Source organism: Rhinopithecus roxellana, chromosome 15, assembly GCF_007565055.1.
Source record: "Rhinopithecus roxellana isolate Shanxi Qingling chromosome 15, ASM756505v1, whole genome shotgun sequence".
Taxonomy (NCBI): Eukaryota; Metazoa; Chordata; class Mammalia; order Primates; family Cercopithecidae; genus Rhinopithecus; species Rhinopithecus roxellana.
The window spans coordinates 5319821-5458139 of record NC_044563.1 but is presented as its reverse complement, the minus strand read 5'-3'; the positions used below and the strand labels follow the sequence as shown (position 1 = coordinate 5458139).

At 51.2% G+C, this 138319-nt stretch overlaps 4 protein-coding genes across 8 annotated transcripts; 1 reads left to right on the top strand and 3 right to left on the bottom strand.

Moving 5' to 3' along the window:
• Nucleotides 1–20176: 20176 nt before the first annotated feature.
• Nucleotides 20177–32622, bottom strand: MRPL21 (mitochondrial ribosomal protein L21). Its single transcript, XM_010358431.2, has 7 exons — nt 32469–32622; nt 28857–28914; nt 26204–26289; nt 24789–24952; nt 21612–21664; nt 21099–21202; nt 20177–20294 (listed from the first exon to the last, which is right to left on the bottom strand). Exons 1-7 carry the CDS (start codon nt 32566–32568, stop codon nt 20230–20232), a joined length of 630 nt encoding a protein of 209 aa, XP_010356733.1. The 5' UTR covers nt 32569–32622; the 3' UTR covers nt 20177–20229.
• IGHMBP2 (immunoglobulin mu DNA binding protein 2) lies at nt 32606–68706 on the top strand. 3 transcript variants are annotated; one of them, XR_004053597.1, is made up of 15 exons: nt 32606–32814; nt 34793–34962; nt 38538–38730; nt 38928–39025; nt 41051–41214; nt 44695–44895; nt 47988–48135; nt 57605–57779; nt 61370–61552; nt 61867–61985; nt 62544–62638; nt 63415–63538; nt 64355–65188; nt 65722–66048; nt 66294–66393. XR_004053597.1 is itself a non-coding variant. In XM_010358430.2 (15 exons), the coding sequence occupies exons 1-15, from the start codon at nt 32729–32731 to the stop codon at nt 67841–67843; spliced, it is 2961 nt and encodes a 986-aa protein (XP_010356732.1). In that variant the 5' UTR covers nt 32606–32728; the 3' UTR covers nt 67844–68706. The 3 variants fall into 3 exon arrangements, 2 of the variants coding, with proteins under 2 accessions (XP_010356732.1, XP_030773796.1); XM_010358430.2 differs by lacking the exon at nt 65722–66048 and adding an exon at nt 67646–68706 and having other exon boundaries at nt 66294–66466; XM_030917936.1 differs by lacking the exon at nt 65722–66048 and adding an exon at nt 67646–68706 and having other exon boundaries at nt 32667–32814; nt 34793–34966; nt 66294–66466.
• Nucleotides 68707–104041: 35335 nt separating this feature from the next.
• On the bottom strand, nt 104042–105666 carry MRGPRD (MAS related GPR family member D). The gene is made up of 2 exons (XM_010358432.1): nt 105594–105666; nt 104042–105006 (listed from the first exon to the last, which is right to left on the bottom strand). The coding sequence occupies exons 1-2, from the start codon at nt 105664–105666 to the stop codon at nt 104042–104044; spliced, it is 1038 nt and encodes a 345-aa protein (XP_010356734.1).
• Nucleotides 105667–125128: 19462 nt separating this feature from the next.
• On the bottom strand, nt 125129–134948 carry MRGPRF (MAS related GPR family member F). Of its 3 annotated transcripts, none has more exons than XM_030918731.1 (3): nt 134921–134948; nt 130578–130681; nt 125129–127001 (listed from the first exon to the last, which is right to left on the bottom strand). In XM_030918731.1, the coding sequence occupies exons 2-3, from the start codon at nt 130623–130625 to the stop codon at nt 126018–126020; spliced, it is 1032 nt and encodes a 343-aa protein (XP_030774591.1). In that variant the 5' UTR covers nt 130626–130681; nt 134921–134948; the 3' UTR covers nt 125129–126017. The 3 variants fall into 3 exon arrangements, with proteins under 3 accessions (XP_030774591.1, XP_010356736.1, XP_030774593.1); XM_010358434.2 differs by lacking the exon at nt 134921–134948 and adding an exon at nt 133765–134079; XM_030918733.1 differs by lacking the exon at nt 134921–134948 and adding an exon at nt 133099–133149.
• Between the last annotated feature and the right edge of the window lie 3371 nt (nt 134949–138319).

The window sequence follows — 138319 nt, the reverse complement described above, 5'->3', positions numbered from 1 at the left end:
TCCCTTCCTACAGAATTCAGGAGACTTCTGTGACAAGGATAGTTCAACCCCCTTCAACTCCACAGGCTTCTCTGGTGGAGGCAGGGACCTCCAGAGTGACTGACAGCAGTTACAAGGCAGGGGGAGTGGGAGAACTGGCCTCCCAGTAACCTTACCTGCCAGGGGCCCTCCACTTCCCAGGTGTGGAAACTGAGGCTTAGAGAAGGGTGAGGACTGGCCGAAAATCCCATAGCAGATGAGCAACAGAACTGGAACCAAACCCAGCTCTACTCCACTCTGACGGCCACAATGGCCCAGCAGTGGTCTGAGTGGTGCTGGGGACACCGGATGTGGCTCAGGTGAGATGTGAACACGTGGGTTTTATATCCACAGCCAGGTATTTATTTAATGTGTATCAATAAGTAGCTGTGACATTGAGGTTAGGATTTCATAGCTGCGGTGATGTATGACAAGGTTAAAGGTTAAGCTAAAAAGTGAAAGAAATGAGGCTGGGTTCATGCCTGTAATCCCAGCACTTTGGGAGGCCAAGGTGGGTGGATCACCTGAGGTCAGGAGTTAGAGACTAGCCTGGCCAACATGGTGCAACCCTGTCTCTACTAAAAAAATACAAAGGCCAGGTGTGGTGGCTCATGCCTGTAATCCTAGCACTTTGGGAGACCAAGGCAGGAGGATCATGAGGTCAGGAAATTGAGACCATCCTGACCAACATGGTGAAACTAAAATACAAAAAAATTAGCCTGGCATGGTGGTGCACACCTGTAGTCCCAGCTACTTGGGAGGCTGAGGCAGGGGAATCAATTGAACCTGGGAGGTGGAGGTTGCAGCGAGCCAAGATTGCACCACTGCACTCCAGCCTGGCGACAGAGCAAGACTCCGTCTAAAAATAAGAAAATAAAAAATTAGCTGGACGTGCAGTAATCCTAGCTACTCAGAAGGCTGAGGCAGAAGAATCGCTTGAACCTGGGTGGCGAAGGTTGCAGTGAGCTGAGATCGCACCACTGCACTTCACCCTGAGGCACAGAGTGAGACTCCATCTTGAAAAAAAAAAAGAGTGAAAGAAATGAAAGAAGTGTGAAATGATCACACCTGTGGTCATAGGCTACTGCAAAAGAGTCTGGAAACAGTGAAAAATAGGCAGGGGCCTCACTGCTCCACCTTGACTCGGGCAAGCCCTTCCCCACTGCAAAGACACCACGTAAGATGGGTGGCTGCAGGTGGCAGTCCTGGACTCAGGTGCCCCATCCTTACACATGCGTATAGGCACACAGGGGCACACACTGCAGAGGCCGCGGGACAGCCCTCCTCTCCAGCTCTACACCCGACCTGAGCTTCTCCCCACGCTCCAGGGAAAGGCAATGACCACTGGTCCCATGTGCCAAGTGCACGTGGCCACGTGGAAGGCTGGGGATGTGACAAGAAGGAGGCTGGGCTGGGAAGGAGTCTCTGGGGGTGGCAGGGCATTTAGAGGCCCTTCTGTCCCCCACAGCCAGTTGGGTCAACCATGGTGGGCTTTGTGTTGACAGGATGCCAGGATGAGGGACAGGACTCCGGGCCCACGCCTTGTCACAGAAACACCAGCAGGCCCTCCTTGGCCCCAGCCTTCTGACCACCCTGGCCTGTGGGAGCTCTGGGCCTTCCCGAAAACCTCCCACTGCTACCTGCACTGGGCACTGCCAACAGCCCACCAGGCTGCTTTACCTGTAAACGGCTCCGGAGGATTACCAGGACTCTAGTTTCCTTTCGCCTGTTCTATACCGTACACCCTGTATCACCATCCCCATGCCTTTCGCTTCTTTCTTTCCCTCCTTTCCTATCTTCTCTCCTTTCCTACCTTCCCTCCCTCCCTCCCCTTACCCTCCCTCCTTCTCTCCCTCCCTGCTTTCCTTCCTTCTCTCTCTCCTTCCTTCCTTCCTTCCTTCCTTCCTTCCTTCCTTCCTTCCTTCCTTCCTTCCTTCCTTCCTTCCTTCCTTCCTTCCTTCTTTCCTTCTTTCCTTCCTTCCTTCCTGTCTGCATTTGGTCAGTTACTCTCTACCTTTTTGTTGCTGTTCTCACGGCATTGGGCCCTATTTTTGTTTTGATTTCTTACTCTTTAAAAGAAAAAAAGTAGCCAGGCGCAGTGGCTCACTCCTGTAATCCCAGCACTCTGGAAGGCCGAGGCAGGAGGATCACCTAAGGTCTGGAGTTCGAGACCAGCCTGACCAACATGGAGAAATCCTGTCTCTACTAAAAATACAAAATTAGCCGGGCGTGGTGGCGTGTGCCTGTAGTCCCAGCTACTCCGGAGCCTGAGGCAGGAGAATGGCTTGAACCCGGGAGGCGGAGGTTGCTGTGAGCTGAGATCACGCCATTACATTCCAGCCTGGGCAACAAGAGTGAAACTCCATCTCAAAAAAAAAAAAAAAGAAAAAAAGTACCTGGGTTCCATTCATATACATACATATATACATAAATATAAGTAAATTAGAAAAAACTTTTCCACTTCTTAAAATGCTTGTAGTTATTATTTTAAAAGTGCAACAATGTGTTTTTAATATAAATAAAATGTTTTTTAACACTTCCTATATCATCACACAGAGATCAAGGCAGTTCACTCTTTGACATATATATATATATATTTGGCACTTGCACACGAGTGTGTGTGTGTGTATATGCATGCATTCTTTTCATTCTTTTCTTTTTTTTTTTTTTGCAACTTGGTCTCACTGGAGTGAGATGCCCAGGCTGGAGTGCAGTGGCACAATCACGGCTCACGGCAGCCTCGCCCTCGTGGGCATGGGACCACAGGCCCATGCCACCATGCCTGGCTAATTTATTTTTATTTTTTGTAGAGACAAGGTTGAGCCATATTGCCCAGGCTGCTCTTGAACTCCTGGACTCAAGCGATCCTCCCACCTCAGCACTCCCAAAGTGCTGGGATTGCAGGTGGGAGCCACTGTGGCCATCTGCCTTCACTCTTAACCCCAGTTTTGCCAGATGGGGTGAAGGCACAACCCGCCCTGTGGGGTCCTTCAGACATAAAGGTTTAAAAATACAGTCATCAGGGCTGGCTCACGCCTGTAATCCCAGCACTTTGGGAGGCCGAGGCAGGCAGATCACCTGAGGTCAGGAGTCTGAGACCAGCCTGATCAACATGGAGAAACCCCATCTCTACTAAAAATACAAAATTAGCCGGGCGTGATGGCACATGCCTGTAATCCCAGTTACTGGGGAGGCTGGGGCAGGAGAATCACGTGAACCCGGGAGGCAGAGGTTGCGGTGAGCCAAGATTGCACCATTGCACTTCAGCCTGGGTAACAAGAGCAAACTTAGAGAGACAGAGAGTGTGTCATCATTCCAGCATCTGCCCCTGCCTTCTCTTCCCTAGATTCCACTAGAGGAACGTGTACTGGGGACTCTCCTCTATCCCCATTCATGTTGAGTGAATGTGAGCACATGCATGCACACATATGCACACACACGCACAGGCACACACACACCCACAAAGGCATGTAGGCCAGCCCTTTATGGCTTTATCTCCCCGTGTTTTTGTTTTTTTTTTTTTTTTTTTTTTGAGATGGAGTCTCTCTCTGTCGCTCCCAGGCTGGAGTGCGGTGGCACCATCTCGGCTCACTGCAAGCTCTGCCTCCCGGGTTCACGCCATTCTCCTGCCTCAGCCTCCCGAGTAGCTGGGACTAAAGGCGCCCGTCACTACGCCCGGCTAATTTTTGTATTTTTAGTAGAGACAGGGTTTCACTGCATTAGCCAGGATGGTCTCAATCTCCTGACCTCGTGATCTGCCTGCCTCGGTCTCCCAAAGTGCTGGGATTACAGGCGTGGGCCACTGTGCCCGGCCGAGTTTGAGATCTTACACTTACTTATTATGTGACCCAGAGTTCATCTCGAAGGGGAGGATCAGAGCCTCGAGAGGCCAAGGAAAGAGGTCAAGATAGTCAAGCGGGCCATCTCAGACCTGGCCGTGCTCAAACTATGCAAATGCCTCTCAGGGAGATGCGAGGACCTATCTATTACGATGACCAGGATCCCAACTGGGACCCGGAGGATGCAACTCAACTTCAGCGTTTGCAGAGGTACCGAGACGCACTTCTGCAGGGGCTGCGAGTTGGTAGAAGGAAAGCAATTAACATGAAGAAGATTTCAGAAGTGCTTCAAGGAGCTGACAAGAGCCTAAGTCAGCTTTGTAAGAGACTCTATGAAGCATTCTGGCTTTACACCCCGTTTAACTCTGAGGCTGCTGAACATCAGCATATGGTGATTACTTCATTTGTAGGGCAAGCCCAGGGTGACGTCAAGCGGAAGCTGCAGGCGTGAATACCACCCAGTCTATAAAAGTGGCCACCAAGGTGCATGTTAACTGTGACCAGGGAACAAAACGGGAAGGAGCAAAAGCAGCAAGCATGGCGGCGAGGCACGCCAAGGACTAAATCCCTGTCCCCAGACCAGCTCTACCTGGAAAAAAAAGGGGCCAGGGACCGGAGCTGGAAGAAGAGCGAAGGAAAAGGAAAGGAGAAAGTAAGAGTAAGTGTGAGAAGCAAAAGAAGAAAGTAAAAAGGAAGTCAGAAAAAAACAGGAGAGACAGATGGCAGTGCACGGGGGCAGAGCCCCTGCCGTCGCCCAGCCCCACCAGCTGGCCGCAAGAGAAGGAGAACTCGGGAAGGAAAAAGGAAAGTAAATTGAAGGCTTAAGGAAAAGGCCAATCTATTGGCAACAGCTCTTACAGAAAGAGAGATTAGCAATGTGAGAGGACGTGGAAAAAAGTCAAGTTAGGCAGGGATTCAAGAGCCAGACAAGGCTAGAAAGAGATTAATGTGTGAGTCGCAAAAAGAACGGACGCTGGAAGGATGAAGTTCAGAAGGCAATGAGCGAAATGGCCGATGAGCAAAATGTCGCGAGACCAAGAGGCCATCGGCCAAGGGCTGCCGCGCCTCGGAGGAACCAAATTCTGACCTGATCAGGCTGGCAGAAGCTGAAGGACGTAGGGAATAGGACAGACCCGGCACCTTCTCATTAGGCTCCCAGGAGCCCACGGTCACATTAGAACTTAAAGGCAGCGGGATTCGGCCGTATCTGGATTCCAGTTTCTCACCGATGGCTAAGCCACTAGATGGAGTTACAAGAGGGGCAGAAAACGAACCCTCCTCTGGGAAACTGAACAGGAGAAGGAGCCCTGCCTTGTGAAAACCCGCTTGTAGACTTTACAGAACTGCCCCGTGCCGGAGGCTGTCGGTACATGCTAGCGCTTGTTTGCACCTTTTCAGGATAAGTTAAAGCTTTCCCCACCAGGACAGAAAAAGTACAAGAAATGACTAAAGCACTGTTAAAAGACATTATCCCCAGGTTTAGACTGCCTCTAACTTTAGAGTCAGACAATGGGCCAGCATTTGTAGCTGAAATAGTGCAAGATTTAACAAGACTGTTAAAAATGATACGGAAGTTACACACAGCCTATCGGCCGCAAAGTTCAGGAGAAGGTGGAATGCGTGAACCAGACACTTGAGCAGCTACTGAAGAAATATTGCCAGGAAATTTCATTTAAGATAGAATCAGGTTTCTGCCTACGGTCCTCCTCTGAGTCAGGTGCACCCCCACCAAACAAACTGAATATTTGCCCTATAAGATTTTGTTTGGTCGGCCACCCCCACATCATAGGTCAAATTAAAGGTGACCTCCAAGAACTAGGGGAATTAACCTTAAGAAACAAATGCAGGCTTTAGAAATAGCCATACAAAGTGTTCATAACTAGGTACATGAAATGCCTATAAGCCTGACACCCCTTTAAATCTGGTGACTCTGTTTAGGTTAAAGAGTAGAATCTGATTTCTCTAGGACCCGTATAGGATGGCCCTGTACTAAAATCTTGTCCACTCCCACTGCTGTTCAACTTGCAGGTGTTGTGTCTTGGATCCACCACAGTCAGCTAACACTGGCAGCTCAGGACAAGTGAACCAGCCAACAGGACCCAGACCGTCCAACCCGGCTGATCCTGAGACGAGACTGAACTGCTGCTGAGGACAACAGCCCTGCTCTGGTCACTCTGGAGGCTGACCAGTCTATGCACAGCTGAAGCTTGAGGACTTGTCCAGCAAGTCATGTAGCTAAAAATCTGAAGACTTAGTGGTTTTCCTGTGTGCTGTCTTCCTGTTGTTCTGTCGCTGTATGCAACCTTTTTCCCAGGTAAGGACCTCTTTTGTCCTTGCTGGAGATGACTATGCTGTACATTGTTTTGTTGTTACCCACCTTAACCATGCTAGAAAAACACCAAAGAAGCTGTCCCCACTGTACACATACCACTTGGTCAGGAAACAGTATAACTAGAACCTATGGTACTACACTTACAATGAGTGTGCGGGGACTCGCTTAGGAACTTGTGCGTATAATCAGACCACTTATTCAATTAGTAACCCAGGAAATGGCCAGCCTTATATATGCTCTGACCCTGAGTCTTTACCTGGGACTTGGTTTGAGATTCATACCGAGTCAAAGGGAGGAAGTTTTTTTTTTTTTTTTTTTTTTTTTTTTGAGACAGTCTTGCTCTGTCACCCGGGCTGGAGTGCGGTGGCCTGATCTCGGCTCACTGCAAGCTCCGCCTCCCGGGTTTACGCCATTCTCCTGCCTCAGCCTCCTGAGTAGCTGGGACTACAGGCGCCCGCCACCTCGCCCGGCTAGTTTTTTTTGTATTTTTTAGTAGAGACGGGGTTTCACCGTGTTAGCCAGGATGGTCTCGATCTCCTGACCTCGTGATCCGCCCGTCTCGGCCTCCCAAAGTGCTGGGATTCCAGGCGTGAGCCACCGCGCCCGGCCAGGGAGGAAGTTTTGTAAGTCAAACCCAAGCCTCTCTTCCCGGGGTGGGCGTGGGGTGCTATAGCCATATACTTTGATATTTGTCAGTTAACATTCATGAACCCAACCTATCACAGTCTCTGGTGCTACAGGGTACTGTACAAACTGCCAGTACAAAATTGTATGTGCACCCCCTGTTTGCCCCTCCAAGGCCCTAGCAATAGCCTGCTGGAACTGCACAGCGCAGTTCACTGACCGGTCATCACTGCGGCCAAAACCAATCTTGCTCATCGAAGTACCGGCAAAACCGGACTGTAAGACAAGCACTTGTAATCCTGTAAATCTGACTATCTTAGAGCCAGATCTACGTATACAGACTGCAGGTTACTCCAAGGCATTACAAAGCTACAGTCAAAACGCTAAAATAACTGTATATTCGAAAGAGGACTCAAACCAAGCAGTCAGCCCAGCAGCAATCCGAGTCTTTAAGTCATTCTTTGAGCACATAAACCAAAAGTTACCAGAGCCTCCTCCTTTAGGCAAAAACTTATTTGCTCAGCTGGCCAAAAACATTGCCTGCAGCCTGGGCACTTCCTCATGTTATGTTTGTGGAAGGACTAACAAGGGAGACCAAAGCCTTGGGAAGCAAAATAGTTAATGTCTCCAGATGACTTTCCTCTGACTGCCTCTTTCCCCAAACAGACACCCACAAGTTCAAGTGTCTAGCTCTTAAAAACTTCTATTATTAGGAGATACTGTGTTGCTCACTAGGGAAAACTTTTTACAGACCCAGTAAGAGAACTAACCTGCTCATGACAGCAATATTATAATGGAACATTAAGGAAAGCTTTGTGGCAGGGCAGAGATGTCTACAAAGCACCTCATTCAAATCTGCTTCTCTTCTCTGAACCACACTTGGTATCAACTTGAAGCCCCAAATACTTGGTAAGCACCCCCAGTCTTTATTGTAGGCTACAGGCATATCGACAGTTGCCAGTTACATGGACAGAGGCCTGTGTGCTTGCAACAATTAGACCATCTTTCTTCCTACTCCCACTACAACAGGGAAAAACTTCAAGGTATCCTGTCCATGATGAAGTTAGAAGAAGACGCAAAAGAGATACAGACACAAAGAAGTATAAAAATAAGAAATTGAAAAGACACAGATTAGCTCCCTGAAAAAATAATTCAATACTATAGGCCACCTACCTCGGCACAAGATAGGTCGGTCATAGGGCTACCACACTCCTATTTACACGCTTAACCGCACCATCAGATTGCAGGCAGTACTTGAAATCATCACTAATGAAACAACAAATGCATGAGATTTTCTGGCCCAGCAAACCACACAAATGAGAAATGCTACCTATCAGAACAGATTAGCTTTCCACTACCTCCTAGCCCAGGAAGGAGGAGGACGTGGAAAATTCAATCTAATTATTGACTGGAAATCGATGACAATGGAAAAGCAATGATAGAAATAACTGCAAGAATGAGGAAATTAGCCCATGGTCCAGTTCAAACTTTAAAAAGGTGATCCCCAAATTCTCTTTTTGGAGACTGGTTTTCATTTTTCAGAGAGTTCAAGACTTTAATAGGAGTAGTGCTGGCCATACTAGGAAGTTGCATAATACTCCGTTGTCTCTTACCTTTCCTTGTTAGAAGTATTCAATCAACTGTAGAGGCAATAGTCGCCAGGCAAACTACCACTCAGCTAGAATATCAATATCATAAATAAAGATAAATATCAATCTTTGCCTAAAGAAGAAAACTTCTCTCTTCAGGCAGAACTGAGTAGCAGTGATGCCTTTTATTAAACTTCTTTCATAAAAGGCATCAAAGGGGAGAAACTGAGGCAGAAATTTAAATAATAATAATAATAATAAATACTGCATTTATTCACTCCAAGAAAAGTAAAAGCTAAGGCCCAGAATATGGCAAGGCAAAGGCTAAAAAGAAAAGAACAAGTTTTCCACTTGCCTAGCAGCTCGCTTCAATGACAGAAGATAACGCTGTTCAAATAGCCAAGGGCAAAGGAATGGGCTCCAGACACCTCCCTTCCAGAGCAAAGCTGAAAGATAAAAGAGAAAGCCAAGTTCTTTTACTGTTACGCTTTTCCCAGGCTTCCTAAGCATGATTAGCAGGATTATGTTTTACAAATGTCTGCGTTTAGCCAGTTCTTGTTTTTCTTTTAATGCAGGTACAAGGCCACTGGATAGGTCACAAACTATGTGATGCTGTAGATTACGTGACCTGTTACTGTATGATGAACTGCTTTTATTTTGCTTCTGTAAGGTTGCTTCTAAAAACCCTGCTCTGTCTTTGTTCAGGGCTCAGCTTTCGGATGTGAATCCTCTGAGCCAGTACGTACCTAAAATAAACAAATCCTCCTGTCCTCCGTATTGGTCTCTCCATTCCTCAGTTTACCACAACAATTATACATTGATGGAAGCTAACCCATGACTGAAGGATGTAAAATCATCTTGAAACCTGAAATACCTACAAATATCTTGGGTGCCATCAGAGAAACCCTCTAGTGGGGATGGCAGTGCCAAGAAGAGTTTCCTAACAACATGGAAATAGTTTATACAGGATGGTGCCTCCCGAGGAAGACAACCTACTCATCAGCAGGGTTCAGTTCAGCCCGTCCCTGCACTGCAGCAGTTCCCCCCACACCCACTCATTTCGTGGTCCCAAGTGGTGGCCATGTTAAGCCAGTACACACGAGTTCTTCTGATGGGCATCAATGTGTCCTACTTGAAGGAACCCACACATTTCCACAGGGCTGCACCCCACATGACCACCCCTTCAATAAGCCAGGTTTCCACCACCCTCCTGCCTGACCCTGTGGCCGCTGCCCAGGAGCCAGTAAAAACCCAAACACAGCGGCTCCCACCACTGTTCAATTATTATTTTATTGTATTTCATTTTATTTTTGAGATGGAGTCTTGCTCTGTCACCCAGCCTGGGGTGGAGTGATGAAATCTCGGTTCACTGTAACCTCTGCCTCCTGGGTTCAAGCCGTTCTCCTGCCTCAGCCTCCTGAGTAGCTGGGATTACAGGTGCCTGCCACCAAGCCTGCCTAATTTTTGTATTTTTTAGTAGAGATGGGGTTTTGCAGCATTGCCCAGGCTGCTGTCAAACTCCTGACCTCCAGTGATCTACCCACTTTGGCCTCCCAAAGTGCTGGAATTACAGGTGTGAGCCACTGTGCCTGGCCCACCTTTCAATTCTTCCACCACTGCCAGGAAAACACTGTGCAGTTCAGCCCACCAGGCTGATTTGTTTCCACCTTCTTTGATCAGGGTGGCATCCCTCCAGACCAGATGTTTCCTATTCACCACTAACCAGGCAGCTCTTTCTTGGCCAGCTGACAGCTATGTGGGGGGCACTCCCCTGGCAATGATAAAATCCAGCAGCTCAAATGAGAATTTATGAACACAAAGAAGCAAACAATGGACACTGAGGCCTACTTGAGGGTGGAGGGTGGGAGGAGGGAGAGGAGCAGAAAAGATAACTATCGGGTTGATGCAGTTTGGCTGTGTCCCCACCCAAATCTCATCTTGAATTGTAGTTCCCATAATCCCCACATGTTGTGGGAGGGACGCAGTGAGAGGTAATTGAATCATGGGGCAGGCTACCCCCATGCAGCTGTTCTCATGAGAGTGAGTGAGTTCTCACAAGACCTGATGGTTTTATAAAAGGCTTTTGGCACTTCTCCTATCTGCTGCCATGTGAAGAAGGACATGCTTGCTTCCCCTTCTGCCACGATTGTAAGTTCCCTGTGGCTTCCCCAGCCATGCTGAACTGTGAGTCAATGAAACCTCTTTTTAAAATAAACTACCCAGTCTCCTGGGGCGCCATGGCTCAAGCCTGTCATCACAGCACTTTGGGAGGCTAAGGCAGGTGGATCACTTGAGGTCAGGAGTTCAAGACCAACCTGGCCAACATGGTGAAATCCCATCTCTACTAAAAATACAAAAAGTAGCCAGGTGTGGTGGCACATGCCCATAATTCCAGCTACTCGGGAGGCTGAGGCATGAGACTTACTTGAAACCAGGAGGCAGGCGTTGCAGTAAGCTGAGATCATGTCATTGCACTCCAGCCTGGGTGACAGAGTGAGACTTTGTCTCAAAGTAAATAAATAAATAAATAAATAAATAAATAAATAAATAAATAAATAACCCAGTCTTGGGTATGTCTTTATTAACAGCATGAGATACATGGGTACTGGGCTTAATACTTGGGCGATAAAATAATCTGTACAAAAGGCCGGATGTGGTGGCTCAAGCCTGTAATCCCAGCACTTTGAGGGGCTGGGATGGGACGATCACCTGAGGTCAGGAGTTCAAGACCAGTCTGGCCAACATGGCAAAACCCCATCTCTACTAAAAATACAAAAATTAGCTGGGCGTTGTGACAGGTGCCTGTAATTCCAACTACTTGGGAGGCTGAGGCAGGAGAATCACTTGAATCCAGGAGGCAGAGATTGCAGCAAACCAAGATCATGCCACTGAACTCTAGCCTGGGGGTTAGAACTTTGTCTCAAAAAAATAAAAACAATCTGCACAACAAACCCCTACAACATGAATTTATCTATGTAACAAACCTTCACATGTATCCCTGAACCTAAAATAAAAGTTAAAAAAAAAAATCCAGCAGCTCCTCACACAGTTCCAGAGTCAGTCCTAGGGGATTCTCCCTGCTTGTAGGTCTCCCCCTTGCCTTCCCCAGGTGGGACCACCCTATATAAACCATTTTCATGTTGCTATGGAACTTTTCTTGGCACTGTCATCTCCATTAGAGAGTTTCTGCGATGTCACCCAAGGTGTTGTAGGTATTTCAGGTTTCAAGATTATTTTATGTCCTTCAGTCATGAGGTAGCTTCAATTAATGTATAACAGCAAGTTAGTAAATGCCCCTCCAACGGAAGTCCTCTAGTCCAAAGTCCCAGGTGGACTAGGTGTGATGGCTCATGCCTGTAATCCCAGCACTTTGGGAGGCCATAGTGAGAGGATCACTTGAGTCTAGAAGTTTGAGACCAGCCTGGGCAATATGATGAAACCCTATTTCTACTAAAAATACAAAAATTAGCTGGGCGTGATAGTGTGCGCCTGTAGTCGCAGCTACTCAGGAGGCTGAGGTGGGAGAATCACTTGAGCCCAGGAGGTCGAGGCTGCAGTGAGCTGAGATCACACCACTGCACTCCAGCTTGGATGACAGAGTGAGACCCTGACTGGAAAAAAAAAAAGAGTCCCAGGTGTCACTGGTGGGAAGTGCTCTCAGGATGTGGCCCCAGTCCCCAGGCTATGTATGCCCCACCTGGAGATATTAACACAGAGAATTTGTCACCAGCAGCACTCCAGCTTCTCTTCCACACTGTGTGGCTTGAGCAATCTCACTTGTGCCTGTTTAGCATGTCCAAGTAAAATTGCTTGAAGGGCGGATTTGTGTGTCTTCTGTTTTACAATGCTAGGTAGGTGCTATGGTTTACATGTGTCCTCCAAAGCTTATGTGTTGTAAACACAATCCCCAATGCAATAGTGTTGGGAGGTGAGGCCTAATAAGAGGTTATTACATCATGAGAGTTCTGCCCTCAGGCATGGATTAATATCATTATCCTGGGAGTGGGTTGTTATCAAAACAAGTCCTCTCTGTCTCTGTCTGTCTGCCTTTCTCCTGTTTGCTATCCACCATGGGATGACTCAGCAAGAAGGCCCTTACCAGATGCCAGCACCTTGATCTTGGACTTCTCAGCCTCCAGAACCATGAGCCAAATAAATTTCTATTTATTATATGTTACCCATCTGTGGTGTTCTCTTACAGCAGCATAAAATGGACTAAGAAAGTAAGGGAAATATTCACCAGTCAGAGCCAGTGTCTATCCCCGTAATATAATCAGGTAAAACAGAAGCAGCCACTTCACATAAAGCCTGCTTAAACACACTGTTCTTCCTACAAACTTTTACCTGAATTCCATCAACCCTTACTTTCCTAACTGTAGTCTCCTTTAGGACTTTAATAACAGGTTTTGATTTTACAACACTAGGTAGGTGGAGTGTTCCCAGCCAGACATAATATCCATTCCCATGAAACATTCAGATAAGGCTGGGTGCGGTGGCTCACTCCTAGAAATCCCAGCACTTTGGGAGGCTGAGGCAGGTGGAACACCTGAGGTCAGGAGTTCAAGACCGGCCTGACCAACATGGTGAAACTCTGCCTCTACTGAAAACACAAAATTAGCCAGGCATGGTGGCACATGCCTATCATCTCAGCTACCTGGGAGGCCAAGGCAGGAGAACTGCTTGAACTCAGGAGGCGGAGATTGCAGTGAGCCGAGATTGCACCACTGCACTTTAACCTGGGCAACAAGAGCAAAACTCCATCTCAAAAAAAAAAAATTAAATAAAGGAGACACAACTTCTTTACATAAAGGTGGTATAAGCATTCTGACTTTCAACCGCAGCAGCACTTACATTTTTGTATTGTCTCAGCCTAATTGCAGCTCGAGTCGGAGACTCACCAATGGCTTTGGTACCATGGTGCATGGGGTTCCTCTATCAAGGTGTCTTGGAAACTTCTCTTCACCCCCTGACTATTTTACCCTCTCTTGTACAAAAGGCTTTGGGTTCCCAGCAGGGGGTTGACCCAAGGGACCCTGGTTCTTTCATAGCGGGCAATTTCAGATCATATTTCTCATTGTAATCTTTGCCCTCTGACTTAAAATTTCTCCAAACTGAGGTAAATACTGCAAACAAGTTTGGAGACCTTTCATGTTGAGACAGCAGCGAAGGCTGTCTTTGGCCCACCCAGCCTTCCATGGTGTTCTGTTAAGACCTTTGTTGTAACCCACCAATGTTCATGTCATTCATCTCATTTCCTAATAATCATCTAAAGATGTCCACCCTGCCTCCTCTTTCTTTTCCTCTAGTTTATATACCCTTATATATGTTTCCTTTATTCATTTGATTATTTATTTATTTATTTATTTATTTTTTAGATGGAGTCTCACTCTGTTGCCCAGGAAGGAGCGCAGTGGTGAAATCTCGGCTCACTGCAACCTCTACCTCCAGTTCAAGCAATTCTCCTGCTTCAGCCTCTCGAGTAGCTGGGATTACAGGCACCTGCCACGTCCAGCTAATTTTTTTGTGTTTTTATTAGAGACAGGATTTCACCACGTTGGGCAGGCTGGTCTCGAATTCTTGACCTCATGTGATCTGTCCGCCTCAGCCTCCCAAAGTGCTGGGATTACAGGCATGAGCCACTGCACATGATTTTTTTTTTTTTTTTTTTTTTTTTTTTGAGACAGGGTCTCACCCTGTTACCCAAGCTAGAGTGCAGTGGTGGTGCAATCATGGCTCACTGCACAGCCTTGGCCTCCCAGGCTTAAGCAATTATGTTGCCTCAGCCTCCTGAGTAGCTGAGACCACAGGTGCACTCCTGCCACCACGCCTGGCTAATATTTTTTAAATTTATATATATATATTTTATAGAGATGGGGTCTTCCTATGTTTCCCAGGCCGGTCTTGAACTCCTGGGCTCACGCCATCCTCCTGCCTCAGACTTCTAAAGTGCTGGAATTAGAGGCTTGAGCCATGGCACCTGGCTACTTTATTTCTTAATAAACTTTGTCCTTTGAGTCTTTTGACTCTCCTCCCCTCTGCCTTTCCCCATTTTCTTATTAATTAATTTGTTTTTATTTGTACCTGTAACACCCATGAGGCGAAGCTGAGAGCAAATTCAATAAGGCTTCTTGGACTCTTGCTGCATTTACAGCACTGAGGTCACATGAGGTGTCCATGCAGAAAGGGTCCCCTTATGGCCAGGCGCGGTGGCTCACGCCTGTAATCCCAGCTCTTGGGGAGGCCGAGGCGGGTGGATCACGAGGTCAAGAGATTGAGACCATCCTGGCCAACATGGTGAAACCCTGGCTCTACTACAAATACAAAAATTAGCTTGGTGTGGTGGCACATGCCTGTAGTCCCAGCTACTTGGGAGGCTGAGGCAGAAGAATCGCTAGAACCCAGGAGGCAGAGGTTGCAGAGAGCCGAGATCACACCACTCCACTCTAGCCTGGGTGACAGAGAGAGACTCTGTCTCAAAAAAAAAAAAAAAAAAAAAAAAAAAAACCCACAAACAAACAAACAAAACCCTTACACACAGCATTTTCCATGACCTGGGTAATGGGCTTGTACGGTAGAAACACATTCTGCTCATCACAAAGCCAGCATCAAATGGCTTGTGTTCAAATCTGATCAGTTGCTCTGTCTGAGACAGTCTACTTGGCACTTAGAAGGGGAAAGGAACAGCATTCTACTTGAGCCCAGGAGTTGGAGGTTAATGGTTAGCTATGATTGCGCCACTGCACTCCAGCCTGGGTGACAGAGCAAGACCCCATCTCTAAAATAAAATAAATAAAAATGAAGTGCAGCCAGGGGTGAGACTCATCAGAACCTCTGTGCCGTTCAGTTTCTTCACGTGTAAGATGTGAAAAGTCCCAGAGCCTCTGTCACAAGGCCCTTCCTAGGAAGGGGGTTAGGGGAATTGCCCAGGCTGTGCCTGGTCCAGCTCTGCACAAAGAAATGCTCAACAAACATCAACATGAGCTCCTTCGGTGGTCAGGGACCTTCCTACTCCACTGGACCCAGAAGCACTGGGCACCACACTCTCTGTTCCTTTTTTAGTTTTAGTTTTTCTTTCTTTTTTCTTTTTCTTTTCTTCCTTTTTTTTTTTTTTTTTTTTGAGACAGAGTCTCGCTCTGTCACCCAGGCTGGAGTGCAGTGGTGCAGTCTTGGTTCACTGCAACCTCCATCCCTCAGGCTCAAAGGATCCTCCCTCCTCAGCCTCCTGAGTAGCTGGAACTACAGGTGTGCACCACCACACCTGGCTAGTTAAAAACAGTGTTCAAGCAGCCCTGCCCTCCCCTGCCCTCCCCTCCCTTCCCTTTTCTTTTTTCTCTTCTCTTCTCGTCTCTTCTCTTCTCTCCTTCCTTCCTTTTCCTCTTTCCTTCTTTCCCTTCTTTCCCTCCCTCCCTCCCTTTCCTCCTCCTCCTTCCTTCCTTTTTCCCTTTCTTCTCTTCCCTTCCTTTCCTTTGCCCCCCCTTCCTTCTCTCTTTCCCCCTCCCTTCCCCTCCCCTCCCCTCTCCTCTCCTCTCCTTTCCTTTCTTCTTTTTGAGAGAGAGTCTCGCTCTGTCACCCAGGCTGGAGTGCAGTGGCATGATCTCGGCTCACTGCAACCTCTGCCTCCTAGGTTCATGAGATTCTCCTGCCTCAGCCTCCCAAGTAGCTGGGACCACAGACGCGTGCTACTACGCCTGGCTGATTTTTGTATTTTTAGTACAGACAGGGTTTCACCATGCTGGCCAAGCTAGTCTCGAACTCCTAACCTCAGGTGATCTGCCTGCCTCAGCCTCCCAAAGTGCTGAGATTACAGACATGAGTCACCGTGCCTGGCCTCAAACCGTGCCTTTCTTATAGAAAGTCACAAAGAAACAAGAAGCCCCACAGTAATAACTATTCACTGCAACCACGGTCAGCCACCTCCGAAACTGTAGCCTGTAGCCCTTGCCAGTGACACTGAGGTCAAGCACTCTCTCCCAGTACAAAATAATCCTGGGTATCTCAAAAGCCAGAGATCTGGTAGCTCAACGCAGAAGACAACAGTGCTTTAGACCTGAGGGTCTTGGGAGCTCATGACTCTTGGGGCTCCACAAGGAAAACAGAAGATCCCAAATAGGGGACGTGCATGGCACCTTTTTCTATGTTCTCCAAGGGGTCTCAGGGCTGCTAGAAGTCTCCTCAGGATTTCTTCATGTGGTATCAAAGATGGCAAAAGGAAGGAGTCTTAGAAGAGCAAATTTGGGGAAATTTTAAGTTTTCTAAAAGGTAAATGAAATTCTACATTTTTCTCAGCAAAATCATGTCAAAATGCAGAGGCTCAAGCCTGTAATCCCAACACTTTGGGAGGCTGAGGAGGGTGGATCACATGAGGTCGGGAGTTCAAGACCATCCTGGCCAACATGGTGAAATCCTGTCTCTACTAAAAATACAAAAAATTTAGCCTGGCATGGTGGCACACACCTACAGTCCCAGCTACTCCGGAGGCTGAGGCAGGAGAATTTCTTGAACCCGGAAGGTGGAGGTTGCAGTGAGCTAAGATTGTGCCATTACACTCCAGCCTGAAAGACAGAGCAAGACTCCATCTCAAACAAAAACAACCACCACCAAAAAAAAAAAAAAAAAAAAAAAACAATGAAAAAAAAGAAAGCAAATGGTTGTAGTTCAGGGCTTTCCCCTTAGAATTTTTTTTTAGATGGAGTTTTGCTCTTGTTGCCCAGGCTGGAGTACAATGGCGTGACCTCGGCTCACTGCCTCTGCCTCCTGGGTTCAAGTGATTCTCCTGCTTCAGCCTCCTGAGTAGCTGGGATTACAGGTGTGCGTTACCATGTCTGGCTAATTTTGTGTTTTTAGTAGAGATGGGGTTTCTCCATGTTGGTCAGGCTGGTCTCAAACTGACCTCAGGTAATTCACCCACTTTGGCCTCCTAAAGTGCTGGGATTATAGACATGAGTCACAGCGCCCAGCCTGCTCTGTCCCCATTAAACACTCACTTCCTACTCCTCCCTCCTCCAGCCCCTGGCACCCACCATCCTACTACTTTCTGTTGCTAGGAATTTGACTACTCTAGGAACCTCATACAGATGCTTTTGTGTCTGGCTTCTCTCACTGAGTACACTGTCTTCAAGGTTCATCCGTGTTGTGACATGTGTCAGAATTTCCTTCCTTTTTATGGCTGAATGATATTCCATTTTTGGGATGATAACCACATTCTGTTGATCCTTCCATCCATGGACGGACCCCTGGGTGGTTTCCACCATTTGGCCATGTGAACAGTGCTGCTGTGAACATGGGTGTACAAATGTCTCTTCAAGACCTTGCTGTTGGCCGAATGTGGTGGTTCATGCCTGTAATCCCAGCATTTTGGGAGGCTGAGGCGGTGGATCACCTGATGTCAGGAGTTCAAGACCAGTCTGGCCAACATGGTGAAAACCCATCTCTACTAAAAATACAAAAAACTAGCTGGGCGTGGTGATGCGTGCCTGCAATCCCAGCTACTTAGGAGGCTGAGGCACGAGAATCACTTGAATCCAGGAGGCGGAGGTTTCAGTGGGTTGAGATCACACCACTGCACTCCAGCCTGGGCAATAAGAGCGAAATTCCACCTCAAAAAAAAAAAAAAAAAAAAAAAAAATCCTGCTGTCAGTTCCTTTGGGTATAGCCCCAGAAGTGGAATTGCTGGATCACATTATAATTTGAGGAAACTTGTCTAGTTTTTAAAAGGAGTTAACTTTCACCAGTTTGATATTGATAATATTTTATGTATGTATGTATGTATGTATTTATTTATTTTTGGGACAGAGTCTCACTCTGTCGCCCAGGCTGGAGTACAGTGGCGCAATCTGCTCACTGCAGCCTCTGCCTCTGGGGTTCAAGCGATTCTCCTGCCTCAGCCTCCCCAGTAGCTGGGATTTCAGGTGCGTGCCACCATACCTAGCTAATTTTTGTATTTTTAGTAGAGACAGGGTCTCACCATGTTGGCCAGGCTGGTCTCGAACTCCTGACTTCAAGTGATCTGCCCGCCTCAGCCTTCCAAATTGCTGGGATTACAGACGTGGGCCAACACGCACGGTCAATATTGGTAATATTTTATAGGCATGTCACCAAACAGTTCCCCAGACGTCAGTGGCTGTAGGTAATACAAATAGTGAACACTGACTGAGCCCTTGCTGTGGGTGGCTTGCTAACTGCTGGCTTCCTCACAGCAATGCAGCAGGGCTGGTGCTAGTATGACCTCCATTTGACAGATGAGACAGGGGCTGGGTAATTTGCTCAAGATCACACCCAGCTCACTGGGGTGGGTCTGGGATTCACACTCAGCTCTCTAGCTGCAGAACCCATACATAAGCCCCTCCCCACCACCAAGCTGAACTGCCTGACCGCAGCAGGTGTCTCCAGAACCTGTTCTTTATTTCAAGCATAGTAAGAAACGGAGATGTGTTTATGTCAAATAACATGGAATAGGCCAGTGATTCCTGTCTTAAACATCCTATATCCTGCACATAGAACAGCGACCACAGGAGACGCTGCTGGACTGGTGGGGAGTGAACCCAGAGAGGGGGTGGGTACGGGGAAAGGATGCGAGGCCGCATGATTCCAGAGCTTTCAGATGGAGCTAGCACGAGCTACTGCATTTAGAAATTTATTACTTGCCAGATGTGGCTGCATTACAGCTACAAGCACACCACAGCCCCAGGTCCCTCCCACCACCCCCAGCTTTGCTGCAACCAATGTAGAGGCCTGGAGGCCTGACTCTCTGGGTTCTCACGCCTCCAAATTCAGGCTGCCAGGGATGGGCAGGGCCGGGAGCTCTCAGCGCCCCCTGCTGCACGTGGAGGACACGATGGGGGCGCTGGGCCGGCACCCACCAGGGCGCTGGGCACCTGAGGGTTCTTATCTCCAGATCTCAGTGACTCCCCGTGGGACTCCTGGGGAAAATACTTAGCACGTTTGGATGACAGGTTTATATTTGTCACTTGAAGCCCTAACTCTTCTTTTGGAGGATGGCCCCGTCTCTGTGAATGAACCAAACCATGGGCCTGGCGTCATCTGAGAGCCCCTCATCCCCACGCCCAGGTCCTTCCCTTTGCTGGTTCCTTCGCCACTCTGGCCCCAGGACCCTGTCCCTTCTCACCTGGGTAGCTCCCAGCAGGCCCTGCTGCCCGCCTCAGCCATCCCTATAGATCCCGGCAGCCCAAGCCCTCTGGGACTGCCCACTCCTTCCAAGACTGAGTTCAGCAGAGCCTCGGCCTCTGCTCCATTCCTGCTGTTGTCAGTTCCCAGAACGTGCTGTGCCCACTCTCCAGCTGTCCCTCCTCCTGTCCTGCCCAGCCCTCCTGGGTCCCTGCTGCACTGTGCCCCGCCCCGCCCCCCTGCACTGTGATCCCTGCCCGTGCTCGACTGTATGAGGCGGAAGGACCAGGATCAGGGACCCGAGGCCACCTGCTCTGAACCCCAGGCTTACAAAAGCCCTGCTGGAGACAGGTCCATTTCGATTACTCAGATGGAATTTGCTGTTCTCGTCCATCTCGTGGAATCTAGGTTGCGCCTCTCTTGAAGTCAGCTCCAAGTCCCAGCTGCGTCCCCACCCTGCTCCCTTGGGCCCTGGGGTGGAGGGCTGCCAAGAACACTATTTGTCCAGGCCTGGGAGGGCCATGCTTGTTGTTCTCCCCGAGTTCCTGTTTTCTCTGGCTCGGGGGGCTGCTGCTTACAGACACACTGCTCCAGTTAAACTGTCTACAGCAGGCATACATGGCTCCAAACCAGAACACAGAAACTTGGTCTCCCTGGAAAGCAGGAGTTTATTTTTACCCTTTTGTAAGTATTAACTGGGTAATCACGACAAACACGGAGCGATCTCAATGCTGTTGATCCGGAGGACAGTCTGTGGGGTCACGACGACTGAAAGGAAAGATGTCACAGGCTTGACCACAGACTCTGTTGTCATCAGTCACTGCAGGGGCCCTGCACCCAGCCCTCCCCAGCCAGTGCGGCCCTGGCAACGTCCCCTGCTGCACACGGCCATGTTTATCGCCAGGTGTGCACTGACTGCCTCGCTAGCTTGTTCGTTCACTCTGTCGGCAGGTGCAGAGGCTGGACACCTCACCTCTCCTCCCACACTGTCTATCCTGTGACCTGTGGAGTGCGTGGAAGGATGGCCCCACCTGAGTGACCCTGAGGCTACCTGGAAGTGTCAGAAGGTACACGAGAGGCTCCCCCACCCAGCTGACTCTAAGGTGACAGCCAATACCAGTATTCTGGGTATATTTAACTATGCCCACTGTTGGTGGTTTAGGCCGGCAACTGCAGTTGTAACAAGAGCTGTGAGGGACAGATTTCTGCAGCCGCTCATCTGTGTGGCCCATGCCCTGTGGGTGCCATCCCTCAGGATGCCCACTGTGGGGCTGTCCTCAGTGCAGGCTGCTGGGACAGCCCTAGGCCTGCTGGCAGATTCACTGCTGCGTCGGGGGCAGGGCTAGGCGTCATGGGTTCACGCGTGGAGGGTGGAGGAGCAGGGAAGTGAGGCTGGGTCCTCTGGGTCCTTTGGGTGCTCCCTCTAGGATGAGGGTGGCAAGTGGGCAGTGGCAGCTGGATAGAGACCTGCCTGGGCTTCCTCTCCTGAGACCCACGTGCCCCACACCCTCCGTCTGCATGAGCCTGGGCAACCAGCACCGTGCAGCAGGGCCCAGCGATACTTTCTCTTACTTCTTTTCTTCTTGAAGTTTTTCCTTTTCCTAAATCTCATAATGATTCTTGGCCATGATTCTGTCTTTTCAATGACTGTGGCTTCTACTCGAACAAGATCCTTTCTAGAAGGAAGAAAAATTGATAATAATGCACCTTTTGGATTATTTTTCAAATGCCTTAGGTGAGAATTTCTAAAATGAAGTTACACTTTCTCTTTTGTTGATTATAAAAGTAACACGCCCTCAATGGAAACATTTCGAAAACCATGAAAAAGAACCACAAAGAACAGTTCCGGGGAGTCTGAACAAATCTTAAGAGGACCACACTACCATGAAATAGCGAGAGACCCGTCACTTGGCCTGGATGTTCTCATAGGCCTTAAATGTCCACTATTATTAAGTATAAATGCTGTGTTTGGTGTCAACAGAGAAGATGAACGCAACCCCCCACGTGGCCTAATTGCACTGTGAGCACTGTCTGCACGTCCAGCCCTGCAGCCCCAGACAAAGCCCAGCACCTCACAGCCATTACCCGAGGAGTGGCTTGCCAAGCAGCGTGAAGTTGTCTGCCCCAACCAGCAGGACCTGAAAAAGTTCAACAGCTGTGTTTAATCAGTGGCTCATTACAATGAGTAAGAGAACAGTCGCTAATAACAGGTAGTGACGTGAACGCCACACAAAATGAGAAAGACTGAGAACACTGTGATATGAATTTCATCTGCTGTCTGATGATCTCTTTCATATTCCACAACCGGGTTGTGAGCCGACAAGTGGCAGCACTGCACAGCCATAGGGCTGCCTGAGGGACACGCTCCAACCCTCAGAGGCAGGAGACGCACCATTTGATGATTACATACCATGGATATGCATCCAGATAGCTGCTGTAACCCTCACATTAACGGTGACTTCAAAAACCCTTTCTATCGAAGCATAACACAGAGAGAAAAAGCACACGTCATACCATCGTGTCTCTTGGCACAGTTCACAGTTCTGCTAATCTCGCAATGATTTAGGCTCGACTGTATTCTTCCAACGACTGCAAAATTCTCAAGAGCCAGGCAGCCACTCTCAATGCAGGGAAATCATGATGCCAAGTGTGGCTGCAGATGAAGACATCTTTGCCTTCCAAATGCAATAGTCAGCTTTGTTTTTTATTTCGAGACAGTCTCGCTCTGCTGCCCAGGCTGGAGTGCACTGGCGTGATCTTGGCTCACTGCAACCTCCGCCTCCCAGGTTCAAGCGATTCTCCTGCCTCAGCCCACTAAGTAGCTGGGACTACAGGTGCCCACCACCAAGCCTGGCTAATTTTTTTGGTATTTTTATTAGGGACGGGGTTTCACCATGTTGGCCAGGCTGGTCTCAAACTGACCTCAGGTGATCCACCCGCCTCGGCTTCCCAAAGTGCTGGATTTACAGGCGTGAGCCACCGTGCCCGGCCTACAGTGTTTTCATTAGATGTTGGAGATCATCTTAAACTTTACTGATAAGAAAAAATCCAATCATACTAAACTTAAATGTCTGGAGACTAAGTATATCATATAACAAACTCAGCGGACATGCGTATTAGATAAGAGACAAATAATATAACAAGTATTTTTAGAGTTTGTTTCAGCATGACATGCTCACTCCCACTGGGTTTCCTGTTACAAAAAGCAATCTGCTTAGGAGGGGCTTTCTAGAATTTTCTGTTAATGTGAAATGTTTCAAATATGCAAAGGTCAGGCCGGGGGTGGTAGCTCATCACCTGTAATCCCAGCACTTTGGGAGGCCGAGGCAGGTGGATCACGAGGTCAGGAGATCGAGACCATCCTGGCTAACATGGTGAAACCCGTCTCTACTAAAAAAAAAACAAAAAAAATTAGCCGGGCGCGGTGGCGGGCGCCTGTAGTCCCAGCTACTCGGGAGGCTGAGGCAGGAGAATGGTGTGAACCCGGGAGGCAGAGCTTGCAGTGAGCCAAGATTGCATCACTGCACTCCAGCCTGGGAGACGGAGCGAGACTCTGTCTCAAATAAATAAATAAATAAATAAAAACCAAAGGTCTGCCTCCAGAGGAGTTTAAATTCATAAAGAAAATCATGTATCTTATATTAATAATTAAGCATCCCAGAAAAATTACCTGTTGCAGAGGTAATTATAATTTTATAAAAAGAGTGGGCAGGCTGGGCATGGTGGCTCATGCCTGTAATCTCAGCATTTTGGGAGGTTGAGGCGGGTGGATCACCTGAGGTAGGGAGGGAGTTCAAGACCAGCCTGACCAACATGGAAAAACCCCATCTCTACTAAAAATACAAAATTAGCCGGGCGTGGTGGCACACACCTGTAATCCCAGCTACTAGGGAGGCTGAGGCAGGAGAATTGCTTGAACTCGGGAGGCAGAGGTTGCGGTGAGCTGAGACCACGCCATTGCACTCCAGCCTGGACAGTAAGAAAGAAACTCTTTCTCAAAATAAAGAAAAGAAAAAAAAAAAAAGAAAAAGAGAAGAGTAGGCAAAAACCAAACAGACGCTCCCAGCAAACAGAATTATAGCTGAAGGCTAGAAATGTCTAGCTAAATAAACAGAACAGCCAGGCGTGATGGCTCATGCCTATAATCCCAGCACTTTGGGAGGCTGAGGCGGGTGGATCACCTGAGGTCAGGAGTTCGAGACCAGCCTGACCAATATGGTGAAACCCCATCTCTACTAAAAATATAAAAATTAGCAAGGTGTGGTGGTGCCCGCCTGTAATACTGGGTATTCGGGAGGCCAAGGCAGGAGAATTGCTTGAACCCAGAAGGCGGAGGTTGCAGTGAGCCAAGATCATGCCACGGCACTCCAGCCTGGGTGACAGAGTGAGATTCAGTCTGAAAAATAATAATAAATAGACCATGCAGTTTTTTTTAAACAGGGTCTCACTGTGTTGCCCCGGCTGGAGTGCAGTGGCCAATCACGGTTCACTGCAGCCTCAACTTCCCAGGCTCAAGTGATCCTCCTACTTCAGCCCCACAAATAGGTGGGACTACATGTGTGTGCCACCATGCCCAGCTAATTGTTTGGAATTTTAGTAGAGACGAGGTCTCTGAGGTGTCGCTATGTTGCCCAGGCTGGTCTTGAACTCCTGAGTTCAAGCAATCCTCCACCTTGGCCTCCCAATGTGGTGGGTCACCAGTGTGAGCCACCATGCCTGGCCTAGACCATGTACTTTTGAATGGTCAGTGAGGTAAATTAGTACCCAGGGAAATGCCTGTCAACCAGTCTTTACTATTTAAAAACAGCAGCAGCTGTCAAAGCTAATGGCAGAGTAGTGTCTTAGCGGAAACTTAACAGTTTTTCCTCGTTGACAGGGGCTAGAAAGTGCACTACATCCTTAGCCGGCATTTTTATTATCTCTGCAATCAAGCATTTTTCCCTGGGAATACATTAAGAAGACTGGAACACAATAAAGACATGTATCTGTCCTCAGCACTGTTTAATGTGCTGTCTCCCTTCCTCCAGGGAGCAGACCTGCCGGGCCAGGTGCCGCCCTCAGAGCAGCAGAGGCCTGCCCTGCCCTTGGACCCCAGCCCCGCCGTGGGCGGCCCCCACAGTCCCTTCTGGGCCTCAGCTTTGTTGTCCTCTACCCGAGACGGGGTCGGGGTGGGGGGGTCCCTCCTCAGTGTGAGCTGGGGCATGGGGATTGCACGCTTGGTGGCTGAGCTCCTGAATATCCAGAGAAGCTCGGCGGCCTCACCTTCTCCAGTCGAATTCTCTCTCCACACGCAAGGTCTAGTTCATTTCCAATTAAGATCAGGTCCTCAGAGGTCACCTTCCATTGGCGGCTGGCAAAGTGCACCACGGCGAAGAGCCGGCCATACTGCCCCGTGGCAATCAGCTCATTCACCCTCCTCACGACCTCTGCAGGGGAAGGCGGGGGCGGCCAGTCACCCTCACCTGCTCCCCCACGCACTGCAGTGTGATGTGCAGTTCCTGGCGGCAGGGCCCTAGGGTGGATGTGACAGCCAGCACCCCTCATGAGCACCTCACTGCTGGTGGCCCAGCCCCTGCCCCACCCCCTGCAGGCACAAGTGCAGGCACAGGGCCAATCTGCTGCTTCAGGAGCACGGGCACCGTGGCATATGGGGGCTTGCACAGATGGAAGCTCCCCAAGACTGCGGAGAACACCCAGACCGCCTCCTGTGACTTCCTCGCCTAAGCACTCGGCATGCGTGGCTAGGTTTCTACAACTCTAGGGTAGGCGAAACCCTCCACTTGGTTCATTCTCATGAGAATGAGGAGCCAGCAGACCAGGAGTGTGCAAACCCTGAGAAGCCAAAGGAGAGGCCTTTGCAATGAGGAACCCCCCGCGCATCCCATCCCCATATCCCACCCCCAGGGCAGGACGTGTTCCCTCTGCCTGCCTGCGCCCACGGGCGCTCTGTACTCAGTTCCTGTTACTGCTGCTCGGACTCAGGTCACAGTCCCCTCTCTCCTGCACTGTTTACTCTGAACAAGCATTTAATGGGCACCGACCCCCCGGCCTGAGTGAGGGCGAGACACACAGAAGGGATGACAGAGTGCCTGCCCCGGAAACACTGTCAACACCAGAAGCACCAGCACCGAGGGCGAAACTCTCGGTGGACTTGTTTCACTTGCACGGTATCTGAAACAGTACTTAACATACAAGAAGATTCCACTCGAGGATCTTGATTTCCAGCATTTTGGTGAGTGAAGATCATGGCAATAGTGGCTAATGATCCCGTCCCTTCTGACACAGGATCCAGGTTGACACGAGTCCTGACACCCCTGCATGTTTCTCCAACAGCCTGGGTGGCACCGGCTTCCAGTAATGGTGCTTAACCGTGCTAACTGGGGAGCGCTGTCTCTGCGCCCACCAACAGCGGGAGACGAGATGCAGCAGGGGCTCTGCCCTCACTTATGCCACCTGCCTGCAGTGTGGCAGGTGTTCAGGGAGCAGTTAATGAAAAACATCTGAAATTCGGGTGTTAACTGGTGAAAATGGACATAAGCGCGGGCACTGTGCTGTGTCTGGGAGCACCTGGAAATATGAAGGTCTCACTCGCTCTGCGGCCCGGTGACCACCTCTGTGGGTGACTGCAGCAGGGTCTGGGTGGTGCCCTCTAGCTCTGTCTCCTAGGGAAGTCTTACCTGCATGGCGTCTGGTCTCCTCAACTGGGTCTGGCAGAACAACTTCTGGCCACGGTGGTGAACTCAGGGATGTTCTAGGAACATATCTGTAAAACACATTTCACAGACAAATGTCACACACACTTGAAAAGGCAGCTCCACTCCTCTAAGAAATGGCCAGGCACAAATGTTAGGAAGGGACCCCGGGCAACGAAAAGGCTCCCTCTTTAGGACAGGCCTTGCCCCTCTGGGGTAACCCCGAGGACAGGCTCCCTGTATCCTTAGAGCCACAGGGAACAATGGCTCATCATTCAATAATCAAAGCAGGAACTCTCAGCGTTCTGCAAAAGAGCCCCTGCTTGGGTACTTCTCAATGCTGGAAGGGTGCCCATCCAAGAAGGCTGGGCTTGTGGTGTCTCGGGGCACATTGATCTTGGAGGCACAGGCTGAAATGCCCAGCCCTCCACTTTCCCCACAACCCGGGATACAGGGCCAGCAGCTCTCCCACCTCCCTTGGCATCTAGTGGCCCTGGAATGGCAGCTCCAATGACCTGTCACCACATCCTGCTCAAACAGGACCACAACATTCCCTGCTCCACCTCCACCTCCTCCTCCTCCCAGGTAGGTGCCTGCTCTTCCTTCATGCCCAGGTGAGTGCCAGGCAGCACTGGCTCGGAACCCCAGACAATTCTGTGTCCTGCTGTCTGCAACTGAGCAAACGGGAAAACAATCACCCGCCTGAAAGGCTGTTAGGATCAGAGAGCTACGGTTCACAGCCGGCCCCAGCACGGCCAGTGAGGGTTGGGTGTTAGGAGTGCTCAGTCCCAGCAGCTATAGCACTGCGGTCCCCAACCACCTCCCCTCCCAACCCTCAGGATGCCAAGCTTGCTGCAGGCAATGCCTTTTTGTTTTGTTTTGTTTTTTGAGATGTAGTCTCACTCTGTCACCCAGGCTAGAATGCAGTGGCGTGATCTCAGCTCACTGCAATCTCCGCCTCCAGGGTTCCAGCGATTCTCCTGCCTCAGTCTCCTGAGTAGCTGGGATTACAGGCACATGCCACCACGCCTGGCTAATTTTTGTATTTTTAGTAGAGATGGGGTTTCGCCACATTGGCCAGACTGGTCTCGAACTCCTGGCCTCAAGTGATCTGCCCACCTCGGCCTCCCAAAGTTCTGGGATTACAGGCATGAGTCACCGTGCCCAGCCCAACATCTTATTTCCTAACTCTCCCCTGCCTGCTCAGCCTCAGGCAGGTGAAGGGGAGAAGAAGGGAGGAAAGAAAGGGGGGACCTAGATTCAAATGGAGGTGTGGGCCTTTCTTTCTGCAGTCTACGAAGAGGGAGGGTGGGTAGATCCCAAGCCGAATTATTCAGAACTGTTTTTAAGCTTTTATTGCTGCTGCCATTGCAAAGTAAAAGTTCAGTCTTTCTACTCCAGGGTTGCATCAGGAGGAAGAAAACGACTTGCTCCATACGCAAAACGCACTGGCCTCCACATTAAGGACCAGGTCCACCCGTCCTGTTGGCTGGTGCGCAGGACGGGCTCCACACGAATCTGGGAGAGGAATGAATATTTTTCCAGTGGGGTAGGGCTCGGAGCTCCTAGAAACGTGAACTCTGTGGTCTGTGGTTGGTCAATGACCTTGAGAGACAAGGAGGACATGGAAGGTGCTGCTCTCTACAAAATGTCTTTAACCTGTTTGATGTCTGGTCTCCCCACATGGGTCCAGCAGTGCCCAGTGTGAGAAGAACATGCCGGCAGGAAGGTGCTAACCTCTCACACAGGACACAGGGGAGTAAGCACAACCCACCTACCCACATGCTCACTTACAACTTCTTCCTATGCTCAGAATGTTTCTTCACTTCCTTTGAAAAGCAAAAAAAGGCTCCCGCATCTCCCCACTGCAGAGGATCCCTGGAGTCCCAGCAGCAGTAACAGCAGCCAACATTTTATGAGTGCTGCCTGTATGCCAGGCACTGTTCTAAGCGCTTTAAATGTATACATTTACTTAATCCTCTCCAACACCCATGCAGATCGAAATGAACACTACTTCCATCTTGCAGAAGCTGGCGCCCCAGGCTGTGAGGGGCAGCTGGAACTGCACGCTGGGGGGGGTCCCTACAGTAACTGCTATCCCTGCACTGCTCCGGTGTCTCCCACCAGTGAGGGGGACTTTGTCAAATGTTTCCTGCAGTTTATAATACCTGAAAAATGTTTCTCAAGTATAAAATGTTAACACTGAATGTGCTTTTTCAAATAATGAGTTTCTCTTAAGAGACTCTGATACAACCTTCCTCATCATAACTCACTGAGTTAGGACTTCAAGCTCCTCCATGATAAAAGAAAGCAAACACATATGGAATTTCTCTTTGGTCTCTTGCAGTTACGTCTTTATTTATTTTAAGGATCTGAGAAAAATACCATCAAAAAAGTTAAAGCTGAAAGTGGTGATGCATGCCTATAATGCCAGCTACTCAGGAGGCTGAGGCGGGAGGATCGCTTTAGGCCAGGAGTTCAAAACCAGTCTGGGAAACACAGTGAAATTCTGTCTCTTAAAAACAAAAGAGGAAATTTAAATATTACTGAGAACCAAAAGGCAGGAAGTTTTGACTTCAGAAAGATGGTTCTACAAATGAAAGGAAAAGCGGCACCAAAACCCACATTTTGATATTACCCTGGTGGAAATGAAGTGCTCTGTGAATTGAACCTTCGAGAAGCAGACCAAAGGGAGGCTGAGGGAAGAAGAGAAACACAGATCATTACTATTAATACTAGAAATGCAAATTGCCCTTTACGATGCTAAATGCACGACTGCTGTTCCTGGTATGTGGTATAAACCACTGCATGACAGCCTGCCCACAGAAACACCTAGGTGAGCAAACGTACAAGAACGTCACTTCCAGCTACTGGTTATATGTGTTGAGATCAGTTTGCCACACCATCTACAAGCGCCTCAGACCAGAACCTCCCGCCCACTGACTCATGCCTTGACTAACTGCCCAGTAGGTTCAGACCCTGTTCTGTGTCCAAGTGTGGGAGTAGCCTCCAAGATGGCGCTGCTGAGTCCCGCCTCCTGCTGTTCTTACCCCATCGGCCCACTGGGAGTGGTCTGTGTGTCCGACAGCTTGTGACAGACGTGCTAGCACATGGGTTCTGGGATTAGGTGATAACCAACTGAGACTTCCATCTTGGATGCCCGTGCTCACCCTCTCTGATCTCTGGCCTTAGGGCTGCCCTGCTGTGAGCAGCCCTACCTAGAGGTCCACGTGGCGGGGAACTGGGCCTGTCGCCAACACCCACAGGAACAACCTTGCAGGTGGATTCTCCAGCCGCTGGCGCAACAGAGTCTTGAGATCACTACAGCCCCTGCAGACTCGCTTGCTGCAAGCTAAGACCCTGAGCCAGAACCAGCCACCTAAGCTGCTCCTGTGTTCTTGACTCTCAGAACTGGTGTGAGTTAATAAATGTTTTAAGCTGCTAAGTTGTGGGGTCATTTCTGATGTAACCGTAGATAACGAATACCAGGAATACACCAGGGAACAAAGACATTCAGTCTGCTGAGAAGACAGGGGCTCAAAATAAGTGCTTAGGTGTAAAAAGCAGAGAACAGTTTCTCAACAATCACTTTTAACTCAGCTATAATTTACACACCATAAAAACCACCCTTTTAAAGTTCATCCATTAGCACTGGCTCCCCATTTGCGTTTCCTCGGCTGCTTTCTCCGCTCTTCTCCCATTTGGGCTCCTGGGGCTCAACCCTTGGCCTTGACTTCTTTTCTGCCCATGGCCATTCCTCTGGTGACTGCATCCAGTCTGATGGATTTAAACGCCCCAAATGTGCTGGCGACTCCCAAGTTTACACCTCCAGCCAGGGCTTCTCTCCTGGATTTGCATGCCCACCTTCTATCTGCCTTAGCCACTCATGTCTGACGTGCACCTCACACCTCCAGAGGCTCCTCATTTCTTCCCATGCCTACTTCTCCCACACTCCTCCCTCTCTCATGAGGGCAACTTCATCCTCCCAGTTGTTCAGGCCCCAAACCTCCATCAGTTTTGACCCTTCTCTCGCACACTACTCAGCCAACCCATTCAGCAAATCCATGTCACTATTAAAGACTTAGTAGGCTTCTGTACCTAATTTGCTTCTAGCTTTGTTTTTGGGTCCACAGGGAACAAACACTCTCCCACAGGATTTCCTTTAGATCGTCCTGGAGACTGTGACTGTGTACTTCCATCCTGTCTCCTTTGCTCACTCTTCAAGGCCTCAGCTGCTCACTGTTTTGGTCATCTTGTCTCTACTCCCTTCACTGTGTGTCTTTCTCTCTTAACGCGTAAGTCTATACTTGAACATAGCATTGGAGGGGTGGTTTCATGTAGGTAGGTAGAATGGAGTAAGCCCCACTGCTTTTGTAAAAACTTTCCTGCCTACTTAAACCTAAGTTTTATTATGGAAAATGTCAAGCATACAAAAATAAAGAGAACAGAATAGTGAACTCTCTCTCAATTATCCCTTTCCAGGTTCAACAGTTACCAACTCATGGCCAATTTTGGCATCTACATTGCCTCTGGCCCAACTCTGATTATTATTACTTTCTTAATAGACTTTATTTTTTAGTGCAGTTTTAGTTTCACACCAAAATTGAGTGGAAGGTACAGAGAGTTCCCATATGTCCCCTGTCCATGTGCCCATAGCTTCCTATTGACATCCCTCACCAGAGTGGTACAATCCTTACAATTGATGAACCTACATTGACACATCATTGCTATCCAAAGTCCATAGTTTACATCAGGGTTCGCCCTTGGTGGTGTACATTCTATGGATTTGGACAAACTTATAATGGCATGTATCTACCATTATATCATACAGAATAGTTTCACTGCCCTAAAAATCCTCTGAGCTCCACCTATTCATCCTTTTCTCCCCAATCCCCTTACCCCCATCTATCTTTTTACTGTCTCCTTAGATTTGCCTTTTCCAGAATGTCAAAGGCTACAAGATGTAGCCTTTTCACGTTGGTTTCTTTTACTTAGTAACATGTATGTGAGTTTCCTCCATCTCTCCTCATGACACATTTCTTTTTATTGCTGAATGATATTCCACTGTATGCATGTGCTACAGTTTATGTAACCATTCATCTCCTGAAGGACATCTGGGTTGCTTCCAAGTTTTGGGAATTACGGAACAATTCTTTTAATATCGTCCAATATAGAGTTAGATTCAGTTTTTCATTTTTGGGATCATGGTGAGACATGAGACCCAGGTTTAAAACATACGTAAACACTCGCGCACACAAATACACACTCCAACCATTTTCAGGCAGAGATTTATAGAGTTTTTAACGAATATAACCCTTTTGGAGCCTCGTATCAGCCCAGTGCCTTAAATATGGCTGTTTCTTTTGCTGAATGAGTTCAGATTAGGCGAGGATATCCATCATCATTTTTCAGACCGGCTTGCAGCCTGGGTGCAGTGGTTCAAGCACAGGCTTTGGAGCCGAAATGACTGGGCCTGAAGCACTCTTCCTCCACTTCCCGCTGTGTGACCCTGGGCACGTTACCTAGCTCCTCTGAGCCTCACTCTGCTCCCCCATAACATAGGAGCTATACCAAAGTTCAAGGGCTATTGTCAGTATTCAGGCTACTAACCAAAAGAGTCAGAATCTGAACCCGGGTTTCCCTCAAGGGAGGAGACCACTCCTCATATTGTCTTATGCCCAATGTCTGCCTCCAAAGAAAGAAGAAGTAAAAACCAAAAGGTAGAAATGAAATCCACGGGCAGACAGCCCAGCACCGCACCCTGGGCCTGGTGGTTAAAGATCCACCCCTGACCTAATTGGTTCTGTTGTCTATAGATTACAGACATTGCACAGAAATGTACTGTGAAAATCCCTATCTTGTTTTGTTTCGATCTAATTACCGGTGCATGCAGCCCCCAGTCACGTACCCCCTGCTTGCTCAATCAATCACGACCCCCTCACATGCACCCCCTTAGAGTTGTGAGCCCTTAAAAGGGACAGGAATTGCCCACTTGGAGAGCTCGGCTCTTGAGACAGAAGTCTTGCCGATGCCCCTGGCCGAATAAACCCCTTCCTTCTTTATTTCAGTGTCTGAGGAGTTTTGTCTGCGGCTTGTCCTGCTACACCCCGACTCCAAAACCCGTGCTATATTCACCACAAATGCGATCAACACACAAGGCACCAGGTCGGACCCAGGCACATACGTGGCGAGACCGTAGGGAGCAGCGCTCGCTCTGCGTCCTCCCTTCCCCGCATATCCCGGGTCTCACCTGCTCCGGGCCCCGAAGGTCTCAGGATGCTGCGGCTGCACGCGGACACCAGCCGCCCTAAGGTGACCGTCAAGGGGGATGCTGCCATGGCGGCCGCCATCTTCCCACAGCCTCGGCCGGAAACGGAAATGACGTGTCGCGTGTGTAACTCACGGGCCCGGTGGGGAACACAGGTCGTGCTGTAACACCTGCCGCGCTGTAACACCGGCCCGGCGCGTAAGGGGGACGTCGGCGGCTCGGGGCCCAGGCTGGCGGCGGCGATGGCCTCGGCGGCTGTGGAGAGCTTCGTGACCAAGCAGCTGGACCTGCTGGAGCTCGAAAGAGACGCGGAGGTGGAGGAGCGCAGGTACGGGCGGCCGCCGGCGCCGCTGCCTCGCGGTTGGTCCCGCCGTCTCCCGGGCAGGGTCTCCGAGGGGCTCGGCCTCACAGCCTAGGGTGGGAATTTCGTCTCCGACCCCTGGAGTCCGGGTCAGGGACCGTCCGTCCCCTGCTTGGCCACCTCCCGAGTTGTCAGTCTCATTACCTGCCGGGCAGCGCGTTCCGTTTTGGGCCTAAGGAGAAGCACTTTCATTTCTCGACCCGAGATCCCCCTAACACTCCTGGGCCCTGGCCCCGACCCCAGTTCCACCTGCAGCGGGTTAGCGGCCCTTGCCCTTATTCATTCAGTCAACATGGTTTGCACCCCTTCTGGGCCAGGCCCCGGCAGCATGAGTCAGGTGCACTGGCTGCCCCCAATCCGGCCAACGGCGGGCTGGGCAGGAGCACAGTCCCTTCCCCTCCAGCGCGTCCAGGGCCGGCTGCGTGCGTGTGGCGGGGAAAGAGCCCGGAGGAGGAACACCCTTCCCTGGGGAGGGTCAAGGTGGATTCAGGAGGAGGTGGTGCCTGAAGGAAAATTGGAGTTAAGCCGGTGGATGCGGAGTGGGGTGGGGAGCCAGGTGAGAGCCGGGCTTGTTTCCGAATGGGACTATTTATTTGTCCAAAACAATCAGAGTTAACGTTTATATATTTTCCATGCGTTAATTCCTTTACACGTCATCCCATGCCAACCCTACAATGTAGATTTTTTATTTTTTAGACAGTCTCGCTCTGTGGCCCAGGCTGGAGTGCAGTGGCACAGTCTCGGCTCACTGCAGCCTCCACCTCCCGGGTTCAAGCGATTCTCCTGCCCCAGCCTCCTGAGTAGCTGAGACTACAGGCACGCACCACCACGCCCGGCTAATTTTTTTGTATTTTTAGTAGAGTCGGATTTCGCCATGTTGGCCAGGATGGTCTTGATCTCCTGACCTCGTGGTCTGCCCACCTTGGCCTCCCAAAGTGTTGGGATTACAGGTGCTAGCCACCGTGCCCGGCCACAGTGTAGGTTTCTATTACTATCATTTTCCATCTAAGGAGATGGAGACAGAGAGGGGTTAATTAAGTAACTTGCCCCAGGGTGACACACTATAGCCCGATTTGCTGTCACGCAGTCTGCTTCCAGAGTTTGCAGTCAGCCATCCGTCGGTAGGATTTGTCTGAGACGCTTTTGATCATGGCAATAGAGAACTTTTGCAGTTATGTTGACTGTTAGAATCCCAGCCGCTTCATTGATGGCTGTGTGGCTTTGCGGGTTCTTTCTCTGAGCTTTAACTTACTTCAACTGTGCAACTGGGGTGATTCCCACCTCTCAGCCTTGCTCTGAGAATGAAACGATCCCTTGCCGGTCAGGTGCTCAGCACGGTGTCAAGGACAGAGTCAGCCCCCACGGCAGTGGCTCTTTCTGAGCATGCTGAGCAGACTGGCAGGGCGAGCCTGGGAAGGGCCTGGCTAAGGGGCTAGCCTTCTGTTCTGTGTGGAGAATGGGCCATCAGCTGGGGTCAAGCAGGTGAGGGAGGCGAGTAGATTTGCATTTTAGGAGGATCTCGTGGGTCCCCTGCTTTTGATTGGACCTGGAGAGGCCAAAGGTAAGGTAGTTGAGAGGTTCCGTTTAGTCCAGGTGATCAGTGATGTGAATTTGAACCAGGGCTGTGTCGGCCAGGATGAGAGGCAGAGAAGTCCAGGTAGCAATGGGAGGGGCCTGATAGGACTTAGTGACAGATGGGAGTAGAGAGGGGAATGCTGATTGAAGGATCTGTCTCAGGTAACTGGGAGAAGGGTTGCGGCATTAACTACCCTAGGGGATGTAGGAGGAACGGGATTGGGAGTGGGGCAGATTCAGAGTTCCATTGGGACATATTTAGTGCCCGTGAGTAGATCTTTTTCTATGTTTCTTTCCCTTTTACTTTTTCGGGTGGGTGGAAGTAGAAATTGGTAAAAATCCTGAAGCATCAATACCGGGTGTCTTCCAGGTCCTGGCAGGAGAACATCTCTCTGAAAGAGCTCCAGAGCCGAGGCGTGTGTTTGCTGAAGCTACAGGTATCCAGCCAGCGCACTGGGCTGTATGGACGGCTGCTGGTCACCTTTGAGCCCAGGCGATGCGGGTCTGTGGCAGCTCTTCCCAGTAACAGCTTTACTTCTGGTGTGTGCGTATTGACCTAGACAGACATTGAAATTTACTGGCATTCAGACCATGAATTGTACCCTCATAAAGACTAAATTGCAATGACCAGTTGGAGAACAAAGCATTGCAATGAAGAGCTCTTAATCAGAAGTCCAACAATTGATGTGGGTTTTAGTTGTCTAGATCAGCATTGTCCAAAACGGTAGCCATTAGCCATACGTGGTCACCAAATGTTTGAAGTGTGGCTCGTGATTGCTGTAGATACAGAATACACACCAGATTTGGAAGATTATGTTAAAAAACAATTGGGATTATCTTGAGTAGTTTTTCTGAATACTGATTATATGCTGAAATAATGGTTTTCATATATTGGGTTAAATAAAATATATTGTTATTAAAATAATTTACCCATTTCTGTCTTTTTTTTTTCTTTCTTTTGAGACAGAGTTTCGCTCTTGTTGCCCAGTCTGGAGTGCAGTGGCGTGATCTCAGCTCACTGCAACCACCACCTCCCAGGTTCAAGTGATTCTCCTGCCTCAGCCTCCCGAATAGCTGGGATTAGAGGCACGCGCCACCTCGCCTGGCTAATTTTGTATTTTTAGTAGAGACGGGGTTTCTCCATGTTGGGTCAGGCTACTCTCGAACTCCCAATCTCAGGTGATCCACCTGTCTTGGCCTCCCAAAGTGCTGGGATTATAGGCGTGAGCCACTGCACCCAGCCTTCTTAAAATTTTTTAATATGGCTACTAGAAAAGTTAAAACTACACGTGACTGGGTGCCTGTAATCCTAGCACTCTGGGAGGCTGAGGTGGGTGGATCGCTTGATCTCAGGAGTTCAAGACCAGTCTGGGTAACATGACAAAACCCGTCTCTGCAAAAAATAGAAAAATTAGGCAGACGTGGTGGTGTGCGCCTGTAGTCCCTGCTACTTGACAGGCTGAGGCAGGAGGATCGCTTGAACCTGGGAGGTTGAGGCTGCAGTGAGCTGAGATCACGCCACAGCACTCTAGCTTGGAGGCAAAGTGAGACCCTGTCTCAAAACAGAACAAAACAAAAAACAAAAACAAGAAAAAACTACATGTGACTCTCGTTATATTTCTATGTAATGGGTAGCCTTGATCCAGCTGGTAAACATGCAGTATGTGTACTTCTGTATTCCCAGCCCTTTCTTGTGCCAAGCATGCTTTGGCTAAACTTGTGCCAGCCTGGTTGGAAAGGAGGGGCAGTTAGAAGAAACTTCTTAACCATACCCCTGGGACGCTTGTGTTAGACAACCACAACCCTGGAAGCCTGGAGGAAGCAGCGATGCCAGGGGCTGTACTTGTTACTATGAAAGTGTCTCTGCCTTGTTTTGGTGGTGACAGAGTTTTAAATTTTGTATTTTGATTCCATAGACTTTTGCCCAACAATTACTGGAATACCGACTGGATTTAGAGATGAGATGAGGGTATTGAGAGAGAAGAGGGCCAGGAGGGGAACCTGCAGATTGGAGTCAGACCTGAGCAGAGTTTGAGCTTTTTTTTTTTTTTTTTTTTTTTTTTTGAGACAGAGTCTCACTCTGTCATCCAGGCCGGAGTGCAGTTGTGCAATCTTGGCTCACTGCAACCTCCACCTCCTGGATGCAAGTGATTCTCCTGTATCAGCCACCCAAGTAGCTGGGACTACAGGCGCCTGCCACCACGCCCGGCTAATTTTTGTATTTTTTTAGTAGAGACAGGGTTTCACCATATTGGCCAGGCTGATCTGGAACTCCTGACCTTGTGATCTGCCCGCCTCGGCCTCCCAAAGTGCTGGGATTACAGGTGTGAGCCACTGCGCCCGGCCGAGTTTGAGATCTTACGCTTGCTTACTTGTTATGTGACCTAGAGTTAGTTATTCACCCTCCAAAGACTGGGAGCAGCAGTACCTTGTAGCTTTGCCATCAGGATTGAAGTTGCGTGCAGGTGGTTTGAAAACTCTGAAATGCAAAGGTAAAAATGTGTATTTATTCAATAAGTGTGGAGTGCATGACCTAAGAGGTTAATAATAGTTCATAAACAGTAAGTCAGAAGAAGCAGCGTTTATACAGAAAAGTAGCAAGCTGAAATTTTGGTTGTTGATAAAGCTGTTGATCAGATTCAGGTAGAGTGGTTATCTGTTCCTTTTCTGAGGAGCAGTCTTAAGTCTCAGTAGCTCAGAAATAGACATCCAGAAATGTGGGGTTCTATATAAGATGGCCTGTGGAAAAGTTGCAGTAGGGATGGGATCCTCTGTCTAGGCCCGTAGTGGCCCCTGTGGCACAGAGCCTCTGTCCCGCAAGCTTGTTGCCACCTACTCTTTGTGAAGTTAGGAAAGGAAACATGATTCGAAGTACAGATGAAACTCAGTCTCTAGATTTCAGACATGGGGAATACATGGGGTGTAAACGGGTGTGGGTGACCCGTGCTTTTATCTCAGAGTGGATTCTGTTTCAGTTCTTACTGCCTATGTTCTGAGTAATGAAAATCTGAGTCAAGGTGGCTTAAGCAAGAAGGGAACGCATCAGTTGTTGTAACTTGAAGGCTGACTTCGGGACCCAGAGGAGCGTGCCAGGACTTAGTTTCTTTCCATTTCTTGACTCTGCCGTCTTCTGAGTTTTTGGGTTTTTTTTGTTTTTTCCTTCTTAGACTCCAAGTCTTGCTCTGCTGCTCAGGCTGAGTGCAGTAGCGCAATCTTGACTCACTGCAGCCTTGAACTCCTGGGCTCAAGTGATCCTCCTGCCTCAGTGTCCTGAGTAGCTGGGATTACAGGTGGGAGCCTCTGTGCCTGGCTTGGGTTGATTTTTGTCTCAGGTGCCTCGTGGTACCAGTTCTAGCCCCTAATCCTCTCAGGTCTCCGGTCTCGCTGGAGAGACTGAGTGTCTCTATCCAGATGGCCAAGCACAAGTCTCAATAAATGTCAGGCCTCTGACTTGGCCACATGCCCGTCCCTGAAGCAGTCACTGTGGCCGGGGGCATGTGAGGCACTGAATGGCTGAAGCGTGGATCAGGGGAAACCCCCTGACTCACCTGACAGATGGGAGACACAAGACACTTGTCATAGACAGCAGGAAGGGCTGTGCTGCGTGGCCATTTTTGCATGGAATGTTCTTTTCCAGATGTGCTTGTGGCCCTTGCTTCTTTCCACGTCCACCCTGCTCCCCACAGAGGCCCTTCCTGCACAATCTTTCTGGAATAGTGTCGTCATCCCTCTCCATCCCCTTCCTGTGCTTTATTTTTCCTTAGAGCACTTAGCGCCGATCTAGATAGCTATGTTTGTTCTTTCTCTCCTCCCTGACATGAGGGCAGGGACTGTCCTTACTCGTAGCACTGACCAGAGCCAAAACAGTGCTTGGTACACAGTAGGCACTTTAAGTATTTTCCTGAATGTCTTGCTTGGTTTGAATAGTTCATTGATCTCAAGTCAAGTTTCTTATATGATTTCGGTGTTAAACTTTTTTTTTTTTTTTAACTGTTACTGATTGCATTTACTAGAGAAAGTAACAAAAATATTTGAAGTATGCTGGATTTTATGACATAAAATGGTATTGAACCTTTCCCCAGTGTCTTGCCTAACTGAGTCTTTGTGTTTTGCAGGTGATATAGTGGGTCTGTACGATGCTGCTAATGAGGGCAGTCAGCTGGCCACCGGGATCCTGACCCGGGTCACCCAGAAGTCGGTCACGGTGGCCTTTGATGAGTCCCACGATTTCCAGTTGAGCTTGGACCGAGAGAATTCCTACAGACTGTTGAAACTTGCCAATGATGTCACTTACAGGCGACTGAAAAAGTAAGTGGATGTGACTGGAAATCCTAAGTACCATCTTCCTTCAACATAGCTAACTCATTCCTACCATGCCTGTCGCACAAAAGAGAGTGACAGGTCCTGGTGTGGGTGTGGCCCTCTTGTGAGTTGGCGGCACCTTTGGGGCAGAGGCCCAGCCACTGAATTGCTGGTGTTCTAATTTTCGTTTTCTCCCTCGGCAGAGCCCTGGTTGCTTTAAAGAAGTATCATTCTGGCCCAGCCTCCTCACTCATAGAAGTGCTCTTTGGCAGATCTGCTCCCAGTCCTGCCAGTGAAATACGTAAGAACTTTTGAGTTTTCTTTTTTGGTTGAAATCACTACCGAAAGTATAGAGAACAGTGCGACCTTGGCCCGTTTAAATAAGAGTTTGAGAAAGTATGACTAGAAGAAATCTCCCTGAACATCTTTGTAGAAATGTCTCGGAAGGCCTTGTATGAACTGGGCTGTCCTCCTCGTGCTCAGTCCTAATGAAGTAGCTCATTCCATTGAGGTTTTTTATTTATTTATTTTTATTTTTTAGAGATGAAGGCTTGCTCTGTCACCCAGAGTGGAGTACAGTGTTGCGATCTTGGCTCACTGCAACCTCCGCCTCCCAGGTTCAAGTGACTCTCTTGCCTCAGCCTCCCAAGTAGTTGGGAGTACAGGCGCCTACCATCGTGCCTGGCTAATTTTTGTATTTTTTAGTAGAGGTGAGGTTTCACCATGTTGGTCAGGCTGGTCTTGAACTCCTGACCTCAGGTGATCTACCCGCCTTGGCCTCCCAAAGTGCTGGGATTACAGGTGTGAGCCACCGTGCCCGGTCTGTGCACTTTTTATGTCCTTCGCTGTTCTTGGAGAATGTCATTTTTGAGAGGAGTTTATTGTCCCATCCAGTTACTGCCCATGATTTGGCAGATTTAATGGGAGTATTGGACTTGGCCCGTTTGTAAAGCAGTGGCTTTGGCCAAGCCTCAGGCAAGGGTTTCCCCACAGCTATTTTCTATCATGCTGTGCTAGGCAAGCCAGTGTTGTGTTAGCTTCAAACACGCAGGACTACTTCTAGCGCTCTTTCAGTGTGCAGTCCCTCAAGATGTCTTATTTTGTAAATACTCATTTTCTTTCTGCATTTTCCTTTGGAAATTCTAAATGCACTCCCATTTCAATAACACTTTATTTCTGTGAAATATTTACTGAAGGGCTCCTTTGCGTCAGAAACTGAATTAGAAATGTATGTACTATGTCTTAGGGACTCTGGAATAGCCTGGCTATAGCATGGGAACATGGGGTTCGATGGCCTGTTACTAGCTCCACACCCTGCCGTCTTCCATGTTGGCTTCAGTCTCACAAGTCAGGGTCAGCAAACACCCTCTGCTTATGAGCTGCTCCTCATCCAGTAGGTGTCTCTGTGTGGTGGGCACCATGTAGCAAATGCCGTGGCTGCAGGGCTGAGCACAACAGCACCTGCTCTCAAGAGCACAGCATAAGAAGCAGGTCTTGGTCGGGCAGCGGTGGCTCACGCCTGTAATCCCAGCATTCTGGGAGGCTGAGGTGGGTGGATAATGAGGTCAGGAGATCGAGACCATCCTGGCTAACACAGTGAAACCCTGTCATTACTGACAATACAAAAAATTAGCTGGGCGTGGTGGCACTCACCTGTAGTCTCAGCCACTCGGGAGGCTGAGGCAGGAGAATCGCTTGAACCCGGCAGGCGGAGGTTGCAGTGAGCTGAGATCTTACCATAGCACTCCAGCCTGGGCGACAGAGCGAGACTCTGTCTCACAAAAAAAAAAGCAGGTTTTTAGTCTTGGTTATGGAAGATTCAGAATAGAAACACGATCCTAGAATTTGTTAATCATTTTTTTTGTCATTTGTCTCTTTATCATTTTATGGGCACTTAAAAGAGGGACAATATGTTAGAAACGAATGTGCTCTAGGAAACATTTCCTTCATTCCTGTTACTCTAGAGCAGGGGTTGGCAAACTTTTCCCATAAAGGGATGGATTGTGAATGTTTAGACTTTGTGGGCCATGTCATAGCAGCAGCCAGCTGTAGATGGTATGTAAATGAATGGGCGTGGCTGTACTCCAGTGAAACTGACCAAAACAGGCAGCCGACTGGATGTGGCCCACAGTTTGCCGATCCCTGTTCAAGGAGAAACGTTGTGAAAATAAAGCGGACTTAATTTGGTGTTGATTGGATTGCCCCTGGGGAGGTCCAGTACGTTCCTGACAGGCATCACTCATCCCCGGGGGCGCTCACTCTGTGAGGAGGAACGCTCACAGAGCTCCCCAGAGCTCCTGAGTTTCACACTGCTCGCCTTCCACAGACCCGCTGACATTCTTCAACACCTGCTTGGATGCCTCCCAGAAAGAAGCGGTTTCATTTGCGCTGTCGCAGAAAGAACTTGCCATCATCCACGGACCTCCTGGCACTGGGAAAACCACGACTGTGGTTGAGATAATTCTTCAAGCTGTGAAACAAGGCTTAAAGGTGGGCACTGCACGCCACTTCCCTGTCAGAGCTCGTCAGCTCCTGGTCTGTTGTGTTCCGTGAGTGCTCAGCGGCCTTCCGGCCTCAGTTCTAGTGGGACGGGTCGGGAACATTACTGAGCATTTATTGATGGAGCGTTGGCCTGGCCCTGTTTGGTTTCCAGCAGCCCCGTGAGTCTTGGGGAGCACGCTGTAGGCACCGCAGCCTGGGTTGTTGAGAAAGGCTCCTGGAGCCCTCTGAGGCGTGGCAGCCTTAGTGTCGGCCAGGCCCTGGCCCGGGGTTTATTTGCTCACCATGCTTGCTGTGCTCGCACTCCTCCTTGTGCAGGCCCATGCAGGGGCCTGGAGTTGGCCCAGTCTGTGCCTGTGAGGAACTCAGCGTCTGGTTGAGGTGTTAACGGCTAATCAGATAGTCTGGTTAATGGATAGGATGCACATGTCCAGTGCACAGGTGACTGATTTTCTGAGATGTGGAATATAATACTGTACATTATTATTCACTTACATTTTAATTTATTTTTATTTTTTTGAGACAGTCTCACTCTGTCACCCAGGCTGGAGTGTGGAGTGCAGTGTCAGGATCTTGGCTCCCTGCAACCTCCACCTTCCGGGTTCAAGTGATTCTCCTACCTCAGCCTCCTGAGTAGCTGGGATTATAGGTGCGCGCCACCACACCTGGCTAATTTTTGTATTTTTAGTAGAGATGGAGTTTCACCACCTTGGCCAGTCTGGTCTCAAATTCCTGACTTCAGGTGATCTGCCTGCCTCGGCCTCCCGAAGTGCTGCAATTACAGGCGTGAGCCACCGTACCCGGCCCAGTTACATTTTTAATGACTGAGAAAGGATCTTTTATCATCATCTGCCTCAGCTTGAGTCATTATGGATCTTGGCACATGGAGAGCTTTTTGAAAAACCTTTCTGGTTTATAAAAATGTTGGATAATGATGAGAATTGGAATAATGGCCAGTTTTGTAGGTGGACGTTCACTGGGTGCCACCTACCACCAGGCATCCTTCTGAGCACCCTTTTAATCCTCACTGAAACCTTGTGCCAAGGCAGGTGGTTAGTGGCCCCAATCTGTAGACGAGGAGGCCAGGCACGGTGGCTCATGCCTGTAATCTCAGCACTTTGGGAGGCTGAGGCGGGTGGGACACCTGAGGTCAGGAGTTCAAGACCAGCCTCGCTAACATGGTGAAATCCCATCTCTACTAAAAATACAAAATAATTAGCTGGGCATGGTGGCAATCACCTGTAATCCCAGCTACTCAGGAGGCTGAGACCAGAGAATCTCTTGAACCCAGAGAGGCGGAGGTTGCAGTGAGCCGAGATTGCACCATTGTACTCCAGCCTGGGCAACAAGAGCGAAACTCCATCTCCAAAAAAAAAAAAAAGATGAGGAAACTGAGAAACAAGGTCAAGTGCCCAGCACTCAAAGTGGCAGAGCCAGCGGTGGAACTTGGGCAGAGCTGCAGAGAAGCCTGCCACTTGGTTAAAAGATTATGTCCAACGGGCCGGGCCGGGCGCAGTGGCTCACGCCTGTAATCCCAGCACTTTGGGAGGCCGAGGCGGGCGGATCACAAGGTCAGGAGATCGAGACCATCCTGGCTAACACTGTGAAACTCCGTTGCTACTAAAAATACAAAAAATTAGCTGGGCGAGGTGGCGGGCGCCTGTAGTCCCCGCTACTCGGGAGGCTGAGGCAGGAGAATGGCATGAACCTGGGAGGCTGAGCTTGCAGTGAGCCGAGATCCGGCCACTGCACTCCAGCCTGGGCGACAGAGCGAGACTCCATCTCCAAAAAAAAAAAAAAAAAAAAAAAAAAGATTATGTCCAGTGGTTTTCCTATGAGTGAGTGTCTTTGCACATGTTTGAAAACTGGTAAGAAAAGATGACTTATTGGAAGGGAGCAGATTGATGGTTTTAATTGGGTGCCGACTATTCACTAAAAGTGAGCCAAGACACACCTGTGTGCTTGCTTCTATGGAGATGTGCCTTGGGAGGTGATGCCAGGCGTAGGGAGTGGGTGTCTGAGCCTCCTTCCTGAGCTGCTGTTTGTCTTGAGCTTAAGGGTCTGTAGGGACTCTCTGCCTCCTCTGCTGGTTACCACCTACTCTTCCCCCCCGCCCCCAGAGGTGGTGGGGGGGGTCTCACTATGTTGTCGAGGGTGGTCTTGAACTCCTGACCTCATGCCTTGGCCTCCCAAAGTGCTGGGATTACAGGCACGAGCCACCGCACCTGGCCAGCATCTCACTTTTAATAGTGGAGCTGTGGCCAGGTGCGGTGGCTCATGTCTGTTATCCTAGCACTTTGGGAGGCCAAGGTGGGAGGATCACTTGAAGCCAGGAGTTTGAGGTCAGCCTGGGCAACATAGCAAGACCCATTCTCTACAAAAAATAGAAAAAATTAGCTGGGCATGGTGATACATGCCTACAGTCTTAGCTACTTGGGAGGCTGAGCCAGGAAGATAGCTTGAGCCCAGGAAGTCATGAAACACCAGGAGCGTGGTCTAGGTCTTGCTGCTCGCCACACAGAAAGCCAGTTACTGAGGATGAGTATTGCCAAGGAAGAGGCTTTAATCAGATGGTGCAGCCGAGGAGATGGTAACCTATCCTCAAACTCATCTCGCTGATGGACTAAAACTAGGGGTTTATATAGCAGGGAAGAAATGTAGCAATGTGTAAAAAACAGGAACTAGGGAGGGCAAGGACGCACCTGTAGTGGTCTGGTGATTTTCAGATCTTTGATACTTTTTTGAGAGGCCTAAATGTCCTTTTCTGAGGAAGGAACTCACATAAATAAGTTTGAAGCTTTAACAGCAGATGGTCAATTTCACTTGATCCAAAAACAACTGTCTGGGACTCTTGAGCCGATTTCTCCATGATCCTGCCACAGCACTCCAGCCTGGGCCATACAGCAAGACCTTGTCTCAAAAAAAAAAAAAAAAAAAAAGAAAGAAAGAAAAGAAAAAAGAAAGAAAGAAAGAAAAATATAGTGGAGGTTCAGGAGACAACTCTGAGTCCATTTGAAATGGGAAGTTCCCTTGTCCCCCTCGCAGGGCGTGTGATGGGGAGTGGCTCGCTTCTTCAGTGCTCCGCTGCTCAGACCTCTGGGAAAGCATACAGACAGGCAGGCTGTGGGGCTCTGACCTCATGGCAGTGTCTGGGGTGGATGTTTACAGCTCTGTGTGTTATAGGGTGCTCTCTCAGTTTGCTGTCTGTGGGCGGCTTATGTTAACCAGCTCAATTAGATCCCCTTCCTTTTCACAAGGACAGAGGGCTTTCTGTATCCCGGGTTCTTGCCTTGGCGTTCCGGAAGAATCAGATCACACGTGGGTTTGGAAAATGAGTGCAAGGTTTGATTGAGTGCACGTGTGTGCCTGCCCTGCCCTTCTCTCTCCCTTTAAGGCTTTTTGTTGTTTTAGTGTCAATGTCAGTGGTTTAATTACAAAGTAAATGACCAAATCCTAACTTGCGGTTCCCAGGTTCTGTGCTGCGCCCCCTCCAACATCGCCGTGGACAATCTGGTGGAGCGCCTAGCTCTGTGTAAGCAGCGGATCCTGCGCCTGGGGCACCCCGCCCGCCTCCTGGAGTCCATTCAGCAGCACTGCCTGGATGCGGTTGTAGCACGGAGCGACAGCGCCCAGATTGTTGCTGACATCAGGAAGGACATCGACCAGGTCTTTGTAGGTGTCCTGGCCAGGGTCCGCGTGAGGCGTGGGCTTCTGATCCGCAGTCTTTTGAAGGAGCAGATTTATCTACATTCCTCTTGCTCTTCTCTTGCTTCTGTCGATTCCTTTAATAATTTAAAAAATGGGGCTGCCTTTTTTGTTTTTTTTTTTGAGACGGAGTTTTGCTCTCATTGCCCAGGCTGGAGTGCAGTGGTATAATCTCGGCTCACTGCAACCTCCGCCTCCCGGGTTCAAGCGATTCTCCTGCCTCAGCCTCCCGAGTAGCTGGGACTACAGCTGCGTGTCACCATGCCTGGCTAATTTTTCTATTTTTAGTTGAGATGGGGTTTCATCATATTGGTCATGCTGGTCTTGAACTCCTGACCTCAGGTGATCTGCCCGCCTTGGCCTCTCAAAGTGCTGGGATTACAGGTGTGAGCCACCACACTTGACCTTTTTTTTTTTTTTTTTGAGATGGAGTCTCGCTCTGTCACCCAGGCTAGAGTGCAGTGGCGCTGTCTTTGCTCACTGCAGCCTCTGCCTCCTGGGTTCACCTCACCCTCTCAAGTAGCTGGGACCACAGGCATGTGCCACCACACCCAGCTAATTTTTTAATTTTTAGTAGAGACGGAGTTTCGCCATGTGGGCCAGGCTGGTCTCGAACTCCTGACCTTAAGTGATCCACTCGCCTCAGCCTCACAAAGTGCTGGATTACAGGTGTGAACCACTTCACCTGGCCAGGGCTGCCTATTTTTGATAGAGAATTATACTTAGCATTTAACAGAGACTCAGCTGTCTTCAGAGCACTTGGTTAGTAGGTGTGAGGAATTGTAAATAAAACATTTTCCAGCTGGATGCAGTGTCTTACGCCTGCAATCCCAGCACTTTGGGAGGCCAAGGTAGGCAGATCAGTTGAGGATAGGAGTTCAAGACCAGCCTGGCCCACATGGTGAAACCTCATCTCTACTAAAAATACAAAAATTAGCTGGGCATGGTGGCGGGCACCTGTAATCCCAGCTACTTGGGAGGCTGAGGCAGGACAATCTCTTGAACCTGGGAGGTGGAGGTTGCAGTGAGCCATGGCCACTCCACTGCACTGTAGCCTCAGTGGTAGAGCAAGACTGCATCTCAAAAAAAAAAAAAAAAAAACAAGCAAACATTTTCCTGGGTGTCTTTCTGTCTGGTCCTGTTATCTTTCTAGTAGTGGCAATGGGAGAAACATAGCTTGAAAATAAACATTGAAAAAACTGGCATCCTCCTAGTGCTTTCCGTCCATTTCACCTTTCACCTCCTCCTTGTGAGAGAGGGTGCCAGTCGACTGGAGAAGTAGGGCGGTGGTGGGTTCATTCCGTTTGAGAGGGCCTTTTCCTCCCAGCCCAACACTTCTAAGCTCTTTGGTTCTCCCGTGTACACTTTGCTGTAGTATCTGTGCTCATGTCCTGTCCTGTGTGCTCACTGTCAGCACCTGCACCCCTCGATATCCTAGCCCCGGAGGAGTGATGGCAGCAGGCAGGCTGCCGGGAGCCAGTCTTTGCACTAATGTCTGTGCTCACTTCTTGTCCTGTGTGCTCACTGTCAGCACCTGCACCCCTCAGTATCCTAGCCCTGGAGGAGTGATGGCAGCAGGGAGGGTGCTGGGAGCCAGTCTTTGCACTAATGTCTGTGCTCATGTCCTGTCCTGTGTGCTCACGGTTGGCACCTGCACCCCTCAGTGTCCTACCCTCAGAGGAGTGGCGGCAGCAGGGAGGGTCCTGGGAGCCAGTGTTTGCTATGGGCCTGTGGCGTCGAGGCTGCCTGGGTGGCAGCGTGGGGATGGGCCACCTACTGGGAGGTGGAGGAAGGATAGATGCATGTCACGCAGGTTTGAGATGGCGGAGGAATATGTGTGATGTTGTTTGCTCATCACAAATGTAGGTGATTTCATTTCCTGATGAAATTGGTGCTTTTGGGGATTTTCTTTCTCTGTAAATTATGCACAATAAAACACCTTCTATCACCCCTGCTAAAATTCCATCCCCTAAAGTAGAAATCACAAATAAAGAAAGGTTACTTTTTTTTTTTTTAAGACAGAATCTTGCTCTGTCACCCAGGCTGGAGTGCAGTGGCATGATCTCGGCTCACTGCAACTTCCGCCTCCTGAGTTCAAGCAATTTTCCTGCCTCAGCCTCCCGAGTAGCTGGGACTACAGGCATGCACCACCATGCCTGGCTAATTTTTTGTATTTTTAGTAGAGACGGGGTTTCGCTATGTTAACCAGGATGGTCTCGATCTCCTGACCTCGTGATCCGCCTGCCTCAGCCTCCCAAAATGCTGGGATTACAGGCATGAGCCACCACGTCCAGCCAGTTCCATCTTTTTGAGATATTAAAGTGAGGTTTTGATTATGGGTTGAAAAATTTTTTTAATCTCTTGAAAAATGTAGAATAATATGTGAAGGGCCGGGCGCGGTGGCTTAAGCCTGTAATCCCAGCACTTTGGGAGGCCGAGACGGGTGATCACGAGGTCAGGAGATCACGACCATCCTGGCTAACACGGTGAAACCCCATCTCTACTAAAAAATACAAAAAACTCCCCGGGGGAGGTGGCGGGCGCCTGTAGTCCCAGCTACTTGGGAGGCTGAGGCAGGAGAAGGGTGTGAACCCAGGAGGCGGAGCTTGCAGTGAGCTGAGATCCGGCCACTGCACTCCAGCCCGGGCGACAGAGCGAGACTCCGTCTCAAAAAAAAAAAAAGGAATGATATGTGAAGCTCTTCCATTCGTAAGCTCCTACAACCCAAATCCTGAGGTAGGCAGGCACTGTTTCTTCCCCAGGATCAAATGCCTCTGTGCAGGGCAGGGCTGGTCCAATTTCTGGTCTCCTCGGAGTTAAAAACGTGGTCTCTTTCCAGGACTTAAAATGTCCCTTACTGTGACTTCAAGGCAAGTAAGGATGTAAGGTGCTTAGTTGTGTGCGTGTATCTGTGTCTTTTTCAAGGAAGATTTCTGAGTGTTTTTTAAGGAGCTTATTGAACTAGACCAAATGATGTAAATAGAAGCACTTCATTAATAGAGTTGAAGAAGTACAAAGTTGGATTGAAGTAAGTGTATCTTCTTTGTTTTTCTTTATAGGTGAAAAACAAAAAGACCCAGGATAAGAGAGAAAAAAGTAATTTTCGAAATGAAGTTAAGCTGTTAAGAAAAGAACTGAAGGGGAGGGAAGAAGCAGCTATACTCGAGAGCCTCACTTCGGCAAACGTGGTCCTTGCAACAAACACAGGTGAGGGGGCGTCTCCATCCTGCCCGTGTGGCCTCGGAAAAGGAGTTGGGGTGTGTTCCCTCTTCTGTTTTCCGAAAGAGTTTGTTTGGAATTGGTATTTCTTTCTTAAAAGTTGGGTAGAGTTCACTAGTGAAGCCCTCCGCACCTGGAATTGTCTTCATAGAGAGATTTTGAACTACAAATTCAACTTCTTCAATAGGTAAAGGGCTGTTCAGGTTCTCTTCTTCCATGAGCTTGTAGCTTTCAAGAAGTTTGTCCATTTCATCTAAATTGTTGAATTTAGAGGCATGAAGTGGTTCCTAATATGCCCTTATTCTTTTACTATCTGCAGAATCTGTCACGATATAACCTGTGTTACTCCTGATACTGGTTTGTGTGTTCTTTTTTTTCCTGCTCTTGTGGCTGGAGGTTTTTTTTTTTTTTTAATTTAGATTTTATATATACATATATATGTATTTTAAGAGACACGATCTCTGCCAGGTGCAGTGGCTCACACCTGTAATCCCAGCGCTTTGGGATGCCAACGTGGGTGGATCACCTGAGGTCAGGAGTTTGAGACCTGCCTGGCCAACGTGGCAAAACCCCGTCTCTACTAAAAATACAAAAATTAGCCAGGAGTTGTGGTATGCACCTGTAATTCCAGCTACTCTGGAGGCTGAGGTAGGAGAATCACTGGAATCCTAGAGGCGGAGGTTGCAGTGAACCAAGATCGCGCCACTGCACTCCAGCCTGGGTGGAGAGCGAGACTCCACCTCAAAAAAATAAAAACCCCAAAACCAAAAAAACAAAGCAAAACTAAAAAAGAGACAGGGTCTCACTATGTTGCCCAGGCTGGTCTCAAACTCCTGGGCTCAAGGGATTCCCCTGCCTCAGCCTCCTAAAGTGCTGGGATTATAGGCGTGACCCACCCCGTCCGGCCTGGCTGGAGGTTTTAATTGATCTTCCCAAAGAACCAGCTTTTGCTTTTTCTCTGTTGTTTTTCTGTTTCATTTATTTCCACGTTAATCTTTATTGTTTTCTGTTTGCTTGGGCTTGTTCTTTTTCTTGCTTCCTAATGTAGAAGCTGAGATCATTGATTTGAGACCTTTCTTTTTTTCTGATACGAGCATTTAGCTCCATAAATGTCTCCCTAAGTACTGCTTTTGTGGCATCCCACAAATTCTGATATGTTATATTGCATTCATTTCAAAATGCTATCTAATTTGCCTTTTGGTTTTTTAGAAATGTTATATAGTTTCCAAATAGTTGGGAAATTTCTAGACATATTCAGTTGTTGATCTGCTTTCTCTGTAGGTAATATATAGGTGGGCCTTGCTTTGTTACCCAGTTGACAGTGCCTGCTGTTTGTTCTTTGTTACATTTTCCTCCTCTTCTGCTTTCTTTTAATTAATTAATTGAACATTTCTTTTTTTTTTTTACATAAGTTCTCATTATGCCCCATAATTAAAGATTTCTTAGGATTTTATTTTTATTTATTTATTTATTTTTAAAAGATGATTTGTAGCAACAAGTTCTTGCTATGTGGCCCAGGCTAGTCTCGGACTCCTGGACTCCGGACTCCTGGACTCCGGACTCCTGGACTCCGGACTCCTGGACTCCTCCCACCTTGGCCACCTTGGTGCTGGGATTATAGGCATGAACCGTCATGCCTGGCCTATTTTTGTTTTGTTGGCTTGTTAGCTATATATGTTTATTTGATTCTTTTAGTAGTTATTTTAGGCCTTGCAGTATGTGTCTTTAAATCATCATGGTCTATTCATATGCCACTTCACAAAGAGTATAGGGCTTTATGATTGCAAGCTAACCTTTCTCTCCTGTTAGCATTTATGCTTTTGTCATTTGTTTTTCTTATACGTATATTCTAAACCTTACAATACTTGTTTTAATGGTGAGTTATCTTTAAAGAGATTTAAATAATAAGAAAAGTGTCTTGTGTATTTGCCCATGTGGTTACCACTTTTGGTGCTTTGTTTTCTTTTGGTTTAGGTGGTGTATTTCCATGTGGTATCATTTTCCTTCCACCTGAAAGGCGTCCATGGTCATTTCTTGTAGTGTGGGTCAGCCGGTGATGAAGTCTAACAGCTTTTATATGTCTGAAAATAGCTTGATTTCACCTGCAGTTTTGAAAGATATTTTTGCTGGGTGAGAATTCTAGATTAACACTTTTCCTTGCACTATTTTAAAGATGTCGTCCACTGTCATCTGCCTGAGTATTTCTGAAGAGAAATCTGTCATCCTTATCTTTGTGCCTTTGTGTATAATGTGTCTTTTTTCTTCTGTCTGCATTTAAGATTTTTTTCGGCCGGGTGCGGTGGCTCACACCTGTAATCTCAGCACTTTGGGAGGCCAAGGTGGGTGGATCACCTGAGGTCAGGAGTCCAAGACCCGCCTGGCCCACATGGTGAAACCCTGTCTCTACTAAAAGTATAAAAAAAATTAACCAGCTGTGGTGGTGGGTGCCTGTAATCCCAGATGCTGAGGTAGGAGAATCGCTTGAACCTGGAGGTGGAGATTGCAGTGAGCTCAGATTGCACCACTGCACTCCAGCCTGGATGACAGAGCCAGACTCCGTCTCAAAAAAAAAAAAGAAAGAAAATGATGCTTTCTTTTTCACTGGTTTTAAGCAATTTGACTACAATTTGCCCTGGTGCTGTTTGCTTCATGGTTGGTTGGTTTTTTGTTTTTTGTTTTTTTGTTTTTTGAGGCAGAGTCTCACTCTGTTACCCAGGCTGGAGTGCAGTGGTGCTATCTTGGCTCACTGCAACCTCCGCCTCCCAGATTCAAGTGATTCTCCTGCCTCTCAGCCTCCCGAGTAGCTGGGATTACAGGCGCCTGCCACCATACCTGGCTAATTTTTGTATTTTTAGTAGAGACGGGGTTTCACCATATTGGCCAGGCTGGTCTCAAACTCCTGACCTCATGATCCGCCTGCCTCGGCCTCCTAGAGTAGTAGGATTACAGGCATGAGCCACTGTGCCCGGCCTCATGTTTTTTAAAATTGTGGTGAGAACACAACATGAGATCTACCCTCTGAAATGTTTAAGTATACAACGTAATATTGTTAACTACAGGCATCATGTTGTGCAGCGAATCTGTAGAATTTATCTTGCACAGCTGAACCTCTATACCTGCTTATTACTGTGTGTCTCAGTTCACTCGTTTCCTTCTTTCATGCCTAATCTAACATCTGTCCCATCCAGTGTAACTTTCATCTGACATCCAGAAATAAGATTTGAGTCTTTTTATATCTTTGATGTTTTCACTTAATTTTTTAACATTTGGAATACAACTCTAATAACTCTTTTGAATGTTCTAGACTATCATTTCTATCACCTGTGTCATTTTTGGTCTCTTTCAGTGAACTGTTCCCCTCGAGTGGTTGTGCTTTCCTACCTTTTTGCCGGCCTGCTAGTGTTGGTTTGGATACCGGACACTGGGGATTTTATGTTGTTGCATGCTGAGTATTGAATATTTTTGGATTGCTAAGATTTTTTTTTTTTTTTTTTTTTTTTTGAGAGTGTCTTGCTCTGTCACCCAGGCTGGAGTGCAGTGGTGCAATCCTGGCTCACTGCAGTCTCTAGAGTAGCTCTGACTACAGGCACGCACTACCATGCTTGGCTAATTTTTGTGTTTTTAGTAGAGGTGAGGTTTCACCATGTTGGCCAGGCTGGTCTCAAACTCCTGACCTCAAGTGATCTGCCTGCTTTGGCCTCCCAAAGTGCTGGGATTCGTGTGAGCCACCATGCCCAGTCTCCTATAATATTCTTGCGCTTGGTTTTAGGAAGCAGTAAATTTACTTGTAAACAGTTTAATCCTTTTGAGTTTTAACTTTTGAGATGTGTTAGGGTCTGGATCAGTGCTTAGTCCAGGGTTAATATTCCCCTGTACCTAGGTAAGACCCTTTGAGCTTTCTCCCCAGTGCACCCTGCATCATGAGATTTTCGAGTTTGACGAATGGTATTAGGTACTAACTATTCCCAGCCTTGTGTGAGCACTGGGCACTTTTCTCTCATTGTTTTGGATGGTATTTTTTCCCGGGCTTGGAGTAGTTTTCTTGTAAGCATGTGCTAATCACAATGCCCAAGGGAGTCTGTCTGCAGCTCTCTAGGGTTTTTTCTCTCTGTGTAGAAGTCTCTTTGGCATTTTGTCCTGGAAACTCTGCCTGCGTTGGTCTCCACAGATTCTCAGCCTTGTCTCCTCAACTCAGGGAGCCTTCTAGGTTCCACCTGGCTGCCCCTTCTCTGTACTCTCTCCTGGAAACTCAAGGCAGAAAACGGGGGCAACTCCAGGGCTCACCTCCTTTGTCTGTCGTTAGTCAGGGGTTACTTTTCTTTGTTACCTGTTGTCTAGTGTCCTGAGGGGTGTGGTTTCGGTTATTTAAAAAAAATTTTAAATAGGTGGCCGGGTGGGTGTTATTTGAGATGGGAGAGTAAATGCAGTCCCTGCTCTTCCATCTAGGGCAGAGGTGGAGGACACACACTCTCTCGTAGCTGGGGGGGAGCACTCCTGTTACAGAGCCGCGCACCTTGTGACTGTTGTGGGAATCTTGTCAGCTGCCCTTTTGGGGTTTAGGCATGTGTTTGTGAGACCTCTGGGTTGTTCCTGTGTGCTAATAGTACCACAAAGGTAGCAACTGAAAACAACCCATGTTTATTATTCTACAGTTTTTCTGGGCGGAGAGCCCAGGCCCGGCTGAACGAGGTGCTCTCCTCAGACTCTCATGAGGCTGCGATCCAGGTGTCAGTGGGGGCTGCAGTCTCATCTGAAACTTGCCTGGAAAGGATCCACCTTCAGGCTCATGTGGTTGTTGGCAGCGTTCAGTTCCCTATGGGTTCTTGCTGGGTGTTGGCTGGAGGCCGCTCCTAGCTGCCTGCCCCGTAGGCCTTGCCAGCGTGGCTGCTAGCTTCCTAAAAGCCAGCAAGAGACACAGTCTCCTAGCACAGTGGATTATCGTCTTAATGTAAGGTTATCGAGGATGCACACATCTCATCACCTTTGCCCTATTCTGTGGATTAGAAGCAAGTCCCAGGCCCCACCCATACTCGAGGGGAAGGGATTATGCAAGATGTGAATATCAGTAGCCAGGATCCTGGGGCGTACCTTAAAGCAAGCTTGTCCAGCCGAAGGCCTGCAGGCCACATGCAGCCCAGGATACTTTGAATGTGGCCCAACACAAATTTGTAAACTTTCTTAAAACATTATGAGATTTGTGTGTGTGTGATTTTTTTTTTTTTAAACTCATCAGCTAGTGTTAATGTTAGCATATTTTATGTGTAGCCCAAGATAATTCTTCTTCTTTTAATATGGCCCTGGGAAGCCAAAAGATTGCATATCCCTGCCTTAGAGTCTGTTTGCTGCAACCTCTCAGCTGGTGGACTGCTCTAAGGAACAGAGTCCAGATTCTTTTTTTTTTTTTTTTTTGAGACAGCGTCTCACTCTGTTACCCAGGCTGGAGAGCAGTGGCACAATCTTGGTTCACTGCAGCTTCTGCCTCTCGGTTTCAGGTGATTCTTGTGCCTCAGCCTCCTGAGAAGCTGGAATTGCAGGCGCATGCCATCATGCCCAGCTAATTTTTTTTTTTTAGTATTTTTTTGTAGAGACAGGATTTCACTATGTTGGCCAGGCTGGTCTCGAACTTCTGACCTCCAATGATCTGCCCACCTTGGCCTCCCAAAGTGCTGGGATTATAGGAGTGAGCCACCACACCTGGCTAGGTTCTAATTGGCTTTATAGTTATTGCTTTATCCAGTTGTATTTTAAATCAGACAGGAGAAAAAGAGTCACAAGCAGAAAATACATTTATGGGGTCTTTTATATTTACCCATGTATAGTTTATTTATATATAGTACCCTTTATTTCTTCATGTAGATTTGAGTTACTATCTCCAAAGGACTCGCTTTGGTGTTCCTTGAAGGGCAGGTTTGCTGTGGCAGATTCTCTAAGCTCATCTTTATCTGGACATGTCTTAGTTTCTCCTTCATTTTTGAAGGATAGTCTTGCTGGGTATAGAATTCTTGGTTGACAGTTTTTTCAGCCCTTTGAACATGTCATTCCACTGCCTGCACAGTCTCTGATGGGAAAGCAGCTATTGCTCTCATTGGGGTCTCCTTATATGTGACAGGTTGCTACTCTATTGCTGCTTTCAAGTGTTGTCTTTTGTCTTTTGAGGGGGTGATTACGATGTGTTAGGTGTGGATCTCTGTGAGTAAATTACGTGGAGTTTGTGGAGCTTCTTGGATGTTTAGATTCATGTTTTTCATCAAATTTGGGGAGTTTTCAGCCATCATTTTTTCAGGTATTCTTTCTGCCCTTATTCTACTGTCCCCTACATCTAGAACTCCCATTATGAATCCATTGATTCACTTGATAGTGCCCCACAGGTCTCTGAAGCTCTGTTCATTTTCCTCCATTTTTTTTTTTTTCTGATCTTCAGGCTGGATCTTCTCAATGGATCTCTCTTCATGTTTGCTGATCGTTCTGTCCTGTTGAATCCTTCTAGTGAATTTCAGTTATACTTTTCAACTCCAGAATTTCTGTGTGGTACTTTTTTTTTTTTTTTTTTGAGATGGAGTCTCGCTCTGTCACCAGACTGGAGTGCAGTGGCGTGATCTCAGCCCACTGCAACCTCTGCCTCCCAGGTTCAAACAGTTCTCCTGCCTCAGCCTCCTGAGTAGCTGGGTCTACAGGCGTGTGCCACCACGCCCAGCTAATTTTTATATTTTTAGTGAGATGGGGTTTCACCATGTTGGCCAAGATGGTCTCTATCTCTTGACCTCATGATCTGCCCACCTCAGCCTCCCAAAGTGCTGGGATTACAGGCATGAGCCACCATACCGGCCTCTGTGTGGTACTTCTTAAAAAAAATTATTTCTGTCTCTTTATTGATGTTTTCTTACTTGGTGAGACAGTATTCTCATACTTTATTTCTTTAGACTTGGTTCCCTTTTGCTGTTTGGACATACTTAGAATTGCTGATATTTCAAGTCTTTGTCTAGTAAGATCAGCATCTGGGCTTTCTCAAGTATCCGGTGTATTTATTTATTTAATTTTTTGGAGATGGAGTCTCACTCTGTCGCTCAGGCTGGAGTGCCATAGTGTGATCTCGGCCTGCTGCAACCTCTATCTCCTGGGTTCAAGTGATTCTCCTGCCTTAGCCTCCCGAGTAGCTGGGATTACAGGCGTCTGCTACCACGCCTGGCTAATTTTTGTATTTTTAGTAGAGATGGGGTCACCATGTTGGCCAAGCAGGTCTCAGACTCCTGACTCAGGTAATCCACCAACCTCTGCCTCCCAAAGTGCTGGGATTATAGGCATAAGCCACCACTCCTGGCCTCAAGTATCTGTTGACTGCCTTTTTTCCCCTGTATATTGGCCATATTTTGATGACTCTCTACGTGCCTTGTAGTTTTTTGTTGAAAATGAATCATTTTAAATAATAGAGTGTGACAACTCTGGAAATCAGGTTCTCTTCCCACCCCAGGGTTTGTTGTTATTGCCACTTGTTGTTTGTTTAGCGACTTTTCTGGACTAATTCTGTAAAATCTGTATTTTTTGTCTTTTGTGGCCACTAAAATCTAATATAGCTTAGTGACCAGCTAGTGATTAGACAGAAATCCCCCTGAACTCCTGGAGCCATAAATGCCCCAGTCTTTGCCGAGTGGCTCTGTGTGTGTGCTTGAGCATACTCTCACCACAGAGCCAGGCTCTTTGTGACTCTCAGCTTTCACTTCCTGTTTGTGCAGTCCCTTGAGCTGAGCCATAGGTGAGAGCTGAGGGCCTCCTGAGGTCTTTCCTGAGCCCTGTGCATGTGTGTGGTCTTCTAGATTCCCAGGAATATGTTGGAGCTTTTCAAAGCCCCCTGAGGATATCTCATTCCCCAGCTTAAAACTTTGTTTGGTTATCCTATCATTTGCTCCAACCATTATTTCCTTTCTTAGAAAACTGTGATGTTCAACAGTTACCTCTGATTGTTTTTGACAAACACCACCAGGGAAAAGGCTGTTTGCATCACATGAGCTCAGGTAAAGTCTTTTGAGTGTGGTCTACCAGAGGATTCCCAGACAGATGAGATAAGCACAGTTTTGGGAGTGGGGATTTGCAAGAATGCCAACCCTATTCTGCACTCCTGGGGCTGCCAGGTGCTGATTTTCACCCTGACTTCAGGCTGAGGGTTTCAAGGCTGCCATAGGATGGGGAGGGATGGCTGGGAATAGGGCAGGTTTCAGTGCCATGGAGCTCCCGTGCTGACGGGGATTCAAACGCTTTTCTGGAATGAACATTTCCCTGATTGCTGCAAGCCTTTGGCGAGTTTCCAGAGTTCTGAGAAAGTTGATTCTGACCATTTGCCGATGTCGTGTTGCTTTTGTGGAGGAGAGAATTCTCAGAGCTTGTGAGAATCTCTTTGCTGACATCCTTCTCTGGCTTCAAGGACAGCACTTGCTGGAAATCAGGAGGCACCCCCAGAGCCCCACAAGGTCAGCTTGTGGCCTGTGTGACCTTTCTGTTCCTTCCTGCCTTGTTGGGGAGCTAAATTCCTGGAAGTGCTTCTCCGTCACGAAGTCTGGTGTCTCTCTGTACTGTGAAGTCATATCTGTGACCTAAACACGTCTCTAATTATCCAAAGCCCAGTCAAGTTCTGTCTCCTCTGTGGGTGCTTTTGCTAGCCGTATCTGGAGAGTCAATCTTGAGAAATTTCTCAGTGTCTGTCTTCATCATGGCATTATGTACATATCATTAGCATAATTCACTCAGATGGAAGACAGAAAAGGTGGGAACTAACATCGATCACGTTTATGGAAACCTGCCTTCTCGTGCTGGGCACTTTATATGTTGTCCTTTGTGGTGCAGTCGCATGACATGCAGCCGTTGTCCATGTTTGTGGATGAGGAAACAGGCTTAGGGGTGGGAGGCTCGCCTAAGGCCCCACACTGTTTGCTGGAGATGGCATGGGGCCCGAGTCTTGCTCACAGGCTGAACTCTGCACCCTGCTGCTCCACGTCCCAGGAAGGAAAAGCTGCCACAGTGGATTTGTGTTGCCAAATGCATGGAGGCTTTTCTCTGGGTGAGTGGCCAGCAGTTGATTGTTCTGTATGTCCAAGAAAGTCACCTTTGAGGAGAATTAGGTTCTAAATTTAGAAAATAATTGAGTTACAATATTTAGAACTCAGACAGCATCCCTTGGGCTTGGGGTCGCAGCCCTGAAGGGGTGATTAATTTTGCCGATTGAAGGTCAGAAGGGCCTGTGGTCAGAGGACCCACTGTTTAAAACACAGGTGAGCTGGAACCATGAGTTCTAAAATGTCTTGGCCAAGTTTTTATTACAAGATACAAATGTATCCCACACAGTTGTAATACAAGCCTCGATGAAACCTCGATGAAACTCCGGCTTGGTGGTGTCTCCTCTGGTGTGGCTGCAGCTGTTGGGAAGCAGCCGTGCCCCTGGAGACTCCCGGCTCCCTCTTTCCACCAGGTGCGTCTGCCGACGGCCCCCTGAAGTTGCTGCCCGAGAACCACTTCGACGTGGTGGTCATTGACGAGTGTGCCCAGGCCCTTGAGGCGAGCTGCTGGATCCCCCTGCTGAAGGCCAGAAAGTGCATCCTGGCAGGCGATCACAAGCAACTGCCCCCCACCATAGTCTCTCACAAGTAAGACCCCTTTGCTGCACATGCCTGTCTCTGCCCCTGCTCCCCACCCCTTGATGCAGTCCTTCCAGGCTCACCAGGAGCCCCTGCGGTGCCTCCTTGGTGTGTTGCTCGGCACAGCTCCTACCCCGTCTTACAGCATTCATTCATCTGGACGTCAGATCTGTGAGGTCATGTGCTCCCTGAGGGTGGGGTCGCATCACCTTCATCTTTGTAGCCTCAGAACTGGACACAGGGCCTGGCACGTTCCTGGTGCTCCATCCCTGCTTGTTGAGTTGAGTATCCCCTCGAACCAGGCACGTTTGATGGTAGAGTGCCGTGAGAGCTGTGGGCCGGGCTAACTGGCCTCTGGATGGATGTGGGTTCTTAGGTTCTGTCGTCTTCAATCTGTAGACACATCCCTGGATGGAGGGCATCCAGGACAGAGACACAGCAAACCGCGATTCTGCCCTGTGGAGACACCTGAGGCCTGATGCAGTGGCCTGGCCCAGGCTGTCCTGGTGGAGAAAGTGCTGCCCACCCCTGGCCCCCTCTCACCTCTCCCCATACTACCCTGCGCTCACTGCTCCAGCCACACAGGCCTCGCTGGCCCCTCTGCCTGGGCCACTCCCGCCTGGGTGTGGTGGGCATGCCCTCCCTCCAGATGAACCCTCTGCATGGTATCCCTTGACTGCCCTTACACGAGGCCTGTGAACAGGCCCTGGCACATGGGCTGTCTTTGGACAAGCCCCTGTTCAGAAAGTTGTCCCTGAGGAACGAAACGCTTCAAGACTCCTGCATCCTGGCCCTTACTTCCACTGGGGGAAGATTGGTTTCTTCTGATTTCTGTTGCCTTTTGAAGCACTTCTCTATTTCGCTGTGGGTGTGTAGAAGCTATGAACTCAGAACTTTCACTGTTTTCTGAGGACCAGAAAAAGATGTGCAAGAAAGCCTGTCGAGTAGAATCTCATCAAAGGGGAGTGGGCGGCCCAAGAGTTGGTGGATATGTAGAGAGAGGTGTCAAAAATACTGCTCGAGAGTGAGCTTTGGGAGGAAGATGTTGGAAATAAAGATGGTGGAAGAAAGGGGAGTGCTGGGGAAAGGTGCTCTGAAAGATTGTCCTGACGGGAGACACGTGGGGATCTAGAGTGGAAATGTCACAGGATCTCTGGGTGTCGATTTTTCTGGCTGGAAACCTGTGGCCGCAGCACCTTTGCCGTAGTTATTGTCCTGCATCCAGGAAGAATGAGGTATGCAGACAAGGGAAGGGTGAAGAAGAGTTTTATTTAGTGTCAGAACAGCTCAGAGCTGCCCACTCCTCTCTGTAGGCAGGTCATCCTGTCCAGTGTTCAGCTGTCAGCAGAGAGGGAGCCCTGGAGAGGGTGGCTCTTGTCTGCAGGCAAGTCATTCCGACACTCTGCAGGCCTCTGCTCCTCTGTGCCCTGTTGTTGTCTCTCTGCCCTCTCTGTCCTCTGACCGTCCTCTCGCCTTCTCTGACTGAGCCCAGGGCTTTTATGGACCTCAGAGGGAAGGAAGTACATGCCAATTGGTCCTCAGGTGGCCGTGGGCGGGCCTGGAAGAGGCACCATGAGTTCTCACTCTGGTCCACAGGACTGGCAGCTCAGCCCCCAGGCCCTCCCTGGCCTTCCACCGTCCTCTTCCACCCAGGACTCTTGTCTGCCTCCTGCTGCCATTCATGGCCCTGGGACTTGGCCACAATCCCACTCTGAGATCAGAGTGGGTGCTGGGAGCCGAGAGAGGCCAGGCAGTGGAAACAGACACCCATGAGCCTTCAAGGATGGTGGGGGGGTTGTCCTTCCTGGGGCACCTGAGAGTACGGGCTGCAGAGTGGGAGGGCACCTACAGCTGCACCCAGGAGCTCCCGCCCCACCACCTCAGAAGAGGCCGGGCTCCCGCGTGTTCCCGGCTCCTGCCTGCTTCGTGGAGCAGGAAGCCCAGGTCTGCAGCCACCGGTCTGGCAGCTGCAGCTGCACCCGGGAGGGCAGATCCTGCCTGTTCCCAGCTCCCCTAAGAGCACGAGAAGGCTCAGATCCACAGCTGCAGTTTGGGTGGCTGTAGCCCCGCCCTCCTGGAGCAGGAGGCCTGGGTCTGGGCTTTCTGGGCTGCAGTGACCTCTCTAACTCAGAAGGGGTGGGGCTCCCACTGGCTCCATGGAGTGTGCAGCCACAGCCAGGATTCCCTGCTGCGCCAGCATGATGGCAACAGCCACTGCCATCAGAACCTCCCTAGGAGCAGGGAGGACAGGCGTGGGAGGACGCTTATTCAGTGGCTTCTTCCAAGGAGAGGTTCTCGAGATGTCCTTAAAGAAGGTCTTTGTCCTCGGGAAAGCCTTTGGGTGGAGGAAGTTTGGAACTGTGCCCTTGGGCAGGGACCCCGTTGTGTGCCTGGTGAGAGTAAGATGGTTTGGGGGGAAGACATTGGGTGGCGTTCCCTGGAGAGAGTAGGACGGTTTTGGGGAAGATGTTGGGTGGCGTTCCCTGGAGAGAGTAGGATGGTTTTGGGGAACATTTTGGGTGGCGTTGTGCTGGGGGTTTTGGGTTTGCAGTTGGTACTGATGATCGCGTCCTGTTCTCACTTTGTTGGAATTAAAAATAGGTTAATCACAGAGGTTTTGTAAGTTTCCAGAGGGAAGGTCTCTGAAGTGGAGGTGGCACTGCCCCAGGGTTTTGGTGGGTTGGTGAGCTGTAGTGGTGCAGAGGGTGGGCTCTGGCACCAGGCGGCCCGGGCAGGTCCTGGCTCTGCAGCTCACTAGTGGGGCAGCTGTGGGCTGGCGGCCTCCCTCTCTGTCTCACCCTTCTTACGTGTAACATGGGAGTCATAACAGCAGCCACCTCATGAGGTTGTTACAAGGAGGAAGGGAGTGAATCCCCATCTGGCGCACCCAGCAGTGCCTGGCGCCTGGGCAGTACTCAGCCGCTGCAGCCGTCCCTGCTGGGAGTGGACTGCCGACAGCTGGAGCATGCTGGAGTGTGTGCGTTCCCTACTGTGGCTGTGACAAATGACCACAAGCTTAGTGGCTGACAGCAACAGATTTTCTGACCTCCAGAAACGTCAGTCTGGGGGTCAGATGTCCACAATCAGTCTCCCCGGGTTAAAATCGAGGTGCGGGGGAGGGGGGGGTTGCTGCTTCTGGAGGGTCCAGGGGAAAACCCGTTTCCTGGTCTTTTCCAGCTCCTAGAGGCCATTGCTTGACTTATCGCCCTTTCCTCTGTCTATGAAGCCAGCAGTGTTGCGTCCTCAAATCTCTCCCCTCAGTGGCCTTCTCTGACTCTGACCCTCCTATGCCCCTCTTCTAAGACCCTTGGGTTATCACCCGGGTCGTCCAGGGTTGCCTCCCCATCCCAGGATCCTTAACTTCATCTCAGCTGCAGCGTCCCTGTTGTCCTATAAGGACATTCCCAGGCCTTGGCGATCGGATGCGGGTGCCTTCGGGGCCGTGATTCAGCCAACCCCGCCCCTTGGTGACTTCTGGGTTGGAACCCAGGGGAGAGTTGGGTCCTGAGGTTTGGGGCCTGTCCTCCTCACTTGCTGTGGTTCACACCTGGACTCTGGGGCTCAGGCCTGCCTTCCCCGTTTCTCCCTCCTGGGCGCAGGGCTGCGCTGGCTGGACTGTCACTCAGCCTGATGGAGCGCCTGGCCGAGGAGTATGGCGCGAGGGCGGTGCGGACGCTGACGGTGCAGTACCGCATGCACCAGGCCATCATGCGCTGGGCCTCTGACACCATGTACCTCGGGCAGCTCACGGCCCACCCTTCTGTGGCGGGGCACCTGCTGAGGTGAGTAGCTCGGCCCCATCCCCCGCCCCATCCTTTAGCCCTGGGTAATCCTCTGCGTCACCTGTTTCTACACAGCAAGCTAAAGTGAAGCTTTCTGCATGAAAGTCGACCCTGAGGCTAGCTTTTTGGAAGAGAAGGTGGCCTTGCCCTGGAGCTGGGTCAGGCCCGCTGGCTCCCATCTGATGTCCTGATGTGCTCATTGTCCTCCCCCGCCTAAGCCTTTTCCCCTGGGAGGGGTCGGTTCTGTTGGGTGGGGCCTCAGTGCTGCGCTGTGGCCCCCTTGATGTGCTGCTCCCTCTCTACCTGTGTGCCAGGGACCTTCCAGGCGTGGCTGCCACAGAAGAGACAGGTGTGCCCCTGCTCCTGGTGGACACCGCCGGCTGCGGGCTGTTTGAGCTGGAGGAAGAGGACGAACAGTCGAAAGGGAACCCTGGTGAGCTTGCTTGCAGACGGCCAGCTTTTTTGTTTAAAAATTCCTCGAGCTCTTTAAAAATTAAAGGCATTTTAATTGCCTAATTCCGGGAGGAGCTGAGAGCAGTTGTTGATGGCGGTGGAAGGTTTAGAGCCCCACACACCAAGAGGCTGAGCAGCTTTGTGTTCTCCAGGGTGAGCAGCCCGCTGCTGGGTGAGATGGGCCTGGCAGCATTTCATGGCCTTCTCCTGAATGGTGGCCCAGCTCTGCCTGGCTGGTCTGGCCATGGGAACTGGCATTGTTCAGCTGACACCAACATCTCCCCAGTTGCACGCTGAACAGGATGCACAGCCATAGGAGTCAGAAGGCCTTCACTGCTGATGTGAAATTCAAGTTAGCTGGGCATGGCTGGTCCTGGGGCCCTGGGACACAGATGTTTAGCTCCCAGGAAGCCACCTGAGGCACAGTGGAGGATCAGCTGGCCATGATAGACAGAAACGTGCCCAAAACATGTGTTGGTGATGGATGCCCGCTCGGGGCGACCTTGTGCTGCCTCGACCGTTTTTTCTTTCCCTCCAGGCGAAGTCCGCCTCGTCAGTTTGCACATCCAGGCTCTGGTGGACGCTGGTGTTCCAGCCCGTGACATTGCCGTGGTCTCACCATACAACTTCCAGGTGCGAGGGGCTCCTTTTGTCCCTCTGCAGAGCAGCTGGGGCTCACACAACCTAGAGGCTGAAAGAAAAAGGGTGATTTGTTGGCTGTGGTGACTGAAAGGTTCAGGGGTAGGGCTGACCTTATTGTGACTGGATCCAGGGCCCACATGATGTCGTCAGGGACCGTTCTGCCTGTTTGTCTGCCCGTCCCGCCCCACCCTGCCCCAGCTGCCCCACCCCACCCTGCCCCAGCTGCCCTGCCCTGCCCAGTGCCCCAGCCTTCTGCACTGGCTTATGTTCTGGCCAGATTTCCTGGGTGACCCCAGCAGCCTCAGGCTGACACAGCCCTTCCACAGGCAGCCCTGGCAGAACAGCCTGTCCTTTTCTGGCATTTCCCACAGGGGCCTCAGCCTTGAACCTTGTTGGTCTGGCTCAGGTCGTGTTCCCATGCGTGTCTCATCTGGTAGGAAAAACGTACCTGCTGGAGTATGGGGAGGGTCTGTGGAAGTGGCCATCACCCCTTCCTGGTGTGCGGGCATCACACATAGCACTGTCTGAGGCTGGTGGCTATCATGAGCCGAAAGAAATGATAAAATGCCAGGGACAGGGTGTCGTGTTGGCATGCATGCGTGCCCATGAGGAGGGCGGACGGGAAGCTTTTCCCCATCAGGCTCCTGCAGGCTCCCCTTCCCAGGTCCTGGCTGTTTGGCAGCACGAGTCCCTCTGCTGAGCTGAAGCGCAGGGTCTTGCCGAGCTGGCATGGGGGTGAGAAAGCCACAGCCTGGCTGGTGTTTCAGGTGGACCTGCTCAGACAGAGCCTCGCGCACAAGCACCCCGAGCTTGAAATCAAGTCCGTCGATGGCTTCCAAGGCCGAGAGAAGGAGGCCGTGATACTGTCCTTCGTCAGGTCCAACAGGAAAGGTATGGAGCCCTCGCCAGAGTCCTTTGGGGACAGCACAGAAGTGAATTTATTAATTCAGGGGCATATTAGGTGTCTGCTGGGTGCCACACTGTTTCTGGCAGTGTACTTATGGTGCAGCTTCTGTCCTCAGTAAGCTCACATCAGGCAAAGCATAGGCAAGAGAGTCTGCGGAGGCTCAGAGGCCTGAGTGTGCTGTCAGGGAGCAGGTGGCTGGGGATGGCAGCTGGGGGCGCGGGGTGGACTGGGAATGGCCGGTTCACCCTGCTGAGGAGGTGGAGCCCCTCCAGCCCAGAGCTGGCCTTTAGCCTCTGTGCACAGCGCCGCGGGGTGTAGTGGTCATGGCTGTGGGCTCTGTGCTGCTGTGGTTTGTGGGCTTTCCGTTCAGGATGAGAGTTGTTCCCAGAAGCAGGTTTAGTGAATGGGCTTTGTGAGACGTTCTCAGAAGGCAGACAGCAGATGAGGCCTGCCTAGAAGCTATGGGGGAAAAAGGAGAAGGTCCTGGAAGGTTTCTTGTGCTTTCTCCCGGGTGCCACCTGCAGCCACACTCCAGGCAGTCCCTGAGGCTGGGCTTAGACGGAAGGAAAGGAGTGACAGAACCCAGTCGGGTTCCCCAGAGCCCCACTCAGTCAGCTGTGGCAGCCAGATGCCAGGGGAGGTGTGGTATCACGGTGCCATGCGTGGCCGGGCAGCTGTGTGGATGGTGGGCCACGTGCAGGGGACCACACTTTTGGTGGTGGTTACTGATAAGGGCATAGGAGCCTGACTCTGTTTCTTCGTCTGAAACCTGCTTTTCACTCCCCTCTGGCCTTTTGTAGGTGAAGTTGGTTTTCTTGCTGAGGACCGGAGGATCAATGTGGCCGTCACCCGCGCCCGGCGCCATGTGGCGGTCATCTGTGACTCCCGTACTGTCAACAATCATGCATTTTTGAAGACCCTGGTGGAGTATTTCACACGGCATGGGGAAGTACGCACAGCCTTTGAGTATCTTGATGATATTGTCCCAGAAAACTATTCCCATGAGAGCTCCCAGGGTCCCAGCCATGCTGCCACAAAGCCCCAGGGCCCTGCTACGTCCACCAGGACTGGAAGCCAGCGGCAGGAGGGAGGCCGGGAGTCTGCAGCAGCTGCCAGACAGGGCCGGAAGAAGCCGGCCGGAAAGTCTCTGGCCGCTGAAGCCCCATCTCAGCCCAGCCTCAACGGAGGCAACCTGGAGGGAGTGGAGAGCCAAGACGGCGTGGACCACTTCCGGGCCATGATCGCGGAGTTCATGGCCAGTGATAAGACGCAGTTGGAGTTTCCACCTTCCCTCAATTCCCACGACAGGCTGCGGGTCCACCAAATAGCCGAGGAGCACGGGCTGAGGCACGACAGTTCCGGGGAAGGGAAGAGGAGGTTCATCACCGTGAGCAAGAGGGCCCCGCCGGCCCCGCGACCCCCAGCAGCCCCGGGACCCCCAGCAGGGACCGGTGGCCCAGCCCCTCTCCAGCCAGTGCCCCCTAGCCCTGCGCGGACGGAGCAGCCTCCCAGAGAGCAGCGTGGCCCAGACCAGCCTGATCTGAGACTGCAGAGGGTCAGGAGTGCGCAGGGGCAGCCCGCCAGCAAGGGGCAGCAGAAACTTCCAGAAAAGAAAAAGAAAAAAGAAAGCAAAGGTAAGTCAACTAACAAGAACATGGGGCAGTGTCGCCTCACTGGGGTGCTGGCCCCCCTTGGAACCCGCCTGCCACCATCAGCAGAAGGAAGGGCTTCCTCCGGGTGGCACCACGCCTGTGTCATTTTAGCTTTATTTTCAGTCATGCCACTCCCAGGTCCGTCTGGGCTCCCCTAGGTCAGCGATCGGGTCACAGGCACCTTCTTGTCCCAGAGCCTGTGTGGGTCTCGGCAAGTAGGCAGCGCTCAGAGCATGTTTACGGCAGCGGGCGGGGCCTGGAAGAGCAGACGTGGACGGCTCCCTGGAGCCCCTCAGGAACGGAGCAGTCACAGGCTCCCGTGCCACGGGTGGTCCTGGAGGGTGGGGGTCTTGCACAGCGACGGGGTGCACTTTGCCTGGAAGTCGTCCTGGGCAAAATGCTCAGAACCACAGGAGCTGGCTGAGCGCAAAACCATTCTCGCCCATTGGCCGTGCGGAGTCCCTGGGTGGGCTCTGCTCCGTTTGCCGCATCCTGCATGGTGTCCCACCCCACAGGAGCTGGCCAGGCATGCACTGGGAGTTGGCCAGGCAGACGCTGGCAGAGCATGTAGACCTGGTCGGTCTTGGGGAACTCCTGCTGCCGCCATTTTCCTCAGCAAGACCATGCAGGAGTTCCAGCTCGCATTGATTCATTGAATTCCTGAAGCGAAGCTCCACCAGCACAGGCATGGCTTTGAAAGGGGCCTCCCAGGGCCTGGGGCTCCAGAGGAATTCACTCCACACCCTTCCTGAGCAGCTACTGTATACCGCGCTTTGTGCTAGAGGACAGGACTGATGCCACCCTTGCCCCCAGGCACCCACAGGGTAGCAGAAGGAAGACACGTGAGCTGCTTTTTAATTTTTTTTTGGAATTAATAGAGACAGGGTCTCACTATGTCACTATGTTGCCCAGGCTGGTTTTGAACTCCTGGCCTCAAGCAGTCCTCCTACCTCGGCCTCCCAAAATGCTGGGGTTACAGGTGTGAGCCACTGTGCTCAGCCATGAATTGCTTTTGAAACCTTAAATGAGGGGCCAGGTGTGGCATTGTTGTCTTTCCGTTTGCCTGAGTGACACGGGTCTTCTTCAGGACATCCGGCCATAGATCTGCCCACGGAGGAGGACTTTGAGGCCCTGGTTTCTGCTGCCATTAAGGCTGATAACACCTGTGGCTTTACCAAGTGCACAGCCAGCGTCACAGCCCTGGGCCAGTTCTGCCAGCTCTGCAGCCGCCGCTACTGCCTCAGCCACCACCTGCCCGAGGTATGTCGACCTCCCCTCCTGGGATCAGACAGTGGGGAGGGGTGGTGGGGTGTGTCTCCAGGAAGCAGACCCTGGGCAGACCTGTTCCAGTTGGAACAATTAGCTCATTAACGAGCTCCAGATACCTTCGGAAACAGAAATCAGACACTGACTCATGATCTGTTTTGAGCACATCAGGGCATAAGCAAACAAAATGCCTTATTTGCTGAGCTGCAGCCATGTTAGTGGGAATTCTGGGCAGAGGGAATTTTGTCCCAGTGTCCCTGGGTTCTGTCAGTGGCCTAATCTGGTCTGTTTGGCATAGGGGAGGTGGGAGGCAGAGCCTCCAGCCCGTGGTCTGAGCTGGCCGTGGCCTGGCTGCTGTGTCGTTCATTCTGAGCCTGGGTCGATGAGAACCCCTGGGACCAGGTGTGGGCTCCTGTGGGAAGCTGAGGTCTGAACCAGCCTTGTCTCTCCCCTGGAGGATGCTGGGCCTGGTGGGGGGTCTGAGTAAGAGACCAATATACAGTACCAGGTATTGAGTGCTCCAAGGAGGGAAACCCAGGACCAAGGTGGCAGCAGGGACACCCACCCAGATGCAGCAGTCAGGGTGGGCTTCCTGGAGGAAGTGACACTGGGGCTGAGACCTGTGGTCCAGAAGGTGGGATCTGGGCTGGGGAGAACAGGGCCAATGGCAGGTGGGCAGGCAGGCTGTCCACCCTTAGAACATGCATAAGGCCTCAGGCACAGTCAGGGAGTTGGGAGTAGAGTATAAGGCAGGATGGCTGGAGTCGCAGCTGGGCAAGGCCTGGCAAGCTGCCTGGAGGCGTCAGGCCTGATCTGAAGGCAGTGGGGTACCCTGGAGGGTGTCAGCAGGGCTGTGATGTCACTGGTCTTGGCTACAGTGTGGATTAGGTAGGCAGAGGCTGGGAGGCAGTGGGAAGTGGCTGCAGGGACTGTGTGGTCAGTCAGGGTGGTGCCATTTCCTGTGTGCACACTCGGGAGCTCCCGCCACACCAGGGTACAGACCACCCCGCTGCTCTCCCACCAAGCAGCCTGCAGGGTGAAGGATTGACATGGCAGGAGGAGTCGTCTTCTCTGTTGGGGCGCCTGTGGCCCCCCACCTCTTTGATGGGCAGAGCTGTAGGGTCTGTCTCCTTGCCCCGGTGAGCTCAGCGCTGATTCTTGTGTCCTCCCCAGATCCATGGCTGTGGTGAGAGGGCTCGCGCCCATGCCCGGCAGAGAATCAGCCGGGAAGGGATCCTCTATGCTGGCAGCGGGACCAAGGACAGATCCCTGGACCCAGCCAAGAGGGCCCAGCTGCAGAGGAGGCTGGATAAGAAGCTGAGCGAGCTCAGCAACCAGAGGACCAGCCGGAGGAAGGAGAGGGGGACGTGACCGGCCACATCCTCGCAGGCCCCATGGAGCTCTCTCCATGCCAGCCCAGGGCGCCACCAGACCATGCTCTGCCTACACCAGGGAGGAGGAGCGGAGGGGCCTGTGGGGGAAGCTTGGGTTTTTGGACCCCGGGATGAACTTTTCCAATGTCAAAATGTGGAGAAAAGCACCTGGGGGACAACAGTGCTCATGCAGGTGGGGCTCCGGAATTGCACGTCCCTTCCCTCACTCCCCATCCCTTCTCCTCACTTCCCATCCCTTCCCCTCACTCCCCGTCAGAACCCACATCCCAGCATCTGGATCCTGGGGAAGGTTCCAGTCCCTTGGAGAATATCCAGGGCCTCAAACTATTGAAGTCACTCCTCCAATGCCTGGGACTTGCCAGCTCAGCCCATTAGGATGAGGGTGCTGAGAGGAAACAGGAAATAAGACTCTGCAAATGGCGCTCAGGCGGGGAGCAGGAAGCAGTGTTTGGCTTGCACGTCCCTGTGCAGCCAGAGGCTGGGGCCACTTTCCTTCTGTCCGCCGTTCGCTGGTGATTGCAGCGTTCCCCTGCCCCCTCACCACAGGGCTCCTGTGAGTCTGGGGGGCACCTCTTTCTGGCCTGTGCACCTCTGGCTTATAAGGGCACCTGGCCTGTGCCAGCCCCTCCTTGCTGCGCCTCACCATGGGGACCAGGTGAGCTGGCTGTCCCATAGCCTCAGCACCATCAGCACTTACGGATCCAGAGCCTCCCGGCCTTCCCTGGTGCCCTGTACCAACTCTTCTATTTAAGAGAACCTCAGACGATGTACCTTAGCCTCAGAGTTTTGTTTCAGAGGGATATAAATTATTTAAAAATTAAATGAAAATGTTGTGCACTGTCCCAGTGTGTCTGCTGCGGGTCTAATGGGTGCACCCTTTGCCTGTTTTGCTCAGCTGCTGTGCCCTCCCTACCGCGTCTCAAGCCCCGTCTCCCTCGGACCTCCCTGCGGCAGACTCTCCCAGTGCAGGCTCCTCTCTCCTTAAATCCCATTCATGTCCTTTTATGTCCCCGATGGTTCTGGGTGAGGTTGAGCTTCCCCAACCTGCACCTAGGGTGACTGTCCCCCAGAGGCCACTTACGCAGTGCATTCGGCTAGTGTGTCCTCAAGCCAGGCCTGCATGCTTCAACTGCCCTGTTCTTGCTGGTCCTGGGCCACTCTCCCCCTCCTACCCGGGCTGACGCCCCACCCTGGGCCACTAGGGCCCCTCCTCCTCCCCCCTGTCCTGGACGCCTGCCTTGCCTGCTCCCATCAAGTGGCTTTTGGACTGAATTGTTGGGAAGGGGACCAGGACCCTGCTGCATTTTGTATCAAGTGCGGTAGAGTTCATCCGGTTGCTTCCGTAAGCGTAGAGTGCCGCCCCTGCAAGCGGGCTGAGCACCGCGCACAGGAGGCTGCCGTTCTCATGCTCCTAGAGGACCCGTGGCTGTGGGAGGTGTGCGTGTATGAGGGCATCATTGGAAGTATCTCTCGGTGGACACAGCACACGGGAACAGGTGTTCTTCCTGTGGGGGCGGGGGTCGGGGTTGGGGGTGCCTGCGTAAACTCCCTGACTTCCCAGATCCCAAATAGCTGATCAGAGTCCTGCCCCGGGGTTGGCACGGATGCCGAAAGATGTTGGCTCTTCTGTGGGAGACAGCCGACAGCCGCATTCCCTGCCTCCTAGGTTGCCTGTCTGCAGGTGAGAAGGAGGCCAAAGAGAAACAGACCCAAAAATAGGGGTGGAAGAGTGACCTGATGACAGTGTTAGATCACCTGGATGTAGCTGTGCCTGACCTCCACCCCATTCTTCCTGGTGTCCTGAGCTAGTAAATCCCCGTTTTTAACTGAAGAAATCTGCCTTGGGTTTTTGTCACTTGCTGCCAAAGAATCTTTGCTGACCCAGTCATGCCCACACATCTGTATATCTTATCGGGTATACCCCTCCCACCATGGAGGCAGTGCGGAATTAGTGTTGCCCCACTCGTTAGAGAAGGCAGGATTGGAATCCAAGCCCTGTACCTTTATCCAGGTGTTCTGTGGACCGTCCCACCAGGAGGAGCTTGACGTAGAGGAAGGCAGCCAGCGCCAGCAGTGGGTGGGGTGGGTGCGGGGTGGAAGCCTCTGGAATCGGAGGGACCTGAGTCTGAACGCCAGCCAGCACCACCATCCCCTGAGGTGTGGTCTCAGCAAGTCGCCTCCCCTCGCTGAGCCTGTTTATCATCTGTGAAGTGGGACGGGAACAGTTGCTGCCGCGCCAGCTGTGCTGAGAAATGGAAGAAATGAAGTGTGCAGCATCACGCCTTTGCAGGGCCTGGGTCCGGGTTCGTGGTCTCCCTGGCTGTGCCCCCCAGCCCCCTACATGGAGCCTTCTCCCCTCCACCACTGACCACCACAGCCCTTGGTGATGCGTTGTTTAAATGCCAGAACCCAAGGTTGCAAAACGAAAAGTTTCCATTTCTCATCCCAGAGAGACCTTGTTAGGAAAATATTTGTAGCTGGTTGTTTGAAAAGTACCCTACAGTTTGGCCTGGACAGGGTAACCCAAAAAAAGAAAAAAATATCCCAAGCCAAATGTCTCCCTGGCCAGCGGAGTATGGTCTTGCTGACGGTAGTTGCAGGCTGTAGCCCACCCAGGCCGGAACCACCCAGCATAGAGGACTCCCTTCCACGGAGAACTGCCCACCTCCGCCTGTGCAGCTCACCTGAGGCAGCCCTGCCATGTGCTTCTTTCTGGGGGTGCCAGGCAGGGCAGTGGGCACAGGCGGGAGCCCCTGCCCACCTTGGGCTTCACTCCTGAGTTTACTTGGGATGTGCTGCATGCCTTGGGGCCTCAGTTTCCTCCTCTGTAAAATGGGAAAGTAACGACCTGTCTCAGGGTAGCTGTGAAGATGAAATGATCAAACTCAAGGCCTTGGGCACGGCGCCTGGCGCCTAATAAATGTACTGCCCTCCTCGTCATCTGGCAAAGCAGCAGTAGAGAGGAACGAGACGGCACGTGCCGCCCATAGAAGGGGTTCAGCAAATGGCCTTTCCTACCAGAGACAGAGGCGAGAGCGCCCAGGCCCCGCGAGCCCGCCGGTCAGCTGCTGGTGGAGGTCGCGGGTCCCCCAGTGCAGGTCTGCCTGGCTTCGTTGCACCCAACACAGCTTGTCCCCGCCCTGTGCCGAGTGGGCCAAGGGCGGGCCTTGGGCAGGCCTGCTCTGTTTACCTTGGTTTCTTGGGAGCTTCCCAGAGGGATCCCGGAGTGGGCTGATGGGCACCACACTGCTTTGGGAGGTTTTAGGCCCACGTTATAACCCTGGCACTTAAAAGGAATTGCGGTCACTGCTGGGAGCATAGCAGAAGCTGCAGCCTTATTTGGTCTGGAAACTTCTTTGCTTGCAGGAAAAGCGGAGTGGGGAAGCAGCCTCTCGTGTGGGTGGGCAGATTGGGGCCAGTTCTTTGTTACCCCGGGATATGAATGACTTCGCTCCCTCACTTCTGGCCTTCTCCACTGAAGCCACAGCTCACGACCTCCCCAGCCCTCAGCTGCCAATGAGCTATTTTGTTGTTCAGCTTTATCGAGGTGTAATTGTCATGCCACAGAATGCCCTCATTGTAAGTGTACTATTCAGATTCGATGATAGTAAACATGGGGCTGGGCCACCCAACCCCACCCGTCCCTACTGCTGGGTGCTGGTCTGCAGTTCATCTCTGCTGCTGCCCTCAGGCCCAGGCAGCCACCAATCAGCTTTCTGTCCCTATCAATTTGCCTTTTCTGGAAACTTCATATAAATATAGACTGTCCCCAACTCCCAGTGGTTTTGACGTAATGATTTTTTGACTTTACAATGGTGCAAAGGCTTATATGCATTTGGTAGAAACCACCATGCTGTGTTCACGTTCAGTACAGTATTCAGTAAATGACGTGAGAAATTCAACACTATTAAATAGGTTCTGTGTTAGATGAGTGTGCTCAGCAAGTGTTCTGAGCATGTGTAGGGTAGGCTAGGCTAAGCTATGAGGCCCAGGAGGTCAGGTGTATTGAAAGCATTTTCAGTTTGCAGTATTTTCAGTTCCCCATGGATTTGTGCGGATGCCCATCATACCTGGAGGAACATCTGTATCCAGCCCCTTGCATCCGGGTTCTTCTACTTCACCTGATGCTTTTGAGGTTCGCCCGTGTGGTGGCATGTATCAGTGTTTCAGCCCTTTTTATCTTCAGACAATGACCCGTCGTATGGACATACCCATTTAGTGTATCCATTCATCTACTGGATATTCAGAGTGCTTCCGCTTTGTGGCTGTTGTGACCCCTGAGGCTGCTATGAATATTCATTGTTCAAGTCCTCCCGTGAAAACATGCACTTTCATTTTTCTTAGGTAGATTCTTAGAAGTGGAATTGCTGGGTCATATGATAATAAGTTAGTTTATTTATTTAAGAAACTACCAAGCTTCTCCAGAGAGGTTATACCATTTTACATTCCTACCAGCTATGTATGCGGGTTCCAGTGTCTCTGCTCTTGCCGACATTTGGTATTGTCTGATTATTATGACTATTACCGCCATGTTAGTGGGTATATACTATGATCTGACTGTATTTTTAATTTGTATTTTCTTAAAGACTAAGGATGCTGAGCACCTTTCTCATGTGCTTACGGGACATTTCAATATCTCCTTCGGTAAATTTTTTTTTCTTTTTTCTTCCCCTCCCTCCCTCCCTCCCTTCTTTCTTTCCCTCCCTCCCTCCCTCCCTCCCTCCCTCCCTCCCTCTCTCTCTCTCTCTCTCTCTCTCTCTCTCTCTCTCTCTCTTTCTTTCTTTCTTTCTTTCTTTCTTTCTTTCTTTCTTTCTTTCTTTCTTTCTTTCTTTCTTTCTTTTCTTTCCTTCTTTCTTTCTTGCCTGTCTTTGTAGCTCAGGCTGGAGTGCAGTGGTGCAAACAGGGCTCACTACAATCTCGACCTCCCGGGCTCAAGGGATCCTCCAACCTCAGCCTCCCCGAGTAGCTGGGACTACAGGCACATGCCACCACACCTGGCTAATTTTTTTTTTTTTTTTTTTTTTTTAAATAAAGATGAGGTTTTGCCATGTTGCCCAGGCTGATCTCAAACTCCTGGGCTCAAGCAATTTGCTACTTTGGCCTCCCAAAGTGCTGGGATTACAGGCGTAAGCCACCACACCTGGCCTCTTTTATTATTATATATATTTTCGTAGAAACAGGGTCTTGCTTTTTTGCCCAGGTTGGTCTTGAACTCCCAGGCTTAAGCCATCCTTCTGCCTCAGTCTCCCAAAATACTGGGATTATAGGCGTGAGTTACCGTGCCTGGCCCTTTGGTGAAATTTCTATTCAAATCTTTTGCTCATTTTTAAGATAAGTTGAAATGTCCTATTATTGAGATATAAGATATCTTTAGGCCGGGCATGGTGGCTCATGCCTGTAATCTCAGCACTTTGGGAGGCCAAGGCAGGCAGATCACAAGGTCAAGAGATCGAGACCATCCTGGCCAACATGGTGAAACCCCATCTGTAGTAAAAATACAAAAATTAGCTGGGTGTGGTGGTGCGCACCTGTAATCCCAGCTACTCAGGAGGCTGAGCAGGAGAATCGCTTGAACCTGGGAGGCAGAGGTTGTAGTGAGCCCAGATCATGCCACTGCACTCCAGCCTGGGCAACAGAGGGAGACCTTGTCTCAAAAACAAAAACAAAATACTTATATAGCCTGGATAGAAGTCTTTTTATCAGATGTATGATATGCAAATATTTTCTCCCAGTCTTTGGATTCTGTTTTCATTTCCTTAATATTATCTTTGGAAGTGTAAAAGTTTTAGTTTTATAAAGTCCAGTTTATCGATTTTTTTTTCTTTTATGGCTGTGCTTTTGGTGTCATGTCTAACATCTCTTTACCTAAATTAAGATCACAGAGGTTTTTCCTATGCTTTCTTTTAGACATTGTACAGATTTAGTTCCCATGTTCAGGTCTGTGATCGTCTTGAGTTCATTTTCGTGTATGTATTGGTATACAGCAAGGGCCAAAGGTTGGTTGGTTTGGCTGGTTTGTTATTGCATGTGGATCTCCAGTTGTCCCAGCAATTGTTGAAAGACTCCTGTTTCTTCACGGAATTGCCTTGGCATCTTGTTAAATATTGTTTGAGCATAAATGGAGGGGTTCATTTCTGGGTTCTCAATTCTGTGCCATGCCAATGCCACAGGCTCCTCCCGTCCCCACCATGAGGGCGGCCTTCTGGTCATGGCGACATTGCAAGTTTACGCTTAGAGGCACGGGTCCCCCGACCCGTCTCTGACTCAGCGAAAATGGAAAGAGTTTTGAAAACATATAGCCACACTCAAGATAAACACCGCCGTATTCCAGACCACAGAGGGAAACAGGGCCAGCTGGGTGCGGTGGGAGGCTGAGATGGGCGGATCACCTGAGGTCAGGAATTTGAGACCAGCCTGGCCAACATGGTGAAACCCCATCTCTGCTAAAAATACAAAATTAGCCTGACGTGGTGGCATATGTCTGTAATCCAGCTATTCGGGAGGCTGAGGCAGGAGAATTGTTTGAACCCACGAGGCGGAGGAGGTTGCAGTGAGCCCAGATCGCACCGCTGCATTCCAACCTGGGTGACAGAGCGAGACTCTGTTTCGAGAAAAGAAAAAAAGAAAAAGAAAGAAAAAGAAACAGGGCTGGCTGAGGAGGGGACACTGTGTACCTGCTAGGGTCCTTGTCTGTCGGGAGCAGGGGCAGCCTGGAGCCTTTTTCCTGTGGGCAAAAGGAACAAAAATGGCAAGGTGGGATCTGAGCCAGGCTCACACTATGAAACTAGATGGTAAGGAAGGACTTTCTGATTCATTAGAGGAAAAAAAAAAAAAAAGACTGTTCCAGTTACTATGGCTGCATAACACATCTATCCAAAACAGCCATTTATCATATTCATGGGTTCTGTGGCTCAAGAATTTGGACAGAGCACAATGAACACGGAGATTCAGGAGGCCAGTGCTTGCCTCAAGATGGGACTGACCCTGAGGTGAAATTTGCCCTGGGGCCTGCGGTGGGTTCAGGCTGACCTTGTCCCCTGCTGAGACCCCGTGTTTGCTTAGCTCCCCAGCACCCACCCTGAGAGTCGCCCAGTGAGTCGCATGCCCCTGGCTTAGGCTGTCTTCTGGGCACCGGACTTGAGCGTCAGTCCCCAGCTTCTCAGCCCTAGGTGCCAGTCATGTGCTGGTTATCTCCAGCTTTGATCCCTCCCCACACTCCAAGTACCACTTACATTCCCCCTGGGATGTTTAGTAGGCGGGCGAGTGCAGCACCTCCAGAATCCAATGCCTGGTCTGCCCCTGGGGAGTGGACTGAGCGCTTCCCTCCCCAAAGGTAAGTCCATATCCTAATCGCCAAACCTGTGAATGTGACCTTATCTAGGAAAAGAGTCTTTGCAGATGGAATTAAGTAAAGGTTCTTGAGATCATCCTGGGTTACCTGGATGGGCCCTAAAGCCAATGACAAAAGTCCTTCTAAGAGACACGTGAGAAGATCAGGAGGCTGCCTGCAAACACAAGCAGAGGCTGGCATGGTGCAGCCACAAGCCAAGGAATACAGAGCTTCCAGAAGCCGGAAGTCACAGGACAGAGCCACCCCTCGAGATTTTATCTTGAAGAGAGAGAATCGGTTTCTGGGTTTGTTGTCATTGTTGCTGGTTTTTGAGATGGAGTTTTGCTCTTGTTGCCCAGGCTGGAGTGCAGTGGCGCAATCTCGGCTCACTGCAACCTCCGTCTCCCGGATTCAAGCGATTCTCCTGCCTCAGCCTCCCGAGTAGCTGGGATTACACCTGGAATGACAGATGCCCACCACCATGCCCAGCTAATTTTTTAATGTTTTTGGTAGAGAAGGTTTTCGCCACGTTGGCCAGGCTAGTTTCGAACTCCTGACCTCAGGTGATCCAACCTCCTCAGTCTCCCAAACTGTTAGGATTACAGGCGTGAGCCACCACACCTGGCAGTTGTTGCTTTTGAGTCAGCATCTCAGTGTGTGGCCCAGGCTGGGGTGCAGTGGTGCGATTATAGCTCGCTGCAGCTTCAGCCTCTTGGGTTCAAGTGATCCTTCTGCCTCACCCTTCCAAAGGGCTGGGATTACAGGCGTGCGCCACAGCATCTGGCCTTCTTACATCTTTTCTCCTGTTTTCTATCTCTGCATCTCTTACTTTTTTAAACAATGAGATGTTCCTCAGCCTTATTTTCCAACCTTATTTTTGTTTAGGTTTTAAAACTTCACACCATTTTCCTTTCAGCATCCAAGAGCCCTTCCCTCGTGTCCACTTTTGCAGCGCTCTCCCTGCATGGCTGTGTCTCCTCTTTTCTCTCTGCGGGTGTGGTTTTGTGTAGTGTGATGCTTTCTTTTTCCTGCAGTGTTTTGATTCCAAACGGCTTCCGTCTGCCTTTCGCATGGTGGCTTTCTGCAGATTCTGCTAGTTGTTCCCTCCTATCAGCCAGGGACTGAATCTCCCAGACTGTGCGAAGGACCCGCTGACCGTGGGCTTCGCTGAGGTGTCAGCTGCCTGGCCGATGAGCCAGGGAGCAGAAGTCTTTCCCCCCGGAAGTGCCAGGTTGCAGTCCCAGTCTGTGTTCATACACCCACTTAATCACCCTCCACACAGTACGGGGTCCCGCTGCCCAGCTATGCCTTGGGTCTCTCAAGCACACTCATTCTGTTTTACCCACTGCAGAGCCTAGTCGGCTATTTGGTCTTTTCTCACAGTAGAGGAGGAGGCTTCTCTGAGTAGCAGGTGGGATTAGAAGATCTGATTGCTGCTGCTTTTATAAAAATTGTAAAATATTATATAACATGAAATTTAACATTTTAACCATTGTGTACCCAAGCGTACAACTCAGTGGCATCCCTTACATTCCCAGCATTGTGCAACCATCACCACCATCTGTCTCCAGAACTTTCTCATCTTCCCACATGGAAACTCCGTCCCCATCAAATACCAACTCCCCAGCCCGGCCCCCAGCCCCTGGAATCTCTATTCATTTTCTGTCTCCATGACTGATGGCTTCTTTTAAAGACTTTCATTCACCCACCTTATTTTAGTTCCTTCCCCCCTCCCTCACTTCTTGGCCTCCCAGGGCCCCCAGTTCCTGAGCCTTTAGGTGATTCTGTGGCATCAGTTTATTTAGTGGCCTTGTATAGATGTGTGTGTTCAATCCGCCAACATTACATGGACGTTTCTCTGTATCGGGGGTCCCAGGGGTACCGGTCCATGACCTGTTAGGAATTGGGCCGTACAGCAGGAGGTGAGTGGTGGGTGAACGAGTAAAGCTTCATCTGTATTTACAGCCACTCCCCATTGCTCGCGTCACCGCCTGAGCTCCGCCTCCTGTCAGATCAGCGGCGGTCTTAGATTCTCATAGGAGCGCGAACCCTATTGTGAACTGCGCATGCGCGGGATCCAGGCTGCGCGCTCCTTTATGAGACTTGAATGCCTGGTGGGTGATCTGTCACTGTCTCCCATCACCCTGAGATGGGATCGTCTAGTTGCAGGAAAACAAGCTCAGGGCTCCCGCTGATTCTACATTATGGTGAATTGTAGAATAATTTTATTATATTGTACAATGTCAATAATAGATATAAAGTGTGCAATAAATGTCACACACTTGGGTCATCCTGAAATCACTTCCCCTGCCGCCCCACGGCCTGGTCCATGCAGAAATTGTCTTCCATGAAAACGGTCCCTGGTGCCAAAACGGGCTGGGGACTGTTGCTCTATAATATTTAAGTTTTATTTTGCAGAGACTTTGTTTTTTGAGACAGGGTCTCGCTCTGTTAGCCAGGCTGGAGTGCAGTGGCACAATCATGGTTCATTGTAGCCTCAACCTCCCAGGCTCCAGGGATCCTCTCACCTCAGCTTCCTGAGTAGCTGGGACTACACAGACACACACCACCATGCCCAGCTAATTTTTAAAAAAAATTTTTAGTAGAGATAGGGTCTTGCTATGTTGCCCAGGCTGGTCTGCTGGGCTAAGTGATTCTCTCGCCTCAGCCTCCCAAAGTGTTGGGGTTACAGGCGTGAGTCACCATGCCTGGCCCTTTGCAGATACTTTGTAAGCAACCAGGAGAATCATTTTATAATCACATTACACTACATAATCATTTAATGTTAGTACTTAATGACAAAAGTTGGATATGAAACTATATAATCAGCATGCTCACACTTACGCCACACACATATGCATAGAAAAGGTGGAGCCAGGTGTGGTGGCGCACGCCTGTAGTCCCAGCTCCTCAGGAAGCCAAGGCGGGAGGATCACTTGAGCCCAGGAGTCCCAGGCCAGCCTGGGCAACATGATGAGACCTCGGCTCTAAAATTAAAAAAGGAAAAAGAAAAGATACAAAGGCGTATGGCCACTGTAAACACCTCTGATCTCTGGGATTTGGTGTGATTCTTGGTCTCTCGTTTATACTTAAAAAAAAAAAAAAAAAAAAGTTTCTCCAATGTTGAATGTTGGTTCTATAATCAGAACAGGACAATTCCTGCTGGTTTTCCAGTTAGGCAGCCGGTGGGGTCGCAGCTGCTCCCATTTTTCAGCAAGTGCCAAGGAAAGGCCAGTGGGTCTGGGGTCCTCCACGTTCTTTCTCCATCCCACGCCTGTGTGGTCTCGGTGGCTGTGGGCTGGGGTGAGGCACAGGTGGGCAGTGAGGAGAGGGAAGTTGGCCCAGTTTGTGTCTTAGAAAAATCCTTCTGGTGGCTGCCTTGAGGAGGTGTCTGAGGTGAAAAACCTGCCAGCAGCTATAGTCTGGAGAGGCCAGGTGGGGTACAGAGGGGCGCATCTGCTGACTATGCATGGGCTCAGTCATCAGAACTTGCAAACAGGCCTTCTGCAGGGGTGAGAGGCTGGGAAGATCCCCACGCTTCTGGCTTGGGAGACCAGTGACTTAATGGCTCAGGAAGCGCTGTCCAAATGTTCTTAATAATAATAATTGCGTTTCTTTCTTGTTGAATGCACATATGCTACCCAGAAGTCCCACACTCCTGGAAATGCTTGTGTATGCAGAATTCCGGGTTTTCTAGTGATGTCAGGCTGATTGGCATCTGCCAGACAATTCTACAGAGCTCCCTGGGGCCCCTCGCCGTGAGCAGAAGCAGGGAAGGGCGCAGCCCCCCGGCTGAGAGCTCTTTGTCCTCATTGTAGCAGCAGTGGACGCAGCTCTGGGTCTGGCCCTTTCCAAGTCAGTGGGGCAGGGTCCGAGCTCCTCCTGTCACTTGGGTCAGCCGGACAGGGGCCGAGCTCCTCCTGTGACAGGCCCGCTGTGTCACATGGCAGGTGTCAGTACCTGCTTGTCTGCTGGTAGAATTGTGTGATTCTCTGACAGAGGTTTTGACACCTTGGTACGTTCTGCACCTTGGTTGCTGGGGGAGACATCTGACATCAGCCCGGCCAGGAGAACCCAGCTGTGGTTCCAGGTGTGTGTGGCTCCAGGGGGTGGGTTTTGGGGGTCTCAGCCAGTCACGCCAAGCCTGTCCCCTTGACCTGTGCCTGTTCTAGGTGTTCCTGGGAGCCTGATTCCAGGGGAACCTGGGAACCTGGTTCTGTTTAATGAACAGAGGAGAGGAGTACAGCTGGGGCCTCTGGGAAAGATCTGATTTACATTTTCTTTCTTTTTTTGAGGCAGGGTCTCGCTCTGTTGCCCAGGCTGGAGTACAGTGGTGTAATCACAGCTCACTGCAGCCTCAACCTTCCGGGCTCAAGTGATCTTCCTACCTCATCCTCCCCTGTAGCTGAGACTACAGGCATGCGCCACCAACATCTGGCTAATTTTTGTATTTTTTGTAGAAATAGGGTTTCACCACATTGCCCAGGCTGCTCAAACTCCTGGGCTGAAGCAATTCACCTGCCTCGGCCTCCCGAAGTGCTGGGATTACAGGTGTGAGCCACCATGCTGGTTCTGTTTTTCAGGTTTTACTCTGTCACCCAGGCTGGAGTGCGGTGGCACAATCACAGCTCACTGCATGTAACCTCCGCCTCCTGGCTTGAAGCTATCCTCCCGCCTCACCCTCCTGAGTAGCTGGGGCTGCAGACATGCACCACCTGGCTAAAAAAATATGCCTGGCTAATTTTTGTATCTGTTGTAGAGATGGGGTTTCGCCATGTTACCCAGGCTGGTCTCAAACTCCTGAGCTCAAGCGACCCACCTGCCTTGGCCTCCCAAAGTGCTGGGATTCCAGGCATGAGCCACCACGCCCAGCCTGATTTACTTTATCTCAGTGGATTTGCCACTTCTGGACATTTCCTGTCATAGAGTTGTACCACATGCAGCCTTTTGTGACCAGCTTCCTTCACTGAGCACGTCTTTCAGCTTCATCGTTGCTGCAGCGTGGCAGCTCACCATTCTTCCTTTTTTTTTTTAATAGACAGAGTCTCGCTCTATTGCCCAGGCTGGAGTGCAGTGGTATGACCTCGCCTCACTGCAACCTCCGCCTCCCAGGTTCAAGCAATTCTCCTGCCTCAGCCTCCCAAGTAGCGGGGACTACAGGTGTGCACCACCACGCCCAGCTAATTTTTTTGTATTTTTAGTAGAGACAGGATTTCACCATGTTGGCTGGGCTGCTCTTGAACTCCTGAACTCTGGTGATCCACCCACCTTGGCCTCCCAAAGTGCTGGGATTACAGGCGTTAGCCACTGTGCCCGGCCTCGCCATTTCTTTTGAAGACAGAATAACATTTCGCTGTGTGGGCACACCACGTTTTGTTGATCCATTCATCAGGGTGGGCATTTCGATTTTTCCACTTTCTGGCTATTGTGAATAATGCTGCTATGAACATTTGTGTTCAAGTTTTAATGTGAAAGTCCTTTTCCTTCTCCTGGTTACTTCGGAGTGCGACTGTAGGGTTTCATGGTAGTCTGTCCTTTGGATGTCTTGAAAAGCCAGCAGTGGCTTAGGCCTTTGCAGCCAGCCTCTGAACCAGACTCTTTATAACTGTCTCCTTTGGCCCTCACTCTCCCCCTGGGAGGGAGTTGTGGATGTTCTGTTTTTTTTAGGTGAGGAAACAGAGGTACAGAGCAGTGGGGAGACTTGCTGCCCCTCACTGCGACCTCCGCCTCCTGGGTTCAAGCGATTCTCCTCTCTCAGCCTCCTGGATAGTTGGGATTATAGGCATGAGCCACCACGCCTGGCTAATTTTTGTGTTTTTAGTAGAGACGGGGTTTCACCATGTTGGCCAGACTGGTCTCGAACCCTGACCTCAGGTGATCTGCCCACCTCGGCCTACCAAAGTGCAGGGATTGTAGGCATGAGCCACTGAGCCCGGCCAGACTCTCTCTCTCTTTTTTTTTTTTTGAGACGGAGTCTCACTCTGTCTCCAGGCTAGAGTGCAGTGGCGTCATCTCGGCTCACTGCAACCTCCATTTCTCGGGTTCAGGTGATTTCCCTGCCTCAGCCTCCTGAGTAGGTGGGACGACAGGCACACGCCAGCATGCCCAGCTACTTTTTGTATTTTTAGTAGAGATGGAGTTTCACCATGTTGGCCAGGATCGTCTCAATCTCTTGACCTCGTGATCTGCTCACCTTGGCCTCATAAAGTGCTGGGATTACAGGCGTGAGTCACCATGCCCAACCGACTCTCTGTTTTTATTTAAGAGTACAGCACTAATAGCTCACGGAAAGCTCTAGGTGTGCAGGTGGGGGAAGGGTGAGTTCATTAGTGGTGTCATTGTCAGCTTACAAGGAGATCAGTGATTTCTTTGGGGAAAACCTTGCATATCACTGTCTGGAGGTCTTGCCTCTTGGGCAGGCCATTTTCCCCAGTGTGGTAGCGTAATAGCTCCCCAGCGTTGTCTGTCCATGTCATAATCCCTAGGATCTGTGAATGTGTTACCTTAAATGGCAAAGGAGACTTTGCAGGTATGATTAAGAATCTCGAGACTCAGAAACTCTTATGAGGCCAAATGTGGTAGCTGACGCCTGTAATCCCAGCACTGAAGCTGAAGCAGGAGAACTGAGAACAACCAGGGCAACATAGTGAGACCCCGTCTCTACAAAAAATAAAAAATTAGCTGGGTGTGGTGATGCACGCCTGTAGTCTCAGCTGCTTGGGAGGATGAGGTGGGAGGCTGGCTTGAGCCCAGGAGGTGGAGGCTGCAGTGAGCTGTGATTGCACCACTGCACTCCAGCCTGGGTGACAGAGCAAGACCCTATCTCAAAAAACAGAAAAGAAAGAAAAGAAATTCTTCTGAATTATCGTGGTGGGCCCAGTGTAATCACAAGAGCCCTGAAAACAGAGAGGCATGAATGTAAGAGACAGACATGGCGATGTGGTGATGGAAGCAGAGAGAGACTGGAGATGCTACCCTGCTGGCTTTGAAGATAGGGGAGGGGCCGCCAACCACGGATGACAGGTGACCTCTAGAAGCTAGAAAAGGCAAGGAACAGGCCAGGCACGGTGGCTCATGCCTATAATCCCGTCACTTTGGGAGGCCAAGGCTGGTAAATCACCTGAGGTCAGGAGTTAGAGACCAGCCTGGCCAACATGGTGAAACACCATCTCTACTAAAAATACAAATATGAGCCGGGCGTGGTGATGTGTGCTTGTAATCCCAGCTACTCGGGAGAATGAGGCAGGAGAATCGCTTGAAGCCGAGGAGGTGGAGGTTGCAATGAGCCAAGGTCATGCCATTGCACTCCAGCCGGGGCATCAGAGTGAGACTCTGTCACAAAAAAAAAGGAAAAAGAAAAAAAAGGGCAAGGAACAGATTCCCTCCCACAGACTACAGAAGGAACACAGCCCTGCCAACCTGTGTTAAACTTTGGGCCTCCAGAACTGTAAGATAACACATTTGTGTTGTTTTAAGCCATGAAATTGGCAGTCATTTGTTCCAGCAGCCATAGTTACTCTCCAGGAAATGAATGCACCCAGTGAAGAATCCTCTGACTTTCTGCCCAGGGAGCTGGGGTCTCCCCCGACCAGTGTGCACTTTGATTTTTCCTCCAGTGTTCAGAATGACGCGTCATCCCTGTCCTGGTCCCACCCGATGCCCTGGATGCAGACCTGAGCTTTGTTGGAGATGGAGGATACTAAGCATTCGCCCGTGTTTTTGGATGCAGGCTCCATGCTGGGCTCGGGGTTGGCTGGAGAGCGTGAGACGGTGGAGGAGATGCACTTTCCCCCGAGAGCGAGAAGAGCATGTTGATTATGCTCGCTCACGGCTCTGGAGCCCCAACATCTGGCTGCAGAGTCCACTTCTGCTGCCTCCTGGCTTTGTGACAAGCCACTCAACCCTCCAGACCTCCGTGGCCTCGCCTGTAAAACGAGGATAGTGCTAGGAACAGTAGTATCCGGCGCTGTGGGGGCCTGAATGATTAACTTCCTTACTTCGCCAGGAACCGCCCTGGCCAGGAGTGAGGGCTGCACGCAAGTCGTTACTAGTGAAGTCACGTTCGAGTCTGTGTTGTGTGCCGGGCGTTACGCCGAGGCCTGCACCTGCACTGCGTCCTTGCATCTTCATGGCAGCTCTGTGGGGTCGTTTCAGCAAAATCTTTCCCTGGAAGAAATTCCTGGGAACAGGCAGTGCCAGCTCACTTCTGCGACTTTCAACGGCCTGGGGTCCCCAGTTGCTTACTGCACCCCAGTTGCTTACTGCAGTGGGGTCCTCACCCAGCACGGGCCTCCCTGTCCAGGCTGGATGGTGGAGGCCTCCAGTCTCAAGCCACTCTGGGGCTGCGGGAGTCGGTTGGATGGGGACATGATGTCTGGAAGCAGTTTGCATGAGGGGGACCTGAGATTGGGGCTGGGGGTGTCGTGGGAGGCTTTTGAGCTCCAGGGCCCTCAGTACATGGCTCCCTCCTCCCCAGCCACGCACAGCTCTTCTGCACAGGGCCTCGCTGGGGAGCAATTGTTTGGGAAGTGGTGAGGGGGTTGGGGGGCTGGGGTGGGGCGGGGTAGGATGGGGGTGGTGGAGTGGGGCTGGGCGGGGGTAGGATGAGGGGTCTGGGGGCAGGGTGGGGGGCTGGGGCCGGGGTGGGGGTAGAGTGGGGCACTGGGATGGGGTGGGGTGGGGCTGGATGGGGGTGCTGGGGCGGGATAGGGGCAGGGTGGGGGGACTGGGGGTGGGGTGGGGGAAGGGTGGGGGTGGCGTATCCCGAGGTCCTGCTTTGCTGCCTCTTCTGGATGGCCCATTTTGTTTACAAGCTGGAGGAGCTGCCTGCCCAGTGGAGGGTCAGCCTTGAGTCACTTCTGGAGCCCCTGGCACTCCACTGCTGTCCCAGATCCATGCGGAAGCCAAAGGGCTGCAAAGGCAAGGGTGACCTGACAGCCGCTGCATGTGCCAAGTGTGTGGAGAGCCATCCGACCCCACACGAGGGAGCGCCATTCCTACTCCATCAAGCATGTGTTAAAGGCCTGCTGTACGCATGCTCTGTGCAGGGTGCTGGGGGCCCACTGGGGTTAGGGCGTGTCTCCTGCGGGGGGCACTGAGCCAGTGGGCTGACAGTAACCTGTGGGTTGTGCCCACCACAGCTGTCCTGTTCCTGGTCTGCAGGCCTCTGGGTGAACAGGGCTGGCAGAGACCTGTGGTGCCGATGGATCCCATGGCCCCTGAGTGCCCCTTCGCTATCAACCTCCCCCACCTCCTGGCCGGGTCTCCTAGATCTGGACCTGTCTCCCGGCTGCCATTCAAGGCCGGGAGAAGCAGCTGGTACAGCTTGCTTGTTGCCCGCAGCCCCCCACAGGTCTCTCCACATGCCCCCTGTCCAGGGCCATCTGTGCTGCTCAGATGGCTGAGCACACACTGCCAGCTCTGGACTCTTCACCCACACTGCTATTCAGTGGCTACATGTACAGGAAGGCCCTGCAGACCATTGGAATAGGGACCATCTCTGTACCTGGTGATAACTAGCCCTTCCCTGAGCGCCATGAATCCCCCTTCCCATGGCCCTCGTTGCCCCAGCCTCTTCCCCAGGACCCCTGGGCCTCTCTTTCAGTGACTTAGAAACTGAAGGATGAGCACCTGGCACAGCAGGGCCCCAGCAGCTGCCCAAGGCCGTGGGTGTCTGTGCCGGCTGCTCAGTGCCTGTGCCTTGCTGGTGGTTAGAATTTTCATATGGCCAGGCCTGCACAGCTCATTCTCCCACTGGGTCCTGCTGCCATCCACCTCCATGCCTGGTCCACACGAACTACCTGCCAGTTAAGTGACCGCTGGACGCTGGGGTCAGGAAAAGCAGGGAGCCAGGGGCAGGGCTGTGCATGGCTGGCCATAGCCTCAGGTCTGGGGAGGAGGCAGGGGTGGGTGGCTCAGGGCTGGGGTTTTGGAGGCACTGCTCAGGTTTAACTCCTGAGCTCAAGCAATCCACCTGCCTCGGCCTCCCAAAGTGCTGGGATTACAGGTGTGAGCCACTGTGCCCCACCGGGCATTCGCATCTTCTTGGTACCTGTGGGGGGTGTTTCTCTCCCCTCCAGCTTGGACTCCTGCCCCGCCTGGCAGATCCCAGCCCCCAGGGGCTGTGGGGCAGCCTCTGCCTGCTCTGACTGCTCATGGGGTAGCAGGTGACTGGCTGGCACTGCTGCTGGCCGACCAGGTGAGGTGCCCAGTGTTGCTGAACTGGGTCTGCATCTGCTGGGGCAGGTCCACCCAGGAGAGGACAAACCTGGAGGCGCTGAGGGTCAGGGCACCCGTTAGGAGCGCTGGCCTCTGTCTCCTGTATCCTGCACGCTCAAGGCTCACAGGGTGACGACGCCAGGATGGAGGGGCTTGGGCACAGCCGTGCATGGTCGGAGAGTGAAGACGCCTCTAGGTAACTGGTGTGTGGAGATTTGCCTCCTCCTCCACCCGAGACAGGCTGGATCCTTTTAATCCCGAGGTGATGACAAACAGCAAAACCTCTCACCCTGCCCTCTGCTCTGAGGGGCCCCTCCCCCTTCTTGCCCTAACTAAGCGGGTCCCTCTGCCGAGGACCCTTCTGGAACGTTTCTTAGTTTTCTGACCACAGTCCTCCTAGCCCAGGTGCGAGGTCGGGGGCTCCTTGTCCAGACCACTCCCTGCCGTCACCCCATGCCATTGGGTTCTACCCCTCATCTCTCCTTGGGGCTGTCACTGGCCACCCTGGGCCACTCCCTTCACTCCCAGGCCTTTGGGGCAGGCCAGGCCCATTTCCCTTCCTGGCCACAGGGGTGGCCAAGCGCCAGGTGGGCGAGGCTCCCAGACTGCTGTCCCCAGTTGGAGCCCACTCATTTTTTTTATTTGTTTGAGATGGAGTCTTGCTCTGTCGCCCAGGCTGGAGTGCAGTGGCACAATCTTGGCTCACTGCAACCTCTGCCTCCCAGGTTCAAGTGATTCTCCTGTCCCAGTCTCCCGAGTAGCTGGGATTACAGGTCACCTGCTACCACACCCAGCTAATTTTTGTATTTTTAGTAGAGATGGGGTTTCACTATGTTGGCCAGGCTGGTCTTGAACTCCTGACCTCAGGTGATCCACCTGCCTCGGCCTCCCAAAGTGCTGGGATTACAGGTGTGAGCCACCACGCCCAGCCTAAATGTCTATCTCTTTAAGCCAAGGAGACTGTAGGACTTTGTTATGGCAGCCCCAGGCAACGAATACAGTGCCCTGATTTCTAATTCCTTCCGTGGCAAAAGATTCTCTGCGGATGTGATTGAGTAAAGGATCCTGAGCTGGGAGGTGATCTGGGTGGGCCCTGCATGTAATCACAGCGTCCTTATAAGGGGAAGCAGGAGGGTCAATGTCGGAGAAGTGGTAATAGAGTGGAGGTTAGAAGGATGCAGGTCCCTGAGCCAAGGAACAGGGGCTGCCTCTAGAAGCTGGGAAACACAGGGAAGTGGGTTCCCTCCTACAGCCTCTGGAAGGAGCATGGCCTTTGACTGTAGCCCCAAAGACCCCCTTGAGACCTCTGACCTCCAGAGCTGTAAGATGAAAAATTGTGTTGGTCGAGCACGGTGGCTCACGCCTGTAATCCCGGCACTTCGGGAGGCTGAGGTGGGTGGATCACCTGAGGTCAGAAGTTCAAGACCAGCCTGACCAACATGGTGAAACCCCATCTCTACTAAATATACAAAAATTAGCCTGGCGTGGTGTTGAGGCGGGGGGCGGGGGGGGGGGGGCGCCTGTAATCCCAGTTACTCAGGAGGCTGAGACAGGAGAATCGCTTGAACCCGGGAGGCAGAGGTTGCAGTGAGCCGAGATGGCACCACTGCACTCCAGCCTGGGCAACAGTGTAAGACTCTGTCTCAAAAAAAAAAAAAGAATGAATAAGGGCTCGAAATGAATAAAGGAAATGAATAAAGGGCTCGAAGTCCTGATGTCATGGGCTGGCTGGTGATGGAGAATCTTGAAGTCTGTGAATGTGAGTTCTCACGGCCCTGGCCCGCAGCTGGAGAAGGGCAGGCACGGGAGAGCAGGGAGCATGCTGGCACCAGGTGGCAGAAAAGGGAAGAGCCAGGACTCTAGATACTGAGATACTGGCAGTCCAGGTGCTTGGAGACTGATACGATTTGGATCTGTGTCCCTGCCTAAATCTCATGTTGAACTGTAATCCCCACTGTAGGACGTGCAGCCTGGTGGAAGGTGATTGGATCCGGGGGGTGGATTTCCCCCGTGGTGCTGTTCTCCTGATAGGGTTCTCACAGAATTGGGTTGACAGTGTGAGGCACCGCCCCTGTCTCTCTCTTCCTCCTGCTCCCATCATATGAGATGTACCTGCTCCCCCTTCGCCTTCCACCATGACTGTGTTTCTGGAGGCCTCCCCAGAAGCTGAGACACGCCGCCATGCTTCCTGTGCAGCCTGCAGAACTGTGAGTCAGTTCAACATTTTCTTTATCAATCATCCAGTCCCAGGGGTTTCTTTCTCTTTTTTCCTTTTTCTTTCCTCTCCCTTCCTCCCTCCCTCCCTCCCTCCCTCCCTTCCTCCCTCCCTCCCTCCCTCCCTTCCTCCCTTCTTCCCTTCCTCCCTCCCTTCCTCCCTCCCTCCCTTCCTCCCTCCCTCCCTCCCTCTCTTCCTCCCTTCCTCCCTTCCTTCCTTCCTTCCTTTCTTTTTTTTTTTTTTTTTTTTTTTTTTTTTTTTTTTTTTTTTTTTGAGGCGGAGTCTTGCTCTGTCACCCAGGCTGGAGTGCAGTGGCCGGATCTCAGCTCACTGCAAGCTTCCCCTCCCGGGTTCCCACCATTCTCCTGCCTCAGCCTCCCAAGTAGCTGGGACTAACAGCGCCCGCCACCTCGCCCGGCTAGTTTTTTTTGTATTTTTTAGTAGAGACGGGGTTTCACTGTGTTTGCCAGGATGGTCTCGATCTCCTGACCTTGTGATCCGCCCGTCTCGGCCTCCCAAAGTGCTGGGATTACAGGCTTGAGCCACCGCGCCCGGCCTCCTTCCTTCCTTTCTTTCTTTTTTTCTTTTTTTTTCTTTCTTTTGACACTGCCTGGGCTCTCTTATTACTCAGGGTAGAGTATGGTGGTGCCATGATCACAGTTCACTGCAACCTCCACCTCCCAGGCTCAAGCCATCCTTCCACCTCAGCCTCCTGAGTAGCTGGGACTACAGGCACATGCCACCACACTTGGCTAATTTAAAACAATTTTTTTTTTTTTTTTTTTTGTAGAGATGGGGTTTTACCATGTTGTCCAGGTTGGGGTTGAACTCCTGAGCTCAATCGGCAATCCACCTGCCTTGGCCTCCCAAAGTGCTGGGATTACAGGCGTGAGCCACTGTGCCCCACCAGGTATTCCTTTATAGCAGTGTGAGGATGAACTAATACAGAGACTGACGTGCTTCAGTCAACCCCAGATACTGTAGGGAAATATGGTTATTTTTCCTGCACAGAACACTTTGCTCTTCCTCTGTGGACACCTCTTGGGTTTCCCCTATCTTTGGGTTCCAGGTGGGGTTCTGTGGGTTGACATTTGGCCCAGGCCTGCCACAGCATAGTATACCTCCTGACCAAGGTCATTGTTTCAGGAATGGGCACATGGCTCCAGCTGGTCTGATTGTCATCGCTCCTGATCCACCCTTTTCTGGGGTTTTGAAGAAGTGTTGGGCTCTCAGCTGGAGAAGAAAGGACCACCAGGTCTTGCTGGTGGCATGCTTGCTCTCACAGGCTGGAGCCAGCCTGAAAAGGACTTAACAAAGAAGCCAAAGCTGGGAGCTGGGGAGAGCCAGGCTGCTGATCACACCAGGATCCAGCCGTGCCTGAGGCAGGTCACACCAGGATCCAGCTATGTCTGATGCGAGATCACTCCAGGATCCAGCCATGCCTGAGGCAAGATCACACCAGGATCCAGCCATGCCTGATGCAGGTCACACTAAGATCCAGCCATGCCTGAGGTAGGATCACACCAGGATCCAGCCATGCCTGAGGTAGGATCACACCAGGATCTAGCCATACCTGAGGCATGATCACACCAGGATCCAGCCATGTCTGATGTGAGATCACACCAGAATCCAGCCATGCCTGACACAAGACCGTGCCATGGATATTCTAATTGTGGGTGCCATAACCTCTGAGAAGGAGCATGCTTAATGTAGGTTACACGGTTTCCATCTCTCAAAACTGATTCCTAGCTGATGGGGAAACTGCGACCTGGGAGTGGCGTGTTGCATACGGCAAACTAATGTGTAGGATTGGTGGGGTCTGCGTGGGGTGTGGAGAGGGACAGTGAGCTTCTTCTCAATGCCCAGCTGCGCCATTTGCGATGCTAGCAGGAAGGTGGTGATTTGTTGTACAAGTCCTACTTTGTGTAAACTCTGATGTTGTGCTCAGACTGTGTGTGTCTACTGAGGAAGGCCTGACATGCATTTACTGGGACTGCTATTACAAAGCCACAGGCCAGGAGGCTTACACAACAGACATTGATTCTCCCACAGTCCTGGAGGGTGGAGTCTGAGATCAAGGAGTCAGCAGGGCTGGTTCCTCCTAAGACCTCTCTCCTTGGCTGGCAGATTCTGCCACCTTCTCCCTGCATCACAAAGTTGTCCTTCTGTGTGTGTGTCTGTGTCCTCATCTCCACTTCTTATAAGGACACCAGTTGATATCGTTTGGCTGTGTACCCACCAAATCTCATCTTGAATTGTAGTTCCCATAAGGAGGAACCCGGTAGGAGGTAAATGAATCATGGGGGTGGTTACGCTCATGCTGTTCTCATGATAGTGTGTGAGTACTCGTGTGATCTGACGGTTTTATAAGGGGCTTCCCTCTTTGCTTGGCACAAACTTCTCTCACCTGCCGCCATGTAAGATGTGCCTGTTTTGCCTCCCACAATTGTAAGTTTCCTGAGGACTCCCTAGCCATGCAGAACTGTGAGTCAATCAAACCTCTTTTCTTTATAAATTACCCAATCTGGGGTATGTATCCATAGCAACGTGAAAACAGACTAATACACCAGTCATGGGGGATTAGGGTCTACCCTAATGACCTCATGTTAACTTAATCACCTCCTTAAAGAATGTAGGGGGTCCCATCCAACAAAATCAGTATTCTGGGGGCTGAAGTACCTGAAAATGGGAATAACTGATCTGTGCAGAGAGGTCCCTTCCACCAGGGATTAGCAATTCAAGGAGGTTGAGAGTTGTTGTTGTTAGTTCCTGCTGCTATAACAAAATACCTTACACCTGGTACTTATACTTATGAAGAGTAGAAATTTCTCTCTAGGCAAGAGGATTGCTTGAGCCCAGGGCTTTAAGATCAGCCTGGGAAATGTACCAAGACACTATCTCTACAAAAAATAAAAAAAAATAGCTAGGTGTGGTGGCTTGCACCTGTAGTACTGGCTCCTCAGGCTGAGGCAGGAGGATCACTTGAGCCCAAGAGTTCAAGTCTGCTGTGAGCTATGATTGTGCCACTGCACTCCAGCTTGGGCAACAGAGCAAGACTCTGTCTCAAAAAAAAAAAAAAAAAAAAAAAGAAAGAAAAGAAAAGAAAAAAGAAATTTATTTCTCTTGGTTCTGAAGGCTGGGAAGTCCAAGATCAAAGTGCCAGCAGACTTGGCATTTGGTGAAGGCCCGGTCTTGCCTTCATAGTGGCACCTCTTCCTATGTCCTCACATGGCTGAAGGGGCTGGCCCGTTTCCCCGATCCCTTTCAAAAGGGCACCAATCACCTCCTAAAGTCCTCACCTTTTAATACGATCACACTGGTGATTAAATTTCAACGTATGAATTTTGAAGGGACACATGCACTCAAACTATAGCAAGAGTCAAGCGGCCTAAACGCGTAGGCAGCGATGCACGCCCCACTCCACGCTGAAGCCCCGGCAAAGGCAGGGGTCCTGCCAGCCAAGCTGAGAAAGTCCCTCCAGGGCACACTTCCTGCCCGAGAAGCTGGATGTCATCCCAACTGTGAGAGCCATCTGTCCCCTCAGCTGTGACCTGGGGATGGGGGCAGCAGATGAGCCCTGTTGGGGAAATAGAAATCAAGACCTAAAGGAACACACAGACTCATAAACACAAAAGTAGCAGATTTTATCAGTGAGCAGCAACAGCAAACAACACCCCAGCCCAGAATGTGGGGAGGTAGCCCCACATGGCTACAAAGCTAGAGTAGATCTCTGTTTCTATGGAATGAAAGCTACAGTTGGCTGTTATTCTAGCTTCTGTTGGTAGTTACATTGACGCAGTGTGATGTCCTGATTTTCCTACCTCTTTTATCAGTTCCTCCCGTGGCTGTCCTGGCAGTGCCCCTATAGTCACATTTTTTTGACATACTTCAGGTGGACTAAATTCAGTTCAGTTCCCTGCAGTGTCCCCCCACCCCACAAATATTGCACGACTCACAGAGCCAGGTTGCAGACCAGGAAGAGCTGGGGAAAACTGGAGGAACATCTTGGCCCTTGTGCCGATTGAAGGACCGTGACTCTGCAAGGCCTTGGCTTTGATTGTGGGAGCTGATGGAACGCACATATTCCACAAGACAACCATGCTTTTAAGAGAGTTGGAGGCCAGCCAAATCCCAAACCTGGCCAGCCAATGGTCATGACGCCCATGGCCCCAGTGTTGTTCGGCGGGGATTGTGACCTTACTTCTGGCTTCACGTGAGTTTAACATGCTCCAGACTTGGACAACCACCATATCGGCTCCATAATTCATTTTGGGAAAAGTACATCAGTTTCTAGGCCAAGAAGCCTCAATTGCAATGTATCCAACAAGAGTCAGTCGCAGGAGTTTTCTGGGAAATACTGTGGAAAAGGAACTCTTCTCCTTCTGGAGCCACGGAGCTGGTGGGACGGAAAGAAGTCTGCACAGTGGGAACCCATTATGCCAACTAAAGGGGAGTGCCTGCCTGAGAAAAAGGTCACAGTGGAGAGCAGAACTGATGGAGAGAGAGAAATAGGTTCCTGATGACACTGTTAGATCACCTGGATCGGCCCATGCCTGAAGCCATGATATTTTGGAGCTTTTAGTTACTAAAGCAAATACATTCCTTTCCCTTTGATCCAGTTTGACCTCAGTTTCATTCGCTTGCTGCCCAGAACATCTCCACTTATGCAGTTACCCAAATGACAATAATGTGTATCTGGGTTCCTTGGTTGAGACAGCTATAATCAGCCCTGTCTGACTTAAGGAAAAATTAAAAAGAAAGATAGACATTCATTGGAAGCCTGTGAAGGAGCTGCTGAATTGACTGGTGCCTAGAGAACAGGCTGGAGAAGTACCCGAGCTACTCAAGGGCTAGACGTGGCCAAGGCGCCTTCTCTCGTTGGGTTACTTGTGTCAGACTTCAGTTCTCTCGGAGTGTAGGTCTCAGTGGGCAGCCCTAGGCCACGTATTGGTACCCCGTGGCTGCCATAACAAATACCAGAAACTTGGTGGCTTAACACAACTGGAATTCATTCTCTCACAGTGCTGGAGGCCAGAAGTCTGAGATGAAAGTAGGGTCAGGCTGGCTCCCTCTGGATGCTTGAGGGGAGTATTCACTCTTTGCCCCTCTCCCAGCTTCTGGTGGCTCCTGCAACCCTGGCGTTCCTTGCGTTGTAGCTGCTTCTCTCCAGCCTTTGCCTCCTTCATCAGGCAGTGTTCTCCTTTCCATCTCTGTCTGTTCGCCTGGCTTTCTGATAAGGACACCTGTCATATTGGACTGGGGCCTTCACTACTCCATATGACCTCATCCTAAGTACATCTGCAAAGACCCTATTTCCAAATCAGGCCACATTCTGAGATTCTGGTGAGCGCGGCATTTTGGGATACACCCTTTCACTCAGTGCAGGCCACGCCCATCCCCTGGTTGTATGAGATGATGACGAGGGTTTTCAGCAAGGGGTTCCTTGCACATGGTACTGGATTTACCCGCTCATCAAGACAGGGTGGCCGTTCCTACCAAGGGTGTTCTGGTTGCTTTAGAAAGGGGATTGGACATTGGACCCACCGCAGGCAACAGGGCCATCTGTACACGTCCTTTCTCTAGTGCATGCATTTCCAAAATATCCCTCTTGCCATGGCCAGAGCATCTGAGAACATCCTGGCGCATCCTTTGCCATGTATGTCCCCAGTCGCTGGGGGACAGCGTCCTCTGGGTCCTCTGTGGATGTGGACCCAGAGAGTCCACATCCACAGGAGATGTGAGGGGGAGAGTGCCTGCCGTGGGAAATTCACCTGTTTTTTTCTGGTGTATTTGAGTTCTTCTCTCTACATTCTATGCAGTGGGCTTTCCGTAATCTGACTTCCCTGGCCTGGGTGAGTTTCAGATCCGTGCTAACCAGATTGTCAGACCACATCCAACCCTGCGGGCCTGACTGTGGGACGCAGGGGCTCTGTACATGCACACATATGACGCATTCCATTCAGTCTTCGATAACGGACGCCCTCCCCTGTTAAGCACTCCCAAAATGTCGTTCCCACAGAAATCACCCAGATGTTGAACAACAGAGTATGAAATTCCTGCGTTCCTCTCCAGCCACCCTGGGTCAGGCTGGGATCTGATCCAAGGTAAGGATGACTGTGAGGATGGGGCGGGGGGAATCTTGTTTCCTGTAATGCAGCTCCCTGGAGAGGGCAGCAGTTCTTCTAGGAAGGCTGGGACCACCTCCTCAGACCAGGGAGGACGATGTCCTTCAGGCACAAGAAGCCCCTGGGTGGTTCTTCACGGTTTGGCTGGTTGGGGTCAGGATCTGTCCTGCGTCTTCCGGGAATTTCCAAGTATCTCCTTTTCCATGGATGGATGGGCAGCCTCTTACAAGGAATGCCTGACTCATGGTGAGTGCTCAGAAGTGTTTGTGGAATGAATAACAGACCCATGAAGCTCTGAATTCCATGGGCGTCTGATCTAGCAAACTGCAGAGGGGCATTGTGAGCTGCTTTACCCGAATCGATCAGCGTCCAGGCTACAAAAACAGACAGAGGAGGTGGTTCTTCCAGCATTGCATAAAAGTCTTCCATTTCGGCCGGGCGCAGTGGCTCATGCCTGTAATCCCAGAACTTCAGGAGGCCGAGGCGGGTGGATCAAGAGGTCAGGAGTTCAAGACCAGCCTGACCAAAATGGTGAAACCCTGTCTCTACTAAAAATGCAAAAAATTAGCCGGGCATGGTAGCAGGTGCCTGTAATCCCAGCTACTCGGGAGGCTGAGGCAGGGAATTGCTTGAACCCGGGAGGCGGAGGTTGCAGTGAGCTGAGATCACGCCATTGCACTCCAGCCTGGGTGACAGAACGAGACTCTCTCTCTCAAAAAAAAAAAAAAAAAAAAAAAAAAAGTCTTCAGTTTCAGTCTAAATCTCAAAATAAGACATTAGAGGTTGACTTGTCACTATGCTGAGTAAGGCATCCAGGACTGTCAGAAGCTGCCGTGTCAGGGCCTGGGGATTCTCCTGCTTTTCATGAACGTCTATGGCAGCAGCCGCAAGCCAGTGTCACCCCTCAGGCTGTCCCCGGTTAACCCCGACCATCTGGCATTAGAATGGAACTCCTCCGCCTTCCATCCAGCGGGCACATTTTGTGGGGCCCAAAGCTTATCCATCCAAAGAGTGCCGCTTATTAAGAAAAAGAATATAGGCCGGCTGTAGTGACTCATGCCTGTAATCCCAGTACTTTGGGAGGCTGAGGCACGAGGATTGCTTGAGCCCAGGAGTTCAAGACCAGCCTAGGCAACATGACAAAACCCCATGTCTACAAAAAATACAAAAATTAGCCTGGCATGGTGGCACATGCCTGTAGTCCCAGCTACTCAGGAGGCTTGAGGTAGAAGGTTCACTAGAGCCCAGGAAGTCAAGGCTGCAGTGAACCGTAATCGTACCTCTGTACTCCAGCCTGGGTGACAGAGTGAGAACCTGTCTCAAAAAAAAAAAAAAAAAAACGAAATTATAAACACAAAATTAGGGACAACAATGAACACATTTAAAATGAGAAAAGAAATCACAGCAAATTACAGATTTTAAAAAGCTGACAAATCTCACAAGTAATACATAATACAGAAAAACAGTTGTGATTTTTTTTTAGCTTTTTTGTCTGACACTCTGATATCCTTTTCAGATGTCAGTGGTTTTGAATATTTTCCATAGTGAGAGTCAAAAGCTAATTCAATCTTGTTTTAGCATGGTTAATCAAAATGTGTTTTGTATTGTTTTTAGATGTTTCTTAACTTCACATCTTATTATTGATATTGTCGTGTACATTTTTAGGATTGTTGTCAAAATTGTGAAGACCCCATCAAGTTTTTGTTTTGTTTTGAGACAGAGTCTTGCTCTGTCACCCAGGCTGGAGTGCAGTGGCGCGATCTTGGCTCACTGCAAGCTCCGCCTCCTGGGTTCACACCATTCTCCTGCCTCAGCCTCCCGAGTAGCTGCGACTACATACAGGCATCCGCCACCACACCCGGCTAATTTTTTTTTGTATTTTTTAGTAGAGATGGGTTTTCACCGTGTTAACCAGGATGGTCTCGATCTCCTGACCTCGTGATCCACCCACCTCGGCCTCCCAAAGTGCTGGGATTACAGGCGTGAGCCACCGCGCCCGGCCTCAAGTTTTTTTTCATACATGATTGGTAAAATTTCAGGGCATTTCAACTTCTCTTGTACAGTGATTAATCTGAAATAGTCTTTGAACTGATGACATTCGTTAATTCATTTGTTGTCAGTGTCTGTGCTGCAGTGGTTTTTCAAGATTTTAAGTTGTCCTCAAGAAATTTAAATGTTTCCCAATACGTTCATAAAATGTACTCCTCATCATGAATTGGATGATCAAAAATCCAGGAGCCTACTGATTTCTTCTATTTCTAATTGATCTTTTCTTCTTAATGAATTGCTTTTGGTTACAATTCAGTTCTCAGTTTCAAACTGATTTCTGTTGATTTCAATATTCACTTTTTATCCCATCTGTTTCATGTCCCATTACTTTTTGCCTGAACTTTCTCTTCGTTCTTTAAGATATAATACATTTAAAGATAACAAAAGAAGGTCCTCTTCATTTCTAAACTTGTCAGTCTAATTCTCTCTCCTTGAAATCCAGAATTGGACCTGAGAGGCAAATGCAGTTTCTGTGGGACTGGACCTGAGGCAGGAGAACTTGGACTTTGGAACCCTCCGGAATGCAGGGGCAGAGGTAGCCTGTGTGCAAGAGAGAAGGATGGAGCCCATGTACAGAGAGGCAAGTGGTGAGAGCAGGGGGCACAGCAGTCCTGAGTTCCTGTGTCTCTGCCATTTCTGGAAGGTTCTGGTGCCTTCCAGAGGGAGACCCAGTAGCCAACCTGCCCTGGGGCTCCCTGATTTCATTGCAAGCTCCCTGAGCCCTGGTCCCAGTCTCGTAGGCCAGATCAGACAGGTCTTTGATGATGGCTGGAGAGGGACCCACAGCATGATCAGGAGGGTGGAGACTGACTCTGTTGGAGGAAGAGTGGCGATCAGACCACCCCTGAGAGAGGGGCATTTGGGGTACATCTGATTCCCTGATCTGGATGCCTTCTCCTTCCTCTTTGTCCAATGCATCCTTATTATCCTTCAAGGCCTAGGCAGTGCCTGCCTCCTCCAGGAAGTTCCCCAGACTTGCAGGCCCTCACTTCCTACTCCTGAGACTCCATTCCCCTTATCACATCTACAGCCCTTACTGTTCTTTTTTAATTTTTAAGAAATGGAGTCCCCCTCTGTCACCCAGGTTGGAGTGCAGTGGCACACTCATAGCTCACTGGAGCCTTGAACTCCTGGGCTCAAGTGATCCTCCTGACTCAGCCTTCAGGGTAGCTGGAACTACAGGCTCGCACTGACACACCCAGCCCTGTTCTGTCTTTTTAAGTGGATTGGTTTTGTCTGCCCAACTAGTCAGTGAGCTCCTTGACAACTGGGACCACGGTTTCTGTTTCTGTTTTTCACCTTTGCTGCAAATGCAGTGCATCTTTAATAAGCAATGACCTGGCCAGGCACGGTGGCTCATGCCCACAATCCTAATACTTTGGTGGAAGGCCGAGGTGGGTGGATCATCTGATGTCAGGAGTTTGAGACCAGCCTGGCCAACATGGCGAAACCCCATCTCCATTAAAAATACATCTCCCTTAAAAATCCTGTGTTAAAAATATTTTTAATATAGGAGCTGGAGGCAGGGATAGGGACCAATGGGTGACAGCCACCCCACCTAAGCCCAGTGTACTGAAAATAAGGAAGAGGCATGCTCAAGTTAAAACTGGCAGGCATGGCTGGGCAGGGTGGCTCACGTCTGTAATCCCAGCGCTCTGGGAGGTCGAGATGGGCGGACCACTTAAGGTCAGGAGTTTGAGAGCAGCCTGTCCAATATGGCAAAACCCGTCTCTACTCAAAATACAAAAATTAGCCAGGCATGATGGCGTGTGCCTGTAATCTCAGCTACTCAGGAGGCTGAAGCAGGAGAATCACTTTAACTCAGGAGGTAGAGGCTGCAGTGAGCCGAGATTGCTCCATTGCACTCCAGCTTGGGCGACAGAACAAGACTCCATCTCAAAAATAAAAATTAAAAAAAAAAAGAAGCAGCAGCAGCAGCAATGACCTGTTGAATGTGCTGGATGGTTTTATTTTAATGCCTCCTCTGAGACACACTCGTGCTGCGCCACACACCAAGCACATAGTGCACACCTGTTATTGACCCTCTCAGCCAGAGATGGTAGAAGTATAACTGCCCAGTGGGTTCACCTTGCCCGTTTAGACAAGGGTCCATTTAGACAGAGCCCATTTATCAAGACAGGGGAATTGTAACGGAGAGAAATTCATGCAGAGCTGGCTGTGCGGGAGACTGGAGTTTTATTATGACGCAAATTAGTCTCTCTGAGCATTTGGGGATCCGAGTTTTTAAAGATCATTTGGTGGGTAGGGGCTTGGGAAGTGGGGAGGGCTGACTGGTCAGGCTGGAGATGGAATCATAGTAAGTTTTTCTTGCCATCTTTTGTTCCTGGGTGGGAGGACAGAACTGGTTGATCAAGATTACTGGTCTCAGTGGTGTCAGCTGGTCCATCGAGTGCAGGGTCTGAAAATGTTTCAGGCACTGCTCTTAAGTGTTCCAATAGTGATGTTATCCTCAGGAGCAATGTGGGGAGGTGCAGACTCTTGCAGCCACAGGCTGCAGGACCCCTAAACGTAATTTCTAATCTTGTAGCTAATTTGTTAGTCCTGCAAAGGCAGACTGGTCCCCAGGCAAGAAGGGGGTCTTTTTGGGAAAGGCTATTATCAATTTTGTTTCAGAGTCAAACCCTGAACTGAATTCCTTCTCAAAGTCACTTGGGCCTGTGCCCGGGAATGAACAAGGACAGCTTAAAGGTTCGAAAGAAGACAGAGTTGGTTAGGTCTGATCTTTCACTGTCATAGTTTCCTCAGTTATAATTTTTGCAAAGGCAGCTTCAATCAGAAGGAGCTGGAGCCAACAGTCGAGGGGCGGCCAGAGGAGTTTGATTCCAGGGCTGGTTCTGCCACTTGGCAGCTGTCACTGTCTAAGGGAGACAGTGTTTCCACCTACCTCAGGGAGTGACCTGAAGGTTCAATCAGACCATGATGTTCTGTCTCATGTGCACGGGTGAGGGAGAGGAGGCCTCAGGTCGTGACAACTGGCCAGTGTGCCCCAAAGACTGGACAGAAAGTAAAAGCTCAGACATTCACCTGGGGTCCACAACAGAGACAGGCACATAATAGGGGTCTGAGAAATGTTTATTCAGTACATGAAGAAGTTTCCTTAACATCCTGTTAATTTCAGAGCATCAGTTCCTAGACAGTATCACAAATGGCAAACATAAAGAGTTAGGGAAAAAGAAAACAGCATGAATTTGCATCGTGGGGCCATGCTTTGGTGTACTGATTGTGCCTTGCTTTTCCCGCATCCTTTTCTGCCCCTTTCTTTCCTTTCTTGCAAACAAGGCAGGAGCTGCTCTGGTTGAGACAGTGAGAACTTGCCTACACCACTTCCCCTGGTCCACTGGAGTGAATGGCTGGACTACATTTCCCAGATGCCTTTGTGGTATGAGTCACATGACTGAACTCCAGCCAGTGGAATGCTTCATGGTAGAGGCTTGTCATGTTTGATCTCTCCTCTTTCCTCCCATCCTCTGGTTGAATGAGAGGCCATGAGGACCCGGCAGAGGGCGAAGCCATAAGGTGGAAGTGAGGTAGAAGGTGGATCACGACTCCAGGAGCAGGGTTTGGACTTTTGGCCAAATTGAAGACAGGGAAGAGGGGAAAGCACCTGACCTTAAGACACACCCACCAGTGCCCTGTCACTTTGCCATTGCCATGGCAACACCTGGAAGTTACCGCCTCTTTTCCATGACCAGGATCTGATGACCTAGAAGTTACCATAATCTACCCCTTAACTTGCATATAATTAAAAGTGGGTATAGGCCAGGTGTGGTGGCTCACACCTGTAATCTCAGCACTTTGGGAGGCTGAGACAGGTGAATTGCTTAAGCCCAGGAGTTCAAGATCAGCCTGGGCAACATATTGAGACCTCTTTTCTATAAAAAATACAAAAATCAGCTGGGCGTGATGGTGTGCGCCTGCAGTCCCAGCTACTAGGGAGACGATACTTGACCTTGGGAGGCAGAAGTTGCAGTGAGTTGAGGCTGCACCACTGCACTCCAGCCTGGGCAACAGAGTAAGACTCTGTCTCAAAAAAAAAAAAATTTTTTTAAGTGGTTGTAAATATGAGTGCAGCACAGCCTCTGAGCTTCTGCTCTGGACTCACTGCCTATGGGTAGCGTACTGTAAGGAGCAGTATCTCTGCCACTTCAGTGAAAGTTGCTGTCTAATACCACTGGCTCACCTTGAATTATTTCCTGGGCAAAGCCAAGAACCCTCCTGGCTAAGCCCCAGTTTGGGGGCTCACCTGTCCTACATCGTCAGGAGCCTGGGTCTCTGAGTGACAGAGTGGAGCAGAGCCTCCCATCCACCTGCATTGGTCTATGGCATAAGCAAGAAAACTTTCATTATGCTACGCCATGAAATTTGAGAACTCTTTATTACAGCAATTAGGCAGTGGAGGTGATGGAAGTTGCAGATAAATTTGGGACTCTGGGAGCAAAAATCAGGTGACCTGACAAAGGATGCCACAGAAAGTAGATAACCACAAGGATGGAGGAGACAATGGCTAGTCCATGGGAGGCCACGACTGAGAGGCAACTTCTGGGATGAGGAGCAGGGAGCCTGGAGTTGACTGGGCCCTCCCTGAACTAACCACACCCAAGTCTCTGCCAAGAGTCCTGCTGGGGGTTCCAGAGAAAGGAAAGTTCCATGATAGAAAATAAAGAACTTGGTACTGTTCGCCTCCTGACGCTGTGATCTGCAGAACTAACTTATGCACGTGCTGTTCATCTCTATTAAACAAGCAATCTGGAAGCCACCTATTTCCAAACCAAACCAAGCTGTGTTTGTCAGCCTGATCAAACTGTTCTTGTCAGGAATTCCTTTCTGGAATCACTGTTGATTGTTTAGAACATGTGTTCTTCATCCAGTTCCCTGCGGCAGCCCACAGGGGCCTCAGGAGGCGTGCAGGGTGGGATTGATGGTTCCCGTTACACAGCTGGGGAAGAAGAGGTTACAGAGGGCAACACCTGGCCTGAGGGAACCCAGAAGGCGGAGGGGAGCCCCCATCTCCTCACTCCCAGAGCCAGGCCCTGTCCCCATCAGTGAGTGGGTGGGAGGACCCCCATCCTCCCTCTGCACCTGGTTCCCACCTGGGACCCCACATGGCTGAACCTTGGGGTGGGATTGGGGAAATCAGGGCTCAACAAGAAAACTTGTTTCAGCAAAGGATTGAACTATCAGACAGTGTGGACTATGCTACTGGAATTTTATGGTTGTTCACAAGGAAATTCCAGCACTCTAGTGTGGCCAGAGGGCTCGCTGCTCCTTGTTGCATCCAGGGTTTGTGGGAGCTAAAATTTCTACAGGATTTGGGGCCCTTTTTAAGGGGGAAGAAAAGAAGGAAGGAAGGTTACAAATACAAAATCAGGTCTGAAAATGAATACTTATTTAGAATGAGAAAGTAAATCAAACATTGTTTTCAGCAAGAGCGAGTAACACAAACTTCATAAAATATCGAAGCTCTATAATATTTTAATAACTAGCTGCTTAACAAACCTTTCTAATATTTGTCCTACATTTTTGACTAAATACTGTTGCTCGCCTCTTCATAGATCTATTTTGTACACTTTCTATGGAGAAAAGAGAAAGATAATTGTGTTTTTCCTCATTGATTGGATTTATTTTAAGTGATTGATAGCTGGATACATAAAACATGCAACTTCACAGAGACGTTTTTGCCATTTGTGTTCCTGCTCCAGCATTTTGGATACAAAAACTGGGTGTCTGATGAATGGTACTTTCACATTTCCCGGGGCGGGAAAAGATCTTTCCCCCCCGGGAAATGTGGTATGTGTTCTGATTACACACGCTGCATTAGCAAGGATCTTGCTAACAGGTGACACCTGCTCTGAGCAGGCACCCATGAGAACAGAACCCCCCACTTAGAATTGTACATCTGGGGATCGGAGGATTCTTCTATAAGCTAGCTTCTGGTTCTGTACATTTCAAATCTTATTTCTTCTGTTACCCACTCCTCCACATACTTCCTTCATCTGTTCATTTTTTCAGGCAGCTCTTTCCACGATGCCCAGGGAGCTGGGACAGCAGGCAGTGAGAACGTTCCTGGGAGCCGTTCTTACCCTGGGGCGCTAGCAATTGCCTAACCACACATGGAGGTGATCGGAAACCACAGAAATGCACCTCACTAAGCCCAAACTGCACGGACCCCCTAACTCCTCTTCCACTCAACCCCACCCCCCAATTACCTGTGGGCACACCAGTGCCATCTGACCTAAAGTGGAGTGTGATGGAGGTACCACAGTAGAAGGTCTAATGAATATATCATTTTATAAGTTTTATCAAAACATAACATCATCGTGTGAACAATTTCTAGGGCTCCTCCCCTTGCAAATGAGGGCCCCTGTGGTAGCCACTGACTGCTAAGAAGCGAGATGGTCCGCCTACCAACCGTTGGCTTTAGACTGGGCCACCTTGTGGCTGCCCGGGTTGGAGAAGGGTCATGAAGCATGGGGTTTGTAGTAAGAAGATGTAGGTTGGATCCTGGAGAAAACATGGGCTGTAAAGCACTGTACAGGCATCAGTGACTCTTACTGGCTAAATAAGCACTTGTTAAGTGCGTGTGGCGTGCGAGGCCAGTGCTGGACCAAGTGCTCCGCTAAATGCTGGAATGACTGATAAAGAACCACCACCCCGCCTTGCACGCCTCTCCGGGACATGCAGACCTGGGGGCCTGGGCCCTGGGTGGGAAAGCACGTAACCCAGGAAACGAAAGCACTCAGAGGTAACTTCTCCTGCGAGGGCTGCACAGCCCCCAGCCCAGGGCAGTGAACACCCAGGGAGACCCCAGGAAGGGGAGTCCTGTCCGGGTGTACAGTCTTTGAGTCCCCAGGACAGCATTGCCCGCCACAGCACAGAACCGTAGGCTGTGAGAGTTGATTCCAGGTGTATTTTATAGCTTACTGATGAGCCGTCCTCTCCTGTCTCAGGATCCGACCTGTGCCCTGGCTGGTTCAAAGGTTCCATCTTTTGGGAGGAGACTGAGATTTGCTTCAGAAAGATGCCAAGAGAAAGAACAAGATCATTTTCACCTTCTGACCTGAAAAACAGGATGATGCAGCCGGGTGCCAGGCTTGCAGGCCAGGCTGTGGTCTGGAGACATGATCTTTCCACTTCCTGTCTTTCCTCCTCCCTCACCTCTTTAAGTCCGGGGCTGACTCTGCAGGGACCTCCTGTCTTGCAGCCCCTCCCCGCAAGCCCTGAGCCTCGAGGCTGGATGCTGGGTGGTAGGAAAGGGCTGTGATTTGTGGAAAGTGCAGGGAACATCGGCCTTGTTCTGGCCCCTGGGGACTGTGGGAAGGAAAAGGGGAGGGAGGAGAGTGGAGCTGGCTGGTATGTGTCCCAGATATCCCTCTTTGGGCCTTTGGGCAAAGTGAGGGGGCCCTGGGAGGGACAGTCAGTCAGGTATGAGACTCTGGCTCTGGGGGACACTGCCTGGCAGGCTGCCCTTCACTGCCTGCGGCACTGTCCCATCAGCATCTGCTGGAGTGACTGCCAGTGAACCCAGGCAGAGGCTCTTCCCTTCCCAGTGCAGCCTGGAGGAAAGCGAACAGGCCTGCCCTGGGTGTGAGGGGTGACAGGGTAAGGCAACCTCACAGCAAATGCCAGGGGTCAAGGGCTGGCCAGGGGTCAGAGGGACAGTGGGGCAGAGTCTCACGGCCCACAGCCAGCGAGATCTGGGTCAGCGATGGCGACACCGTTTACTTGCAGACTGCAGGCACACCTGGGGAAAGGTGCACGGGGGCACCGCCTTGGTGGCCACTTGGTGCCACCCAAGGACCAGCATAGGGCCAAAGATCCCCCGAGGTCACCTGCCCCTGCACAAAGATGCTGTCTCAGGCAGAGAAGGTGGTTGGGAGAAAGCTTTCATATTCAAATGAGATGCCTGTTATCCACCCACAGATAACCAGCTTATAGCAGGGTAGGGCTAAAAGCTAATATTTTCCCCCAACCAGATGATCTGCTACAACCAAATAAATTGCATCTTCCCGCAGGGTTGCATTGTGAGATTCAGGACACAGGTGGTGTGGGAAGCTTTGACATGCAGGGAAGTGACCCCCACACGTAGTTGCAAAGTCCTTGGGGCTCCCCCAAGAAGGCTGGCCAGGCACTTGGCAGGGATGAGGCGGGAGGCAGCTCACGGCTCGGGAATCTCCAGGACATAGGCTCGCACAGATGGGAAGCACCTGTGGGTGGCTCTCAAGCCCCCATCTCATTGGTGCCCGTGGTGGGCGTCTCCCCACCTTCCAGCTCTGGTTCCTCATGAAGTGCCCGTTGGAGCACAGTCCCCAGCGACCTCTGCAGCCTGTTACTTCTCCGGCTGCCCACCAGGAAGTAGATGAGGGGGTTAGCGCTGCTGCTCATGGACGAGGAGAGGCGTGACAAGTTGAAGCACAGGACCTGCATGTCAGGCGGCAGCTTCAACCAGTACAGCACGAACCAGTAGAAGCCCAGGGGCAGGGAACAGGTGAGGAACACCAGGACAGAGGCCAGGACCACCACGAACAGCCGAGTGGGCTGCCGCCGCCACTGCTGGGAGCTTCTCCGCACCCGGACAAAGAGGGTCAGGCTGGACAGAGTCATCACTGGGGTTAAGACCCCCATGATGAGGGCAGCCTGGACCATGTCCACCCTGAAGCACCGGTCTTCACTGAATTTCAAGAACTTGCTGCAGAAGCAAGAGGTCAACCCATTTGTCAGGAGACACAGCATCCAGAGCAGGGCGCACACCCAGGCTGACAGGTGCCTGGGCTGGTGACACTTGAACCAGATAGGGAAGAGCACGGAGAGACAGCGCTGGGTGCTGATGGCTGTCAGCAGGCTCAGGCCCACTGTGTAGGCAAAGTACTTCAGTCTCTTCATCAGCTCGTGGACCTTGTCAGTGGTACTGACCAGGGGCTGGGTTTCCAGGCTGAGCATGGCAGCCACGCTGAAGAGGAAGAGGAGGTCGGCTGCGGCCAGGTTGAGGATATAGATGGAGAAGGGAGTCCTGTGCATTCGAAATCCCAGCAGCCAGATCACCATGCTGTTGCCTGCCATCCCGCACAGGCAGGTGAACATGGCCAGGGAGCTCAGCACCAGGCAGGCCGTGTGCACCACGCTCCCTGTGGAATGATTTAGGGCCAACTCTGTGGTCCTGCTGCTATTCAAAGTCTGGTTCATCCCTACAAGAGGAATATGCACCAATGTGAAACTCTGTGTTGCTGGGACCATGGGGGACCCCTGGGAGCCCCTCGAATTTCCAGCTTCAGAGCTCTACCCTCCCGATTCTTTATGCAACAGACCGTGGCCGGGAGGCTTAATCTTCCCTCCCTCCTGTGACTCACTCAGCCCAGATCTGCCTCCAGGGTCACCTTTATACCTACAAAGCTGTTATAGATGTCCATTATCAGTTTAAAATATTCTCTTCTATCTTGATTTGAATTATTTTTTAAATCATGGAGATGTATGGACTTTTATCAAATGCTTTTTCTACATCTGTTATAGAAAAATCATTATTATCAATAGACGTAGAAAAAATATTTGATAGAAGCATTTGATATCATTTTTTTCCTCCTGTAATTGTCAAACCCTCTGAGTTAACTAAAAAAAAAAAAGACCTTGGGGCTGGGTTACAGGTGCATGCCTGTAACCCCAGCACTTTGGGAGGCTTGCTTGAGGCCAGGAGTTGGAGATCACCCTGGGCAACACAGCAAGATCCCATCTCTACAATTTTTTTTTTTTTTAATTAGCTGGGCATGGTGGCATACACCTGCGTCAGCTACCTGAAAGGCCGAGGTGCGAGGATCACTTGAGCCTGGCACATTGAGGTTGTAGTGAGCCATGGTCCCACCACTGCACCCCAGCCTGGAAGACAGAGCGAGACCCTGTCTCTTAAAAAAAAAAAAAAAAAAATTAGGCCTGGGGCAAAAAGTAGAATTAACTACACTCCTTAATTTAAGATGCACCATGAGCATCCGCCCATTAAAAACCCTCCATTTATTCAAGTTTCCTTCCCCATCCCATCTTAGCTGCCTTTTTCCTCCCACCACTTGCATCCATTCCAACCTGTTTCACACAAGTCCTTGGACACCTCAATGTCTTTCAAGATGGAGTGGTTGCCCGTTGTGTTTTAAATTTACATAAATGTTGTGATTTAGAATTAATGATGGGTTTTTTTATTTTTATTTTTCACTTGACGATATGTTTGTAGGATATATCCAGGGGACTGTATGCAAAAGTTGTGGTTTAAAATGTCATCATGCACATTGATCTGTTATCCATTCCTTACTGTGGATCCTCGGCTTGCTTCAAAATTCCCATTATCACCAAAACACTGTGTTGAACATCCTTATGCATGTGCCTATTGGACTTGACTCAGGATTTTTCTGGGATACCTTCTTGGAGGAGGGTTGCTCGGTCATAGAACATATACACATTTAGTTCCACTAAATGTTGCCTGGTAATTCTTTTTCTAAATGGCTGCTTCAGGTTTCACCTGTACCAGCAGAATAGGAATGTTCACAGTTTCCCATTCTCTCGCCAACACTTGGTGTTATTTGTTTTTCTAACTTTTGCCAGTCTGATGGTTGCAAAGTGATATACTATAGATGTTTTAACCTACATTTCTCTGATTACAGTGAGTTTGAGCATCAATTCATATATCTGTTAGCCATTTGGAGTTCCCCTTCTTCAAATTGCCTGTTCATACCTGTTGTTCATTTTTCAATTGGGTTTCCTTTCTTTTCCTTCCCGATTTGCAGGAGTTGCTTGTATTTCTAGATATTAATGCCTTGCTGGATTTAGACATTGCATATATTTTCTCTGAGAACTCTCTGGTTTTTTTATGACAACTCTATCTATTATGAACTTTGGTTGGAAGACATCCTAAATTTTAGTATAGCCAACTCCTCAGAATTTTTTCCTCTGAAATTTTGTGCCTTCTAGATCTGAAATATTCTGTCTCTCTGGATTAAAAAATATAGTCTTGTATATTTTCTTCTATTACTTTTATAGTTTTTCCCATTCAGATTTTGGTTCTTGGATCCAACTGGAATCTATTTTTTATGAGCTTGATTTTTCCTCCATATTATGGGTCAGCTTTCCTAACAGTATCTCCTAAACAGTCTATCCTTTCCCTATTGACTTACTAAGTTCCCGTTTACACATGGGACCAGGTTATTAATTTCATTCTTCATTCCGTGTCCTTGGCTCATCTCTCCGTTCCAACAACATTAACATAGTGTTTTGTTTTTTTAGATCTGCCTTTGTGCTGTCATTTTATTTTGTAAGATGTATCTGCCTTCCTTAACTTTCTTTGCCAACATTGAATTAGCCGTTTGTGAATCTTTATTCTTCCTGAAAATTTTAGAGCAAATTTTTGGAATTCCTAAAAGAACAAGACCCTCAAGTTTTCAGTAGAAGTTCATAGAACTTGCAGATTATTGTGTTAGAGAATTGTGCATTCACAATGTTAAGTCATTGTGTCCATAGCCTGAAATGCCTCTCTGCTCTCAAATCCTTTCTTACTTCCTTTAAAATAATTAATAACAACATTGATTTTTTTTTTTTTTTTTTTTTGAGGTGGAGTCCCACTCTTTTTGCCCACGCTGGAGTGCAGTGGCACAATCTCGGCTCACTGCAACCTCCACCTCCTGGTTTTAAGTGATTCTCCTGCTTCAGCATCCTGAGTAGTGTAGCTGGGATTACAGGCACCTGCCACCACGCCTGGCTAATTTTTGTATTTTTAGTAGAGATGGGGTTTTGCCATGTTGGCCAGGCTGGTCTCGAACTCCTGACCTCAGGTGATCTGGCCTGCCTCGGCCTCTCAAAGTGTGGGGATTACAAGTGTGAGCCACCGTGTCTGGTCATAACATTGAAATTTTACTCACAAAAATTCTGTACACTTTATTGTGTTAATTTTTAGATATTGTTGTAGTATTTTTTAAAAATAAAAATTGTATCTATTAGACTCTTATGAGATATGATTTGCAAATATTTTCTCCCACTCTGTAGGTTGCCTTTTCACTCTCCTGATGGTGTCCTTTGAGACACGAAAGGTTTTACTTTGATGAAGTCCAGTTTATCTATTTTTTTCTTTTGCTGCTTGTGTCTTTGGTGTCATATCTAAGAATCCACTGCCAAATCCAAGTTCATGAAGATTGGAGATTTACCTCTGTGTTCTTTTCTAAGGATTTTGTGGCTTTAGCTCTTATATTTAAGTCATTGATTCATTTTAAGTTAATTTTGGTAGGTAATGTATCACCTTCATTTTTGAAGGATATTTTCTCTGGATAAAGAATTCTAGGTTGACAGTTTTTAAAATTTATCTTTTAAAACTTTAAAGATGTCATTCTGTGGTCTCTTGCCTTGCATAACTTCTGAAAAGAGCTCTGTAATAATTCTCATTCTTTTCTCTTATTTATTTATTTATTTATTTATTTATTTATTTATTTATTTATTTTTGAGACGGAGTCTTGCTCTGCCACCCAGGCTGGAGTGCAGTGGCTGGATCTCAGCTTACTGCAAGCTCCACCTCCCGGGTTTACGCCATTCTCCTGCCTCAGCCTCCCGAGTAGCTGGGACTACAGGCGCCCGCCTCATCGCCCGGCTAGTTTTTTGTATTTTTAAGTAGAGACAGGGTTTCACCGTATTAGCCAGGATGGTCTCGATCTCCTGACCTCGTGATCCGCCCATCTCGGCCTCCCAAAGTGCTGGGATTACAGGCTTGAGCCACCGCGCCCGGCCTCTCTTATTTATTTATTTATTTTGAGATGGGGTCTGGCTCTGTCACCCAGGCTGGAATGCAGTGGCACAATTTCGACTCACTGCAATCTTCATCTCCTGGGCTCAAGCCATCCTCCCACCTCAGCCTCCCAAGTAGCTGGGACTACAGGTGCACACCACCATGCCCGGCTAATTTTTGTATTTTTTGTAGAGATGGGATTTCGCCATGTTACCGAGGCTGGTCTCAAACTCGTGAGCTCAAGCGATCCAACTACCTCAGCCTCCCAAAGTGCTGGGATTACAGGCATGAGCCACTGCACCCGGCCTCTCTGGCTGTTTTAAGGTCTTCTCTTAATCATTGGTTTTCAAAAGTGTAGATATGATATTCTTTGGTATAGTTTAGTTTGGTGTTCATTATATTCATTGAGGTTCTTGGATCTGAGGGTTTACAATTTTTATTTTTATTTATTTATTTATTTTTTTGAAACAGAGTCTTGCTCTGTCGCCTAGGCTGGAGTGTAGTGGCGCACAATCTCAGCTCACTGCAACCTCTGACTCCCAGCTTCAAGCAATTCTCCTGCCTCAGCCTCCCGAGTAGCTGGGACTACAAGCACGCACCACCACGCCCAGGTAATTTTTTGTATTTTTAGCAACCCGGGGTTTCACTGTGTTAGCCAGGATGGTCTCAATCTCCTGACATCATGATCTGCTCACCTCGGCCTCCCAAAGTGCTGGGATTCCAGGGGTGAGCCACCGCGCCCGGCCATCTTCTGTCTAATTTTGAAGAGCATGTGTCTAAAGTTTCTCCATTAGATATGATGTTTACTCTCAGTTTTTGGTACTATCTTTTATCAAAGTGAGAAGGTTTCCTTGTAGTTTTCTGAGAGTTTTTATCATAAATGCATGGTGAAATTTGTCATAAACCTTTTTTTCTGCATCTACCAAGATAAAAATTTTCTTTTTTTCTCCCTCTGTCTGTCTATGTGGCGAATACATATTGATAGATTTTCTGGCATTTATTCAACCTGCTATTTCTAAGATAAACCATTTAGTTAATTCTGAGGGTTTTTTGCTTTGATTTTATTTAGAACATTTTCATCCATGTTTATATCTGCAGTTGGCCCATAATTTCCCCTTCTGGTACTATCCTTGCCTATTTTTTATTTCAAAGCTAAAAGGTGACACTGGCTTTATAAAATGAGTTGGAGAGGTTACCCTTTTCCTCTGTCTTCCAGAACAATTTGTGTCCTGTAAGGATTATCTTTCTTTGAAGGTTTGGCAGAAGGTAAGACCATCTGGTCTGGTAATTTTTATGTAAGTGTGAGTGGACGTGCATGGCTTTAAAAAGAACTACAAATCCAATGTGTTTAATGTTTTCAGTTTACTCAGGCATTTAATTTCTTACTGAGTTGCAGTAGGCAACATTATTTTTCTAGAAAATTGTTCTTGCTTTTTGGTTTCACATTTATCAGTACAATATGCACAGTAGTTTCCTATATTCATTTAGAATTTTTACAACTTCACTATCTGCCAGTCTTTATTTGTGACTTCACTCCTGTTTTTGCTTGATCGGTTTGCCAGAAGATTGTTTTATGAGAACTATTTAAAAATAAAATCATCTCTGCTGTTTCTTTGCTTCCTATTTCCTTAATTTATGCTTTTATTTCTTTTTTCCATTTTCTTTGGATTTACACTGTGATTCTTTTTCAGCTTCCCTTGTTGAATGCTTATGTAATTAATTTTTAAATCTTCTCTTTTTGGTAACAGGTATTTAGGGCTATAAATGTACCACTAAGTATTTCTTTAGATGTTTCATAAATTTTGATATCGAGTGTTTTTATGGTTGTCTAAATAGCTTATAATTCAAAACTATTGTAAATATGAAATTTAAATGTCTGTAAGTTACTTAGAAATACATTTTGTAATGCATGAGTCTAGCTATCTTTTTGTTGTTAATATTGCAAGAAAGTCAGATAATGTGGTCGGTTTTTTGATATTTGTTGAGATGCATTTTGAAGCCTAATGGATGGTTAATTTCTATGTTTTTTCTATATCCATTTGACTATGTTTTTAAAATTATGCAATTTACATTATCTGTAGCTTTATTAATTTGTCTGCTATAAATATCAACCCATTATGACTGAGGTCTTGTCATTTTGTCTTCTACCTATTTTGAAACTTTGTTAAGTGACTACAAATCTAAGATTATTTGATAACACTGGGGAATCGTGTCCTTTATGTAGTGGTCCTCTTCATCCTTACTAATTTTTTTGTGTTTGAGACAGAGTCTCACTATGTTGCCCAGGCTCCAGTGCAGTGGCCATGATCTTGGCTCACTGCAAACTTTGCCTCCTGGGTTCAAGCGATTCTCCTGCCTTAGCCTCCCAAGTAGCTGGGATTGCAAGCATGTGTCCCCATGCTTGGCTAATCTTTGTATTTTTAGTAGAGATGGGGTTTTGCCATGTTGGCTAGGCTGGTCTTGAACTCCTGACCTCAAGTGATCTGCTCACCTCAGTCTCCCAAAGTGCTGGATTACAGGCGTGAGCCACCGCAACTGGCTCTTTTTTTATTATTATTTTTATTATTTTTTTATTTTTATGTTTGCAATTACTGGTTTCCTTCTACAGGGATATCATTACTTTTTCTTGTGGGAGCCCCACGTTGTCATAAAGGTTTTGCTACTCAGGCATTTGGCATTGGCCTCTGTGGATATTCAAAGGATTTCACAGGTCCTGGACCAGGTTTTTGATGGATTTCTTGGCTGGGAGATTTGGCATCATGCAAGTGGTAGTAAATTCAGATTCTACTGTCATTGGAAATGTCCCCTCAGGTTCAAAACAGATTTAAACATTTACCAAACTCATACTATGTGCCAGATACATACATACATATTTATAAAAACACACACACATATATAATAGTGCACACACATATGCACAGACATATACACATATTGCACATAGCATATATATATACACACACATACGTAGCACATATATACACATAGAACACATAGCTCTATACACAGCACACACACATATACACAGTAAACACACACACACGTATACCCATGTACACAGACACACAGAGCACATATATAACGCTGACCGCGACGGCCATGAACTCACAGTTGTGTGTAGGAAACACACAGTTAAAGGCAGTCCCATCCTACAGCTCAGGGTGTAACTAACAAGGTGAGGGACTCAGAGGGTAGGGGCAAGGAGGGACTCAGGTGGGAAGGGAGTTTGGGGGAGCCAGGTGAGGGAGCAGGGTGCTGGCTGCAGGAGAAGTGTGTGTGCACGTGGCTGGGCCCCAGGGTCAGACCTTTCCCAGGGGGGCTTGGGGACCTGTTGCCTGATCCCTCTCCAGCTTGTTGGGGAACCCCCCCCATCTAATGCCATGGAGCCTGGCCTCTGCCTCTGGGTCACCTGTGCACCAACATGGCTGCTGCAGGATGGCGCGGGTCTACTCTGTGCGGGTTCAGGGGTGTTTGTGCAGTGTTCTGTGGGGAAGGGAGACGCGGGGCCCCGCAACTCTGAGAGGGGAAGGTGCAGACTCATGCTGTTGTCCCACGGTCCTTGTACTTATACTTCAGATGGGTCTTCCCAGGCCATTGTCCCCCACCTGCCACCTTCCCCGTCCTCCACTCTGCTCTGGGTGCCTGGACGGGGTGGTGATGTCCAGTGGGGTTCAGAGGCCCTCAGGGCACCTGGCTTCCTCTTGGGGGTCACCAGGGAGCCCCTTGCAGACATTTCCCAAGGGCCAGCAGTGTGTCAGGGGCTATTCCAGGTACTGGGGTGCTGGAGAGAAAGAGACAGGCCCCGCCTTGCACCTGTGGATACCATCCTGCAGGAGAGACTGTCCCTGAGCAGGGACAGCAAGGTGGCTTCAGCCCGACACCTGTGAGGGTGCTGGCGAGAGCTGCTGGTGAGAGTTGCTGGTGAGAGCTGCTGGTGAGAGCTGTGATGGGGGCCTTTTTTTTTTTTTTGACACAGAGTCTTGCTCTGTCCCCAGGCTGGAGTGCAGTGACGCGATCTCAGCTCACTGCAACCTCCGCTTCCTGGGTTCAAGTGATTCTTCTGCCTCAACCTCCCAAGTAACTGGGATTACAGGCACAGGCCAACACGCCCAGCTAATTTTTGTATTTTTAGTAGAGACAGGGTTTCAGTATGGTGGCCAGGCTGGTCTTGAACTCCTGACCTCAGGTGATCCACCCACTTCGGCCTCCCAAAGTGCTGGGATTACAGGCGTGAGCCACCGCACCCGGCCTTGATGGGGGGCCTTTATGCGGAACCCTGATGGGTCACAGAGGGATGAGGGTTGGGGGGGCGGGGCATGCATTAGGGAGATGGCCCCAGAGGACCCCTCCCGGGGAAGACGCTCAGCTGCAGGGACCCCTGAGAGAGTGCAGGTGACATTCAAAGGCATGTGTGGTCATGGGTGGGGTAGGAGATCAGAGAAATGACAGGGAGGCTGATCTCTCCATGTGTTGGAACGATGTGATGGTGTGCTGTATTCGAGGATAGTGATTTAGTGGAGAGGGGACTCCTGATGCGTGGGAGAGGCCAATGATTTGGCTGCAGGAATGATTTCCTGGGGAGGGGGCGAGAGGAGAGGGGACCCAGCCTACAGTGGGGGGCTTGGCCAGCTAGGAGCTGGGACGTCACCAGGAGGAGGCGCAGAACCAGGCGTGGGTCAGCCAGGGACCTGAGGGGGGGAGGTGACGCTCCCTGGCATCCTCTTACTCCTTGATAGCAGGAGGGTATTGGGGCTGAGGAAACGAAGAGGGATTTGGGGTGGAGGGGCTGAGAGACAGGAGCCCTTATCCCACCCGAAGTAGAATAATGAGCTGTGACTATTTTCTAGTAAAAGCCAACACATAGGTGAAAACTGACCACATCAGTGGAGATGCCTGGCTTCTCTGCAGTGATGTGAGCTTCAGGGCGCAGGGGTGAGTGGGGAGGTGGAGGGTGGCGGAGAGTACGTGTCTCTGCCACCCCTGAATCAGGGGCTGGCACCCAGTGGTGCTCAATACATGTTTGTGGCTTGGCCCCTGGATTAAGCGCTCCGCAGCGTACTCCCTGAACTCCCGGCCCTCCTTCCCTCGTCTCTGCAGATGGAGTGAGTTCAGCCGGCCTGTCGGCTGGACGGGTGGGCACCGCATCTGAGTTGATCCCTCTGTCTGTCCACCCGGTCCCTAGTGAGAGCTGCACCGTTTTGTAAGGCCCCCGCCACTGCGCAGACCTTGGTGGAAGTGAAACATTCTACAGGGATTCGGGCCGTGAGAAACAGCCCTAATTTCATATTCTGCTGGGAGAAAGTGCAAGCAACACCCCCATGATCTTATCAATATCCTGCCAGGCAGCAAGCCTTACTGCCCAGACCCCTCCTGCCCATACCTGTAAGTACGCCAGCCTGTAAGTACCCCAGCCTGTAAGCGGTGGTGGGCTCTGGCATCAAGCTGGTCGCTGACCTCCACAGGTTTTTACGATATACCTGCATTTCCTGTAGAGCCTCCTCCTCCTCTCTTTCTCTCTCTCTCTCTCTGTCTCTGTCTCCCTCTGTGTCTTTCTTTAACCCTCACCTTCCCTTTAAAAAACCGAACACGAGTCCAGGCACAGTGGCCCACACCTGTGATCCCAGCACTTTGGGAGGCCGAGGTGGGCAGATCACAAGGTCAGGAGTTCGACACCAGCCTGGCCAATATGGTGAAGCCCCGTCTCTACTAAAAAATACAAAAATTAGCCAGGCGTGGTGGTGTGTGCCTATAATCCCAGCTACTTGGGAGACTGAGGCAGGAGAATCATTTGAATCCAGGAGGCAGAGGTTGCAGTGAGCCCAGATCACGCTATTGCACTCCAGCCTGGGCAAGAGACCGAGACTCCATCTCAAACAAAACAAAACAAAACAAAACAAAACCTAACACGTAGTACCATGCCTGCAGGTAGTAATGTTCAACAAAGACTTGCTGACGGATGAATGAGTGTGCAGACCAGCAGGTTATACTCTGGGCTGGTTCCTGTAGGGGGCTGAAAGGTGGCCCCTAAAGATATGTTGCAGAACCCGTGAATGTGACTTATTTGGAGGTAGGGTCTTTGCAGTTGTAATTGAGTTAAGGATCTTGAGATGAGACCATCCTGGATGATGCAGTTGGCCCCTAATCCCAGTCCTTATAAGAGACATACACAGGAGTCGCCTAGCAAGAAGGGGAGGCCTCATGAAGACACAGGCAGGGACTGGGTTTCTGCGACCACATCCCAGGAACGCCTGGAGCCACTAGAAACCAGAAGAGCAAGGAGGGGCTCTCTAGAGCCTCAGGGGGCGCAGGGCCCTGCTGACCCTGATTCTGGGTTTTTGGTCTCCCGACCATGAGAGAGAAGCTTTGTGCTTTAAGCTGCCTGGTCTGTGCAGCCACAGGAAACTCCTATGGCCCCTGACATGGGCATGCCCACCGCAGAGAGCAGAGTGCCTCACACCATTGCCACACACTGCTCATTGGGAGGTTGATCCTGGACTTGCGAGAGGGCAAGTTGAAGCCCACCCACAAGACACCTTCCCAGCTGAGCCCAGCACAGCAGGAACAACTGGGACCCGGCCCCAGGTGGCTCTGCTCTCAGCCTTCTCTTCCTAGGAAGGGTGCAGGGGTATCCAGGGCCAGCCAGGGGGCACCGTGCCCAGCACATCATGAGCACTCAGAGTTTATTGGCTGAGTGCCTGATGGACTGACGGACAGATGGACCCCTGGTGGGGCCCCAGACTGCTCAACCCTCATCCGGGTCACACGGTTCCTTGAGTGGCTCTGGGGCTCTGTTAGAGGTTCTGAGCTTGAGGCTTGCTCCCGATTCCCATCAGAGCCAAGAGAAGCCCCGATTTACGCGAACTCCTCCCCCCCAGCACTAATCAATGATGAACAAGACCTCGAGGAGATACTGCAGTGGGGGGAAGCGATCATTGCTCAGGCCGTGAATGGCCGCATGGCGTCAAGGGGTGTTTACGATGTTCTAGTGGGCTCAGCACTGCTTTGCTTGGCCACTGGACACATCAGAGACCAGGGAGACCCCCGGGAGGAGAGGCGTTAATAACAGCGATGGCCCCGGATCAGGACCCGTGGAAGTGAACATGCACAGTCCTGAGATGGAGCACCTCCTGAAATTTGGGGGTCTTGTTCTTATGACCAAAGTTATTCGTGTTTACTATAGAGCACATTGGAGATGCTGGTAGATACTCAAAATACCGAGAAAGAAAAGCTGCTCATAATCTCACCACCAGAGGTAATGACTTTGGGAAGAGGTTCCTCCAAGCGTTTCCTGTGTGTGAGCTTTCACGCTTCGGGGTCTGTTCGTGGCATGCTTTCAGTCCCCAGTTGCTGGGTTTAAAATATTTCAGATTTTTAAAGTATTTTCTTTTTTCTTTTGAGAGATGGAGTCTTACCCTGTCGCCCAGGCTGGAGTGCAGTGATGCAATCTCAGCTCAGTGCAGCCTCCGCCTCCCGGGTTCAAGTGATCCTCATGCCTCAGGCTCCCGAGTAGCTGGGATTACCAACGTCTGCCACCACCTGGCTAATTTTTGTATTTTTTGGAGAGACTGGGGTTTCACCATGTTGGCCAGGCTGGTCTCGAACTCCTGACCTCAGGTGATCCTCCTGCCGCAGCCTCCCAAAGTGCTGGGATTAAGGCGTGAGCCACCACGCCCGGCCTTTAAAAGTATTTTCTATTTCCATTGCCTTATGACCAATAACGGAGCCTGATTTTTAGAATGTGTTGAGGATTTGTTTGTGTGTGTGTGTGTGTGTGTGTGTGTGTGTGTGTGTGTGTGTGTGTCGGGGAAAGCACTAGGTTGGAAACTGTCCTCTCGTATTCAGTGTCAGGTAAGGTTTCTGATAGACAATGTCTCATGTTAACTTTTAGGATTCCTGTTCATTCCACTGAAGACACGGAAACATGTTCTTTCCCATGGCTAGTATGACATTGTCCCTTTCTCCTTGGGCCTTAAACATCTTTAACCATGACACAGATAAGATGCAAATACAGTCTTATTTTGAAAGGTTCCCATGCTAAAGAAGAAAGAAGGTCTGCCCCTGTCTTCCCCCCACCCCGGGTATCACCATAAATCCTTGAAGATTTTTTTTCTGTGCATTTACCTATAAATGTATGTTTTTTAACATAAATGAAAACACAGGGCCTGGTTGTCTCATAAGCTTGTTTTCTCAAAAACAAACTATGTCTGCTTGAATTTAACTTGTCTGACGCTTCTCCCTGCTCTGCTGTCACACTGAGGTGGCAGGTCCCAGGGTTGGTGACATGAGCTCATCCGCGCTTTGAATGTCTGTGAGGTGGGTTTCATTATCTCTGCTTTATCTGGGTTCAGAGAAGCTGAGATGCTTGCTGGGCTATCGGCCACCCTGACCAAGCAGGAACTCCCCCCCAGGTCCCACAGGTGCAAAGCATCGCTTCTGTCCCCCATGCTCTCCTGCCTTCACCCAGATTGCAAAAAACAGGCCTCTCACCTGTCCTGGATGCAGTGTGCGGTCCTTTGGCGAAGGTGGCAGGTGCCTGCCCACTGCAGCGCTGGAGGCTTCAGCAATCACCTAGGCCCAGGCCCCTGAGCCACTTGCCCTGTTCTGGCTCTGGCCCGAGCTGCCTGCTTCTCTCCCACTGGGCAGGGCTGCCCCCAAGCTCAGAGGAGCCTGTCCCCGGGATCCCCTGCTGGTCTTCGCTGGGTTCCCTCTGAGCAGAAGGCCCTCAGGTTCGGGCCTGAGGTATAAATGCAGGATGGGTGCCTGCCCCGCCTGCCAGGGCTCCGCAAGTGTGTGCCGCGGTGCTGGCCCAGAAGAGCCGGCTCAAGGCTAATGGACCTGAGCACAGCCCCCCGGGCCCCCACAGGAGACAGCTTGGCTGCAGTGAAATGTAGGATGAGGCCAGGGCCTTTGAGGAAAGGTGATACCTCCCTTCCTGAATGCCACCGGGGATGGCCGAGGAGACCTCACAGCATTAGTGAGACCCGCCGTGGGGGGTCCAGGTGAGGCCGTGGAGGACATGGGGGTTCTTGTGGGCTGGGAAAGGCTATTACAGCCACCCCCAACTGCCTGCCTGGGGAGACGCTCTGGCTAATGGACTCACTAAGGATGCCTGCGGAGGGATGGGGAGGAAGGAGAGCTGGGCCTGGAGCCCAGGATCCTATTTCCAGTTTGAGTTCCACTGCTTATGAGTTGGGGAACCACACCCTTCAGGTGACCTCTCTGAGCCTCAGAGTCCTCACCAAAATGCCTGTAGTCCCTCAGGGCCTCCCTCAATTCCTAGAAAGAAGGAGAGCTCACACACATGCCACACAGGCAGACGGTAGGGCAGGCCTTTCCCCACACCAGCCGAGGCCCCCTTCCTGCCTGGCGTGTGAAGAGTTCTGATGTGTCAGTCCCCCAAGGGCAGGATGGAGGCCGGCGTCTTACCCGTGTCCCCTGACCTGCCAGGGTACTGGCCTGGAGCAGGTGCTGGGTGGGCCGTACGGGTAGTGCAGCGGATGGCTGAGTCTCTAGGAGGGTCCTGGAGCTAGCATAGTGTTCATTCTCACTGCCCCGCCCTGCAGTGGAAAGAGGTATAGGCATGGGAGATGCTGGGCATCTGCTTTGAACAAATGTGCATGAGGAAAGAAAAAGCGAGGACCCCAGACATGGAGGCTGATCACAGAAGTGACTTGAGGCAACTGACTTGGGGACAGTCTTAGGGGCGTGGGTTGTGCTGACTGCAGTGACAGTGAGGACTTCCCTGGCCTCTTTATTCTATGTTTGCTATGCTGGAGCTATGGTGCCTGTCGCTTCTCCAGGAGGGGAGATCTTGCCTGAGAATGGGCCAAGACCCAAGGGACAAAGACAGACTGCTCAGAAAGACACAAGCTTCCAGAAGGTGGCAGTTCTCACATTTTTCATGCCTTCTGTGCCTAGAACATTGCCTGGCATGTAGAGATGCTCATATGTTTTGACTAATTGCTAGCTGATTGACAGAGTCCCCAGATCCAGGCATCTGGATCCAGCTGTTCTTGAAGCCCATCTTTGCCTGGACTTTTTAGCAATAGGAGCCAGTGCATTCTATGTGTGTGTGTGGGTGTGTGGGTGTGTGGGTGTGTGTGTTTCAATGGGGTTTCTGTCATTTGCAACAAAGATTCCTGACCAGTGGAGAAACCAATACCTGAAAGAGGCAAAGAGGCTTGTTGCAAATTACCTGCCTTTACCTGTGCAATGAATGGACCGGGTCCTGGTGGGATGACACCGTGAGGCTGGGAAAGTCCCGCAGTCTGCGTTGGGCCACGTGTGTCAGGAGGCAGCTCAGCTCTGCTTCCCCAGGCCTTTAAAGAACGTGTGACAGGCCGGGCGCGGTGGCTCAAGCCTGTAATCCCAGCACTTTGGGAGGCCGAGACGGGCGGATCACGAGGTCAGGAGATCGAGCCCATCCTGGCTAACACGGTGAAACCCCGTCTCTACTAAAAATACAAAAAACGAGCCGGGCGAGGTGGCGGCACCTGTAGTCCCAGCTACTCGGGAGGCTGAGGCAGGAGAATGGCGTGAACCCGGGAGGCGGAGCTTGCAGTGAGCTGAGATCTGGCCACTGCACTCCAGCCCAGGGCGACAGAGCAAGACTCCGTCTCAAAAAAAAAAAAAAAAAAAAAAAAAAAAAAAAAAAAGAACGTGTGACATCAGGAGTGGTCCCCACAGATATCTTATCTGAAGGCTCTCTCCGGGCTCTCTCTCTGAATCTGCTTTCAAACTCATGTGGTTGTTGACAGGGTTCGGTTCCTTGCTGGCTGCCAGGCTGGGAGCCTCTGTTTGTTGCTGGCTGTTAGCCAAAAGCTGCCTTCAGTGGCTTGCCATGGGGGCCTCTCCAATATGGCAGCTCACAACATGGCTTCAATGAAGCCAGCATGGGAGAGAGTCTGCTTGCAAGATGGAAGTCACAGTGCCGTGCAGCGTAATCAGCTTTGCTGTGTTCCATCGCTTAGAAGCAAGCCACTTAGTACAGCCCATACTCACAGGGAGGGGATGACACGAGGGTGAGGCGGCAGCGCTGGGGGCCGTCTTGGATTCTGGCTGCCACACCGGTGGGCTGATCGAGACCCACCCCCCTTACGCTGCTGGTTTCCTGTCCAGCACAGAATATGCTGCAGACCAACAAACATCGCGTGTTTTCGTTCTTTCCTTTTCCTTTCCAAGTAGGAATTTAAGAAAAAAAAGCTATTATTTCCTTTTTCCTTTCCGCTGTGTGTTGTGTGTCTGGGGAGTGACCATCATTTGGCCAAAGGGCACTGTTGTGGCCTGAAGGGGGTCTCCCCAAAATTTGTATGTTGAACCCCCAACCCCCTGTACCTTAGAATGTAATCATATTTGGAGAAAGGGTCTTTAAATGGTTAGTGAAGTTAAGATGAGGTCACCAGGATGGGCCCGAATCCAATCTGACTGCAGTCCTGATAAGAGGAGGTGAGGACACAAAGAGGCACAGAGGGACCACCCTGTGAGGACACAGGGAGAAGGTGGCCGTCTGCAAGCCAAGGAGAGAGGCCTCAAGAGGAACCGGCCCTGCCACACCTTGATTTTGGATTTCTGGACTCCAGGACTGAGAGAAAGTAAACTTCTGTTGTTTAAGTGCCCCCGCCAGTCTGTGGTATTGGTGAACTGGTGACAGCATCCACAGAAAGTACTACAAGTACCATTCAAAGAGGAGGTGTTTGTGGCTCTGACGGAGGGTGGCGTGAATAGCACCCAGGGCCTGGGCTCGGAGCTGGGGAGGCAGGCCCTGCAGCTGACTTTGGTCATCTCTCTTCTGTGGAGAAGGAAGACATTTTATGTTGGAAATCACACAGCCACAGGTTTTGGGTGGGAGCGTTTGAAAATCATAGGTAGGAAAGAAGTGGACACGTAGAGGGTGGACTGAGGGGTGGAACGTGGTCAACACCTGCTGTTTGCCTGCCAGTTATTTATTTATTTATTTATTTAGATAGATAGATAGATAGAGTCTTACTCTGTCGCCCAGGCTGGAGTGCAGTGGCGTGATCTCAGCTCACTGCAACCTCCGTCTCCCAGGTTCAAGCAATTCTCCTGCCTCAGCCTCCGGAGTAGCTGGGATTACAGGCGCATGCCATCACATCTGGCTAATTTTTGTATTTTAGTAGAGATGGGGTTTCGCCATATTGGCCAGGCTGGTCTCGAATTCCTGACCTTAAGTGATCCACCCACCTTGGCCTCTCAGAATACTGGGATTACAGATGTGAGCCACCACGCCCAGCCATGCCTGCCAGTTTTACCTCGGGTGCACCTCTTCCCCGTTTTCAGTCCACTGAGCTTAGGTGGGACGACTGTCACCCCCTGTACCCCATCCCTGCCTCCAGCTCCTAGGAGGGTGTGTGCCCCTGGCCTGGCCAGTGTGCTTAATATCAGGACTTCAGCTGGAATCCCCAGGAAGGGGGTGCTCTTTCTGCTGGGATTGCAGAATTTGTAGAAGATGAACTGAGAACTGCTGCTTACCTGCCATTTAGTTTTTCCATTGAGAATAAATGGAACATAGATCAAAGCAGGGATGAAAACAGGGAAAAGAGAAGTGGCCTAGCGAACATCATTTGTGGCCCTGGATCCAGCTGTGTCTGAAGCCAGAATCACTTCTGGAACTTTCTGGGTATGTGAGTCAGTAAACTCCCTTAAATACGCACATACCTCCCAGCTACCCCACATGCCAAAGCTAGATGAACCTGGAGTTTCTGTGACTTACACCCAGCACCCTGTCTGATACACTGTGAAAGTCTGCCTAGGACACTAATCTAGAGTGGCAGAAAAGCAGAGATGGATGGTCCACCCAGGTGGGGGCAGGGGTGTGCCCGAGGCTGGACGGCCGGCCCAGTGGTGCCAGGGAACTGTGGGGGGATGATGGAAACGCTTCTGCTGCAGGGATGGAAACCTTCTGATGGCATGGACACAGAAACGTTTGTCCAAGATAATTAAACTGTATATTAAATGGGTCAGTTTTATTTTATGTAAATTAGGTCTCAATTCAATTCATTAAAAAGACGTTTAAAAAAACCTGCCTGAGCGGGGGAGCCTCCTCTTCCATGCCAGGAAACTTGGCGCTGGCACTGTGACTCACCCGCGCAGAGTTTTCCATGAGTTTTGATTTTGTGAACTGTGCCCTGTTGTTTTCAAGTTCTCCAACTGTCAAGCCCCTACTGGCTTAAAAGGGAATGTTTTTGCACTTGCGCTCTCAGTGGTTTCGGTTTGGGAAGGTTCTCTGCAACGTGTTTGCCCCGCTTTTTGACCTTGCCACCAGCCCGTCAAAGGGCACATTTCCCAGGACTGGTCATCTCCCTGTATGCTGAAGGGCCGGACCATAGATGGACCCTCATTTCCTTGCCCTACCTTCTAGATGAGGCCCTGGTTCCTGCGGAGGAAGGATGGTCCTGGCTGAGGATTCCGAGTCAAGCTGTGCGGATGTGAAAAGATCCTGGGGACTTAAAAATCCTGGCATAAAATATAGAATTCAAGTTATCTGAAAACGACAATTGGCAGGGGATCCGGGAAGGCTGGGTGGATGCCAGAGAGGCGTTCCGTTTCCTTTTGTGAAGACGGGAGACAGAGATGGGAGAGGTGTCAGCGTTCAGGCCGTTTGCTGAGTGTCTGCTGAGTACCTCGTTCCCAGTCCCCACTTTGATTCAGACGCCTACAGCCTGAAACTGAGCTGTTTCCTCCACTGGTCTCCACAGAGTGTGGATGGGTCTCGATGGCCCATCTGGGTTATCCTAGGGCTGTGATGGGCATGTCCAGGCCACTCCGTGCATCTCCCCAGAACCCCAACTTCCAGTGCTTTGCAGACGGGAGATGGAAGGTCAGAGACCTGAGCCTCCAGGACAACAGGAAGGCCACTGTGGGGAATCCCTGGATGGTGATGTGGGCCTCCAGCCAGGGCCGTCCACCAGTGCGACTGACCTTGGATGAGAAACTCCATTCATGAGCCCCCACTTCCTCAGCTGAGGCTGACAGTATGGGCCGTGTAGCCCTGCATGGGCAGTCAACAGAAAACCTACATGCAGCTCTTGGCCAGCAGCCACTGCCCATAGTATGTCCCCAAACAGCGGATCAATGCTGGGAACAAACCACTCACAGGCACATCCCTTCTGCAGTGGCCACTCTGCTCCCTGCCCTGAACGCCCGACCAGGGCAATCAGGCATACTGACCGCCGCCCCATGCCACTGCACCAGCTCCTGGAGGTTGGTGCTGTAGCTGACTTATCCAAGGAAACTGAGGCACAGCAAGACGGAAGTCCCATGGCTCATAGGTGGCAGCCCTCTGCCTTCCTGAGACTTGCTCTTGACTTTCCACATTTGGCCTTGCTTATCCCTTGCATCATCTAAAAGAGCAGCTTATTTTTATGGAGATAGTGGGTGGCAGGAAGCACGGAAAAGTGGAGAGTTCTGCCCTGCCTGGTACCCCCATCCCTACCCCTTCACCCCACCCTTCCCACATACCACATGGCTGTTAGAAGTCAGCTTTGCAACCCCAGGGCAGCCCGGACACTCTGGTCCCACGCCCCACTCTCCATTCTGTGACTTGCTGTGGATCCTTTTCCCAGAGCTGTGGGATGGAAATCTCCCCCGCAGCCTCCGGCTCCTCCCAAGTCCACTTTAATAATTAAATACCAAAGGAAGGAGGAGGAAAGTGGTGGAGAGTGGGCAGTTCCCGCTCATCTAATCATCTGTGCAGTCTCCCTCCATTAGCACAGAGAATGAGGTGGTCCAGGGAGGTGCAGGAATCCTCCTGGGGCTTTGCGGGGGGATGGAGGGGAAGAAAGCTTGTTCCCTAGCAAGACTGCAAAGACCTGCACCTGCGAAGGGCCAGAGGTTGGGGGAGGCCCAACCTCTGCCCCTCCCGCCTTAGGATCCATCAGGGCAGATGCCTCCTCCTAGAGTCGGACCCAGCCTATTCCTGACCTCCAGGCCCTACTACTGGGTGAGGCTGTCCACTCGCTCACCGACCCTGGGCTCTGAGCTGTTGCAGCTGCACCCAGGCAGGGAGGCCCCTTCCTTCTAGGTCAGCAGCTCCCCACGAGGGCTCAGGGCTGGAGTCCTGGGGTGGGGACTCCTAAAGAAGAGGTGAATTCCCAGGAACTGGGATGCTCTGGGCCCTGAGGAAGAGCCAGGACCCCAGATGGCCCCCCAGCCGCCTTCAGGACAGGGACGTGCTGCTGCCCACTTGTGTAGCTAGGATGCCTGGGCTGGTGGGAGCTTTCGCCACCGGACCAGGTCCCAGCCCTGCTTCCTGGGGTGGGGTGTCTGCTCAGGGCGCCACCTGGCTTCTCTGAGTCCCTGGAAATGACCTGTTGGATGTGGTGGTCTCCAGCTCTGCTCTTCTGGGATCCTCTGACCAGTGTTGGGGAGGGCGGGACTTGTAGGATGACAGGGGTCTTTCTGGGCACGGGGAGGGAGCGGGTGGGGACATGCGACCTTCATCACCTAGAGGTCCTGGAACCACTACAACTGGGCCACACGAGATCCCCTCTTTTCATAGAATGGTGGCCTTGCTGAGAGGACCCGGCCAGGATTGTTAGAAAGGGTAGCGTGGAGGAGCAGTGGGCTGAGTGGGCAGGAGGGCAGTAGAGGTCAGGCTGGCTGGGCAGTGAACCATCAGGGACATAGACTTGGGGAGTCAGCCCACCAGGCTGGACCACTTCACCAGGGGCAGGCTGAGCAGGCTCCAGGGTCTGCAATTAGAAGGCCAGGTTCCAGGTGGTTGGGTGGCTGAGCCTGGCAGTACTGCCCATGCCTCTACCCATTCCCACCTGGAGCTGGGAGTTCGGAGTGCTGCCCGCCTGCCCACTCCTGGCTCTGCTCTGCTCTGCAGAGCCCAGCTCTGTCAGCCACGTTTCCTGACTGGGGGCGCCAATACCTCTGCCATGATCTCTCTCCATGGGACCATGGGGTGAGCAGGCTTGCCTTAAGGCTTGTCTCAAAGGAACCAGGGTCCTAGGCTGCACACCAGGAACCCAGGATGGGGCCCTTCTAGGGGCTGACCAGAGGCAAAAGGGCCAGACAGGTACCCTTCTAGCCTGGCCCTGGTTGGGCTGTCATCTAGGAGGCGCCCAGCCTATCGCTGGGCTGTAGAGAGGTGTCTGGGCACTGAGAGGCTGGCTCAGGGATCTCAGGACGGACAGGGGCATCCCGAACAGGGGCAACAGAAGGAGAGGCAGCAACCCACTCCATGGAGCCTCCGGTGGACACAGGCAGGATCAGGGCCTGGTGTGGAGGAGGTGAGAGCTGAGGCTCCCAGAGGCCATGGGGGCCTCTGAGCTGCGAAGAGGCAATGGGATATGCTGGCAGAGGACAGCCTGGCTGACCACAGCTCCCTCTGGCAGGGAGTGGACAAGCCACAGGAGCGGGAACATGGGTGTGTGCAGCCCCAGCCCCAGGAGGAGGCCTGAGAGCAGAGGAAAAGAGCAAAGTGTGCGGGAGAGCTGGCAGGGGGTGCTGCCTGTCCCAGGACTCTGTGCCCTTCCTTGGGCATCCTCACTGTGGGAAACAGAGACCCAGGTATGACCATGGGCATGAAGCCTTCCTGGCTGCAAGTTATGAAGTGTTTATTGATACACATTTTATTGTCTTTTATAAAACTTCCTTTGGCTACATTGGGCCACTGTGCACCATAATGCCAGTCCCCAGGTGGCCAGGGCGGAGCCAGTGTCCACTTTCGGGTGGGGGCTGGAGCCAAGAGGCTGTCCAGGAGCTGCCCAGTGGGTCCTCATGGCCTGCGGGATACCTTGAGTGCTCCCGGAGGCAGCCCAGGACTGGCCCCTCCCCAGAGTCAGAAAAGGCAGGTCAACGACCCAAGGCAGCCCAAGGTCCTTCCTGTCTCCAGCACCTTGACGTGACCAGAAATCTCCCCCATCAAAGTCACCAAATGACTTGACAGAGGGCAGGGAAGTTGTTTGCAGAAAGACTTAGCTACAAGGCATGTGAACCAGAACCTTCTTCCAGACACCATTTCCTTCGGATTTGTTCACCGATGCTGCCTTGAGAGGATCGACTCTCTGGAACAACCCCGAATGGCAGGGACGAGGCTGCTGGCTTGGTGCTGGCTGGGCCGTGGTCAAGGAGGGCTGACCCAAGAGGCAGACGTGGCTGGGCTGGATGACCACCTCCTCACATTTACCGACCAGCCTGGGGCAAGGCGGGGCCCCACCGCCTAGGGGCAACTTCTGTACAAAGGGTCTCTAGGGGAGCAGAATGGCTGGGGGAGCCGGGCAGGGGCCACAGCGTCTGTTTGCAGGTGGCTGCCCAGTCTTCCAGCCACCCATGGAGTCCCCAGCCCAGGGAGAAGGAGGCCCGAGGAGAGGAAACACATCTTTCTTCTCCTTTGTGGACTCAGAGGCAGGTGCCCATTCCTGTCCCAAGGCAAAGGGTCCCGGAGGCCGCTTCCTGCCCCTGCCTCCTCCAGGCGCTGGGCTCTCAGGAGGCGTTCCCCGGGGGGCACTGCATCTCCATGGTGACTGTGTTGGGCGTGCTGCCCCCGGCCTCTCCCAGCTCAGCGCCGTCCCGCAGGGCCCGCTGGAAGACCACCCTGAGCGGCTCCCACAGCCGCTGCGACTTGTCCCTCCCGGCCAGGAAGTAGACGACGGGTTTGGCGCTGCTGTTGATGCAGATGCACAGGTCGGTGACGTACTCGGGGAAGGGGGCCGGGATCTGGAAGACCCAGAAGAGGAACCAGTCGATCCCTAAGTAGATGGAGGACACCAGGAAGACGGAGACCATGGCCAGGATGACGTGGTTGAGCTTGGCAGAGCGCTGGCGCCGTCGGGCCCGGCACTCCATGTGCAGGATGAGGGCCAGGCAGGGCAGTACCATGAGCGGGCAGCAGAGCAGGAACAGGAGGATGCCCAGGAAGATGTCCATGTGCCTGCAGGCCGCACCAGGGGCCCCGCGGCCTAGGAACACGCAGAAGTAGTTGTGCAGGCAGGTGACCAGGAGGGACAGGACCCACAGCAGGGCGCACACCACGGCTGACAGGCGCTTGGGCCGCCGGCGCCAGTACCAGGAGGGGAAGATGACCGACGCGCAGCGCTCTGTGCTGACGGCCGGCAGGAGGCTCACCCCGGTGAGGAACATGCACAGCCCCAGAACTCGGCACACGCTGCGGGTATAGTCGGCAAACGCCCCCAGGAAGCCCCCTGTGTTCAGGATGGAGAACACCGCCTTGCTGAAGAGGTAGCCCACGTCGGCGCTGGCCAGGTGCAGGAAGTAGATGGAGAAGGGGTTCCTCTTGATGGAGAAGCCGAAAAACCAGAGGACCAGCCCGTTGCCCACCAGGCCACACAGGCAGAGGAGCAGGAAGATGTAGTTCATGACGGCCGGAGGCGGCAGCATCGTGATCTGCTCGATGGTCAGGAAGCCCCGGCTGTAGAGTTCCGGGGCTTCGCTCATGCCAGGGCACATCTGCGCAGGTGCAGAGGAGGACACATGTGATGCCGGCTGGTCCCCACCTGCAGATCTGCACCTGGGGCCTAGCGTGGGGGGGTCCCGATTAGGGACTTGGGGCAGGGAGGGGGTCTGTAGGGCAGTGGCTGTGGAGCAGGTAACTGGCTGCAACTCTATCCTCAAACACCCCGACCCCAACCCATGTGAACTCTCTGTCGCAGAGTCTCGAGCTAGCAGCACAGAATGATGCCTATAGGAGTGGGGGTAGCACCAGACAGTGCCCAGGAAGGGTGCCAGGCTGCCCACTGGTCAGAGTAGACTGTCCAAAAAACATCCAAGTCACACAAGAAAAAAATTGCAGAGCCTTTCTTTTTTTTTTTTTAGGAGTCTCACTCTGTCACCCAGGCTGGAGTGCAGTGGCGTGATCTCAGCTCACTGCAACCTCTGCCACCCAGGTTCAAGTGATTCTCCTGCCTCAGCCTCCTGAGTAGCTGGAACTACAGGTGCATGCCACCATGCCCGGCTAATTTTCGTATTTTCAGTAGAGACGGGGTTTCACCATGTTGGCCAGGCTGGTCTCAATCTCCTGACGTCAAGAGATCCACCTGCCTCAGCCTCCCAAAGTGCTGGGATTATAGGTGTGAGCCGCCACGCCCAGCCAAGCCTTTCCATTTTTAAGAAGATCAAAGAGACATGGCTCCTAAACACAGTGATAGAATCCTGGATTATATGCTGGATCTCAACTGCTGGAAAGGATATGGTTGGGATCACTGGGGAAATGTGAGTATGGACGGTGCAGAGATAGTGGTATTGCATCACTGTTTCAGCTTTTGAATGTGACGATGTACCGTGGATACGCACATTTTCACTATGTGGCTACAGGAACGTCCTTGTTCTTAGAATATACAGGCTATTTGGGCGTCAAGGGCTTGGTGTCTGCAATTTCCTTTCGTTTGTTTGTTTGTTTTTGAGACAGAGTCTCGCTCTGTCACCCAGGCTGGAGTGCAGTGGCGCAATCTTGGCTCACTACAGCCTCCGCCTCCCAGGTTCAAGCAATCCTCCTGCCTCAGGCTCCCGAATAGCTGGGATTACAGGCATGTGCCGCCACACCCAGCTAAGTTTTGTATTTTTAGTAGACATGGGGTTTCACCATGTTGGCCAGACTGGTCTCGATCTCTTGACCTCAAGTAATCTGCCTGCCTTGGCCTCCCAAAGTGCTGGGATTACAAGCGTGAGCCACCGGGCCCAGCCTTGCAATTTACGTTCAAATCGTTCTGGGAAAAAGTCTATCTGTCAAGAGATACAGAGAAAGCACTTGTGGTGAAGGGTTAACGATGGCTGAGCTGAGGTGAAGTATTGGTGGGTATTGTACTAGTCTTGCAAAATCTTGCAAGGTTTCAAAAAACACGAAACTATTTGAAGAAATATAATCACTTGGAAGTTACATTTAAAGAAAAAAAAAAACAACAAGTGGACCTCAGCCTTCCCCGAAGCCGGACCCTGTCCTCTAGTGGATGAGAGGTGGCTCCCTGATGAGCCAGGGTTACCCTTGGGGTTTCCAGATTGTGGGAAAGTCCAGGGGGTCCCTGGAGTGGGGGAGAGGCAGCAGCTATTTATCAAGCTGCAGGGAAGCATTTCAATACTTTAACCGTTGGTGTGGCTATAAGAGTGCATCCCAGCTGAGTATCTGTCCTGCCCTCAAGGTCTAGGTTTCTGTATAAATGCATGCAGGTGGGCCAGGTACAAGGAATAGGTGAGAGGGGGCACAGTGGCAAACCCGAGAGTCCCTATCTAGAGTGAAGCGGGCGGCCTGCTGTGCTCCAGCCGGTGGGGGCAAGGGGTTGGGTGGGCTGGAGTGGCTGATGGTCCTCCCCCGCTCCCTGAAGAGAAGCCTGAACTGTAGACTGGAATGTGAAATACCCGATCTTTAAACGTTAACATTTAAACATGCTGTGCGCGCCAAACAACCCATCTATCTACAGGCTGGCTGCAGTTCTCAGGCGGTCCCCTCCGACCTCTCCTCCCAGAGGCAAAGGCTGCCTGCCTGGAGAACGGTCACTCCCCTTCCCATATCCAGCATCTCCCCCACAAGGCTGGCTTCTGTTCCCACTGCTCAGGGCTCCCTAACAAAACAAAAGATAAGGTTATGAAGGCAGGATCCATTCTGCCACCTTCAGATGACTCCCAGCTCTGGCAGAAAGCTGGGTCCTGAGAGACTGTTCTCTGGGTTGGACACCCTGTTGCAAAGGGAGGAACCTCCCAGCCTGCTCAGGTCAAGGGGAGCCTGAAAACAGGACTGGAGGCGTTAGCAAAACTCTGGGGAGACTGTGAGGTCAGGGCAAGCACTGTAAGGGGGCCCTGCTCCCTTCCTGCCATTCTCTAAATACATTTATCGACTCAACCTCTCTGCCGGTCTGTTCGCCCCAAATCCCACTCCTTAGCTTCTCTTTCCTGTGGGTGACCTGGACACTCTTCTGGATTAGGGAACTAAACCATAGGATCTGGTGCCCAAACAGGCCCAAGAGGACCAGCTCAGGCGCTGGGAAAGAGCTGGGCTTCAGGGGGCTGGATGGAGGCGGTCAGCTTACTCAGTGCCTCTTGCACACATGCATGCTGGAAAAAGTCTGCAATCCCCTCCTCGGAGTCAGAGGGGGAGGCCGGGTGAGTCACTGGGCGTGTAGCTGCCGTGACCAGCCACATACCGCCTTGTAAAATGCCTGCTCTGGAGCCCGGCCCCACCCCGAGCTCTGCCTTTGCACTGGGAGTTTCTGCAGACTGCCCCACCCCACCCACCAGTCCAACCTCTGCCTCCTGCGGCCGCCACTCCTCAGCGGTCACTACAGGGAGGAGGGAGAGGGCCCAAGGGTGTGGGGCCGAGATCCCGGGGGCTGGGCTGGAGTCCCCACTCTGCTCCTGACCTAGGGGCTGATCCCAGTCAAGTTACTACCTGGGTGTAAGCCTCAGTTTCCTCAAATGCAGAAGAGGATGGATAGGGGTTCAAAAGATCCTTCCAAGTTGAGAGCGAAGGAAATCCCAGACTTTTCAAGGGACTCACAGAAGTAGGGGACTAGGCTGGCTGAGGGTAGGAGGAGGGTCAGCCTGGAGGGGTTGTCAGAGTCTCAGGGTGGGTGACTCATGACTAATGGACCCTGGCCTGGGGCAACACTCTCGGGGTGGCCCAGGACCCGCAAGGCTCCACGGAGCACATGACATCAGGGCCATCTTGGAGTCAGCGTCCCAAGCGTCCTGGCCCGCCTGGATGTAGCAAGTAGCTGACTGCCCCACCTCTGCAGGGAAGAGATGAAACAAGACCTTGCAAGGATGCTACAAGGCGACCCCAGGGTCAGCACAGTGAAGGACCTTGAGGGTGTCCAGTCCTGGTGCTTGCCTCACTGATGAGGACAGGAGGGTAGGAGGGTCCAGGGAACTGGTGCCCAGCCACATAGCCCAGAGGAGCCCACTGCTCACTGTGGGTCCAGAGCTGGAGAGTGGGGCTAGGAATTGGGGGATAGGGGAGGAGATGCTGGGCTGGGTCTATCCCTCCCACCCACACCCATCTGGGCAGGACCAGGGCCCTTCACCTGTGGCACTTGCCTTGTTCCTGTTGCCGGGATGGGCGTCCCAGGAGCAGTTTCCAGCCATCTCCAGGCCTGGCGCGTCTGGGTCCCTGCTGGCAGCTCACCAGTCTGCACACCCACCTGGCAGAAGCCCAGAGAGAGGGTGGACGAGGGCAGCAGGGACCCCTCCCGTTCCTGGACCCCCATGCCTAGGCCCCCAAGGCCTGTGGCTCTCAGCTGTCACCTTAGAGGAAAGGCCCCCACTCCCTCAGAGGCAGGGGCGTTGTGAGACTGTCCTGGTGAGATTCTGGAGGTCACCCCTGGGGCACGGCCCCCTCCTGCCTGTGGACTCCGTGTCAGCCCCACTGCAGCTCACTGGAAAAGAAGCCCTCTCCTTTTCCTCTTCTTGTGAGAGTTCTGGAGCCAGGCTGCTTTTGCAGACATACATTTATTTACCCACACACATTTTTGGGGCACTTCCTTTGTACCCTGCCTGGTGTGGGACAGGGGTTTCCCAGCAATTGGTCCCAGAAGGAGGAGCAGGGGAAGAGGGAAGAGGGATCATTTCTGGCAGGGGGGACCTGCTGGAGGAGCAGGACTCTGGCTGAGCCGGTGTTTGCAACATGCTAAGGCACCTGGCCTTTCCCCTACATGTGCCTGGGAGGCAAGACAGCCAGGTCATCAGCATCACTGTCACCACCACTTACCCTGCCAGCCGGCCTACACCCATCATCTGGTTTGGTCCTCATGACCAGCTATGTGCCAGGTATCCTCATGCCCCTTTGATGGAGGCTCCTGAGCTTAGAGAGCGAGGTCACCTGCCCAAAGGCACACCCATAGCCATGCCATGCCCTGCAGCTTTGCAGATTTGTGTCTGGAGCTGCTGGCCTAAGGAGGGGAAGCTGCACCCACCCTAGCGCTGCCAATGGAGGCCTGGGGAGGGGGGCGACCCTGCTAGAGGCCGGTCCACCTTGGCCGGCCAGATCTCATGGGTCTGCCTGCCTTGGGTCCTCTGGAACTGATCCCTGTCCCCCAACCTGAGCTTCCCCCTTGGAGGAAGCTTCTCCCCGTGGAGCCCTGTCCCCCTTCCCCGCAGGGAAGCACCTATTACTCCCTGCTGTACTGGGGGGGAAACTGAGGCTGTGAGCGGAGAACGGACTTGCTGGGCACAGCTCGGGTCGCAGGCTGCCGGGCCCCTCCTCTCCCAAGGGAAGAGCTAGGCAGCCCGCTCTGCTCAACTCCCGGGAAATTCTTTCCTCTGTGCCGCGCGGGTCCGCCCGGCCTCAGCCAGCCACGCGCCCCCGCCCGCCGCCCGCTCCTCCCGCCTGGGGGCGGGCCGTGCCCCTTGCCTCCGCGCCCACCATTGGCTGGAAGAGGTGGCCGTCTGCGCGTGTGGCCCGCCCTGGGCCTCTTTAACCCTTGGCCTCCCGGAGCCCCATGTGGCGCAAGTGCAGCCCCAGGGGCCGCTCGCAAGACCCGTCCCACCCAGTGGCCTGGGTCCCCTCGGCCCCGCGCAGCCGGACCGCGCCGCTCTGGGCCTTCAAGGGGCGTTTGCGGGCACCTGTGCCTGGCCTACGGGTGACTCAGCCTGGGGTCTTCGGGGTGCCCCATGTGCCGGAGTGAGCCAGTGCATTGTGATGTGTGTGCAGTGGGCTTGCAGATAGCTGGTGCTGTGACCTGTGTGTCTTTAGTCTCCCTCCTTGGACTCCAGTTGGGCCACTATGCCATTGCCACAGACAGGCCCTACCTTCTCCACACTCTGGGGCCTGTCCGAACTTTCCTGCCCTGCAATCCCAGACCTACCACCTGCCCTCCTCCTTCCGGGCGCCTGGTAAGAGCCCCCCAAGCTCTCTCCATTGCCCCTACTCTTTCTGGTGGTCCTTCTGGACACCCGCCGCCCCAGGTCTGGGCCCCCAGCCTTGTTTCCAGGGATGTCCTGACTCACAGGAGCCTCACCCATTCACCCTGGCCAGGCTAGACCCCAGCCACGCCAACTAGTGCCCCAAAGGCAGTGGGCTCGGGCCCCCCACGCTGCCGCTGGGCATGCAGTGGGGCCCCCAGCTCCCCTCTCTACCATCTGCTTCCCCCCATTATGTGGGTGTCCTGTGCGCTTGTCCTTGTCCTGCCAGGGACAACCTGAAAAGCAATTTCACTCATGCACAGAAAGATGTAGAAGCCAGTGGACCCCAGATGGGCCATATTAAAGGACATGTGTGTGACACGTGTATGGGGCGAGCGTGTGAGTGCATGTGTACGTGTGTTCCTCCGGGTGGGATCTGGGCTATGACAGAACTAGTTTCTACTGAAGCTGACCCAAAAAGCTGCCAGCGCAGCTCACACCTGACCCTCCCCTCAGAGCAAGCCCAAGGGTGGCCTGGCCACCTGTCAGCCTCCTGCAGCCTTGCCCACAGGAAGCTCCTCCTCTCCCTTCACCCCTACCCCACCATGACCCAGCCCCGACGAGCTGGGACTGTCCCAGCCCCTTTCCTTAGCCCCTTGGGCTGCCATCAGAGGGGCCTGTCTCGCTCCCCGAGGCACAGAGCCTCTGTTTTCCTCACTCCAGGCCTGGAGTCCCCTGCTCAACAGCTTGGATTGAAGAGGCTTCTCTGGGGGGACGGAGACCTTGCAGATCATTCCAGGAACCGCCTCCATCCAAGGCCAACAGCTTCATCAGGCCGCTGGCCTGGGAGAAGGTGGGACTGCAGCTCCAACATCCTGTGGCTGCCCACACGAACCTCCCGTGTGCACCCCAGGGCTGAGAGCAGGGAGAGCCATCTCCCTGTGTGTGGGACACTGCCTGCTGGGTGTTCTCTTCCAGCCCCTCTAGAATGCATGCTTGAATGGCCAGTGAGGTTGGGGGAGGGACCAAGGGGGAGTCCTCATCCCCAGCAGCACAGAGCAGGAGCTGGACAGTGGGGCTGGGGGTGAGGCCAGCTAGGAGGGGTCAGGTCCTGCCACAGGAGGGGGACTTTTAAAGTTCCTCCATGGCCCTGGAACCTGGAGCCTCAGGAGTTGCAGGGGAGCTTCTCCAGTGGGTGACAGCCTCTCTGGAGTCTCAGGGCTCTCTGCCTGGGGCTTTAGGATTTCTGGGAGCTGCCTGCCCCGACAACGTCCACCTCTCTGCCCCGACGGTGCCCGCGTCATTTTCCTTCCCTGCCTGGCCCTCACCCTGCAGCCCCGGTTGCTGGAACACCCTCCCCTGGACCCTGGGCCCCTGGAGCTACCTGCAGCTGTCCTGATCCGCAGAGGCCTCCTTTTGTGGAGGGCTCTTCCTGTGACTCCCGCCTCCGGCCGACCGACCCACCGGGGCAGCAGGCCAGCGCCGAGCACGGCCCGGAGCCTCGGAAAATGCGAGCTCAGAGTAGAGCCCTCGCCTGCTGGAAGAGATGGCTTTGGAAGCAGAACCCGCCCCAAACCCAATTCCTGGCCCGGCAGGAGGGGGAGGGGAGGGGAGTAGGAGGAGGGGCTGAGCAGGGATGAGGCTTCAGGAAGGAATGCCCCGCTCAGGAGCCCCCCCAGAGCCCCACCGGGAACTCATCTCTCCGCCTGGTGACGTCACGTTGGCCCCGAGCACTGCCGCCCGAGTCCAGCTGTTCATCTCTCTCACATTCTGCTGCTCGGCAAGGCTGTCCAGGAGAGGGAGCACCGGCTGTACACTTGCCTGGCGCCTTTGGTGTGCCCCCAGTGGGCATTTCGGGGCAGGCTGGCCCAGGAGGGGCTAGGCCCCACCCCGTTGTTTTAATTTACTCAGGGCTGATACAGAGCGGTGGGGGTCAGCAGGGCGAGGGCTCCATGGAGGGACAGCGCAGAATTGGCGGAGGTGGGCAGCACCGCCCAAGCGGCACCCCTTCCCCCTCCCACCCCAGACTCGGCATGGGCCCCCTGGGGGCTTATGGAACCAGGAATTCCCTTTTCCCCAGCCCTAATAGCAATCAGATGGCGCAAGTGGAAAATCACGGCGCTCGGCGAGCAAGCTGGAAATTGGCGGGCTGTGGTGCCTGGTGCCTGTGCTGCTCTGCAGGAGGATGAGTCAGGCCCCCTTCCCCATTCAGCCCCTGGAGGGGGGAGTCCTGGAATGCGTTCATGCCTGGGGCACTGAGCATTGGTAGGGGTGGGGGTGCAAAGTGGGGGCTGCAGGGGCCAGCAGGGTGGCCAGGAGGAGGGGGTGATGAGAGGGCTCCCCTTTGGCCCTGGGCCAACTTTCTCAGGGTCCAGGAAGCCTGAGGGAATTCTGAGCTTTCCCAGCAGGAGCGTAGTGCCCAGACTGGGAGAGGTGTGCCTCTGTGGGCATCTTGAAGGGAAACGAGAAGCAGAGCTGCCTCTGCACCTGCGCTGGGAGCTGCCTGCCTCCTGCTTGTCCTGCCCACGTGCAAACCTCACCATGGAAGAGGGAGTCTCGCACTGCTCCCCGCATGACCCAGCTGGCCTCCTGGGGTCTGTTTTTCAGGGATGGGCTGAGGAGGGACTCTCGGATCCTGGAGGCTCACGGGCCATGCCTGAGGCTGAGAGAGAGGCTGGAGGCAGCAGGCAGTGTGGTGACCCGTCCCCTCTTCTCCAGGGCAGCCAGCTGGGGCCCAGCTGGAACGCTTGTTTACATGGGGAGGCCGGGGGAGGTTGAATCCCCGCGAGTTCCAAGTGTAATTGCATTTGGACACTTAAAAGGAATTGTGTGAAGTGGGCAGAGGCTCTTAAGTCCACCACCTTATTTGGTATGGAAATTTGTTTCTCTCAAAATAAGCGAGAGGCGCTTGTAAACGGGAAGGTCGTCCTGGCCTGGGTTTGTGGAGTCCCCTTACCGTGGGCTTGGTGTGTCCAGCTGCTCTGACGCAGTACCGCAGACCGGGGGCTTATCGGTGCAGGCGTTTGCTTCCCATGGCTCCGGGGGCTGGAAGGCCAAGATCGAGGCACCCACAGATTCAGCGTCTGGTGAGGACCCAGCCTCTCACTGCGTCCCCGTGTGGTGACCCCTTTCTGGCAGGCGAGGAAGCTGGCTGGGGCCTCTTTCAGTGGGGCATTAATGCCATTATGAGGTCTCACCTTCATAACCTGCTCTTCTCCCAAACGCCCCACCTCACACTGGAAATCAGATGTCAACATATGAATTCAGGGCAGTGGGGCAGCGGGGCAGGGGGCAGGGGGTGGGGCCACAAACTTGCAGTCTGCAGCAGCCACCCTGGGGGGTCTCTCCCCACCCTCCGGGGGAGTGGTGGGGTGTGTGTGGGGGTACCCGGAGGTCCAGTGCAAGGAGTTCCCGTGCTGCCTCCCAGCTTGGGTGACCTGGACAGTTTCCTTCCCACCGGGACCTTGGTTTCCTCAGCTGTCAGATGGGAAAGGGTAATGACCCACAGGGTTACAGCAAGGAGAGATCGGACGCCAGGATCGGACGCCGGCAGGAAGAACTCTTCGTGCACCTCAGCAACGCCGCTCCCTGCTCCAGGCGTCCTGCTGGTGCCATTCCCTCCCAGCGAGGCTCAGGGCTCTGGCTGACGCTGAGAATGGGGTATGGCCCCTGCTCGTCCAGCCTTCACTTTCTAAACAGCCACCACTTGCCGTCAGGAGTCCTCCCCTGCCCTTCCCAGTAGAACTTTGTTTTTAATCATCCTCTGCCAAGGGCCTCACGGTCCTACGCCTCTCCCCATGTCCCCTCCTGAGTTTGCAGGCCTGGACCCTCCTCTGTTGGGGGGGTCCTTGGGGGAAGGAGACCGGTTCTGGACAGAGATGTCTCCCTACCAGGTGCTTCTGTTGCCTACAGTTGCCCTGCTGCTCCCTGGACGAGGGGATGGGTGTGAACCAGGCCTTGTGGCCCCTCTGCAGCCAGCACCATCCTCAGTAAAGACTGCAAGTATTTCCTGAGCACCTGCTGGGTGCCAGACACTGTGGTCCGCGCTGATGAACAGGATAGGCGAGGTCCTCGCCCTCCGGGAGCTGATGTCCAACAGAGAGGCAGACCAGGTCGAAGGAAATACAGTAAAACGCACCTGCGATGAAGAAGGTGTGCAGGGCCATTCAGCTGTCGTGGTGGCTCACGCCTGTAATCCTAGCACTTTGGGAGGCTGAGGCGGGTGGATTGACTGAATTCGGGAGTTCGAGACCAGCCTGGCCAACATCATGAAACCCCTTTTATACTAAAAATACAAAAAATTAGCCAGGCATGGTTGCACACACCTGTAGTCCCAGCTACTTGGGAGACTGAGGCATAAGAATCACTTGAACCTAGGAGGTGGAGGTTGCAGTGAGCCGAGATCACGCCACTGCAGCACCCCAGGCTGGGTGAGAGAGCGAGACTCTGTCTAAAAAATAAAGGTTGAACCAAGGCCTAGCTGTCTTTCCTAATAGTGAAAGGGATCCCTTTCCTTCCGCTCTGTTCCCCTCTTCCACTAGGCTGAGCCTTTCTGTGCTGGAAGGTGCATCTTGGGAATCTCAGAAAAAGTCCACATTATCCTCTGTCCTGCATGTGGTAGACCATTCATTTGTTAATTTGTCCATTTGTCCATCTATCCATCCACTCATCTACCCACCCAACTACCCATCTACCTACTCATCCATCCATGCATCTATCCATCCATCCATCCGTCCATCCTCCCATCCATCCTCCCATCCATCCTCCCATCCATCCATCCTATCCATCCATCCATCCATCCATCCGTCCATCCATCCATCCATCCATGCATCCATCCATCCATCCACCCACCCACCCACCAGACCATCCATCCATCCTCCCATCCATCCATTCCATCCACCCATCAAACCATCCATCCATCCATCTACCCATCAAGCCACCCATCAATCCATCCATTTATCTATCAATCATCAATCCATCCATTTATCTATCAATCCATCCATTCATCCATCTAGCCTTCCACCCACTCACCCATCCACCCATCCATTCATTCTTACCTTAATTCAACACATTTTTACTGAACCCCAGCAATGTTGGTGCTAGGAAAAGAATTGTGGAAGAACCAGACACGGGGCATGGGGAGCAGGTGATAAATAGAAACAACTGAACACAAGAACTCCAACCTGTGATTAGTGCATTGAGAAAACCAAACAGGCTTAGTGGCAAAAACTTAGGTGGTAGGCAGGGAGGGATGGGAGGTGGGCTGAATAGTGGTCTCTAAAGATGTTGACGTCCTAATCCCCAGATCCTGAGAACATGTGACTTTACACCTGGCCAAAGGGACTTTGCAAATGGGATGGAGTGAAGGGTCTTGAGATGGGAGCATCATTGTGGATTATCCATGTGGGCCCCATGTCATCACAAGGGTCCTTGTAAGAAAGAGACAGGAGATCAGAATGAGTAGTGGGCCATGTGTTGATGTGAGGAAGGGGCCACCAGCCAAAGAATGCAGGCTGCCTCTAGAAACTGGAGAGGACAGGGGAACAAGGTGTCCCCTAGAGCCTCCAGAAAGAACCAGCCCTGCCAACACCTTGACTTTAGGCCTCTGGTTTCTGGAACTCTTACTAGAGTTACTTGTGTTGTTTAAGCCACTAAGTTTGTGTCATTTGTTGTAGCAGCCACAAGAAACTAATCCAGGGGATGGCCAGGCCTGATTAGCTGGGGTGGGGCTGGAGGCTCCTCTACAGAGATGATGCTTGCAGTGAGACCTGAAGGAGAAGGAGAAGGAGAAGGAGGTGGCCGCTCACACAATTGTCAATTTGCCATGCAGATGCTCTTTTAACAAGACTTAATCTTTTAGTGGGGAGGTGCAAGGAGTTTATTTGGAGGGTGACCCCAAGAAACATTACAGGGAAGAGAAAGAATTTTGAGAATTCCCT

Bases quoted from the DNA above. Each gene is read 5' to 3' on its own strand.
- IGHMBP2 (XM_010358430.2), top strand. From the start codon at position 32,729: ATGGCCTCGGCGGCTGTGGAGAGCTTCGTGACCAAGCAGCTGGACCTG. The intron at 39,026-41,050 runs GTAAGAACTTTT...CGCCTTCCACAG, and splicing joins CAGTCCTGCCAGTGAAATAC to ACCCGCTGACATTCTTCAAC. The intron at 62,639-63,414 runs GTGCGAGGGGCT...CTGGTGTTTCAG, and splicing joins TCTCACCATACAACTTCCAG to GTGGACCTGCTCAGACAGAG.
- MRGPRF (XM_030918731.1), bottom strand. From the start codon at position 130,625: ATGGCTGGAAACTGCTCCTGGGACGCCCATCCCGGCAACAGGAACAAG. The intron at 127,002-130,577 runs GCAAGTGCCACA...GCACCTGCGCAG, and splicing joins ATCCCGGCAACAGGAACAAG to ATGTGCCCTGGCATGAGCGA.
- MRGPRD (XM_010358432.1), bottom strand. From the start codon at position 105,666: ATGGCTCACTACAACCTCAATGTGCCAGGCTCAAGTGATCCTCGCACC. The intron at 105,007-105,593 runs GTGTATGCCACC...TTCCTCTTGTAG, and splicing joins CTTTCAGGTAGCTGACGCAG to GGATGAACCAGACTTTGAAT.
- MRPL21 (XM_010358431.2), bottom strand. From the start codon at position 32,568: ATGGCGGCCGCCATGGCAGCATCCCCCTTGACGGTCACCTTAGGGCGG. The intron at 24,953-26,203 runs GTAAGACTTCCC...CTTCCCCTGCAG, and splicing joins GGAGACCAGACGCCATGCAG to AGGTCGTGAGGAGGGTGAAT. The intron at 20,295-21,098 runs GTAAGAGAAAGT...CTTTCCTTTCAG, and splicing joins AAACTTCAAGAAGAAAAGAA to TCGTCGTGACCCCACAGACT.